Source organism: Esox lucius, chromosome 5, assembly GCF_011004845.1.
Source record: "Esox lucius isolate fEsoLuc1 chromosome 5, fEsoLuc1.pri, whole genome shotgun sequence".
Lineage (NCBI taxonomy): Eukaryota > Metazoa > Chordata > Actinopteri > Esociformes > Esocidae > Esox > Esox lucius.
In genome coordinates, this window is record NC_047573.1 from 35,212,159 (window position 1) to 35,356,337 (window position 144,179).

Below are 144,179 nucleotides of genomic sequence, written 5' to 3' on the forward strand. Positions count from 1 at the left end.
CAGCGAGACACGCTAGTGAGACAATTTTGTAACAATTAAAGATTATAATTTAACATTACAAAAGAAAATACAGTTCAGATCAGAAGAAAGTAAATCTAAATTTTAGTACCTAATTAAAATAATGGCTTGTCAACTCACCTATTCGGATGAAGATACATGTTTTAGATGTGCTAAAAAAAGTAAGCAGATGACGTGTGTGGCTTTCAGAGTGAACTAACGTCACACCAGCAACAGCTGAGATTTCTGACAAAATTATGCGGAAGTGCTTCCTGTTCTTGAAAGTTATGTTTCTCAGCTTTAATTCTCGCTTTTTTTCCTCTGCATCTGCTGGGAAAGCCACAATCTAACATGGATCTCTATGTTACTACCACTTACCCGACTCAGACTTTAAAACAAGGGATTGTATTTAATGCATTCAAATTACACAGAACAAAAAAATACATAAAATGCAACGAATTTGTTAATTACAGTGAATGTTTGAGTTTCCCCAATGTTGTGTTTAAGCTATGACCCAACTTTCATTTTTGTATGCAGGTAATATTTTTTTCTATCAAATCACATAGTGGGTGGAAAGCAATATAACCAGACGACGCTGCACTCATACTTGCTCAACCCCGCTCTTCCTGAGAGAGATAAATGCATGCAAAGAAAAAGAGTCCAACAATTACTTTAAAGCGATTTATACATGTCAACAAACTGTAGATATTGGTTTTTATTCAGCTTTAAATATTTAATTAAAATAACAATAATTGCTGATGAAAGTCCATCAATTTCCAACATTTTGGATCATTACTTCAGATTTTGTGAAACAGTGAATATCAAATGAAGTAGATTTACTGATTTTTCCATGTACAAATGTTACCAGCTTGCAATAGACTCGTTCATTAGAATCTATATTACAGTATATTTTGTTTCGATGAACAACTGCTTTACTAAACATTAGAGAAAGATAACCATTTATTCAATACAGAATTCTTCCTATGAAACTGAGTGAGAAAGACCGATGGCATACCATATACACAGCACCAAAAAGTATTATTCATTTTGATTGAGAAGCAGAACTACTATGAAATAGGGGGTGACCATGGTGACTACAGTCCAATTCTCTTGTGACTATGTACTGCTGAATAAGAGATCGGTCTGACATCCCAAGAGATCAGCTGGAATTTGCATAGTATTGCCACCCTACATATCTAAAAAGATCTGAAATGTATAGATGTCTCTAGGTGAAACATTCCAGTAGTTATTTAGGGCCAAACATTTCTCAGGCCCAGTTGAAAAGAAAAGCTGGTTGCAGGCCACCCTGCAAGATCAAAACTATATTAATCATAATCTAATAATGTTAGTGATCATAACCATTAGTAAGCATTGTGTCATAGCTTATGTTTGCACTTGGCTGTGTGTAAATACTAAGGGGTCCTCTTTTGGATTCCTTTAAAATTGTTAGCCTTAGCCTCTGTTAGCCACTCATGAAAGCATCTTTCCATGGCCTTCCTGCAAGCCCAACTGCCCACATTGACAGTGGGGATAATCTTGAGGGGCTGAATCCACTGAACAAAACGCCTCAGCTCCAGGTAGCTGCTGTGCTCACTGTAAGGAATCCCTAGAGTTAGAACGGGGAATCAAAATATAAGACAATTGTCACATGATCTTGGAACAACAAATGTGTACAGTATGTGATCTGTAAATCTTAAAACAAACAGGAAGTCAAGAGTCTTGGCTAGCCATGACTGGTTGAGAAAAAGTGGATCAGTACATTCATGAGAAACGCAGCAAAACTGCATGCTCTCTGCTATCGGAAATATATGCGTACTGGACAGATACTTTTTTTTCATCCATTTGATTTTCGAAATGGACAAGATGAAAATGTTTTCAGAGCTTTCAATAACATTAAATTCAATTTGTTGTATTAAAGCTGCTTGGTTGAAAGAAATCATTTCTGGAAAGAAAGCCAAGTGAGAAATATTTTTTTACAGTAACTATTTCTATCAGTCATGGCACATTATCAATACATATACTATATGGTCAAAAGTATGTGAACACCTGACCATCACACCTATATGAGTTTGTTGGACATCCCATTCTAAAATCACAGGCATAAATGTTTGTTTCTGGCCATTTTGAGCCTGTAATCGAACCCACAAATGCTGATGCTAATCTAGTATAAAGAAGGCCCGTTTTATAGCTTCTTTAATTAGCACAAAGCTTTTCAACGGTGCTAACATAACAGCAAAAGGGTTTTCTAATGATCAATTAGCCTTTTACTATGACAAACTTGAAATGGCATACACAATGTGCCATTGGAACACAGGACTGATGGTTGCTGATAGTGGGCCTGTGTATGCCTATGTAGATATTGCATTTAAAATCAGCTATTTCCAGCTGATTTTTAATATGACACGAGGAAAATGGTATATGTTTCATGAGGAAAATAGGAAATAAGTCAATTATTCAACAGCTCTAGGCCTGAGAAAATAGTAAAATTAGTTGCTGAAAAATATAAAGGGTGATTAAATGATAAATGGAAGAGTAAAATAAAATAATTTTTATTTTGTAGGCTTATAGTAGGTATTTTTTTAAACTCTTTTTTTTATATTTAACTAACTATCCTTTTAAATAATGTTCCAAACAAATAACCTTTTACTGACATTCCTGGAATTCTATAGCAACACAATATTTCTAATCAATCTGACATTATTTTAATAGATATTTTTTTTAATTAAAATTTTAAAAAAACAAGGACATTTGTATGGGACACAGAGCTTTTGAAAGATAGCTTACATAGTTAAGTATGCAAATACATGTTGTGAAATGTATTTGCAACTTTGTATTAAGTTAGCAATGAGCATTTGAAATGGGTTGAGGGAAACCTTTGAAATTCATATTGACTTCAAAACACATTGCAATGTTCTCTACACATTGCATTAAGTAAATGTTTTATTTTAGGGTTGTTAGAAAACATTTCAACCACAGGATTGGAATCTCCCTGAAAAATCTGGTTGAAAATGAAGAGTTCCATAAGCCAAGCCAAAGCATATAAAGTATCTGGAAGGACACTGTATAAAGGATTGGCACAATGCGTTTATTTTCAGCAGGGCGTGGCTTGAGACTTGTACTACTAGATCATAAGCTGAAATTTGCATTGAAATGATATAGTACATGCTCTTCTCCAGAGCGACCTTCAGTAGTGAAAGCATACATTTTGTACTGGGAATTCAATCCACAACCCTGCCGTTACAGGTGCAATGCTCTTACCAACTGAGCTAAACCGACATTGAAATTTTACATGATTTATGAAATCAGAAATATACTGCTCAAAAAAATTAAGAGAACACTGAAATCATGCATCGGGTCTCGATGAAGGAAATATATTAAAGATCAAAATCTTGAGGATTGACCACAAGTTCTCAATGGGATTAAGGTCTGGGTAGTTTCCTGGCCAAGGACCCAAAATGTTAATGTTTTGTTCACAGAGCCACGTAGGCAAGGTGCTCCATCATGCTGGAAAAAGCATTGTTCGTCACCAAACTGTTCTTGGATGGTTGGGAGAAGTTGCTCTCGGAGGAAGTTTTGGTACCATTCTTTATTCATGGCTGTGTTCTTAGGCAAAATTGTTAGTGAGCCCACTCCCTTGGCTGAGAAGCAACCCCACACATGAATGGTGTCAGGATACTTCACTGTTGGCATGACACAGGACTGATGGTAGCGCTCACCTTGTCTTCTCCGAGCAAGCTTTTTTCCAGATGCCCCAAACAATTGAAAAGGGGATTAATCAGAAAAAATGACTTTACCCCAGTCCTCAGCAGTACAATCCCTGTACCTTTTGCAGAATATCAGTCTGTCCCTGAAGTTTTTTTCCTGGAGAGAAGTAGCTTCTTTGCTGCACTTCTTGACACCAGACCATCCTCTAAAAGATGCACTCTCACCTGCCTGCTTCCATTCCTGACCTCTGCACTGGAAGTGCCCTGATCCCGCAGCTGAATCAACTTTAGGATAACATTCTGGAGTATACAGGTGCTGGGATTGCGGATGGTGTCCTGGGGGAACTCCTCCCAGACCTGGATCAACTTGGCAACGTCTTGGCAACGTCGGATGCACCTATACATAACGCCCCAGAGGTTCTCAATAATTCAGGTCTGGGGAACGTGAGTGCCAGTCAATGGCATCAATGCCTTCGTCATGCCACCCTCATGGAGTCTGTTTCTGACATTTTCATCAGAAACACAAACACCAGTAGATACTGGTCCTGCTGCTGGGTGGCCCTGTCCAGCACTCCTCGTGTAACGACCGTCTCTTGGTATCTCCTCCATGCTCTTGGGACCTTCTTGCGACGTCACATAAGGATATGCCATCCTGGTGGAGCTGAAATACCTGTGCAAACTGAATTGGTTACAGGTACCGGCTCATGCTACCAGTAGTGACAGGGACACAAGCAAAAAGCTAAACTAGAGGAAAATCAGTCAGGAAGGATAAGGAGAGCGCAATTCTCTGTAGCCACCACCTGCAAAACCATTCCCTTTTGAGCATTGTCTTGCTGTTGCCACTCCAGCGCACCTGTTGTAACTTTAATTTGCACCAGTTGACATGCTTCCTAACTGGATATACGGATATCCCTGAAGTGTAATTGACTTGGTGTTATATTGTGATGATTATGTGTTCCCTTAATTTTTTTGAGCAGTGTACTATAATTATTTTCTTCACAAACTAAAATGCCTCACTATTTAGGATGCAAGTATAAGTATTTGGACGGGGCCAACATCTACCAATTAGTATGGTTTCAATTTCTGTCCCAATATAAAGCCTACACCATCACATTCCATCCATTAAACCTGCTACACCTCAAGGTAGGGTTTGAAACGTACCGTAGATGCTGATGTTGCCTTGAACCTTTGGTCTGACATCCTCCACACCATGACTGAAGGTCCAGCCTGTAGGCTTGAAGGCCAGTAGCTTGTCATACTGTCCTGAGAACCTAGTTAGATGAGCCTGCAGGTTCTGGAAAGGATAAACATGATTTAGTCAACAACAACAAAACTGCTGAACCAGTAATGTCAAAATTTAATCTTTTAGAGTTGTTAATACACTTGCATTTGATAGTCTTGCCCTAGGACTAACGCAGGGGTAGGCAATCCTAGCTGCGTAATGCTACAGGTATTCCAGTGTATAATCCCAACCTGCTATAATACATTACTATATTTATCTTACCAATTGAACTAGCTAATTAATCAGAGATTAGCGGAATTTATTGAATTTGGTATTTTACATTTAAGTCATTTGGCTGACCCTCATCTACATTAAAAACTGTACATCTACCACGGGGTCTAAAGCAGAGCTATTCAATTCTGGTCATGTCTGATTTTATACATATTTATATACATATTGGTATTTTCTATGTTATTCATACAGTACAGTCTCTTCAGTTTAGCCTTGTGTTACAGCAACAGAACATATACAAAATACACAGACTTAAAACACGCATACAAAAAATAGCAATCAAATATTACCATCAAATTTGTATGGGTTATAACAGTTTTACAGACATTTTTCAGTTCCCCCTACAATCCTGCAAAAGACATTTCAGTAGTGAACAACGCGTTCGGTCTGTTCCTTGCACATATTATTCTATGTTTATTTTCTTTTATCAGCTATGCAAGTGAAAATACTGTAGTGCTCGCTCAACTTTTGGTGTAGCAGAAATGCAGTCAAGGTCAGTTAGGTGAAGGTATTTTAAGAAAGCCTATTCATTGAAATAAAACAAAAAAATATAGACATAAGGCAAGGAGTAGCACCCTTAACTTAGTTGTCTCTGGTATCATGCTTCGGTTTTTAAAACACATCTCAGTTATCATTGGTAAACAAACAAAGATAAACAATATTATTCAACCAGAATTAAACTAAATTTAGCATCTAAAATATCTCAAATTTTATTAAGGGGAATAAACTCACTTTGGCTGTTTTACCCTCTTTATAGGCAAAGACTATATTGGATTCAAATTCGGTCCTCAAGGGGACACAGTGTGTCTTTCTTAACATTAAAGACTATTACCATGTGGATTCTTCATCTACCAGTTATCATTCCCAGACAAAAGAAAACACTATATTTTAACCTTTTGTGAGAACCCCCACCCCCCTCCAGTGGAGGCCTAACAGAAAAAAACATTATCAACGCAGTAAATGTGTTCGGCTCAAAATTACATCAAACATGACAAAGCACAACAAAACAGGCTATTCCTTGAATTCCTACGATTTTTTTTTCAAGTAAGACAAAACAAAACAGAGCATTAATGAGGAAAGTGATCAGGTTTCCTTGATAAGTTCCAGCTTTTTGTTTATTTACAACACATTTTTGGAAATAAACATGTAGAACTCTTAATAAATGATTATGAAAGCTCACGTCAGTTCCTTGTATCGTCAATGATCCCGGGGTCCCATGAAAGAGACTACAAAAAAATGTACACGTAATGTACACGTAGGTTAACTCAGGCTAGTCTGAATGACCAACACTGGGGTCTGCGTGGTTTAAATACACAGACCACACCAGTCACCCATTAACGATGGCCCAATTAATGATGGCCCGCTGGCCCGGGGCCAGTAAGACCTAACATCGGGCCAAAGAGTCACTGGCCCGTATTGGCCAGTGCTCAATTTTCCCATTTAAATTCATAGTATCGTATTAAAAAGTTTGTTTGTCATCTTTGTCACTCTTCCCGTTTCAATTTTCATTTGTTCTCGCATTAAAATGTGTCTGTGATGCTTCGTTTCCCCCTCGGTGTGGTACAGTACTGCCAATAAAATTCAATGGCTCGACTATTTTGACAAATCATAGTTCATATTGCATTCTAGAGCACAACCCAAATATAGTATCATATGAGGCAAAGCAAATGCGCTCATTTTTGTGGAAAGAACAGGTTCCATGGGTCGAAAACAATAACGGCAAGGGTAAAGCCGTTCATGTTGTGCGTTCCCTACGAAATCCAATAAGACAGGTTCATTTATTAAGGGAACAAACAACTACTGAAAACCTGCTCTTATGTCCCTGCAGCATTTTGCGTGTATTGCAGCCAAACAGGCTGTTGACAAACCCGCAGCTGCACCATTAAACGTCTGCCTGCTCCGAATGAATGAGGTGGCAAATAGCCAAATTGAAAAACAAATTCCAACCACCTATCATGTTGTGAAGAGGGAGAAACCATTCAAGGACTACGTACATGACATACATACATGTTGAATAAGGATAGAGAAACCATATGGACATGGCTTGTAGACAGTAAGTATCATGTTAACTACGCCTGCCTAAGCGCTTGCTAGCAGTGACACACAAGAAGCCAATGAACCAACTAGTGCAAGTAGGCCTCCTGCATTGCGATATATTAATGTTACCATAAATATGTTAACTCAGTTATTTTATTTTCATGCTTTTATGTCACATCAAATAAGCAAGAATCTTCATGAAAATATGAAGATCATCGTTCATTTGAAGTTTGACCCTATGAAAGTTTACCTGGCTGATAAATCTTTTAACATGGCTACTATTTACAGGCCCCCCGGGCCATACACAATGTTCCTCAATGACTGTCCAGAATTCTTGTCTAAACTTGTAGTCATGGCAGATAGTATTCACATTTTTTGTGATTTCATGATTCGTATGGAAAAGTCCAATGACCCTCTTCAAAAAGCATTTGAAGCCATAATTGATTCAATGGGTTTTATCCAACATGTCTCAGGTCCAACACACTGCCACAATCATACCTTAAATTTAGTCCAGACATGAGAAATAGATATTGTAGATCTAATAATTTCCCCCCAAAATCCTGGAATATCCAATCACTGTCTTAATACATTTACCATTAAAATAAGAAACCCAGTTGCTCCGCAAACAAAAGCCGTACTATAACTTCTTGGACAACAAATTGATTTTTTGATATTCTTCCAAGCCCGCTCATCAGTGACAGAGTAAATAAATCTGCAAACAAGTTCCAAGGTTTATTTGTCATTTGCAATGACAAGTTACGGCAATGAAATGCTTGGTTTTCCTAATCCTGACAGTGCAGTCAAAAGTTAAAAAGTTAAAGCAATTATAATTTAAAAGAATAAGAAGATAACACAATCAACCAGCAATAACACTATACAAAAACATGCATCAGTAATAATAACAACTATACAACCGTAGTGCAATGTAAAGTGACAGGTGTGCACAGACTATGGATGGAAGGGAAGAGGGGTTCCCGAGCTGAGCAGCCTTAGAGCCTGTGGAAAGAAGCTGTCCCGTAGCCTGTTTGTTTTGGATTAAATACTCCTGTACCTTCTGCCTCATGGTAGCTTGGTAAACAGTCCGTGGCATGGGTGGCTGGGATCTGTAATGATCCGTTTGCTCCTCCTCCTACACCTCTCTGTGTAGAGATCCTGCAGGGATGGCAGGTCAGACCTTGTGATGCGCTCTGCTGTTTTAATCACTCTCTGAAGTGCTTTGCGGTCGAGGGCGGTGCAGCTGCCATTCCAGGTGATGACACAGCCAGACAGGATACTCTCGATGATGCATCTGTAGAAGTTGGAGAGTATCCTGGAATCCATGCCAAAACTCCTTAATCGGCGTAGGAAGTAGAGCCGTTTCCTGGCCTCCTTCACCAAGATGTTAGAGTGATGAGACCAGGTCAAATCATCGCTGATGTTGACCCAGAGGAACCTGATGTTGTGCACTCTCTCTACTGCAGATCCATTGATGTAAATGGGGGCGTGGTCTCCCCGACGCTGCTTCCTGTGATCAACAATCATCTCCTTCGTTTTGCTGATATTGAGCTGGAGGTTGTTTTCCTGACACCACAAAATCAGTGACCTTACCTCGTCTCTATAGGATGACTCGTCGTTGTCAGAGATCTAACGGAGGATCTAAACTCAACACTGCGAAATACTTTAGTTACGGTTGCACCACTAAAAACAATAGAAATACGCAACAAGAAACTTGCTCCCTGGTACACAAAACAATACTAGAGCACTCAAGCAAGCCTCCAGAAAATTGGAGTGGAAGTGGCGCTCCACCAAGTTGGAAGTATTTAGACTAGCCTGGATAGACAGTATACTAGAATCCCGAAAAGCACTCACGTCTGCTCGATCAGCTTATTTCTCCAACCTGATTGAGGGGAACAAAAACAATCCTCATTTTTCTCTTCGATACAGTTGCAAAGTTAAGAAAAAAGCAACGCTCAACAAGTAAAGTGGGTCTTCACATTAGCTGTAATGAATACATTAACTTATTTGATAAAAAGATCATCACCATTAGAAAACAAATAACTGACTCCTCCTTAAATAGTTATAGTCCCCAAAATCTCAGTTGTCCTGAGAATGTGCTGAACCTCCCTGACCAGGTGTCAATGGGGACACTTGAATTTTTTATCCTGTATCGCTCGACACATTCACTAAATTTGTAATAAGATAAATTGCTCCCTTTCCTCCGGATGTGTACCAAGCTCACTAAAAACAGTGGAACTTAAGCCTCTTCTTTAAAAAAAAAACAAATTTGGATCCCGACATATTAAACAATTATAGGCCAATATCAAACCTCCCGTTCCTCTCAACAATCTAAGAAAACAGTGTTTCCCAACAACTGAATGCCTTCCTGAAGACAAATAACATTTATGAAATGCTCCAGTCCAGTTTCAGACCCCATCATTGCACTGAGACTGCACTTGTGAAGGTAAGAAATGACCTTCTAATGGCCTCAGACAAAGGTTCCGCATCTGTCCCGTTACTTCTTGATCTTATTGCTGCTTTTGACACTATTGATAACTCCCAACTCTTAGAGAGACTGGAAACCCATATTGAGATGTGGACATGTTCTAGCCTGGTTTAAATCTTATTTAACTAAAAGATATAGGTTTGTATGTGAGGATGGCATATCCTCTGACAAATCAAAGGCTAACACCATTTGTTCCTCAAGGCTCGGTTCTGGGCCCATTATTGTTCTCACTATATATGCTGCCTCTGGGTGTAATCCAGAATCACAATGTCAATTTTCACTGTTACGCTGATGACACACAGTTATAAATTTCGATGAAGCATGGAGAAGCCCCAAAATTAGCTACTTTTGAAGCATGCGTTTCAGATATTAGGAAGTGGATGACAGAGAACTTCTTGCTTTTAAACTCAAGAAAAACAGAAATGCTTGTTTCAGGACCCAAGAAACAAAGAGCATTGTTAGCAGATCTCACTGTGAACCTCGAAGGCTGCATGGTCGTATCCCAAAAAACTGTAAGAAACCGCGGCGTTTACCCTTGTCCCTGACCTCTCCTTTGATGAACATATTGTCACATGCTGGAGTGTTGAAGGACACAGGCGCAGAGTCGAAATAACAGGGGTAATCCATGTTTAATGAAAACAAAAAAGGCTCAAACAAAACAAAAAGCAGCAACCAGTGACGTGGGCTAACTGATACACAGGAAAACCAATATGAACCACACCAGCATGGCAAAATCAAGGACTTAAATAGGGAGGTGGAGCCGGCGGAGGAGCAGGAGTCGGGGGAGCCGGGGGAGCCGGCGGAGGGTCAGGAGCCGGCAGAGGGTCAGTAGCCGGTGGGAGAGCCGGCGGAGGAGCAGGAGCCGGCGGAGGAGCAGGAGACGAGGCTGGAGAGTGTGCCGCGGGACAAAGGGGCTGCTCCAGGGCAGGAGAGGGAGCCGCGGGACGAGGCGACAGCTCCACGGCTCCACCGGCTCCTGCTCCTCCGCCGGCTCCTGCTCCTCCGCCGGCTCCTGCGCCGGCTCCTGCTCCTCCGCCGGCTCGCTCGGGCGGCGGCCAGTTACTGCAACTACTTCAGAGTTGCTGTAGGCCTCTTGGTAGCCTCTCTGACCAGTTTTGTCCTGGCTCTTTCATCCAGTTTGGAGCGACATCCTGACCCAGGGAGGGTCTGTGTTGTATCAAATACCTTCCACTTCTTAATAATAGACTTCACTGTGCTTTAAGGCACTGATAAAGCCTTAGAATTATGTTTGTATCCATCTCCTGACTTGTGCCTGTCCACAACTTTGTCCCGGAGATCTTTTGACAATGCCTTGTCACCCATAGTTGATTGTTTTCTTCAGTTGCACTACCAAGGACTGAAATGCTTCAGGAAGAGCTTGTTTCATGCTGAGCTAATCAAAATGACCACACAGCTGATCACAGTTGAAAGTCAATTGGCTTTGTGTGCTATTGAGAAGGTGATTAACTACACCTGGTTGGGTTTACAAGTCAGTTTTAGGAGGGGGGTGATTATTTTTGCAACTCAGTGATTCTGTTTTTTAATTTGTCATTTTTTTTTCTAACAAGTTGGTATTATATCTTTCACTTGGATGTTATAAGTTGTAAATACAGCTGAATAAAACAAAAATAGTTTTTGTCCGTTTTCATTACAGGCTGCAAAGCAACAAAAGACTTTGAAGAAAATGTAATTATTTGGCAACAACGCCAAACGATATGTACGCCAAACGATATGTAAGATATGTACAGCTCACCATCCAAATAACACCATTCCTACAGTAAAGCATGGAGGTAGTAATATCATGTTATGGGGTTGTTTCTCTGCAGCAGGGACTGGAGCACTTGTCAGGATAGAATAATGGATGGGGCAAAATACTGTCAAATTCTTGAGGAAAATCTGCTGTTCTCTGGCAGAAAGTTGTCAATGGGAAGAGGATTTACCTTCCAACATGACAATGACCCAAAGCACACAGCAAAACTGACCACACAGTGGTTGAAGGAGAAAAAGGTGAATGTCCTTGCATGGCCTAGTTAGAGCCAGGACTTAAACCCCATTGAAAATCTGTGGAATGACTTGAAAACAGCAGTTCACAAACGGTCACCATCAAATTTAACTGAACTTGAGCAGTTCTGCAAAGAAGAGTGGTCAAATATTGCAACGTCTAGATGAACAAAGTTAGTATAGACATATCCCAACAGACTAAAGGCTGTAATTAAAGCAAAAGGTGGTTCAACAAAATACTGACACAAGGAGGTGATCCTCTTTCCAACTCAGTGATTGTTTTTTTATATTTTTTATTTTTTTCTGACATGTTGGGGTTTATCTTTCACTTGGATGTAAATACAACTGTACAGAGTAAATACAGCTGAATGAAACAAAAACGGTGTCTGTCTTCATTTCAGGCTGCAAAGAAACAAAAAGTGATTATTTTAAAGGGGGGTGATTATTTTCTATATCCACTGTAGATGGAGGTTAGAGTCTTCCATCAATAAAATAAAGAATAAAGTGTAAAAAAAAATTGCAAAAAGTTATGTAAAATAATAAAAGTGCAACCTGTCATGGGGTTTACAGTATATGAGAGCAGTCTTCCAGGGATCTAATTAGTCTGGGACCTAATAAGTCCTCAGTGGCCAGGCAATTTAGTAAAAAAGGAAAAGAGAAGGACTAAAAACCTGTAAAAACATAGCCATTGAACAACATAACACACCTTATGACGAACAGAGTTCATCGACAAGTTCTATTAAAAACCATCTAATTATAAAGACAGCTTCCTGGATCCATCATCGTATATATGCAAATGATGAAGATAAAGACAATCTACACTTGGCTATTCATAGAATCAGAGATATCAAATGAGAGTGGAACAACTAGAAAATATAGTTCCAAAATTGTCGCTACAGACATCTTTCCAATGGTTAAAGCTGATCTTTTTGATATCAAACAATGGTGTGACATGTGAAAGGATATCTGGCTAGAAAACCGTCACAAAGCTTTTTATATAGCAGAAAGTTCAAAGGTGATGTAAGATGTATTAAAACTGACCAGATGAGATATGTTCGAGAAAGTAATTTAACAGCATGTTACCTCAATGTTGGATGGCTCAACAAGTAGACTTGAGACTTAGGCAGAATAGAGAGGACAAGGGAGATGTCGATAATGTAATGGGACTGTTAATAGTCATGGAAGATCTAATAGATAAACCTTAAAACTTAGCGAAAATGTCTTAAATAACGAAGAATGCACCCTCACCATTGATTAATCCGAAAGGTTTTATAAATTGGTGGTGTACAGCTCTAATGTACAGATCCATGCAAAGATGTACAATATATATTAAGCATGTTAATGCCATGTATAAAAATGGAAACACTGATAAGAGTCGTGCAATACCTTATCTTATGATAACGATGGACCTAAGCGAGGCATGGACCGAGAAACAACAGGTGCTGGTCATATAATTAGAATATCATCAAAAAGTTGCTTTATGTCAGCAATTCCATTCAAAAACTGAAACTTGTATATTATATTCATTCATTGCACACAGACTGATATAATTCTAATGTTTATTTCTTTTAATTGTGATGATTATAACTGACAACTAATGAAAATCCCAAATTCAGTATCTCAGAAAATTTGAATATTACTTAAGACCAATACAAAAAAAGGATTTTTAGAAATGTTGGCCAACTAAAAAGTATGAACATGAAAAGTATGAGCATGTACAGCACTCAATACTTAGTTGGGACTCCTTTCGCCTGAATTACTGCAGCAATGTGGCGTGCATGGTGTCGATCAGTCTGTGGCACTGCTCAGGTGTTATGAGAGCCCAGGTTGCTCTGATAGTGGCCTTCAGCTCTTCTGCATTGTTGTGTCTGGCGTATCACATCTTCCTCTTCACAATTCCCCATAGATATTCTATAGGGTTAAGGTCAGGCGAGTTTGCTGGCCAATTAAGTACAGGAATCCCATGGTCCTTAAACCAGGTACTGGTAGCTTTGGCACTGTGTGCAGGTGCCCAGTCCTGTTGGAAAATGAAATCTGCATCTCCATAAAGTTGGTCAGCAGCAGGAAGCATGAAGTGCTCTAAAACTTCCTGGTAAACGGCTGTGTTGACCTTGGACCTCAGAAAACACAGTGGACCAACACCAGCAGATGATATGGCACCCCAAACCATCACTGACTGTGGAAACTTCACACTGGACTTCAAGCAACATGGATTCTGTGCCTCTCCTCTCTTCCTCCAGACTCTGGGACCTTGATTTCCAAAGGAAATGCAACATTTACTTTCATCAGAGAACATAACTTTGGACCACTCAGCAGCAGTCCAGTCCTTTTTGTCTTTAGCCCAGACGAGACGCTTCTGACGCTGTGTCTTGTTCAAGAGTAGCTTGACACAAGGAAGGCGACAGCTGAAACCCATACGTCTGTGCGTGGCGGTTCTTGAAGCACTGACTCCAGCTGTAGTCCACTCTTTGAGAATCTCCCCCACATTTTAGAATGGGTTTTGTTTCACAATCCTCTCCAGGGTGCGGTTATCCCTATTGCTTGTACACTTTTTTCTACCACATCTTTTCCTTCCCTTCGCCTCTCTATTAATGTGCTTGGTCACAGAGCTCTGTGAACAGCCAGCCTAAAGCTATGACCTTTTGTGTCCTACCCTCCTTGTGCAAGGTGTCAATGGTCGTCTTTTGGACAGCTGTCAAGTCAGCAGTCTTCCTCATGATTGTGTAGCCTACAGAACTAGACTTTGCAGGTGTTTTGGGTTAATTAGCTGATTAGAGTGTGGCACCAGGTGTCTTCAATATTGAACCTTTTCACAATATTCAAATTTTCTGAGATACTGAATTTGGGGTTTTCATTAGTTGTCAGTTACATCAAAATGAAAAGAAATAAACACTTGAAATATATCAATCCGTGTGGAATGAATGTATACATTATACAAGTTTCACTTTCTGAATGGAATTACTGAAATAAATCAACTTTTTGATGATAAAGCTCATGAGAAGCTCATATCGAGGAACTTAAAAAATTCAAAAAAGAGCACGCTAGTGTTGAACTGTAAACGCAAACCTAACAAGGCCACGTCAGATTATGCAACAAGCTTTCAGAAAGACATTAGAAATCAGTGATAGTGAGGACACCTTATTTATTACGATGTTTTTAAATGGCATGGATCAAGCTTCTGTATACACATTGAATCCTGAATCCTGACCTGTATTCAAGTGAAATTGTTGAAGATGATAAGAATCAGCGGGATTATTTAATGCGCAAAAACTTAGAATTAAAGAATTGGAATTATCGCAATATTCACAGCAGGATAATGCCTTTCCACCATCACAACCTAGAAATGAACTTAGGACATACAATGGCAATCCACAGAGAGGCAGAGGCAATGGTAATTTCAGGGGAGGTAGAAGGTTGATTAGCAGAGACATCGACAGTTGTCACTACTGTAAAAGGCGAGGACATTGGATTTGTGATTGCAATATCAGATTACAAGATGGGGAAAGAATTTGGCCAGAGAGCAAATTTGAATCCTCACCCAGCACTGGGAAACTTTACTCCACAACAGATTCCTTCTGCACAGTTTCACCGCACACCACAGCCAGCTCCGAGCGGACAGCGCCCCCTGCCGACCTCTTGTGGAAACAATAACACACGGTTCCGGTAGCCGTGGACAAAGTCACATGCATAGTTCACGCCTCACATGTTATGGAGCATGCAGGTTTCACAGTTTACTGTTAATGATCTGGCAACCTTGCACACAGGACCTACCCGGTCCTGACAACATCAAAAAAACTAGGAGATCCTAGTTTTATTTTACACCCAATCATAATTTCAATAAAACTTAAGAACCCCTAAGCAACATCCAATCCGCATAAGATTTGTTCAGGTTTTAGATGACGTCTAGTAGAATCACAGATTTCTTTCAATAGAAAAAGACCAACATGAGTGGTGAGAAGATGATTAGATTAGGGTATGTATGCTACTGTCCCTAACTACATTATATATGCAATATACAGTGTAAAAATATGCAATTAACATATTTAAGTCACTAACAATGTAAATATTTGAACATGAAGATGCTGGATCAGCGCAAGCAGAATACTCTAGCCAAGTACAGCTGAAGGAAGTTGAGAGAGGGGGATAAATGTGGCGTCAAGGCAAGGATAGAGAAAAAACAATGCAACAAGGCTATAATATATACAGCTCTGATGTGTTTTTAATGTAAGTCAAATTAAAAAGAACATAGTATAACAACTAAAAATTGACAGAAATAATATTGACTGTGATTAGTCATACAGCTTGATGAGTGATTTCATATTTCTTTGTGATTCCTAGATCTTCAAATAAACATAGTTCTGAGACATGCGAATACATAAAGAATAGATATACTTCTAGTATTTTGGTTGCTATTAGGGAGGACATTATAGCGTACATTAGCTGTTCAAGCAGACATGGACAACAGGGCAGATTTAACACTATAACAGTGTTATTTTTTCAAGTGTGTAGCCAGGTATTACATCAACTATATCACAGAGGGGCGTCCGGTGGAGCGCTGGGTAGTGGGGGTTGGGGTACCACCTTAGCCTAATTTTGAGTATCCTGTCTTTATTAAACAGTATCCTTAATCAAGAGAAAAGGAGGAAGGAATTAGATCAGTTAATTGACAGTTTATTATAGCAAGGAGTGATTGTTGAATGCATGTCACCAAATAATACTCAGATTAATCCGATCTTGAAACCTGGAACTAACAAATATTGCTTCATAAAAGATTTAATGAGAATTTACAAAGATATAATACCCATTTCACCGATAGTGCCACATACTAACTCAATACTGACTTCTTTGCCCGTACCGTTGTCCATCTCTGCTCCGCATATTTTCCGATTGCAGTGCATGAAAACACACAATATTTATTAGCTTTTACATATAGAAAGGAACAGTATGTGGCGCCGTTTACCAATGGGATTTACAGGTTGAGCAGCAGTTACAGTGCAGCAGTAAAAAGGCATGTGTTCACATTGTCTCTCCCATGCACGTCTACACTCTTGATACTCGCACTGCTTCCTCAAATGAAAATTACTGTGTGCAGGACTCGATCACATTACTCATGCATTTTGTGAACAGAGGCCACAGAGGTTCACTCACTTGAGCTACAGTTCTGCCAGGAAGCTGTTAATTACCTGGGCTAGATACTACAGAATGGATGTCAATTCTTGTCATCTGATAGGGTGAAAGTAATCAAAGACATTGAGAGGCCACAAAATAAGACTGACATTTAATTCTTATTGGGACTTCTGGTCACAATTGGTTGGCTGAATATGCAATATATGATGTAATTCTACACAGAGTTACAATCAAAAGACACTCCAGAACTTATTCTGTGGACTGATGACATGAAACATGCCTTTCACCACATCATACATCTCTAGTCTTTGGCACCCCAGACTACAAGCTAATGTTTCATCTTTATGTTGCAGGCAACGGTGATGTTGCTTCAGCTGTGTTAGCTCAGACTCATGGAGATGGCATGCGGCGAATTGCATATTTCTGTAAGATATTACCATTCATTGTAAAAAGCATGGCACCTTGTCCTTACATCAGTAGCATTGATGGTTGAAAAATCACAGACCATTGTTTAAGCATATCCAATGATTTTACATACATCTCACACAGTGAACATTGTGCTACGCATAACTCAATATATGACAAGGCAACGACGCAACTACAAGCATATTTTAGGTACTCAGAACTAGAGCTGTCACGATATCAGATTTTCACTACACGATTATTGTGGCCAAAATAATTCACGGTAACGATATTATCGTGTTATCTGTAGAAAATATGGAGAAAAAAAAAGTGTAATTCATCTTCAACTTTGCTTAATGAGTTTTTTTCCCCTCTTTTTTGGCAAATTAATTACACTCAAAATATGAGTGTATGGAGGTGAAGAGACTGTAACCAACTGTACAAGTAAAAATATTAAAGCGTACAAAAAGAACAATTACACTTAATGGATAGTGAAAAGGCAACCAGATGAAGTGATAAACAAAAGATCCATAAGGCCTAACACAGAGAGGTGTTTTTGGAAAAATACTAAACATTTTCACCTAGTGAATAGTCTACGAAAAGGCATTAATTCAAACGCTAATGTATATGTTGTTGTTGTACTATTATCTATTGAATATAGGGTTTAAATGATTTGCACATCATTGCATTCGGTGATAATTTACATTTTACGCAGCGTCCCAAATTATTTGGAAAGAGGGGTTGCAATTACTGTATTGGTATTATGCATTACAGGATTGTTTTATTTATAGTTGCTACATTTTGTCATCAGCATCCCTGTGGAAAGTGCTGGAGTCCTTGTAAATAAAATACAGTGCTTGCACTTGGTTGCTCTCAATGGCATCTTCAGTATTCAAACATTCGCCCTTTGTTAGACAGAATTTAAACATGGTTATTTGCAGAGTGAATGCTGAAAAATGTAACAAGTTGTTTTGTCTACTTGTTTTAAACAATTTCTTTAGAAATTTGGATTGTCAAAATTTGCACAATACTGCATTTATTCAATTTCTTTTTATTGTGCCCCAATATTATTAGGAGGCAGTAGATGACTGGTTGGGGAAAAAGAAGAAACAAAAAAGGAGACTAGTACAGTACATAATAATTAGACTTGGTTATAAAAAAAAATTGCAAGACTTTTCAATATTCACAGCAGGGTGATTACATTCACCCAACATCAATAAAACTGTTCAACTTCCAGTACAGGCTCTATAAATTGTCTGCCCTGCATTGAAATGCCAATTTTGGAGTAGGACCATTGTAGCAGTTCACATTTCTTTAAGAAGATATTCACTTTCATGAGTCTACTTGACATACATTGTTGACATACAATAACTTTAAAAAGCACAACAGAACCTACTTTGAAGTTGAGTTGCATCATGGGTAGTACATGGACCTGGGCTGTCTCCCAGGCGGTGGTAATAAGCTGCCGGATGCGCTCAGACTCCAGACAGCACATGGTGTTGAACTTGTCCTTGGACATACACACTTTGGTGCCCAATACCTCTGCCAGAGCTATGAACAGAGCATAGTAACACAATGATATATGACGTGTAGTATAGCCATTTGCTAATCATCCATTCATGATAAGTATTTAAAAATAAATGTATCCAGAAATGTCAGTGGTTTGGTAGTTGTTAATCTCTGTACTGTCTTAGACCCTTTTGTCCTAAAGTCTATCCAAGCCAACCCAAGCATTGTCTGTGGTTAATGTCTAAATTGTACAAACATGTCTTGTACAATTAATTGTGTAGCTCAATGTAAGTAATTTATATTGATCAAAGATAAAAAACTAAATCTCACCCAAGAAAACCTTTTCTTTGCCCACTGAATAGGAACCACACACCACCAGAGTGCGAGGGTGTTGGGTTACGCATTCAAAGGCTGTGTTGGTTGCAAAGTTTATGACCTCCTGTTGCGTGGGGAATGTGTATTCAGGACTGCAGTAGCTGTAGAAAGTGAGTTATAGGTAGAGACTGTCTTAGTTGTTAGTAAATCTCATTACACATGAAAAACACAATGTATCCCTTTTCTTAAAAACAGTGCACCGCTCAGAATACAAAACGGTACATAAAAATATACTATTAAAAAATGCAGAACTAGTCTAAAGTTTGGACCCTGACTCATTCAAGGGTATTTATTTTTACTATTTTCCAAAATGTAGAATAATAGTGAAGACATCAACACTACAAAATAACACAAATTAAATCATATATTAACCAAAAAAAATCATAGACAGTGTTAGCAGCAAAGCACCACCACAACTCGTCTATGAATCACGGTGGGAACCCACTCTGCGTCTCACAAAGACATGGCGGTTGGAACCAGAAATTTGGACTTATCAGACCAAAGAACAGATTTCCACTGGCCCAGAGTCTTAGCCCAAGCAGAACTCTTCTTATTGGTGTCCTTCAGTAGTGGTTTCTTTGAAGCAAAATGACTGTGAATACCTGATTCATGCAGTCACCTCAGTTGATGGAGGGATGTGTCTCTAATTTTAAAGTGTTTTTCTTGAGAGGGTAACAACGATCAACACTTTTTACTGCGGGCCAGCTGAACTAGGCTTGCCTAGTTTCTTGTTACTCAGTTTATACCCACCCTCATCAGTCTCTAAACTGGTTATGCGCGTGCACCTTTGCACGCATGATGATCACACACACACACACACACAACAACTGAGGCGCTAAATTATTATTTTGGTTTAAATAACGTTGTTTTTAAACAAATTAATTTAAAAATCAAGCAACGGGTCAATTATTTCGCACACCTATTCTTTTTCAATTGAAGTAATCCAAAAGTAATCATAATATTTTTCAAAAGTATTTGTAATCCGATTACAATATTTTAGTTGGTTACGTAACGGATTACAGTTACTGTTTTTTTGTTACGCTCCAACTCTGAGTACAGACATAATGACTGTCTTCTGTATACCAACCCTACCTTTTCACTATACAGTTGATTGGTTCAAACACATTAAGGAAAGAATTTCCATAAATTAACTATTAACAAGGCACACCGGTTGACCGAAATGCATTCTAGGTGACCACCTCATGATCTGGTTGAGAGAATGCAGTATGCAAAGCAGTCATCAAGGAAAAGGGTGGCTACTTTGAAGAATCTACATTATAAAATGTATTTTGATATGTTTGGCACTTTTTTGATCTGTGTTCTTTTATAGTTTTCATGTCTTAACTACTATTCAACAATGTCAAAAACAGTAAAACAAAAAAAAATACCCTTGAATGAGTGTGTGTACAAACCTTTGACTGGTACAGTGTATAAACTGCAAAGTCTCATCCGATTCTTATTGATGACAAATTGCATTAGAGTTGATGTGCCCTCATTTTAACACCTGTTCAGCAAGTTCACGTGGCTGCACACTTGACAGGCAAAAACTGCCCACAATGCAACAGAAATACTGCTTTGGCTAGAACTCTCTAAAAACAATAACTTGAGGAAATAGTGGGAAAATGTATCAATTTCTTGTATATAGTTTGAACGACATCAATGTGAGTCAAATCCTAGCCTGCAAATCAACTGAGTGAAGGAAAGGGACTAGCTTTCATTTGGATGGTCAGAATTGGGCAGTCGTGTGTAGGCAAAGCACGTAGAGGTCTGTCATTTTTATTATAGGTACTGTTCAACTGTGAGAGTCTGAATCTAAAAAATCCAGGAAATCACATTGTATGATTGTTAAATAATTAATTTGCATTTTATTGCATGACATAAGTATTTGATCACCTACCAACCAGTAAGAATTCTGGCTCTCACAGAACTGTTAGTTTTTCTTTAAGAAGCCCTCCTGTTCTCCACTCATTACCTGTATTAACTGCACCTGTTTGAACTCGTTACCTGTATAAAAGACACCTGTCCACACACTCAATCAAACATACTCCAACCTCTCCACAATGGCCAAGACCAGAGAACTGTGTAAGGACATCCGGGATACAATTGTAAACCTGCACAAGGCTGGGATGGGCTACAGGACAATAGGCAAGCAGCTTGGTGAGAAGGCAACAACTGGCGCAATTATATGAAAATAGAAGAAGTTCAAGATGACGGTCAATCTCCCTCGGTCTGGGGCTCCATGCAAGATCTCACCTCGTGGGGAATCAATGATCATGAGGAAGGTGAGGGATCAGCCCAGAACTACAAGGCAGGACCTGGTCAATGACCTGAAGAGAGCTGGGACCACAGTCTCAAAGAAAACCATTAGTAGCACACTATGCCGTCATGGATTAAAATCCTGCAGCGCACGCAAGGTCCCCCTGCTCAAGCCAGCGCATGTCCAGGCCCATCTGAAGTTTGCCAATGACCATCTGGATGAGGAGGAATGGGAGAAGGTCATGTGGTCTGATGAGACAAAAATAGAGCTTTTTGGTCTTAACTCCACTCGCCGTGTTTGGAGGAAGAAGAAGGATGAGTACAACCCCAAGAACACCATCCCAACCATGAAGCATGGAGGTGGAAACATCATGCTTTGGGGATGCTGTTCTGCAAAGGGGACAGGACTACTGCACCGTATTAAGGCTATGATGGACGGGGCCATGTATCGCGAGATCTTGGCCAACAACATACTTCCATCAGTAAGAGCACTGAAGATGGGTTGTGGCTGGGTCTTCCAGCATGACAAAGACCCGAAACACACAGCCAGGGCAACTAAGGAGTGGCTCCGTAAGAAGCATCTCAAGTTCCTGGAGTGGCCTAGCCAGTCTCCAGACCTGAACCCAATAGAAAATCTTTGGAGGGAGCTGAAAGTCCCAAAACCTGAAGGATCTGGAGAAGGTCTGTATGGAGGAGTGGGCCAAAATCCCTGCTGCAGTGTGTGTAAACCTGGTCAAGAACTACAGGAAACGTATGATCTCTGTAATTGCAAACAAAGGTTTCTGTATCCAAATATTAAGTTCTGCTTGTCTGATGTATCAAATACTTATGTCATGCAATAAAATACTAATTAAAAAACTTAAAAATCATACAATGTGATTTTCTGGATTTTTGTTAAAAATTACAGACTTCTACATGCTTTGTAAGTGGGAAAACCTGCAAAATCAGCAGTGTATCAAATACTTGTTCTCCCCACTGTAGGAATGATGGAGGCCACTGTGATCTTGGGGACCTTCATTGCTTCAGAAATGTTTTGGTACACTTCCCTGGATCTCTGTCTCAATACAATCCTGTCCTGTAACTCTACAGAAAAGTCCTTCCAACTGAAGGCTTAGTTTTGCTTGCTCTGTCCTACTGGCTGTGTTATAGATCTAATTTGCTGCCTGATGATTCCCGTTGTCACTTCCCACAGCCCACTTGTTGTCCCTGTCCTTGACCACCTGGTTGTGCAGCTGATCTGGATTCTGCCTGGATTCAACCCATATTTATTTATTGACCGATTTGTCATCTGAACATGCAAAAAATATTGATGAGGCCCAAATGGTCATGTCCTCTCATTGTCTTCACCTGGCCACCCCTCATTGTCTGACCCTTCTCTAGGCTTCTTACTAGATCTCGACACTACTAGGGAGTGTGTCGTAGCCACTTAGAGTCAACCCTTGTTGTGTTTTGCTGTTTGGGGTTTCAGGCTGGGTAATTGTAAAAACACTTTATTTACAACTGTTTATGTAAAAAGGGCCTTTTAAAATACATTTGACTGTGCCCAAGGGAATATTATATCTAACTGTTTGATGCTGACACCCCCTCCATATCAATAACAATTGAGTGCCTGATCAACATTCACAATAAAACATGGAACTTATGGTCTTGGATTTCAGGGTTGGTTGCATAAAACGATTGGATTCAACCCTGTAGTTCACACAGCTCCACAATGCTAATGAGCACCTTGACATCAGATTAAGAATACCATCCAATGCTGCATATGTAACTATTAGTGATAGATAGAAGCATAAAAAGCAAGGGGTACACCTGAGTTTCATTTCCACACAGCTAAAACATACCCTTAACACTAGCAAGGGGTTCAAAACCCCGGTTCCAAGCTAACTTTAAAATACTAACGTGGTATCAAGGTAGAGTGTCTGGACTCGGCAGTTCATCAACTCATAGTAGTCCTCCATAGATGGGTCAGCTCTGAAGTCTCCTGTGTGCAGAACCGTCTGGCCATCGGGCAGGAAAAACAGCAGCATGGCAGCCCCTGGACAGCTATGAGCAGACAGGTGACAGCAAGGTCACATGAGAGATGAATACCAAATTGAACCCTACCACCAAGAAAGGAATGAATAGGATAAAGACAGAGTACTGTGCAAAAGTTCTAGACCACTCAAAGAAAAATGACTTAAAGCCATTTCTCTAAACAGTCACACTTTAGATTTTTTTATATACAATGTAGAACCTTGCAGTAAACAAAAATAAACTTTAATAAAATGAAAACAAAAACATCTTTAAAATAAATCTGTACTTTTGTGGTCTCCTTTAGAATGCAGGACTGAAGAAATTTGCTTTGTTAGATTGTTGTGTCATTTTTTTTCAAATAGCCCTGTGGTAAATTCTTCTTCCAGGATTTACCATTATTTTTATTTTGGCTTTCAATGCGTTTTCTGACTTTAACTTTCTCAAAAGTCTTTATAACATTTTTCTTCTAACCAATATATTTTAATGTTTGTTTTTATTTATCTTAATTTTGTATAGAGGCTTTGCAAGTCAATAAACACTTAATGCCCAGACAAATAGTTTCTTACAAACTGCTCAGATGTCCTAAGGCTTTTGCACAGTACTGTACAGTCAACTTAAGAAGTATTTGCACCCTTCATGAAATTTTTTATGAAAAAAATAAACAACAATTAATCATATTTTGGCTTCAAACATAAGGGGGAGACAAAGATGGATAATAATATAAAAAGATATCCAAAGCCTTGCAAATGCCAGTCAGTACTTTTCAATCACATATTAAGAAGTGGAAAATTCGAGAATCTCTTGATACCGAGCCAAGGTCAGACACACCAAGAAAGATTTCAGCCAAAACTGCCAAATGAATTGTTCGGGATACAAAGAAAAACCCACAGGTAACGTCAGGAGAAATACAGGCTGCTCTGGAAAAAGACGATGTGGTTGTTTCAAGGAGCACAATACGACAATACTTGAACAAAAATGAGCTGCATGGTCAAGTTGCCAGAAAGATGCCTTTACTGTGCCAATGCCACAAAAAAGCTGGATTACAATATGACCAACAACACCTTGACACCCCTCACAGCTTCTGGCACACTCTAATTTGGAGTGACGATATGGTCACACCCATATAGCTATGCTTGGAGAGGGGTCAACAAGACCTATTGTTAACAGAATATCATCCCCACTGTGAAGCATGGTGGTGGCTCACTGATGTATTCGGGTGTGTGAGCTCCTAAGGCATGGGGAATCTTGTGAAAATGTATGTCAAGATGAATGGAGCATGTTATCAAAAAACACTGGCAGACAATTTTCATTCTTCTGCACGAAAGCTGCGCATGAGACGCTCTTGGTCTTTCCAGCATGACAATGACCGTAAGCACAAGGCCAAGTTGACCCTCCAGTGGTTACAGCAGAAAAAGGTGAAGGTTCTGGAGTGGCCATCACAGTCTACTGACCTTAATATTATTGAGTTACTCAGAGGAGATCTCAAATGTGCGATTCATGCAAGATGACCAAAGACTTTGCATGACCTGGAGGCATTTTGCCAAGACGAATGGGCAGCTATACCACCTGCAGGAATTTGGGGCCTCATAGACAACTATTACAAAAGCTTGCAAATTTGCCAAGAAAAGGACGCATTTGCAATGCTAGGTAAGAAAGTGAGGGAGGCAAAAAAGATTCCAAGGATCACAGTTTCCAAACTGCAGTCTACTGGAATCGTAAGGTTATCAGGTCTCTGTTAGATGCCACCCACATGTCAACAAGCTATTTACAAATATTGCACAAAAGAAGCCCTTACTGAGCCCAACCCCCAACTTGGAGCAGTTGAAATTTGCCAAGCGTAATTGAACTGGTTGCATCTGTCAGGAGATTGAGACTTGACCTTGGATGGACCTATCAATGACCCCAAACGTACATCAAAATGTATGAAGAAATCTGTTTTACAATTGTCACCTCAGTCTCGAAATCAAAATGAAAACCTGTGGTCTCATTTGAAGAGGGCACTCAAAAAGGGCAAACTTAAGACTAACAAGGATCTTGAAATGTGCTTCATAGAGGAGCGGTTCAAATGTTTTTTGGTTTGTATTATTGTGTTGAAATGAAAGTATACGCCATCTCCATATTTTTGACACCAAAATATAACTTTTTTGCATTCACCTTTGCTACATGTAATCAATGCTGCCAATATTTCTAGTATGTTATTTCAATGTACTGTATTTAAATGTACATGTTACATGGAAGATACAACGCCTCAAACCCTCCAACTCAATTAAAAGCCCCTTGATTTCTTCCGATACTCACTGATTGGCATCCAGCAGGGTGACTTTGACCTGATCCACAGTGACCTGGATGTTCATGGGCAGGATGTGTACATATTGCTCAGCCACCTTCAGCTTACTCTTTACCAAGTTACCTGTGATCTGGCAAAACACAGCTGTGAGGTGGCAGCCAATCAATCTGCTTACATTTACCTCTGTCACTAGGTAGTCTTGCACAAATAAAACACCTTAAAACCACACTGTTGTCACAATTCTTTCTGTCCAGAGAAAGAGTTAGACAAAATGGTTAGAATGGGCCACTCGAATTCAATGGATACATTTTGGTATGATCTTACATTTAACAAATTCAGCCACAAGAACGCCTGTTGGTCTTTCATGTTATATTACGGCTGAACACAGATTTGTTCAAACACATTTTGCCAGAAGTGCGCTCAATTCATCATAAAAACTTTGCTTAGGTTTTAATAGTCAATTCCCAGGACATCCTCACTAGCAAAGCCACCAAAACAAGACCCAATGAAATCTTTAGCACTACCCCCAATCTACTGTCATTTAAGATCTTGGTGAATCATATTGGTGATATTATAGGCAATATCATCAGAAGCTCCCCCCAATTCCATTGGAAGGCTAGTTGCAGTTAAAGCTATACTGTTCCTTAATATCAGACAGCACAGAATTGTTCTTTCATGCTGGATTTAGGAAAGCATGAGCAAACTTGTAGGAAAACAATCAGAATCTGACAAGGCAATCTAAAGTTTGATCAAATTTTTCCCTGGAATTTAACTGAACACAGGCAAATAGCAACTTGGACAAATAACCTTTCAGTGAGCAGAGCATAGCAACATAATGTCTACTTACTGTGGAATCTGAGCATTAATAATTACAATGTGAATGTACATTTCATTGGAAGTGAATGTGCCTAGATAATGAGAACAACAGAAACATCTCTGTTTACATTCTCTCTGTAGGTTGCGCTCTGTTAACCACAGGAATGTTTATATTGACCATTTGGCATGGGGGTTACTGTCTCGGAAACCTGATCTTTGCTAGGTAGACGCACCCTTCAATGTATATATCAGCTTGTAACCAACATTACAGTGAGAAGAGATTGAGTGAGATGAGATTGAGGTTGTGTAGGGAAGACCAGGTCCGTAACCTCATGAACAAGACTAATGTTGCAATAAATAATTGAATTACTATCTCCCTTGACAGCCGGGTATGCAATAATTATTTCAACCACTATACGAAACGGCTGATTTCTAACATTACCAAACACAAAATGAGTTTCAATAGGTATTTAGAAGGCAGAAACAAAATGTATTTTCTGTTTGAAATTAAAAACATCCCCAGTGGGATATGAAGTTTCTACCAGTACATAGGTGTACGCTGAAGTGTGAATCTGGTAGACCCTCACCTAGTCCAATAAATAACTAAATTGAACAGAAGCAGTTTATAAGCATCTGCCTGAATATGAAATGTATTTTAATGCTTGACATGCCGTTGTAAAGGATTTTGGGAAAGATTTTGGGAAATATAATAATAATATTTGACCATCAATGTAAATTTAACATACATTTTTTTCTGTATGAGTGGTTTTGCTCCATCTCCTTCCGTTGTCCCCAGCCCACTCAGCAATGCTGATAATCCTTTTTCTACTATTTCTCCTGCAGCTGTGGAACCCCCCACAAGACACGCTACCTTGTCCCGAAACCCTGCTGTAAAAATTGATAAATTGACTATGCATCAGCCATGTGGCATCTGTTTAAGTTGAAAGGATTTCTTACTCTGTTACAGTAGATAGGGAATGTAGAACTCTTCTTAAGGCCTCCATAGTGATCAGAATGGAAGTGTGTTAGGAAGTATGAGGTGATGCCCTCTACCAGCCCGTACTGAAAAGCATCCACAGCAAACTTTGTGCCTGTACAAAGAGAAAATAAATGAGTTAGTACACTGAACAATGATCATATATATCACACATGAACATTCCAAATCCTCTTATGTCTTTCCATGTACATTAGAATATTATTTTGTATGTAGCATTCACAGGCACTCATATTATAGTTATAACATTCAATGCCATAACATCTTACCATATTCTCCATATTCCCCATTCTACACTTTAAAATTGCTGCTAGTTTACATTGTTATGTACTGTATATAATTGCTCATTCGAATGTCACTCAACAACCGTAGGATGACATCAAGTGCCCTACAAAAAGAATGGCAAACAGCAGCTGGGGTGAAGTTTACGGCAAGGACGGTTTGAAACAGGCTGCAAGGGGCAGGACTGAAGTCATGGAAAGCTAGAAAAAAAGCACTTAATCAGTGAGAAGCCAAGAAGAGCCAGGCTGAAGTTTGCAAAAGACCATAAGGATTAGACTGTAGAGGAACGAAGTAAGGTCATCTTCTCTGATTAGTAAAATTTTCAGCTTTGCCCAACACCTCGTTGTCTAATGGTTAGACGGAGACTTGGAGAGGCCTACAAGCCACAGTGTTGCTCACCCAGAGTGAAATTTGGTGGAGGATCGGTGATGATCTGAGGATGCTTCAGCAAGGCTGGAATCGGACAGATTTGTCTTTGTGAAGGACGCATGAATCAAGCCAAGTACAATGTTATCCTTGAAGAACACCTGCTTTCTTCTGCTCTGACCGTGTTCCCCAACTCTGAGAATAGTTTTTTCCAGCAGGACAATGCTCCATGCCACACAGCCAGGTTAATCAAGGTGTGGATGGAGGACAACCAGATCAAGACACACCAACAGCAATATGACAGACTTGTGAAGAGCATGCCAAGATGCAAGAAAGCTGTGTTTAAAAATCGGGGTTATGAATATGAATTTGTTTTCGTTGCATTATTTGAGGTCTGAAAACAATGCACCTTTCTTTGGTTATTTTGACCAGTTTTTAGTTTTTACAAATACATACTCTAAATGACAATATTTTTGGAAGTAATATTGTCAGTAGTTTATAGAATAAAACAGTTAATTTTACTCAAACATATAGCTATGAATAGAAAAACCAGAGGAACTGATAATTTTGCAGTGGTCTCTTAATTTTTTTCCAGAGCTGTATACCTTAATTCCTACTAGAGTACGTAGATGTCGTGTGCCATGTCACAAGAATTTCAGAATGAAGCTGTGTTCTTCTGTGCCTTTGATAAATACATTTTAACTTGAAGTAGTCACTCCCAATAATTTCTGAGATAAACATGTTGCAGAATTAAATGTGTGGATCTCCAGTTGATATTTTAGAATGGATTTCCCTCACCCTCTTTTGACCAATAAACAGCCCATTAAATAGCCAATAATAAACTAAATCATTTTGTACTAAGACAGTGGCCGTGTTCACAAATAATTTTAACTTAACACTAAGAGGCCTCATAAACAGCAGTAAGTTCTTAGCTAAGAATTTCCTCTTAAAACCTATTTATAAAGCCGCTAAGACCAACTTTTACAAAGGAATGCGGAGAAATCTTAAACTAAGAGAAAGGACAGGGTTGACCCGTTGTTATGGATGATGTTGTGTTCCACGAACAAGCTTACTGACTATGACCACAGTGAATTGGCTCACAGGGGAGGCGTCTCTGTCAGTGAATTCATCATAGCAATACTGCTGAAGGATGTGTCATGTTGCCAATTTGAAATGAAGATATTCAAATAAAAATGTAGGCTAAGTGTCACTGATTAAACATGAAACCAAGAATGATATACAGACTAGTACTGAATTTTTAGCTAATTGTCAGCCTCTAACATGTCTGGCAGCTCATTAACAAATGCACATTCATCTTTTGATAGTGAAATAATTCATGCAATTTTGTCATATCCATAGCACCAACTACACTGGGTGGTCCAGCTATGGCCGTGAAGTAGTCTTTGTTTCTTTGGAGTTGGCGAACATCAAAAGGAAACTGAATGATTTGTCGGACGATGTAGGGTGTTCACAGGGTATTCATTGTTTTATGTAATATCCTACTGACAGACGAGATATACGTAGTTTGTCTGTGCTGCTTGGCTGCATTTTCCCTGTAGCCAAGAAGCATAGAGGTCACAACCTTGATCTCTGGTGTATCATTAAATGTTTCTGAAATGGTGACCTGATTACGAAGTGGATTGCCAGCAACAACCCATTTAGGATTGTTTGTGATTTGGTCTTAGTGACTTAGGAGTCCTCTTGACTACCCCAAACTTTCACAGATTAAGGAGCTGGCTTTTGCACTAAATGCGTCATGAAATATACTTGGACCAAAAATTCAGGAATCCTAAAATTAGGAATGACACCCCCATTGTTTTTAAGAGTTTCTCCTAAATCAGCATGTTGGGAGCTACTTTAAGCCTTAAGATGTTTTGTAAATAAACATCCCCTGATTTATTAACAGGCATATTTTCTGAGAACATATTCTAATATAACTTTGATCAAAAACTTTGATGAAATAAATTAACCACCATTAGCATGCAAATACTGACAAGATGATGATAGTGGGAACAGTACTGTTACACATTCCCTCAAAGGATAAACTTAAAGTATTGAAGAGTATCTGCCAGATAACAAAAATGTAAGATGTCAGCTTGGACACCTATCAAGACCACAAACAAACACGCCACCTAAGCACTCTCCACATCCCAGAAGCTGGTAGGTACACAGTACCAAATAAGGCCATGACCACATGGAACATGGATCTCTGCCATCCCAGGTACTCAGGCTAGCAATCAAATCTGATAAAAAATAAAACAACACATAGTAGCAAAATGGGGTCTGTGAAGTGACATTTGATGTGATGTATTCTATGTATTATAGTGATTAATGTGGTAATGGTAGACAACATAAGAACAGAATACACAAAATATATGCAAAGTTGACATACTGGGCAGTCTATAAATATTTGTACTGTGTTGTTTTGGCTCGGTAAAGCACATTATATTTGAAATAATACAGTGGCAATGGGGTAAAAGTACACCTGTCAGCTTTAATTGCATTTTCATTCATATCTAATAATCCATTGAGAAATAACAGCACGCTTTGAACATAGTTGTCCGCCCCCCCCCCCCCCCCCCCCTTTAAGGTATTTAGACAATTGGTTTCACATCTGTCTCTTATTAGGCAGATATGTTTGTTTACGTTTTTCAGAGCCAAAAAGCGGAATGTTCTTCACTGGCCAAGTCAGTCCTATTGAGTGGCCGTTTAACTTAATGAAGCCAAAAAAAAAAGGAAAAATGCCCAAAAACATTTAGAAAAGATAGCTGCAGTTCAGCCCAAGTAGAGCATTACCAGAGAAGATACCCAGTGTCTGGGGATGTTTATGGGTGGCAGACTTCAGGCAGTCATCGAATGCAAAAGATTTTGCAAGTACAAACTATGATGACATGTGGGGTATGTATAAAAAGGACAGCAATTCCTACACATTTCACAGCTTATGGATGAAAATACCCTAAAATTAAACCTCTTAGACATTGCTTTATTACTTTCAAACGCATACACTGCACTGTACACAACTCCAAAAAATATGCAAAAAAAGATATACATTTTATGTGCCAAAGCATGGAATACAGTTATATACAGTTGCTCAAAGAACACATTATTGGGATAATCTGGAATAATTTTCTACATTTTTAAGAACAGCTCAGTCTTTAAAACTGTATTACAGCCTTCCATGGCCTCCTGTTTCACCTAGGCAAAAAGCTTGTCACAAATGTAAAATCCATTTGTCATCAATCACTATAATAAAATACAAAGTACTCACAAAATAAAAAAGACAAACCGTTGTTCACCTTCATAACTTCAGCCCACTTCGTTATCCTAATAGTCAGGTCTATTGTTTGATGTCATAATCATAATTTTTACTGTGGAAAGGAGAGCTACTACTCACATATCAGCTCTTACTTCATTACTCACACTCATAAAACCATCAACTCACCTGGAATCCTTTTATAGAAAGGGCAGCGCTTGTGCTCCCTTGGCTCTCCATCTGTTCTCCCCCGGTTCCACCTCTTTCTTTCACCTGTTCTTCCCCCTCTCCCTCCATCCCTCAGACACTGTGTACTTCCACTGGCTGAAAGCATTACAACTTTAGGAGTGCCCTTCGCACCTCTGCCTTTCCTCTGAAGTCCCCTATGGCCTTGCTGGTTCTCTTCAACTACAGAAGCCTGCTGTAGGCTCACACCAGGTAAAACAGTACCAGTTCCAGCCTCCTGCTCCTTGTCTTTGTCTTTTAGAGGCCTGGACCCAAAAAACACTCCAATATCAGTCTGTTTGAGCCCAGACACCACAGCCTTGACCTGGCCCTTTCTAGGTTCCATGGTTTCCTGAGATTGATGGGTGGTGGGAAAAGCTTGTGAAGATGGAGGCACATGAGGTAATGGCATGTTTAATTCTGTATTTGTGTGACCGGAACAGTGATAGAAGCTTTTGGAATGGAAACTATTGTTACTTGGACTTAAAAGGTGGTCCCGAAGCCGTTCTAATACAATTCTTTGTGGGGACTGCACTGAAAGACTAGCAGTGGAGGGATTAAAATTATCCTCTGTATGCATTCCTTTTGAGGAGCTAGGTGGATGATTGTTTGGCTTTAGCAGGCTACTCGACACTAATTGGGTGTCGGTGTTGAATGGAGAACCCACGACTTCCTTTGTTTCAGAATGAGCAAGACCGGAAAATAAGCCATCATCATTTGAGACACTGTCATTGAACAACAACACTGAGTCATAATTGTCTCCATCTTCAAACAAATCATTTGGAAATAAAGATTTTCTTGGTTGTGTTCTATTAACAAACCTAGATATTGGAGAATAGGAAATCTCATCACTTGAAGCAGAGGCCTCTGCTTTGACAAAACCAACCTCAATGCAGTCATATCCACTAATGTTGTTAACAGGGGCTGATACTTTTGTTTTATAATCATGGAAGGCATTGGTTGACTTCATTCCTTTGATAGGTTTCCAGCCCTTTTTTTTCCGGATGTCTCCAACAGCAGGAGACCGGAGCAGCTGAAGAGCATTTGGCTTTTTGGTTGTAACTCTTAAGTGTCCATTATTAATAGAAGAACTCTGGTTGGACAGTGTCACAGCACTTTCCTGCAAGCTCTCCAAGGCCAAGCTGGCCCTCTGATCGATCACATTGTGCCCACTGAGGCTGAAGCAAGGCAACTCATCTGTTTCTCTATTCTGTGAAACACTTAAGAGGGCTGTGTCACTGATTGCTCGGGTTTGGGCAAGAATGGAGTGGCTGTATCTCTTGTAGTGGCTTGGAATTGTAGAGGAGCACTGGAAACCATCAGGACATTCTACACAAATTACATTACACACGAACAAAGAGAAAGCAGACATGAGATTATTGCATTTAAATGTAGCTAAATAACATATGAAAATATGCAACAACAATGGCATCAATACCTTTGCTGTCATCCCCAGGAGTGTCAAGACATTCTGCTACATGCCATCTTTGAGATTGCACCACCAATATGGAGAATGGCATCTGACAAATTGGACAGAAACCTCCTAGGGAAGATGCCTGGTACACCTTCTTTCCTGTACCAAGTGTACTAATATTCTCTTGGATTGACTGTGAAGAGGTGATATTTTGGGTTAAATGTGTCATACACACCACCTCTTTATTGTGTATGGACTCATTTGCCTTCACATTGACGTCTTTACTATAATCTACTTGGGTTAGTTTCATGTCTCTGACAGTGTTTTTAACTAGGATGGAAGTTTCTTTTTTGGTTATCCTTTTGGAAAATTCTCTGTACTTAGCCAGGGGTCCCTTAGAAGATTCAGGTCTCTCTGTGTCCAGTCTTTTCTTTTTCTTCAGAGGCTGATATTCCCATATGTCATTTTCAGAAACGTTTTGAGACATCTGAAGCAATGTTATCGTATACCTGGTTAGGTTAACAACATAGCATTTAACAGTGTTTTTGTATCATTCCGCGACAATAACATTCGATAATGTGTTGCAACCGTTACAGATTATACAACTACCAAAACTGCAAATTGTGTTCTCCTTAAAAACATATATACCTCTAACAGATTCATAGATCCCGCCAATACAACGCACTCGGTTTTCAATGGCTGCAAAGTAAAATAATTGGATAGGTCGTAAAAATAGGATACTCAAAATCATTAAAAACATGCTATAGTATTTGAAGCTCCATTAGTTGACGATCTTGGACCATCGAACTAGCCACATAATATACATTTCTCGAAAACTAATCAGCTTCCGACATCATGTCTTTGATTCACCAGCGTCTTGTATCTGCGTCTTGTGAGCAACATTAAAGAAACACTTCCGGGTCACGAAAATCTGGAATTTTTCAAAATAAAAGAGACCAACGAATTACTTAAAAACTGAGATAAATTGAGTTTATTAATTGTTTGAGAACATGTACCTCTCAAAACATTGACAACAATTCAAATATGATCATATTTAAGAGTAATTTCGATAAAAAGTGGGTGTTAGTGGGTGTTAAAACACGTTCCAAGGGTAAAATTCAGACAATGCCAATGACAGAATATGGAATATATATTGCCTCATAACTAATAAACTATTGAATATTCCACAGAGAAAGCAGTGTAGGAAATGTCCAGGAGAATGTGTAGAGTAAGACAAACCTGTCTAATCAGGGGGAACAGTGTGCTACATCTAGCAACACAATATTTCCACACCCTCTTTTTCCACAATGCAACTCAATGGATATGAAATACATATTGGCCTATAAAAAAAAAAACTATTCTACACGCCGCAGTGAATGTATTGTAGGAAATGTTCAGGAGACTCTATAGAATGATTATATGCAAAGAAATCAAGGGGCACTCTGTATTTGCAATTGTTGCTGGTGTTTTACTCCGCCCACCCCATTGGCCACAATGCAACTCAATGGATATGAAATACATATCTGGATGTGACTTACGGATTGGAGACGTCCAGGGCCTTCCAGGCCCTATGAGCAGTGGCTAAAAAGATTCATTTGAGCAATGATTTTGAGATGCCAATTATGGCTACCCTGATCAAGGACACTTTGTTTAAGGAAATACAGGTAATCGATACAACTAGACCACGTTGTGCTGGGGTTCAAACTCCTCTTTGCAGATCTTCTCCAAGTCATTAAGGTTTTGAGGCTGACATTTGGCAACTCAAACCTTCAGCTCCTTTCACAGATTTTCTATGGGATTAAGGTCTGGAGACTGACTAGGTCACTCCAGGACCTTAATGTGCTTTTTCTTGAGCCACTCCTTTGTTGCCTTGGCCATGTGTTTTGGGTAATTGTCTGGCTGGAATACCCAGCCAAGACCCATTTTCAATGCCCTGGCTGAGAGAAGGAGGTTTTCACCCATGATTTGATGGTACATGGCCCCATCCATTGTCCCTTTGATGCGGTGAAGTTATCCTTTTCCCTTAGCAGAAAAACACCCCCAAAACATAAGGTTTCCACCTCCATGTTTGATGGTGGGGATGGTGTTTTGGGGTCATAGGCAACCTTCCTCCTCCTCCAAACAAGTTGAGTTGATGCCAAAGAGCTCGATTTTGGTCTCATCTGACCACAACACTTTCACCCAGTTCTCCTCTGAATCATTCAGATGTTCAATGGCACACTTCAGACAGGCCTGTACATATGCTTTCTTGAGCAGGGGAACCATGGGGTTGCTGCAGGATTTCAGTTCTACACGGCGTAGTGTGTTACCAATTGTTTTCTTGGTGACTATGGTCTCAGCTGCCTTGAGATCATTGACAAGATCCTCCCGTGTAGTTCTGGGCTGATTCCTCACTGTTCTCCTGATCATTGCAACTCCACGAGGTGAGATCTTGCATGGAGCCCTAGACCGAGGGAGATTGACAGTTCTTTTGTGTTTCTTCCATTTGCGAATAATCGCACCAACTGTTGTCACCTTCCACAACAAGCTGCTTGGTGATGGTCTTGTAGCCCATTCCAGCCTTGTGTAGGTCTACAATCTTGTCCCTGACATCCTTGGACAGCTCTTTGGTCTTGGCCATGGTGGAGAGTTTGGAATCTGATTGATTGATTCCAGTAGAGGTGGGCAGCTGTTGACCTCAACTGGGGATGTCGTCGGGCGGTGGAAGGAGTACTTCGAGGATCTCCTCAATCCCGCCGTCACGTCTTCCATTGAGGAAGCAGAGGATGAGGGCTCAGAGGTGGACTCGTCCATCACCCGGGCTGAATTCACAGAGGTGGTTAAGAAACTCCTCGGTGGCAAGGCACCGGGGGTGGATGAGATCCGCCCTGAGTACCTCAAGTCTCTGGATGTTGTGGGGCTGTCTTGGCTGACACGCCTGTGCAACATCGCGTGGCAGTCAGGGACAGTGCCTCTGGGATGGCAGACCGGGGTGGTGGTCCCTCTTTTTAAGAAGGGGGACTGGAAGGGTGTGTTCCAACTATAGGGGGATCACACTTCTCAGCCTGCCCGGGAAAGTCTATGCCAGGGTTCTGGAGAGGAGAATACGGCCGATAGTAGAACCTCGGATTCAGGAGGAACGGTGTGGTTTTTGTCCGGGCCGCGGAACACTGGACCAGCTCTATACCCTCTACAGGGTGATGGAGGGTTCATGGGAGTTTGCCCAACCATTCCACATGTGGTTTGTGGATTTGGAGAAGGCATTTGACTGTGTCCCTCACGGCATCCTGTGGAGGGTGCTTCGGGAATATGGGGTCCTGGGTCCTTTGCTAAGGGCGGTCAGGTCCCTGTACGACCGAAGCAGGAGCTTGGTCCGCATTGCCGGCAGTAAGTCAGACTTGTTCCCTGTGCATGTTGGACTCCGGCAGGGCTGCCCTTTGTCACCGGTTCTGTTCATAATTTTTATGGACAGAATTTCTAGGCGCAGCCAGGGGCCGGAGGGTGTCAGGTTTGGGGACCACACGATTTCGTCTCTGCAATTTGCGGATGATGTTGTTGTGTTGGCCCCTTCAAGCCAGGACCTTCAGCATGCACTGGGACGGTTTGCAGCCGAGTGTGAAGCGGTGGGGATGAAAATCAGTACCTCCAAATCCGAGGCCATGGTCCTCAGTTGGAAAAGGGTGGCTTGCCCACTTCAGGTTGGTGGAGAGTGCCTGCCTCAAGTGGAGGAGTTTAAGTATCTAGGGGGCCTGTTCACGAGTGAGGGAAGGATGGAACGGGAGATTGACAGATGGATCGGTGCAGCTTCTGCAGTAATGCGGTCGATGTATCGGTCTGTCGTGGTGAAGAAAGAGCTGAGCCGCAAGGCGAAGCTCTCGATTTACCAGTCAATCTACGTTCCTACTCTCACCTATGGTCATGAGCATTGGGTCATGACCGAAAGGACAAGATCCTGGATACAGGCGGCCGAAATTAGCTTTCTCCGCAGGGTGGCTGGGCGATCCCTTAGAGATGAGGGAGGAGCTCAGAGTAGAGCCGCTGCTCCTCCACATTGAGAGGGGTTAGCTGAGGTGGCTTGGGCATCTGTTCCAGATGCCTCCTGAACGCCTTCCCGGGAAGGTGTTCCGGTCCCGTCCCACCGGGAGGAGACCCCGGGGAAGACCTAGGACACGCTGAAGGGACTATGTCTCCCGGCTGGCCTGGGAACGCCTCGGTGTCCCCCCAGAAGAGCTGGAGGAAGTGTCTGGGGAGAGGGAAGTCTGGGCATCCCTGCTTAGACTGCTGCCCCCGCGACCTGGCCCCGGATAAGCGGAAGATGATGATGATGATGATTGCTTCTGTGGACAGGTGTCTTTTGTACAAAATCAGCAGGGGATGAAATATTTTTTTTCCTCACTGTACTATACAAGCCTTCATACGTCTCATTTAAAACATGCATCTTTCAATATAAGGATAAATACATATTATCTTTACAAATTAAGCTAAGGCTGGAAGGTAGTTGCAATAACATATATCCTTCTAATAAGTTGACTTATTCTAGTACGTAATAGTTGGATATTGGTTATGATTTGACTCTGTTGTAAAAAATATTTTGCTAATCTAAAAGGTATAAAACTGTAAATGGTCTTTTGGACTCCCCTACATCTCTAAAGGTGGTACAACAGGCTAATGACCAGTTAATATATGTCGTTGACAACAACATTAGATCATTGGCTGAATTGTTAGGTAATCACCAAGTGGTGATAATCACCTCCATTAACAAAAGGAATAATGGATCTAAAGGCTATTCAGCAATTTGGAATGTGGCCAATGGAATGAGCGCAGTAAAACACCAGCAACAATTGCAAATACAGAGTGCCCCTTGATTTCTTTGCATATAATCATTCTATAGAGTCTCCTGAACATTTCCTACAATACATTCACCGCGGCGTGTAGAATAGTTTTTTTTTTATAGGCCAATATGTATTTCATATCCATTGAGTTGCATTGTGGCCAATGGAATGGGTGGAGTAAAACACCAGCAACAATTGCAAATACAGAGTGCCCCTTGATTTCTTTGCAGATAATCATTCTATAGAGTCTCCTGAACATTTCCTACAATACATTCACCGCGGCGTGTAGAATAGTTTTTTTTTTATAGGCCAATATGTATTTCATATCCATTGAGTTGCATTGTGGCCAATGGGGTGGGTGGAGTAAAACACCAGCAACAATTGCAAATACAGAGTGCCCCTTGATTTCTTTGCATATAATCATTCTATAGAGTCTCCTGAACATTTCCTACAATACATTCACCGCGGCGTGTAGAATAGTTTTTTTTTTATAGGCCAATATGTATTTCATATCCATTGAGTTGCATTGTGGCCAATGGGGTGGGCGGAGTAAAACACCAGCAACAATTGCAAATACAGAGTGCCCCTTGATTTCTTTGCAGATAATTACTCTATCCACCTTCCTTGACATTTCCTACAATACTTTCACCGCGGCGTGTAGAATAGTTTTTTTTTTATAGGCCAATATGTATTTCATGTCCATTGAGTTGCATTGTGACCAATGGGGTGGGCGGAGTAAAACACCAGCAACAATTGCAAATACAGAGTGCCCCTTGATTTCTTTGCATATAATCATTCTATAGAGTCTCCTGAACATTTCCTACAATACATTCACCGCGGCGTGTAGAATAGTTTTTTTTTTATAGGCCAATATGTATTTCATATCCATTGAGTTGCTTTGTGGCCAATGGAATGGGTGGAGTAAAACACCAGCAACAATTGTAAATACAGATTGCCCCTTGATTTCTTTGCATATAATCATTCTATAGAGTCTCCTGAACATTTCCTACAATACATTCACCGCGGCGTGTAGAATAGTTTTTTTTTATAGGCCAATATGTATTTCATATTCATTGAGTTGCATTGTGGCCAATGGAATGGGTGGAGTAAAACACCAGCAACAATTGCAAATACAGAGTGCCCCTTGATTTCTTTGCATATAATTACTCTATCCACCTTCCTTGACATTTCCTACAATACATTCACCGCGGCGTGTAGAATAGTTTTTTTTTATAGGCCAATATGTATTTCATATCCATTGAGTTGCATTGTGGCCAATGGGGTGGGCGGAGTAAAACACCAGCAACAATTGCAAATACAGAGTGCCCCTTGATTTCTTTGCATATAGTTACTCTATCCACCTTCCTTGACATTTCCTACAATACATTCACTGCGGCGTATAGAACAGTTTTTTTTTTATAGGCCAATATATATTTCATATCCATTGAGTTACATTGTGGCCAATAGGTTCTAGGATGGGTGGAGTAAAATGCCAGCAACAATTGCAAATACATAGTGCCCCTTGATTTCTTTGCATATAATTATTCTATAGAGTCTCCTGAACATTTCCTAGAGTAAATTTTTACAATATACACTAAGCAAAGTGTCAAAATAGATACATTTAATATTATTAAAATAGCGTTTTACCGCGGGCTTCTATTTTGAAGGCAAAATCCGAAAACCGGAAGTCTTATTGTTGCTACGGAATCTCTCATGTTGCCTGCATGACGCTAATGCGTCTTGTGAGCAACATTAATAAAACACTTCCGGGACACGAAAATAAATAAATAAAGGAGCCCAACGATTTACTTCAAAGCTGATATTAATGCATTCATTGTTTGACAATTCATATTTGATCATATTTAATAGTAATTTCAATAAAATGTAGTTATTAAAACAATTCAAACATGCCAATGACTGAATGTGGAATACATATTGAATACATAGCTCAAAAACTATTGAATATTCCACAGAGAAAGCACTGTAGGAAATGTTCAGGAGAGTGTGTAGAGTAAGACAAACCTGTGTAATCATGGGGAATGGTGTGCTACATCTAGCAACACAATATTATCCACACCCTCTTTAGGCCCCAATGCAAAACACTATAATAGACTGTACATGTACATATTGCCCTATAGAGAAAAAACTATTCTACACGCCACATTGAATGTATTGTAGGAAATGTTCAGGTGAGTGGATAGAGTGATTATATGCAAAGAAATCAAGGGACACTGTGTATTTGCAATTGTTGCTGGCATTTTGCCACAATGTAACTCAAATGGATATGAAATACATATTGTATCATAGAGCAAAAACTATTGTACATGCTGCAGTGAATGTATTGTAGGAAATGTTCAGGAAAGTGTCTAACCAAATAAGATATTCCTTTTATTATCTATATCTTTACAATAGACAGTAAGCATGTTATTCGTATCGCGTTTTACCACGGACTTTTAATTTGAAGGCAAGATTCGAAAACCGAAAGTCTTGTTGTTGCTACGGAATCTCTAATGTTGCCAGCTACTAGCGTCTTGTGATCAACATAAAAAAAAAAAATCCGGGTCAGGAAAATTAGGAACATTTCTAAATAAAAGGGGCCAACGTATTAGTTCAAAACTGACATACATTCGATGTATTAATTGTTCAAAAAGTGGGTATTTAGACCAAGGTCAAACTATGGACAATGCGAATGACTGAATATGGAATACATACCGCCTCCTAGCTCAATAAATAAGCTGTCTAATCATGAAAACCCACAGTAACCCACAATACTCAAGTGAAACAACATCTAAAAACTCTCAGAAAATTTATTAAAATAAAACATTAAAATACCCTACTAGTATAAGTGAACTCCTTGAGTTTATCCATGGTGGAACCACTTTGTGCTTGAATTACAGCCATGAGTGTCTTTGAATACATCTCAACTAACTTATTACAATATAATATTTGCCCATTCTTTCTTGCAGAATTGTTCAAGCTCAATCCAATTGCATGGTTACAAAATGCAAGTGCTCCAGTCCCTGCTGAAAAGAATACCCCTAGAACAGAATGCTGCCACCGTCATGCTTTACTGTAGGCATAGTGTTCTTTGGTTGGGATAATGTATTGTGTTTTTGCCAGACATTGTTTTGTGTTCAGAAGCCAAAAAGTTTGATTTTTGTCGTATCTAAGAACAGCACATTATGTCAATTGGCTTTAGATTCTATAATGTGCTTTTTAGTAAAGCTCAAACGAGACCTGATGTTGGCTTTTTTGAGGAGTGTTTTTTTCTTGCCACCCTCCCACACAGGTCAGATTTATGGAGTGTTTGTGATATTATGGTCACATGCTCACATTGACCAGTCTTTGCCATAAAGGACTGGCTTGGTAGCCTCTCTGACCAGTCTCCTTCTTGCCTTGTCATCCAGCATGATCTATGCAAGGTCTAGGTGGTTCCATACACCTTCCACTTCTTAATATTGGTCTCAACTGTGCTCCAAGGAATAGGCAAACCTTTCCAATCATTTTATATCCATACACTGACGTGTGCCTTTCCACAACTTTTCTTGGAGATTTTTTCAAAGTATCTTTCTGCCAATCAAAGTCAGTACAACTGATAGAGATGGAAGCCAAATAGCTTGATAAGTATTCTGGGATAGTTTTGGTTCCTCAGCAAGTTTGCTGTTCAAGTTCTGCTTATCGAAATAGGGATTTTACTTTTTATAAATATTCATAGTTTTTAAGAATATCTGATTTTCTGTTTTCACAGTCCGTAAGGCAACAAAATGAGATCATTTTGAAAGTTGTTAGTGACTTTCTATACCCATTGTACATACTGCGTTTTACCGCGTACATTTATTTTGTTGGCAATTTACGCAAACCGTGAACCTTACTGTTGCTTCCAACCATAGATATCATGGTTCTATTATCTAACCTATGATTCCAACTTTCTAATGTTGCCTGCCTGATGCTAATATGACTAAGTATATTAACGTAACTGTAGCTATTGTTGTTTCGAAATACATACAAAGGCAGATTCAAAACAAGTTACACACAGATTAGTTTCAATATTTTACAAGAAAATACTGTGAATAACATTAAATATCTTGTTTTAATTAATGTATAATTCAACCAGATCAACAAATTGTGTCTGTTTTGTCAATTAGTGAAAATGCTGATACCGAACATAACTATGACTTTACTTAATGGAATTGTAGTTGGGAAGATGGCTTCTCAGTGCACACTTTCTGCTTTATTTTCATCCCAGAGCCAATTGGAATACGCCCTGGACGATGCTACGAGTCAGCAAGAGAAAGAAAACCTCGTCTATCAGTACTTGAGAAAGCTTGATGACAAAGAGGATTTGAAGATTCCCGATTTTGAGGAAGGTTAGGAAAACCATAATGACTGTGTGTTAACTCAAGTTTCGGAGTATCGGCTAGCGCACCATTTCCGCGGTCTAAAGTAATTTGTTGATATGGAACAATAATTTCAGGGTATAATATCAGTATGTCGATATTTAAGCAATAAATATTAACCACGGCTAGGGGCTGTTCTTAGACACAATGCATCGTGGAATGCTTGGACAAAGCACTGGTGTAACCCCCGAGGTGACGTTGCTCTTAAGTCGGTTACCACAGCAATTAGAATGGTAAAAGTGATGTGATGCCATACCCGTGGTACACACATGCTAATATATGCTGTTTAATCACTATTACATATGCAACATACAGTGGCTCTCAAAAGTATTCACCCCTTGGATTGTTGTACATGTCATTGGGTTACATCATAAAATCATTATGTATTTAATTCGGAGTTTTGCCACTCACTGATCAACACAAAACAAAAATCATCTACACCACTGTTCAAAAGTTTGCAGTCACTTAGAAATGTCCTTGTCTTCCATTTCAACATACATGCAATTAGTTTGAATAGGAAATGTATTCATTGACAAGGTTATAAATAATGATTTATTTGTTGAAATAACAATTGTGTGCTTCAAACGTTGCTTTTGTCAACTAATCCTAAATTTTAAGCAATTACAGCCTTGCAGACCTTTGGGATTCTAGATGTCAATTTGTTCAGGTAATCTGAAGAGATTTCACTCCATGCTTGTTAAAGTACCTCCCACAAGTTTCGTTAGCTTGATGGGCACCTCCTACATACATTATGGTCATGCTGCTCAATTGGGTTGAGATCCAGTGACTGTGCAGGCCACCCCATTATAGACAATACCAGCTGACGGCTTCTTCTCTAAATAGTTCTTGCATAATTTGGAGCTGTGCTTTGGGTCATTGTCCTGTTGTAGGAGGAAATTGGCTCCAATCAAGCGTTGTCCTCATGGTATGGCACAGTGTTGCAAAATGGCCTGACAGCCTTCCTTCTTCATGTTCCACTTTACCACCACCAAAGCACCCCCAGACCATCACATTGCCTCCACCATGCTTGACAGATGGCATCAAGCACTCCTACAGTAGCTGTTCAGTTGGTATGCGTCTCACAAATGTGCTTTGTAATTTGAACACTTCATACTTAGATTTTTCTGTCCATAACATTTTTTTCCAATCTTCCTCTGTCCAGTATTCTTTTGTCCATCTTAATCTTTTCTTTTTATTGGCCAGTCTGAGATATTACTTTTCTTTGCAACTCTCCCTAGAAGGCCAGCATTCTGGAGTTTCATCTTCACTGCTAACATTGAGACTGGTGTTTTACAGATATTATTTAATGAAGTGAGTCATCTGTTTCTCAAACTAGACTCTAATGTATTTGTCCTCTTGCTCAGTTGTGCACTGGGGCCTCCCTCTCATCTTTCTATTCTGGTTAGATCCAGTTTCTGCTGTTCTGTGAAGGGAGTAGTACACAGCGTTGTACTAGGTGTTACATTTCTTGGCAATTTTTCATGTGGAATAGCCTTCATTTCTCAGACTGATGTGTTTTTCAAGGATAATTTTTTCCCCTTGGCATTTAGAATCTGTAATCAAACCCACAATTGCTGATGCTCCAGATGCTGAACTAGTCTAAAGAAGGCCAGTTTTAGCTCTTCTTTAGGCAGCACAATCGTTTTCATCTGTACTAACATAATTGCAGAAGGCATTTTGATGAATTACCTTTTCAAAATGATAAACAACATGCCATTGGAACACAGGACTGATGGTTGCTGATAATAGGCCTCTGTATTCCTGTAGATGTGATATTCCATGAAAAAATTATTAGTTTCCAGCTACAATAGTCATTTCCAAAATTAACAATGTCTACACTGTATTTCTGTTCAATTTGATGTTATTTTAATGGACATAAGTATTTGCTTTTCTTTCAAAAACAAGAACATTTCTAAGTGTGCCAAAACCTTTGATCAGCAGTGTACATTTTTTATAAGTAATCAAAAAGATAAAAATAATAATAATTGATTGTATAAGGATTCACCCATTTAGTAAATATTTGGTAGATGCATCTTTGGCTGCAATTATAGCCATGAGTCTATTTTGGTATGTCTCTACCAGCTTTGCACATCTGCACACAGAAATATTTGCCCATTCTCTTTTGCAATATTGCTCATGCTGCATAAAGTTTTGATGGGGACATGGTGAACAGCAATGTTCAACTCTTTCCATTAATTTTCAATTGGATTTAGGGTCCAAGCTTTGACTGGGCCATTCCACCAGGACATCAGCGGTTTTGTTTTCAACCCACTCCAATATGGCTTTGGCAGAAGGGTGTCACAGTCCTGCTGGGAGAATAATTTTTTATCCCAGATCTCTTTCAGACTTGAGCGTGTTTTTTGTCCTGGATTTCTTTGTTGCATCCGTTATATTCTCTATCTTCTCAAGGTTTCCAAGTCCTGCGAAGGGAAGCATCCCCATAGCATTGTGCTGCCACCACACCTCATGATAGGGATGGTGTTCTCAGAATCATGTCCTGTGTTTTTTTTTTTTCTTAGTGCTTGGTTTTGAAGTAAAAAAAACTATTTTTGGTGTCATCAGACCTTAGAATGTTATTTAGCTTGGTTTCAAAGTCTCCGTAAACTGTAGTCTCTGGCAAACTCTAGCCGAGATTTGGGGTGAGTTGTTTTCAACAATGGCTTTCTTTTTCCCCCTCCCCCATAAAGGCCACTTTTGTGAAGCAAACTGGCTATTGTTGCAAAGTGGCATTGGCTAACTCGTCCAAAGTGGCCTCTCTGACTAGTGCCCTTCTCGTCTGGATAATCAGTGTATGATGATGACCAGTTGTAGACCAATTCAGAGTTCTGCCAAATGATCCATTAGGATTTGTACTAACCACTACGGAACTTCCCAAAGACAGGTTTATTTAACCTGAAACCATGAGAAACTCCTTGATTGCACACAGTGGACTCCATTCATCTAATTACATGACATCTAAAGACAATGGTTTGTACCACAGCTCTTTCTGGTGTGAATGTAAATAAGTTTAGATACTTTTGTAATCAATTATCAGTCTGCCAAATAAATTTAATTTAGAACAATGTGCAGATTTCTTTTTTTTACCACTTAGATGATGTCATTGTTTTGTTGATCTGTCAAAATCCCTAATTAAATTCATTCTTATTTCATGTTGTTACACAATAAATGTGGAAAGGTCCAAGGGGGTGAATCATTTGAGAGCCACTGTATTGTCAGAAAGCAACTTGTATAGAAGTGTATTCTTGTCTTACAAAATACCTGTCAGAGCTCGACAATAACGATGGCCCCGGGCCAGTATTTGGCCACCAACAAAAAAAATACATTATAATGGAATTATTCTTTTTCAAACTCGACATTCTCCAGTTTTGTATTCTGGGACATGCACAAAACTACCGTGTATCTCCTTTCGCGTGCTGTTGATCAATCAGGAGTTGAGCAGTGATGTGACGTCTGGTATTGTTTTTCAATAAAGCATTTAAGAACTCTGGCAAGTCACTCAATTGAAGAAGGCTGTGAAGGATAACTACGTGCTCAAATAAAAACAATTTTTTTTACCTCAGTGCAAAAAATTATTTACCTGTTTCGACAACAGTGGAACTCAGATGTGGAACACTGGAACTCAGTCGTCTGTCCTAAGTTCCTGTCTAGAGTGGACCAATGTGGATCTTTTTACAAAGGCACTGACAACTTTCGCAAACAATCCCTGACCAATAGCTCAGCACCTGGTCAGCATGACAGCTGAGAGTCCGTCTTCAGGGCCGTTGGTTGTATCAGGAATTTAAATGCAGATGCCCAGTGGATGATTCCACAACATAACAACCACATACCTAAATTTAGTGTCTGACAGGCCAGCCGGTCGCCTTGTTTCCTGGGGTGAATGAGTTAGTTTTGTTTGAAAGTCAAATGCTTTTTTGACATATCTTTATAGATAATAGAATAGAAATGTTTCTAATAGAAATGTTTTGGAAGAAATATAAAAATATTTTGTTTTGTATATCCATTGCTAATCCAATATTGGGTCGTGGGGGCAGCAGCTCCAGCAGGGGACCCCAAACTCTGACTGGGGGATCTCGAAGGCGTTCCCAGGCCAGTGTTGAGCTATAATCTCTCCACCTAGTCCCGGGTTTACCCCGAGGTCTCCTCCCAGCTGGACGTGCCTGGAACACCTCCCTAGGAAGAAGTCCTGGGGGCATCCTTGCCAGATGTCTGAACCACCTCAACTGGCTCCTTTCGATGCAAAGGAGCAGCGGCTCTACTCTGAGTTCCTCACGGATGACTGAGCTGCTATATTCAGCCACTTGTATCTGCTATCTAGTTATTTTGGTCATGACCCAGCCTTCATGGCCACTTGGGGTTACGCTTCATTCCCTACCCGGATGTGGCACTCCATTAGTTTCCTGCTGAGAACCATGGTCTCAGATTTAGAGGTGCTAATCCTCATCCCAACTGCTCAGCACTTGACTGCGAACAACCATCGCCAAGCAGATTGGTAAGAAGGTTGGTGCGATTATTCGCAAATGGAAGAAACACAAAATAATTGTCAATCTCCCACAGTCTAGGGCTCCATGCAAGATTTCTCCTCGTGGAGTTACAATGATCATGAGAATGGTGAGGAATCAGCCCAGAACTACACAGGAGGATCTTGTCCATGATCTCAAGGCAGCTGGGACCATAGTCACCAAGAAAACAATTGGTAACACACTACGCCGTAAAGGACTGATATCCTGCAGGGCCTGCAAGGTCCCCCTGCTCAAGAATGCACATGTATAGGCCCATCTGAAGTTTGCCAATGAACATCTGAATGATTCAGAGGAGAACTGGGTGAAAGTGCTGTGGTCAGAATCGAGCTCTTTGGCATCAACTCAACTCGCCATGTTTGGAGGAGGAGGAATTCTGCCTATGACCCCAAGAACACCATCCCCACCATCAAACATGGAAGTGGAAACATTACGCTTTGGGGGTGTTTTTTCTGCTAAGGGGACAGGACAACTTCACTGCCTCAAAGGGACAATGGACTTGGCTATGTACCGTCAACTCTTGGGTGAGAACCTCCTTCCCTCCGCCAGGGCATTGAAAATGGGTTGTGGATGGGTATCCCAGCATGACAGTGACCCAAAACACACAGCCAAGGCAACAAAGGAGTGGCTTAAGAAGAAGCACATTAAGGCCCTGGAGTGGCCCAGCATGTCTCCAGACCTTAATCCCATAGAAAATCTGTGGAGGGAGCTTGTCATACGTCAGCCTCGAAACCTTAATGACTTGGAGAAGCTCTGCAAAGAGGAGATAAAAATCCCTCCTGAGATGTGTTCAAACCTGGTGGCCAACTACAAGAAACGTCTGACCTCTGTGATTGCCAACAAGGGTTTTGCCACCATGTGCTGGATTGATTTCCTGCCTGTTGGGCCCTGTCCGGGGCCTCCCCCGGGTAGGGCCACGGTGTTACCGGACCCCCCCGTCTCAGTTCCAAGGTGTTACGCTGCTATATTATTGTGCTGGGGGATATGAGGGATGTACTACTAACTTTTCTCAGTCTCCTCCTGTTTTAAATTTTAGGAGGAGATGAGGTCCTGGTCCACACCTGCGGATTACCTGGTTTGCGGGGCCCGTTGCTGTCCCTGTCCTTGTCCACCTGGTCATACTTTTGACCTAGTCTAAAATCAAATAGACTCTGAAATGTATTTATTATTCCAATTGGACTCTTAATATCTCACCCGGCACAGCCAGAAGAGGACTGGTCACCCCTCTGAGCCTGGGTCCTCTCTAGGTTTCTTCCTAAAATTCGACCTTAGGGTGTTTTTTCTAGCCACTGAAATTCAACTCTACTGTTGTTTGCTCCTTGGGGTTTAAGGCCCGGTGTCTCTGTAAAGCACTTTGTGACAACTGCTGTTGTAAAAAGGGCTTTATAAATAAATTTGATTGATTGATTGATTGATTGCTAAGTCATGTTTTGCAGAGTGGTCGAATACTTATTTCACTCATTAAAATGCAAATCAATTTATAACATATTTGACATGCATTTTTTTTGTTATTCTGTCTCTTACTGTTCAAATTAACCTACCATTAAAATTATAGACTGATAATTTCTTTATCAGTGGGCAAATGTACAAATTCAGCAGGGGATCTTTTTTTTTCTCTCACTGTAATGGTCAAATTGATGTGCATTCTAGTAGGCTACCCAAATACTTCGACCAAAAAATCTTCATTGATGAAAAAAAATCTCATTAACTGTAACTTGTTATTCTAGCCACATCTCTGAATATCATTATACCATTATTTTGGTCAGTTGAAGTAATGTTGTTTCTTAATACATATTTTGCCCCAGGTCTCGAGTGGCTGAACACTGAAGGCCCCCTTTCTTTCTCAAGAGAGCTGGCTGGTAAAGTGGTGGTGTTGGACTTCTTTACTTACTGCTGCATTAACTGCATGCATATCCTACCTGACTTGCACCAGCTGGAGAAAAGACACTCTGTCAAAGGTAAACACACAAACTTTAAGCACTACATTGGAATCCACAAATCATTTTCCGTCAACTATTCAGATATTTCTAATGTCTTGGATAAATGGCAAGTTTTCATTGCGCATTGTTTTTCTAGCCAATCATCAGCTAGCAGGTACAATCATGGCTCAAACCTAGAATTTAGCCTTATTTCTGTGCTATGTTAGATTTTGTCCAGTTTTTGTCCATGAACAAAATGTATTTGCGACCGGTAGTCAGGGGAGAATCTTTATTTAGCATGAGTCCAAGATGTGGATCTTCCATAGTACTTACATGTTCTCCAGTAATTACAAAGTTAACACAGTCTTTTTTTGCCTGGACGCATAGAAGGCGGTCAGTGGTCATAGCCAACCATTACACAGTCCAATATCCTCCAGTAAGAAAGGTTTATCCTACAAAAGACCCCTTGTAAGGTATGTTCCAACCTATGGTCAATGGGCCTATCCATAAAGCCTACGACAGTCACATGGACAACTCCTTGCAGGATTTGCAGAATCATTGTATTGACAGGATTTGTGGTGCCCATCTGTAACATCTCTACTATCCTTTGTTCAGAGTTAGTCAGCACATATGCGTTGTGTTAAGTTTCTCATGCACATTTCCTCTCAGCTACAATTCTTTAACATGTAATCACTGTTTTTGTAACTAAACCGCTATGATGACCGTGCCAGCGTCAGATAAGACATTTTAGTCATTTATCTTGTATTAAAATTATTTTTTCATAAAGGTGGTTACTTATTTTTGCTGGACCGCGTAAGCGGAGCCGGCCAAGAAGAGCAAACTTCTCTTACTGAGTGAGTGACTGACTCCCCCTTGTCAAATAGTGTAATGGTTAGAGACGCGGACTGCCATGTGGGCTTTTTTTAAAAGTATGTGTCCGTGCATGCTTTTGAAGGTAATATAGACCACAACCCCTTGCGCAGTAAAAGAGGAGGGGTTTTCACAATTTTCTCATCTTTTCACTTGACGAGAAAGTCAGTTATAGTCACCCTATATTGATAGTTAGTGTGTCAATGTCATTCTTGAATGAAAGGAAAACGAGCGTTGTTGTACCATGAAATGAAATTGCTTTGACAGTGTAAAGTCTTGCTAGCAATTGCTCAAATCTTATGACTATTCCAAGTAGTAAGTACATACCTTTAGGCCTATTACTGGCTAATAAAAGCCATACCGTTCATAGATGCTATTTGTGGTGGAAGTAAACTTAATAAGAAACGTTGGTCAGTTCAACACTGATTAATGGTGTCTAGCTAAATATTCAAACTTGGCATGATGTTAATACGTGGCAAAATTATCTAATGTCGAGACAGAATTTTCTGACAAGATAGTATGTCCCAATCGTTCCCAATACTGGCATACTAGCTTACTATATACAAAACAAAACAGTACGTACTTGACCATCATCCGCGAAGTACGTACTTGTATTGTAGTATGCGATTTGAGATTCAGTCAATACTTTTGATTTCCTCATAGTTCACATAGCATGGTGGTTAGTAAAATTGAACAGCAATTGTATGGACTACCATCTACAGTTATCTTTGTACACTTTAGTTCCGTTAATAAACTTTTTGTTGCAAAAATGTAATAGCTGGTATATATGTTGCATTTGGAGACTATACTGAGGTGGACTTACTACCAGCAGGCCCTGTGGTGTTGTGGGAACATCCCCGACCTGCAATATTTTGTGGGAACATCCCCGACCAGGTTCAATTCCCCTCTCAGACATTCAAATCTTTGTCTCTCAGGAATATTTATCCACTCTGTACTTTTCAGCTGTCACACAACAATCAATTTATCCACTGTGTTATACCATGAATCTCATATATTTAAAATAATTATTGTATTATGTGACCCTTTTATATTGTTATTGTTTTCATCTTCAGTCTTCCTAGCAATTGCTCAATTCTTATGATTATTCCTAGGATGTTAGTAGATAGTAAGCCTATTACTTAAAATGGCCAGTGGCAAAAGCCATACAGTTCATAGACGCTATTTGAGGTTGAGGTAAACTTAGTAAGAAACATTAGTCGTTTTAACTGTGTCAATATCATTCACGAATGGCCAATGAACTGTTAAAACAGTCAGTGGCATTTTTCTTCTTCCAGTAGACACAAGAGGCTATACTGACACAGCCTTAATGACACAACCTTTCACATGAGCGACCCGGATTTGAATCTCGAGAGGGCAGCATTTTCTATTGTGGGCCGGCTGAACTAGGCTTGACTGGTTTCTTGTTTGCTGTACCCAATGGGGGGTCAACTTGGCCTTAGGGTCATTGTCATGCTGGAATGTCCAGGAGCATCCCATGCGCAGCTTTCATGCAGAAGAATGCAAATTGTCTGCCAGTATTTTCTGATAACATGCTGCATTGATCTTGCCATCAATTTTCACAAGATTCTCTGTGGTTTAGCGCTCATCCACCCCGAAAACATCAGTGTGCCTTCAACATACTTAACAGTGGGGATGGTATTCTGTTCACTATAGACCTTGTTGACCCCTTTCCAAAGATAGCACTTATGGTTGTGACCATAAAGCTCTATTTTGGTCTTGTCACTCTAAATTACAGTGTGCCAGAAGCTGTGAGGCATGTCAAGGTGTTGTCAGGCATATTGTAACCAGGGTTTTTTGTGGCATTGTCGCAGTAAAGGCTTCTTTCTGGCAACTCGACCATGCAGCTCATTTTTGTTTAAGTATTGTCGTATTGTGCTCCTTGAAACAACCACACTGTCTTTTTCCAGAGCAGCCTGTATTTCTCCTGAGGTTTCCTGTGGGTTTTGCTTTGTATTCTGAACAATTCTTCTGGCAGTTTTGGCTGAAATCTTTCTTGGTGTACCTGACCTTGGCTTGGTATTCAGAGATCCCTGAATTTTCCACTTAATAAATGATTGAACAGTACTGACTGGCATTTGCAAGGCTTTGGGTATCTTTTTAAATCCTTTTCCATCTTCATAAAGTTCCATTACCTTGTTACGCAGGTCTTTTTACAGTTCTTTGCAGCTACCCATGGCTCAGTATCTAGCCTGCTTAGTACATCCATGTGAGAGCTAACAAACTCATTGATTATTTATACACAGACGAAAATTGCAATTTAAAAAGCCACAGTTGTGGGAAATTCACCTGTGTGTGTCACCTTGTGTGTCTGTAACAAGGCCAAACATTCAAGGGTATGTAAACTTTCGATCAGGGCCATTTGGGTGATTTCTTTTTTAATTATGATTTAAAATGGAGCCAAACAACTATGTGATAATAAATGGCTTCATATGATCACTATCCTTAAATATTATCCTTTGCATGATCAGTCATATTTTCAAAATCAATGCCAAAATTTCCAAATTTCTGCCAGGGTTTGCAAACTTATGAGCGTAACAGTATGTAGGTGATAGAAGGAATTTCCACATATCATGATGGGATGGATCCGTTGTATGGTTGTCTAGCAACAGCCTGTTGAATGCTGCCACATTTGACAAAATGGCTGACAAATGTAAAAAATATTGATAGTAATTTTTTTTCTAATGAACTATTTTAAACTTATCAGGTGGTCATCAAGGGTTAGTAATTCTCTTGAACAAAATTATGTAGCTGGGTTTACAAAGGCAATGAACCTGCCAAGGAGATTATGTGAGCCTGACATACACACGTCACAGGCACAAATGGGATGTACAAACATGATGAAAGCGGGCCTGAGTGAACACAGTTGGCAACAACTGGCTTACACAATCTCCAGTCGAATATCAGTGAGCAGTCATTTGTTCCAAGAATGGGTCACTTTTATCACAACCCAAGTGCTCGAGTAACTATAAATAAACGCCCCACACACTCTCAATGAGGACGGGGGTGGCTACTGTACTCTGGCGTGCCATGTCCCCGGTCTCTGGCTAAATATAGCCTGTCTGTGCGATTAGAATGAAGCACTACCGTGTCCTAGTTGTCAGTGCTTTATGCTAGCTTCTTGTTGAGATCATCTGAGGAAAATTGAGCGGGCAGAGGCCATTCCATGCCTTGCGGCGCGACACTATCTACACTCTCTTAATTTCCCTTGCCCTATCTCTGGCAAGGATTTGGGTACATACTGTATGCTGTTTCTAATCCTCAGCACACTATCACTTGTAACAGCCTCACTTCCAAACTATGTGCGTGTATTTTGTTAACAGATGTCTTTTAATCACACATCAATTTTTTTACATGCACATGTTATTAGTTTTTGTGAATGCTTTGATTTAATGTAACAGTTTGATTATAAGTAGGTGCTAATACTTGTAAACATTGTCACATCTGACAATCATGCTACTGGTTAGCCCAAAATTGCTTAATTCACAAAACAAATGAAAAATAAATTTATACCACAAACAAAAAATTCCCTTGAAAAAATATGTACCTAAAATTAAACTAGCAAAAAAAAACAGTAAATATGTTGTGTGCCATACAGGTACCATTGGTCCAATTTATCTGATACCATTGGCCCAATTTATGGAACCAGGTAAATAATTAATATTGCAATGAAGAAAAGGCATTTACTAAATTACACAGGTTTACCAAAAGGCAGAGCTGTTGTCTAAAATATGCATCAAATATCATAATTATTTTGTCCAACACTCTCAGCAGACAGGCTAAGAGCTCTCCATTCAAGATTGAGCTCAGACCTTCCTTTTTCTTTGAGGATATTACTCAGAATATTTTGATATACAGGTGCTGGTCATAAAATTAAAATATCATCAAAAAGTTGATTTATTTCAGTAATTCCATTCAAAAAGTGAAACTTGTATATTATATTCATTCATTACACACAGACTGATATATTTCAAATGTTTATTTCTTTTAATTGTGATGATTATAACTGACAACTAATGAAAATCCCAAATTCAGTATCTCTGAAAATTAGAATATTACTTAAGACCAATACAAAAAAATATTTTTAGAAATGTTGGCCAACTGAAAAGTATGAACATGAAAAGTATGAGCATTTACAGCACTCAATACTTAGTTGGGGCTCCTTTTGCCTGAATTACTGCAGCAATGCGGTGTGGCATGGAGTCGATCAGTCTGTGGCACTGCTCAGGTGTTATGAGAGCCCAGGTTGCTCAGATAGTGGCCTTCAGCTCTTCTGCATTGTTGGGTCTGGCGTATCGCATCTTCCTCTTCACAATACCCCATAGATTTTCTTAAGGGTTAAGGTCAGGCGAGTTTGCTGGCCAATTAAGAACAGGGATCCCATGGTCCTTAAACCAGGTACTGGTAGCTTTGGCACTGTATGCAGGTGCCAAGTCCTGTTGGAAAATGAAATCTGCATCTCCATAAAGTTGATCAGCAGCAGGAAGCATGAAGTGCTCTAAAACTTCCTGGTAGACGGCCGCGTTGACCTTGGACCTCAGAAAACGCTGTGGACCAACACCAGCAGATGACATGGCACCCCAAACCATCACTGACTGTGGAAACTTTACACTGGACTTCAAGCAACGTGGATTCTGTGCCTCTCCTCTCTTCCTCCAGACTCTGGGACCTTGATTTTCAAAGGAAATGCAACATTTACTTTCATCAGGGAACATAACTCAGCAGCAGTCCAGTCCTTTTTGTCTTTAGCCCAGGCGAGACGCTTCTGACGTTGTGTCTTGTTCAAGAGTGTCTTGACACAAGGAATGCAACAGCTGAAACCCATGTCTTGCATACGTCTGTGCGTGGTGGTTCTTGAAGTACTGACTCCAGCTGCAGTCCACTTTTTGTGAATCTCCCCCACATTTTTGAATGGGTTTTGATTTATAATCCTCTCCAGGGTGCGGTTATCCCTATTGCTTGTACACTTTTTTCTACCACATCTTTTCCTTCCCTTCGCCTCCCTATTAATGTGCTTGGACACAGCTCTGTGAACAGCCAGCCTCTTTAGCTATGACCTTTTGTGTCTTGCCCTCCTTGTGCAAGGTGTCAATGGTCGTCTTTTGGACAGCTGTCAAGTCCGCAGCCTTCCCCGTGATTGTGTTGCCTACAGAACTAGACTGAGAGACCATTTAAAGGCCTTTGCAGGTGTTTTGAGTTAATTAGCTGATTAGAGTGTGGCACCAGGTGTCTTCAATATTGAAGCTTTTCACAATATTCTAATATTCTGAAATACTGAATTTGGGGTTTTCATTATTTGTCAGTTATAATCATCAAAATTTAAAGAAATAAACACTTGAAATATATCAGTCTGTGGAATTAATGTATACATTATACAAGTTTCACTTTTTTAATGGAATTACTGAAATAAATCAACTTTTTGATGATATTCAAATTTTATGACCAGCACCTATACATGCAATAAAGTCTGATCAAATACTCTGTACATATCACCCATGTCCCATAAAAAAAGTCTGATTGCTTTTACTAGATTCATTGCTTTGAATTTTGATTGGCTGTTTTGTATTTTTACTCAGTAGGCATCTGATACCAAAGTTGAGATGCAGTGAGCAAAAAACAACCACAACATGTAACAGTTTCAATTAGTTACTTCCCGGTACAGTTGAAATTGTGATTTATACAGTGGATATAAAAAGTCTACGCACCCCTTTTAAAGTGCCAGGTTCTTGTGATGTAAAAGAATGAGACAAAAATAAACTGTCAGAACTTTTTCCACCTTTAATGTGACCTATAATATGTACAATTCAATTGAAAAACAAATTGAAATCTTCGAGGTGTGCACACCCTTAATCTAATACTTTGTTAAAGCACCTTTTGATTTTATTACAGCATTGTCTTTTTGGGTAGGAGTCTATTAGCATGGCACATCAATATTTGCCCACTCTTCTTTGCAAAAACGCTCCAAATCTGTCAGATTGCGAGGACATCTCCTTCTGGTGAAGCCATGTTAATCTTCTTCTGGTGAAGCCATGCTTTAGTGGATTTGGATGTATGCTTTGGTTCATGGTCGTGCTGAAAGGTGAACTTCCTCTTCATCTTCAGCTTTCTAACGGACGCCTGAAGGTTTTGTGCCAAAATTGCCTGGTATTTGGAACTGTTCATAATTCCCTCCACCCTGACTAAGGCCCCGGTTCCAGTTGAAGAAAAACAGCCCCAAAGCATGATGCTACCACCACAATGCTTCACTGTGGGTATGGTGTTCTTTGGGTGATGTGCAGTGTTGTTTTTGCACCAAAAAGTTCAATCTTGAAGACCATAACACCTTTTCCCACATGCTTTTGGGGGACTTTTTTTAGCCGTGCTTGGATGGTTTTCTTTGTAATAAAGGCTTCCGCCTTGCTACCCTACCCCATAGCCCATTCATATGAAGAATACGGGAGATTGTTGTCACATGTAGCACACAGCCAGTACTTGCCTGAAATCTCTGCAGTTCCTGTAATGTTGCTGTAGGCCTCTTCAAAGCCTCACTGACCAGTTTTCTTCTTGTCTTTTCATAAATTTTGGAGGGACATCCAGTTCTTGGTAATGTCTCTGTTGTGCCATATTTTCTTCACTAGATGATGACCATCTTCACTGTGTTCCATGGTATATCTAATGCTTTGGAAATTATTTTGTACCCTTCTCATGACTGATATCTTTCGACAATGAGATCCTTCTGATGCTTTGGAAGCTCTCTGCGGACCATGGCTTTTGCTCTGAGATGCAACTAAGAAAATGTCCGGAAAAGCAGCTGAACTTTATTTGTGATTAATCAGTCACTTTAAATTATGGCAGGTGTGTAATGACTTCTGTTTAACATGAGTTTGAATGTGATTGGTTTATTCCGACTTCATCCCCACTTATGCAACCAGGTTTTTATATTTTGTTTTTCCCCCCACCAAGATTTGTTTGTTTTTCATTTGAATTGTTCACATTATAGGTCACATTAAAAGTGGAAAAGTTCTGACATGATTTATCTTTGTCTCATTCTTTTACATCACAAAAACCTGGCATTTTAACAGGGGTGTGTAGACTTTTTTTATATCCACTGTATGTGAAGAGGACACTCCGGCATGCAAGTGGTCATTGATGGTGCCCATGAAAGTCACACTACAGACAGGTCAAGACAACAACAGGCCAGATGGTAGGCCTCACAATCCTACTGGGGAAGAATATAGTGAGACATGGGTTACTGTAGTTTCATGTGGTTTATGGCAGTTTTGAGGACGGATGAGATCAAGCCAAATTCTCTTAAACAACATTGGAGGGGGTTTATGCTATTGGACATAAAATGATCTGGCAACATCTCTGGTGAACATTCCTGCAGACATTCCTGATTGTGCTGTTTAATCAGTTTCTTAATATGTCAGGTGGATGGATTATCATGGCCTAGGCGAAACTTACATTACCAACAATTAACATCTTGTGTTTATACTTTTGTTCAGTATAATTACTTATTGAACAACAATTACTTACCTCAGACCAAATTTATTAAGAATGTATGTAGCTTCATAAATGGGCAAATCAGACATCAAATCAAGTACATGTAAACATGAGTGTTTCATATTTTTTGAATAAATTGTTATGAAAAGGGAAACAAATATACTATTTTCAGTGTAAAACTGTATAACTGTTTTACAAGCAATTTTTCAGCAATGAAAATGAGGTGCTTGTCAGGACAACAGCAAGGGAAGGTTAGGTCTTAGTAACAAACAAAAAAGAGATTTAATTGCTGAATAGGCTTAAGTGGGCTTGTTTACATGAAACTACATTTTGAAGAAATCTTCAGATGCTAGATTTTGCTGTATAAACTTGCAGTTCTCAGGAACTAGATATGCCACCTTCCGAGGCAGCATGCAAATAAGCCCTATGTCACTATTGTTTTTACATGAGATCTCCTCATCCAACTGATTCTCTCTTTTAAGATGGGCTCATAATCGTGGGCGTCCACTCTGCAAAGTTCCCCAATGAAAAGGTAATCAATATAATATTTTATTCATCGAAATTTGATCTGAAAAATTGCATTCTTCATTAATAATGTGACACACAATGCAACTTGTTCATTATTAATGGGATAGTTATACACAACACTATAGTACTCTGAATGTACATTAACTCTGGACAATATAAATGGGATTTATATTAAATAACATTAGCATATTATCTGAATATTATCAGATGGAGGTAGTAGATTAACAATCTCAATTTTGTGATTGAATTCAACTACCTCTTTATCAAAAGCAATGAAAAAAATAACTAAGTGGGAGTTTTTTTGTGTGTACTGTTCAAGGTGTTGCAGAACGTGCGTGGTGCTGTGCTTCGCTACAACATCACCCACCCTGTGGTGAATGACAGAGATGCTCGGCTGTGGCATGAGCTAGAAGTGGCCTGTTGGCCCACTGTGGTACTCCTTGGGCCTAGGGGCAACTTGCTCTTTTCCCTGGTGGGAGAGGGCCACCGTGAGCGCCTAGCACTCTTCACCAGTGCTGCCCTCCAGCACTACAGAGACCAGGGCCTGCTAAGGGACCACCTTGTGGGCACCAAGCTCTACCGAGACTCTCTACCCTCATCGTTTCTTTCGTTTCCTGGGAAGGTAGCTGTGGATTCCAGCAGAAAGAGATTGGCTATAGCAGATACGGGACATCATCGGGTGCTGGTGGTATCCAGTACTGGGAAGTTACTTTACTCTGTAGGAGGTAAGGGCTGGATGAAGCATCACCTTAAATACAGGTGCTGGTCATATAATTAGAATATCATCAAAAAGTGAAACTTGTATAATGTATACTTTCATTCCACACCGACTGATAGATTTCAAGTGTTTTTTTCTTTTAATTTTGATGATTATAACTGACAACTAATGAAAACCCCAAATTCAGTATCTCAGAAATTAGAATATTGTGAATAGGTTCAATATTGAAGACACCTGGGGCCACACTCTAATCAGCTAATTTTCCCAAAACACCGGCAAAGGCCTTTAAATGGTCTCTCAGTCTAGTTCTGTAGGCAACACAATCATGGGGAAGACTGCTGACTTGACAGCTGTCCAAAAGATGACCATTGACACCTTGCACAAGGAGGGCAAGACACAAAAGGTCATGGCTCAAGAGGCTGGCTGTTCACAGAGCTGTGTCCAAGCACATTAATAGACTCTGTGCACCAGCGGAGGAACTTCCGCTTTTGTCTGAAAGTCGGCATTGCAGTTTCCGGTTTACTTACTAATACTCATCTGCATTAGTAAACACCTAAACTCACAACAAGATGAGTGAAGCTGTTGCACGGGACCCGCGTCACCCAAAATTTCTGTTTTTAGTAGATGTCTCCAAGACCTGCCTAAAATAAGCATTAGTGATGTCCATCGAATTGTTGATGCAGATAACTCGATACGTAGAGTTTTAATCCCTTGTTCCGCTTGCTTGTTGGAGCAGGGGACCAGGCATCAACAATTCGATGGACATCACTAATGCTTATTTTAGGCAGGTAAATGGCCTTAAGTAAATAGCCTCAAAAACGGCAAAAGAACGCTGGCTGAGCTGGAACGCCAGCGCATCCCCATAGCAAGTGAATTGAAATTAACCTTTGTTCAGCCTCTTCAACCTGAATGAAGCTTAAAATTCCATAGCCTCAAAAAAGCACCAAAACAGGTCTCCTCTTTTATTTTACTACTGTAACCTCATTTCACAACGAAACTGAAAAATAACAACTGGCAAAAGAAGTAAACATCTGGTCCTATATGGTATTAATTGCGCTTAAACCTGCATTACATGGAAGTATATAAAGAATCCCCTTTTCTGACTATTTCTAGTCTAGCGTTTGAAGTCATTGAATGGCGCAAGCCTTATTTTATTAAAAAGAGGACTTTTTCCTGATTAAAATGATGCCCCACTTGTACCTTGAAACTTAAATGAGTCACGTACATTATATTTATTTGTTTCCCGTACAACAGCATCACTCATCTTGTTGTGAGTTTAGGTGTTTACTAATGCGGATGTGTATCAGTAAGTAAACCGGAAACTGCAATGCCGACTTCTACACAAAAGCGGAAGTTCCTCACTACGCTGGTGCACAGAGTCTATAGAGAGGCGAAGGCAAGGAAAATATATGGTAGAAAAAAGTGTACAAGCAATAGGGATAACCGCACCCTGGAGAGGATTGTGAAACAAAACCCATTCAAAAATGTGGGGGAGATTCACAAAGAGGGGAACGCAGCTGGAGTCAGTGCTTCAAGAACCACCACGCACAGACGTATGCAAGACATGGGTTTCAGCTGTCACATTCCTTGTGTCAAGCCACTCTTGAACAAGACACAACGTCAGAAGCATCTTGCCTGGGCTAAAGACAAAAAGGACTGGACTGCTGCTGAGTTATGTTCCCTGATGAAAGTAAATGTTGCATTTCCTTTGGAAATCAAGGTCCCAGAGTCTTGACGAAGAGAGGAGAGGCACAGAATCCACGTTGCTTGAAGTCCAGTGTAAAGTTTCCACAGTCAGTGATGGTTTGGGGTGCCATGTCATCTGCTGATGTTGGTCCACTGTGTTTTCTGAGGTCCAAGGTCAACGCAGCCATCTACCAGGAAGTTTTAGAGCACTTCATGCTTCCTGCTGCTGACCAACTTTATGGAGATGCAGATTTCATTTTCCAACAGGACTTGGCACCTGCACGCAGTGCCAAAGCTACCAGTACCTGGTTTAAGGACCAATGGATCCCTGTTCTTAATTGGCATTGAAAATGTATAGGGTATTGTGAAGCGGAAAATGCGATATGCCAGACCCAACAATGCAGAAGAGCTGAAGGCCACTATCAGAGCAACCTGGGCTCTCATAACACCTGAGCAGTGCCACAGACTGATCGACTCCATGCCACGCCGTATTACTGCAGTAATTCAGGCAAAAGGAACCCCAACTAAGTATTGAGTGCTGTAAATGCTCATACTTTTCATGTTCATACTTTTCAGTTGGCCAACATTTCTAAAAATCCTTTTTTTGTATTGGTGTTAAGTAATATTCAAATTTTCTGAGATACTGAATTTGGGATATTCATTAGTTGTCAGTTATAATCATCACAATTAAAAGAAATAAACATTTTAATTATATCAGTCTGTGTAAATGAATGAATATAATATACAAGTTTCCCTTTTTGAATGGAATTACTGTAATAAACTTTTTGAAGATATTCTAATTATATCACCAGCACCTGTATAATTAATGGGGACACATGTTATACTCATTCTATTTTACTGATTTCCTCAAGGCTTAACAGAGCTTCAGGTGGAGAAATCCACATATGCTACTGGGAAATATAACGTACAGTATTTGCTGACCCAGTTAAAATGAAGAATGTTAGACATCTGTTACCTATCTATTTTAGTCTTTCTTCTCCAGAATATTCACACAACCCACACCTTGCTTTTTAATGAGAAGAGGAGCAACTTAAAAAAATGAACAACTTGATATTACCACCAATATTTATTTTAATGTAGTTATGCTGGGATGTAATTTTAAAATGTTCTCCAAACAATAACCATTGCAAATTACAACCCCGTTTCCATTACCATGGTCCCAAAATGTGGAAGAGAACCTGAACGGAAGAACGAACATGCAATTGAGATTGGCTGCACTGTGCTTATCTAATCAAGACAGCTGTTAGGAAATGGTGTACATGGTAGAACATTTTACAAATTAATAAAGGTAAAAAAAAAATGCCCCGAATCACCCAGGATACAGAGAGAAATCACAGGATTTCCTTGATTCATTCAACCTTCACAAATCCCTCATTCTGGATATATCAGTTTGCATGTAAATAAACTCTTCCCTTACAGTACACTCGCTATACACATTTTGCTTTTGATTTACCTACTTATGATAGCTTTTAAAACTATATTTGGGATCTTTAAAAAATATATATAAAAAATGAGATTTAAGTGGCAGAATGTTTCCCTACAGTTCTTGATTTCTTGATCAGAAATTGAGTTACGTTAAAGGGATAGTTCGTCCAAAAATCAAATTTCGATAACAGTCCCCTTACTACCAGTATCTCCTTCAGGCACATAGTCCTTTTTTAAAACAATCCATTGTTCACCTCTGTAACTAGTGTTATTAGCATCGTACAAATTAATGAATGGAAACTGTACGTATCTTTATCACAAAGCTGCATTGCAAGAAGAAATCCACTCCAAACTTATTATTTACCTCAAACAACATGACAATGTTGTATTCCTCGAATGAAAGTTTTGCCACAATATGATTCTCATTTCAAATAAACGTGTACTTCCTGTGTTTACCAATCCGTTTTTTTTCACAATTGTATCAATCAAGTTACCTATTTCGTCTTTGATATTCGCCTCGGTCAGTCAACTCAATGATGGTGAACACGTAAATCCCCAACCCTTGCCCAGAATATCCGGAGGTAATGTGTACTTTGTGTATTATAACATAGCAATCAGAAGTATTACTTAGAATTTGTCTTGTCTCCAGGGGTTGAACTGGGTAACTTCGTGAAATTTCATTCACCTTTTGTCCTCTTCTAAGGGAATGGGGGCCACGATCCTCTGTATTAAAAAATCTTCTTGCAAAAATGTTATGTCTCGTTGGTGAAGTTGATCCATTATTCCAGTCATACTCTCCCACATTACGACTCAGCTCGATTGCCAAAGAACAGAAGCTGTGTATCTTGGCTATTGGAAATAGCCAAGAAAGTTTGCTAGTGCTTGTTTGAATTCTGCCAATTCCGCCAGCTGTTTCGTCAGTGTACAGTTGAAATAAATGTATGCTGCTGCAACAGGTCACTGAATGTTGTTTGAAGTGTTTTGGAATAGTTTTCTGCTTGTAGTGCAGCTTTGCGATCAAGGTACGAACAGTTTCCATTCATTAATTAGGACGATGCTAATAATAGTAACTACAGACTGGGATAGACCTGAATAATGGATTGTTTGAAAAAAATACTCTATGGGCCTTCTGGAACATCTGTTGGTAAGTGAAATTTCAAAAGACAGTTTAGTCTCTGAAATCTACATATTAATTGTGCTCTTAATTATATTAATGTGCACATAGATTTTTCATTACATTACTTACATTACTTAACATTACATGTTCTTCCTTGCAAAAAACGAAAATGCCTGGGTAGATCCCTGCCAACTATACCGGTTTTCCTGTGATGTCACAGGGCCTGGGAGTGGTAGGAAAGATGGCAAACTCCAAGAAGCAACCTTTTGCTCACCACAGGGGGTTGTCATCAAAGGAGATATTGTCTTTGTGGCAGACACAGAAAACCACCTAATCAGAAAGGTAAGAAAGACACAGGCAACCTAATCCTAATGTAATAGTTTAAAATACCAGTATATGGCAACATATAAATTTGGCTCCATGTGTTAACACAGCATGTGGGTGTGGTAAGTACTTCAGATTCAATGTCTTTATTACTGCCAACATTAGATATTACTGCAAAAACTAGACTCCGTTCAAATTGCTTTATTGCTATTTTTCTTTTTTCAGATTGACTTGTTGGAGGAGCAGGTCAGCACCCTGGCAGGAGTGGGATTTCAAGGCATTGACAAGGACGGAGGAGCCATGGGACCACAGCAGCCAATTAGCTCGCCCTGGGACTTGGCGCTAGGCACTTCAGGTAAGTCCAAAGCTACCCACGCAAGCTCAACTGTGCAAAGTTTTGCAGAGTTGAGCAGTGCCTTGTGAGAATACATCATGTAGTCCACATTTTCTTGGAGTATAGACTTGGTTAATTAAAAAAAATATTCTACACTCAATACCCAATAATGACAGAGAAATATATTTGTATAAATTTGCGCAGATTTTTTGGAAATTGAAAACATAAATATTTAATGTATGTAAGATCCTTTGCCATAGCACTATATTGAGGTCTGATGCATCTTGGGTCCTTTTGAACATCCTTGAGATGTCTGTAAAAGTTGATTTAAGTTTATCTGTGGCATGTTTAAATGCGTGGACATGATTTACAGTGCAGGTCAGATTGTCCAAAAACAATGCCATGAAGTCCAAAAAACTCTCTGTAAACTACCCAGATAGACTCAAGGCAAAGATCAGGCGGGATTTCTGTTGAAATTACTAAAGCATTGAAAGCTTGGAAGAAGCAAGGCTATTCCTAGTGCTGGTCGTCGGCCAAAGTAAGTAAACGGGCAAGATGGGCCTTGGTCACAGGGGTGACCCAGAACCCAATGGCTGCTCTAACAGATCTTCAGAGTTTCTCTGTGGAGATGAGAGAATGTGCCAGAAGGAAAACCATCTCTGCTTGACACCATATTCATGGTACAGTGGGTAAACGGAAGTCACTTTTGATTAAAAGGTATAGGACATGCTGTCTGAAGGACTCTGAGAGCATAAAGAAAAAGATTCTCTGGTCTAATAAAACTATGAGGTCTCAATGCCAAGTGCTACGTATCGCTCATCACCTGGCTAATTCCATGCCTATGCATGGTGGTGGAAACATAATAGTATGTGAATTCTTCTCAGTGGCTGGGACTGGGAGACTCGACAGTAATGAAGGAAGAATGCTATAAATAAGAAATGTTTCTTGATCTACTTGCGTAGTTAAATAATGGAAGAATTCCAACTTTAAAAAATGACGATGAGAAAAGCAGAATGCAGATATTCCTTGAAGAATCTGATCCAGATCACACAGGAATTCAGCAGGGGTTTTCCAGTCTCAAAATTAGGCAAAAGTGGTACCCCAACCGTCGCTACACCCGCTCTCCACCGGACGCCCCTCTGTGATATACAGTGGGGCAAAAAAGTATTTAGTCAGCCACCAATTGTGCAAGTTCTCCCATTTATAAAGATGAGAGAGGCCTGTAATTTTCATCATAGGTACACTTCAACTATGAGAGACAAAATGAGAAAAGAAAATCACATTATAGGATTTTTTATGAATTTATTGGTAAATTATGGTGGAAAGTAAGTATTTGGTCAATAACAAAAGTTAATTTCAATACTTTGTTATATACCCTTTGTTGGCAATGACAGGGGTCAAACGTTTTCTGTAAGTCTTCACAAGGTTTTCACACACTGTTGCTGTTATTTTGGCCCATTCCTCCATGCAGATCTCCTCTAGAGCAGTGATGTTTTGGACTTTTGGACTTTCAACTCCCTCCAAAGATTATCTATGGGGTTGAGATCTGGTGACTGGCTAGGCCACTCCAGGACCTTGAAATGCTTCTTACGAAGCCACTCCTTCGTTGCCCGGGCGGTGTGTTTGGGATCATTGTCATGCTGAAAGACCCAGCCACGTTTCATCTTCAATACCCTTGCTGATGGAAGGAGGTTTTCACTCAAAATCTCACGATACATGGCCCCATTCATTCTTTCCTTTACACAGATCAGTCGTTCTGGTCCCTTTGCAGAAAAACAGCCCCAAAGCATGAAGTTTCCACCGCCATGCTTCACAGTAGGTATGGTGTTCTTTGGATGCAACTCAGCATTCTTTATCCTCCAAACACGATGAGTTGAGTTTTTACCAAAAAGTTCTATTTTGGTTTCATCTGACCATATGACATTCTCCCAATCCTCTTCTGGATCATCCAGATGCTCTCTAGCAAACCTTAGTCGGGCCTGGACATGTACTGGCTTAAGCAGGGGGACACGGCTGGCACTGCAGGATTTGAGTCCCTGGCGGTGTAGTGTGTTACTGATGGTAGCCTTTGTTACGTTGGTCCCAGCTCTCTGCAGGTCATTCACTAGGTCCCCCCGTGTGGTTCTGGGATTTTTGCTCACTGTTCTTGTGATAATTTTGACCCCACGGGATGAGATCTTGCGTGGAGCCCCGGATCGAGGGAGATTATCAGTGGTCTTGTATGTCTTCCATTTTCTTATAATTGCTCCCACGGTTGATTTCTCCACACCAAGCTGCTTACCTATTCCAGATTCAGTCTTCCAAGCCTGGTGCAGTTTACAATTTTGTTTCTGGTGTCCTTTGACAGCTCTTTGGTCTTGGCCATAGTGGAGTTTGGAGTGTGACTGTTTGAGGTTGTGGCCAGGTGTCTTTTATACTGATAACAAGTTCAAACAGGTGCCATTAATACAGGTAACGAGTGGAGGACAGAGGAGCCTCTTAAAGAGCAAGTTACAGGTCTGTGAGAGTCAGAAATCTTGCTTGTTTGTAGGTGACCAAATACTTATTTTACCGAGGAATTTACCAATGAATTCATAAAAAAAAAATATTTCTCATTTTGTCTCTCATAGTTGAGGTGTACATATGATGAAAATTACAGGCGGGAGAACTTGCACAATTGGTGGCTGACTATATACTTCCCAGGAAGGCGTTCCGGAGGCATCCGAAAAAGATGCCCAAGCCACCTCAGCTGACCCCTCTCGATGTGGAGGAGCAGCGGCTCTACTCTGAGCTCCTCCCGGGTGACCGAGCTTCTCACCCTATCTCTAAGGGATCGCCCGGCCACCCTGCGGAGAAAGCTCATTTCGGCCGCCTGTATCCGGGATCTTGTCCTTTCGGTCATGACCCAAAGCTCATGACCATAGGTGAGAGTAGGAACATAGATTGACTGGTAAATCGAGAGCTTCGCCTTGCGGCTCAGCTCTTTCTTCACCACGACAGACCGATACATCGACCGCATTACTGCAGAAGCTGCACCGATCCGTCTGTCAATCTCCCGTTCCATCCTTCCCTCACTCGTGAAGACCCCTAGATACTTAAACTCCTCCACTTGAGGCAGGCACTCTCCACCATACTTTTTTGCCCCACTGTAATTTATATAATATCTGTCTACACATTTAAACAGTTTTCTGTACCAAATATTAATTTCTGCTTTTCTGATGTATCAAATATTTATGTCATGCAATAAAATGCAAATAAATTACTTACAAATCATACAATGTGATTTTCTGGATTTTTGTTTTAGATTCTGTCATTCACAGTTGAAATGTGCCTATGATAAAATTACAGACTTCTACATGCTTTGTAAGTGGGAAAACCACTTGCTTTGTAAGTGGGAAAACCGCTTGCTTTGTAAGTGGGAAAAGTCGAAAAGGAAGGTTGTGAGTGAGGAACAGAAGTGTTGAAATTAAGAGACCACCACAAATTGAACGCTTCTGTTCCTCACTCAAAACATTCCTTTTAAACTATTTTGTTTCTCTGGTGAATGCTACAAGAGCTGCATGGTGCTGGGCTGTGAGCACAGGTCCCACTAGAGGACGTCGCGTTTGGTCAGAAGTATGCACACCAGTAGCCCGCTGGAGGTCATTTTGTAGGGCTCTGGTAGTGCTCCTCCTGTTCCTCCTTGCCCAAAGGAGCAGATACCAGCCCTGCTGCTGGGTTGATGCCCTTCTATGGCCCAGCTCTCCTCGTGTAATGGTATCTCCTCCGTGCTCTTGAGAGTGTAGAGACTCTGAGACACAGCAAACCTTCTTATGACAGCACGTATGGATGTGACATCCTGGAGGCGCTGGACTGCCTGTGCAACCTTAATGGGCTGCAGGTACTGCCTCATGCTACCATTAATGACAAGGATATTAGCAAAATGTAAAACTAGTGAGGAATTAGTCAGGAAGGATAAGGAATAATTGTCTGTGGCCACCACCAGCAAAACCATTCCTTTTTTGGGGGTTATCTTGCTGTTGCCTCCCCAGTGCACCTGTTGTCACTTTAATTTGCACCAAAACAGGTGACTTGTAATCGCTTATGCTTCCTAACTGGACAGATTGATATCCTTGCAGTTTAATTGACTTTGTGTTATACAGTGATGATTGTGTTCCCTTAGTTTTTCTGAGCAGTGTTATTGCGAACATGGGGAGACAAAAACAAATACATAATTCAGGAATGTCTAGTCGCTGCTTGTGAGTTGCTAAATGCGAGTGTATTTATAACGGTGGGGTGGATTCACGTCTACATGGACAAGCTGGAGTTGTAGGTCGACTTGACGCCGTAGTTCACCTCTTTGTAGTGGAACATCTTGTTGGCGTCCCAACCGTTGGACTGCGAGGGAGAGCAAATCTATATTACAGCCTTGTTTTTTCACATTATTTGTTTTCCACCCTTGCCTTGACGCTACATCGTTCATCTCCCTCTCTCGACTGCTGATCCAGCATTTTCACATTCATATATTTATATTGTTAGTGACTTAGTTTGTATATTTTTTGCACAGTATGTTGCATGTATAATGTTTTTGGTGATAGTATGTAGATCAACCTGCTCAAGCCAAATCTGTGGGTTTATCTCTCCATCTGGCAACATTGCCAGTATGGAAAACATTTCCTCCTACGGTCACATTCGATGCAGTATATCACTGGTATTTTATGTATGAGCGCAAAATCATGCCGACACACAGGCGGTGCAAGATTTTGGGAAGACGGACACATTTGAGTTTTGAATGCAGGAAAAACCCTGCACAGACAGGGTTGAATGTTCATCTTTTAAAATGACCAAGACCAGAAGCATGCAACCAAGACAATGCTGCAGTGGTTTTAGGACAGGTTTAGCCAGGACTATAAAGCCCTTTTTGGTAAACTCCTTTACCTTTTTAGTTTGGTCTCCTTCACCACTAGCAGTTACCCTACCCGGTCCGCTAGGGAAGAATGTCTTCTCGTCTTGAGCAGCATATAGCAATAGTCTACAATCCATGCATCTATCTGGATGTTTTTTTGTCATTATGGGGTCTTGTGTGCAGATTGATGTCAAATAATATTTTAAACAATTATAAAATAAGTCTAAAACACAACAAAATGTGGAAAAAGTTAAAATGTCTGAATACTTTCCAATGGCAATATTTAATTGATTGGAGTTGTAACCAAAAAGGCATACCCATTTAGAAAGAGGAATTGTGAAGTCTGAGTTTATTGTAGTCTTTTTCTCTATATAAATGTATTAATATGGATTCAATATGTTGGATAGTATTTTATGAGTGGTGGAGTCCCAATTCTTTAAAGTTTTGGTTTTATTGTAGGGACATTTTAGTATTGAATTACAACATTTTAAATGAAATGAAATGTATATAAATTTTTTGGCCAAAAAATGAACCAGGTCCACTGTGAACCAATGCAACATTTAAAAGGATATATTAAATTGTTATAATATATTCCAACAAAAGCTAGCTACTTAATAATTTAGAGAATGAGTAGCTAACTAACTGACTTTTGCTTTCACAATAAGCTCGCTAACAGCTCATATAGTGACAATTTGTTTCCAAAAAAATAATTTTTTTACAAGGCCAATTTGTCACCGGGCAAGTAGATGGTAGCTTACCATCCACTTGGTGAGCTTGTTTTCATAGTTTGAAATTCCTTTGCAATTCCATTCCCTGGTATGTTCTCTCCCTTCCACACTCTCCCCTCGCTTCCTCTACATAGACATATGAACCACTTTGTTACTTCTCTTTGAATTGCACATAGGAATGAACCCAAGTAAGAAATGGCCTCTGATAAGCAAAGAACCATTAAAAATCTATTTTTAGACATGGTATAACACCCCATTGACCCACCGCATGCACGCACACACACACAGACGCACACCTGCAGGACCCAAACTGAATAACTTCATTAAGGGACAGATTGTATTATAAAAAATAATTCTTACGTGGAATGTATCAGTGAAGAGATGCGTCACCTAGCATATAAGTCTGTTAATTGGAGCAGTGCACTGGTCTGAGATGCTATTTCTTTGTCAGAAGATACTGAGGTAATACTTTATATGACCCCTTTCGTCATAACTTGCTACAGTACATAATGGGTGATGCATGTCGTAAACATGTCATAACATGACATATTGACTTTTCATTAGCTTTTCTAATATTCCCATAACAACATCATATGTAGACATGTTGTGCCATTTTGTGAATTTATGTAGCTACATAAACGTGTCATTACCCAAGAAACGTACTACCCAAGACCATTCAATAACCTTACTTGCAATTTAAGTGAAAACAATAAAAATGGAAATGATTTAACTGAGTTACATTTGATATTAGGAATTTAGGCAATTCAAATTAATTAGTACCTAAGCTAAGGATTTCACCCATGACTGGGAATACATTTTTTATTCAGCTTATGAAATGTGACCAGCATTTCACATGTCATTTATATTTTTGTTCAGTGTCATAGCTATATTTATCAACGAATGTGTAAATGTGCACGTGGAATGATTGCCAGAGCAGTACAAGACACATGAGGAGTGATCCGGATATAATTTTTGTAGTCATAATTCTTCCAGACAATGTCATAAAGTGACATTGTCAGTGTTGGGATTTCAGCGAAAATAGCGATTTTGATTGTGGCCAAAAAGGTCAATTTTGGAGAATGGACTTCCAGAAAACCTCAGGTTTGTTCAGGTGGACTCATGGCAAAGTTAAAAAGGGGCGTTTCTTTTTTTGACAACAGGCGTATTCATGGCAACTCTCTTATTTACCCATTTTGATTCAGTGTTCTTATTGGTGAACCATGCACAGTTACCTGAGATGCAGCAAGGGAGGTCTGTAAATCTAGATGTTATGTTTTGCCTAGCATTACCTGAATTATTATTTTTCTTGTGGCTCTTGGGGATAGTTTGGAAGGGCATCAACTTCTACAGTAGGCCAAATCACTATTCTGTTAAATGCTCTGTATTTGCAAATGATTAGCCTCGCAGTGGACTGATGGAGCCCAAATCTTTTTGAAATGGTTGTTTTGCATTCAGCTGTATTGGTAACACCAAACTGCCCTAATTTTTCATCTCTATTTACCAGAGTCCTGCCCAAACTCTTTCCAAAAGAATCACTCCTTTGATTGGTTCATTGGGTACCTCAATCAATTAATCACATGTATTTATAAAGCCCTTTTTACATCAGCAGTTGTCACAAAGTGCTTTTACAAAACACCTGGCCTTAAACCCCAAGGAGCAAACAACAGTAGTGATGAATTTCAGTGGCTAGGATAAACTACCTAAGAATGCCAAAATGTAGGAAGAAACCTAGAGAGGACCCAGGCTCAGAGGGGTGACCAGTCCTCTCCTGGCTGTGCCGGGTGAACATATTAAGATAACAATTGTTATAATTAATAAATACAGGTCGGAAACCATGACCAAATGGACAAGGAAGGGACAACACGGGGGAGGGGTCAGTACAGTGGCAACTGAAATCGTCAGGTATTGTCTTGATCTGCAACACAACCAGGAGGACTTTGGACAGGGACAGCAACGGGTCTTTCAAGCAAGGTACTCCGTAGGTGTGGGCCAGGACCTCATGTCCTCCTAAGTTCAAAACGGGAGGAGACTGGGAGAATTCAGAAAATGCATTCCTCATATCAACAAGGATTTATAGTGGAGAAGGAAAACATAGTGGAGAAGGAGAACTGACCCTACTCCCCCAGCACAATAATCTCCCAGCGTAAGTCCTTGGGACTGAGAAAGGGGGGTCCGGCGACACTGTGGCCCTATCTGGGGGTGGCCCAGGACAGGGCCCAACAGGCAGGAAATCAATCCACAATTATTTTGCCACCTGATTCTACTTACTTGATTACCTACTTGATTTAATTTATAAAACTAGTTTTGCACCTGCGCTAATACCTTTTTAATTCTGTTTTTCTACTCTTTGAACGTACAGTTGTTTGCATGTGTCCCCCCATATCAAAATGTCCATAACCACGTTTCAATGAATAGTACTAATACTATACTAAGTAAAATACCTATTTAAATGTGTAGTTTCTACACTGTAACTATTCAGTACCCAATGATTTGCCTTCCGGATTCTACTTGCCTACTTGATTTAACCCATGCAACTTGAATTATGTTTGCACATATACAAATTCCCTTTAAACACGCTTAATTTCCTTTAAACCAACATATGGAATTGGTAAACTAATCCTGTGATAAACATGGATATTGTATATAATTGCTAAATCAGTAATGAAGTTACTTTGTCATTCTAAAAAGCATTGACCACCTCAATTTACTAGGAGCATTAGAAGACAAGTTCCAGCTCCATAATTTCTTTGGAAGCCATTAAACAAGGCAGATGGTAGATGTCTCAAAGTTGATTTAGTTAGAAAAGGGAGTTACGGTTTTATGTAAATTATATTTAACTTGTAAGTAACAGGATAAATGTATGAAACACAGTGTGTGAAACTCCATGAAACAAATTGAAAACTGCACTGCTAGTGCAGTTTTGTCCTGTAGTCTGATTTGTCAGACTACAGGACAGTTTTCCACTTCACTTCTGTCCATCTTAAATGAGCTCAGGCCCAGAGAATGTGGCGGCGTTTATGGATCTTGTATGTTTTCTTCTTTGTACGGTAGAGTGTTAACTTGCATTTGTGGATGCAATGATGTACTGTGTTCATAGACAGTGGTTTTCGGTTGTGTTTCTGAGTCCATGCAGTCATTTCCACTTCAGAATCGTGTTTGTTTTTTATGCAGTGCTGTCTGAGGGCCCAAAGATTATGAACATCCAATATTGGTTTTCGGCCTTATACCTTGCGTACAGAGATTTCTCCATATCTTTTAATCTTTTATTGATATTATTTAATGCAGATTGAGATCCTCAAACTCTTTGCAATTTTATTTTGAGAAACTTTCAGAGTGGTGAGTCCCTCCCCATCTTTGCTTCTGAAAGATGGGAACACACTAACATTATTTTTATACCCAATCATGTTATCGTGTTACTGAACTGTTGCCATTTAACGTAATTATTTTAAATGTTCCGCCAGGTACTCTAGCAAATCTAAAATGAATGTGTGTACTTTCCTTAAGCTGGTCATATTAAGCATTTATATCAGTGCAATGCAGTTGGCTTATGCAATGCAGTGTTTTTATGTAAAGAAAATTAACAAATAAGATAAGCACAGCAGAATGGGGAAATCACTTTCATACAGTAATAGCAAATGGAGCTGGTTCATGTTAAATGCTGTCTGCATGTTTTTACAGAAATACATTTGTGATAAAGAAATTATAAATTCAATTTAGGGTACTCAAACTCATCCATAAAACCATGTTAGCGTAGAAATATTCTGTGTATGACATACGCCTGAATAAACAGAGGGTTCATTGTCATATTTTTTTTTTTATTTGCTTACTCTGCACAACTCATGTTTTGTACATAATGTTTATCTGTGCTTGTCTGACTTCAAAAAGCCAAACCACTGAAGTACCACTATTACCGAAGTGGTACTTTTCTTTTCAGACACATTTATTTCATTTACTTCTATTTCTTCCACATTGCTTTCACTATCGATCCGACTCATCTTAAACATTAATTCAAAGCTACCAGTGATGTGCCTGGGCGCATACCTCAACGTGCCTGTGGTGCCATTGCTTGCTTCTTTTTGATTGTCTGTTTGCGTTATCTAGTTAGTGATGTTGTAGTTTGAGGAATGTTTAAGTACATTAAAATATGACTATTGAATATATATTACAAAAGTTTATCGTCAATATCATATTTTATTTTATCATGATAATAACTGAACTTGATTTATCGTACAGCCCTGCTTACAACTACATTGACAATTTTAAATTGGCAGAATTAATGTACTTAGCCTCTTCCTCAGCTTGCAGGTAATTTCCCAGCTTAACCTATGGGAATTGCTTGGAGCTAGTTATTTTTGACCACAGATAAACCCTCACAGGTACCAACCCTGTGAGCATTTCCCCAAAACGTTCCATTCCGTATTTTAATGGAGGAGGGTAGGATGCGTTTTTCCAAGTATTAGGTTTAAAAAATGTGACGCTACATGTGCCAAACTGAACCATACTTTGCTAGTTTTTGTTGTTTTCTGGTCACTTAGTTCTTTCCCTCACAGTTCCAGCATCTATGTTTGATCAGGCAGTGTGGGATCACCAATGTATAGCTCGGCTTGGAATGATTGGGCTCTGTTTAGTAGTTTTTAACTGGTATTTTTATGTTATTTTCCAGGCGGTAAGGAGGATAATGTGCTGTGGGTGGCCATGGCAGGGACCCACCAGGTCTGGTGTCTGTTCCTGGCAGATGGAAAACTTCCTCAAGGAAGGTTAGTGACTGGCAATATTTACATTATTCACTGGCAACTCTTGGTTTAGTTTTAATATAGTAGTTTTACATTTATTTTTCCAGTCAAGTCAATTTCGGAAAAACTAAATCTTATTTACAATCACATCCTGGCAGGAGGCAACCACGTCCTATAAGGAATTGGTATATTGGGATGAAGTAAAAACCAGGGCCCTCATTTATCGATGTTGCATACGAACAGAAACCAAATCATAAACCATAAAGAAAAAAAGATAATACATGAGTAGTTTATTCATGTATTGCTTTTATTTAAGCAATACATGTAAGTACATAAGAAAGAGAATGGAATATAAGGTTGTTATTAATTTAGTTAAAACAGTTAAATAATATAAAATGCAACACTGAGGCATTTTGACTTCCAAAATGGCAAATCTTGCTTTGCTGGAGTATCTGACACAGGCTGCATTACATAAAGAGCGTGTTTTGAATGAGTGTGCCGATTTATTTGCTGAGTACGACACTTTGCTTATTACTAGATTTCGTTTTCCATTTATTTTATTACTTATATTTGTTATATTTAAGGTCAAGAAATACTATTTGGATGTGGTCCATGTCTGAATATGGTTGTGAAAATAAAGCTTGCCTTGTCATCAGTTGGTATTGGTATTCCTTCATGTTCTGGGAGAGGCTCCTCAGTATCACCATCACAAATGATGAGAGACACTGAGGTCTCCTGTTATGCTGCCAGTTTTCTGGTCAATAGAACTCCACCCTCCTCCTATTGGACATACCATTTCTTACCTGCTCTCAAGCAAAAAAACATCTCTTATTTGTCAAGCCATTGCTGAGGGCTCCAAAAAATATGGCTTGTTTTGCTTCCACTTCGGTGATCAAAAGTTCTATTTCTGCATCTACATGTTTTTTTACTGTCTTCTTTGATTTTCTGTTTTGGCAGACAGAAATTTGTGACATTTCTTCCAGCTTTGTGTCCATAAATTATAAGATTTGTGACCATAAATTATAATTTAGGGTGTTTCTCAATGTAAATAAAACGTGCACAAGCAGTTTTTTAGAATGTGTTTATTAGATTCATCAAGGCAAAGTACTGACAGGTGTGTGTACATAGATAAATAGCTTTATCAACTTTTTTGTACTTTCAAAATAAACATTCAAAATTGTCTTTCTACATGTACATTTAGAAGCTTTTCTACGCAACATTGATAAATGAGGGCCCAGGCACATGAGAGTCACCAATAACTACAAAAAATGCAGACAACTCAACATGTCTGTAGCATACATGGGAAAAATAGACTTGAGAGCAGACAGCATAAAATCAATACAGGGCTTAAACATGGTAATGTTCTACCATATACACTTCTCATAAAAATTATGGGAACACGTAATCGTCACAGTATAACACCAAGTCAATAAAACTTCAGGGATATCAATCTGCCCAGTTAGGAATCACAAGTGATTTTAAATAAATGTAACCTGTTTTGGTGCAAATGAAAGTGACGTCAGGTGCACTGGAGAGGTAACTAACAGCAAGACAACCTCCAAAAAGGAATGGGTTTGCAGGTGGTGGCCACAGGTAATTGCTCTCTCCTTATCTTTGTCACTACTGGTAGCATGAGGCAGTACCTGCAGCCCATTCAGGTTGCACAGGTAGTTCCACTCCTCCAGGATGGCAAATCCATACGTGCTGTTGCAAGAAGGTTTGCTTTGTCTCCCAGTACAATCTCAAGAGTTACCAGGAGGAGATACCAGGAGACGGGCCGTTACTAGAAGAGACCTGGACAGGGCTGTAGAAGGGCATCAACCCAGCAGCAGGACTGGTATCTGTTCATTTGTGTGAGGAGGAACAGGAGGAGCACTGCCAGAGCCCTGCAAAATGACCTCCAGCGGGCTACTGGTGTGCATGTTTCTGACCAAACCATCAGAAACAGACTCCATGAGGGTGGCATGAGGTCCCACCGTCCACTAGTGGGACCTGTGCTCACAGCCCAGCACTGTGCAGCTCAAGTGGCATTCACCAGAAAACCCAAAAAGTTGAAAAGTAATGAGTGAGGAAAATGACCTCCAAAATGACCTCCAGTGGGCTACTGGGTGCATGTTTCTGACCAAACTGTCAAACAGATTCCATGAGGATGGCATGAGGACCTGACATCTTCTAGTAGGACCTGCGCTCACAGCCCAGCAATGTGAAGCTCGATTAGCATTCGCCAGAGAACACGAGAATTGGCTGGTCCGCTATTCATTGGTGGCCCGTTCTCTTCACAGATGAGAGCACGTGACAGACGTGAAAGAATCTGGAGATGTTGTGGTGAACGTTATGCTGCCTGAAACATTATCCAGCATGACCGGTTTGGCGCAGGGTCAGTGATGGACTGGGGAGGCATAGCCTTGGAGGGTCACACAGACCTCCACATGCTATCCAACAGTACCCTGACTGCTGTTAGGTACCGGGATGCAATCCTTAGACCCATCGTCAGACCGTATGCTGTTGCAGTGGGCCCTGGGTTCCTCCTGGTGCAGGACAATGCCCAGCCTCATGTGGAGTGTGTAGGCAGTTCCCATAGGTTAATGCCGAAGACATTGATGACTTAGACTGGCCCTCACGTTCCCAGACCTGAATCCAATTGAGAAGCTCTGGGACGTTATGTATCGGTGCATCCGACGCCACAGAGTAACGCTACAGACTGTCTAGGAGCTCACTGATGCCCTGATCCAGGTCTGGGAGGAGACCCCCAGGACACTAACCACTGTCTCATGAGGGGCATGCCCAGATGTTGTTGGGAGTGCATACAGGCACGTGGGGGCCATACACACTACCGTGTCACATTATGAAGTTGTGTCACATTGCTGTGATGATATTCACCCAAGTTGGAACAGCCTTTGATATCCATTTGCTTTGATTTTCTGTGTGAGTTTGAATCCAGCCCTCAATCGGTTGGTGATTTTGGTTTCCATTGAACGTTGAGTAGGGTCATGACCGAAAGGACAAGATCCCGGATACAGGCGGCCGAAATGAGCTTTCTCCGCAGGGTGGCCGGGCGATCCCTTAGAGATAGGGTGAGAAGCTCGGTCACCGGGGAGGAGAGCCGCTGCTCCTCCACATCGAGAGGGGTCAGCTGAGGTGGCTTGGGCATCTTTTTCGGATGCCTCCGGAACGCCTTCCTGGGAAGGTGTTCCGGTCCCGTCCCACCGGGAGGAGACCCCGGGGAAGACCTAGGACACGCTGGAGGGACTATGTCTCCCGGCTGGCCTGGGAACGCCTCGGTGTCCCCCCGGAAGAGCTAGAGTAAGTGTCTGGGGAGAGGGAAGTCTGGGCATCCCTGCTTAGACTGCTGCCCCCGCGACCCGGCCCCGGATAAGCGGAAGAAGATGGATGGATGGATGAACGTTGAGTAATTTTGTTCTCAACTAATTATACAATGTACAGTAAAAATGTTGATCTTTAATGTATTTCGTTCATCGAGACCCACATTTTTTTGAGCAGTGTATAATGTTCTTCCATATATTCAATCTAGAATCAAGTAGGCTTCTAATTTCTACCCACCCCTTTGGTGTTATCATAAGGGGAAAATTAAATCATAGCCCCACTATGATCGTAAGACCCTGGTTTGTCAAAAATCTATTGTTATATTGTAATATCTTGCATTTCTATGCTGTATGCTCGGGTATCCTTGTGCAAAATAATGTGCATTCAGTGCTGTGATGGATGATCACTGTATTTCATACATTCTTTGGGAGGTTTTTGCATATTCATTGAGGAAAGACTGCGAAAAGCAGACTTGTGACAATATTAACATACTCCCTACAGCAATTTCCAAATGGGGACATGTGTGCGCTTTGCTGGCAGTGGTAACGAGGAGAACCGCAACAATGCCTACCCTCACAAGGCGGGCTTTGCCCAGCCTTCAGGCCTGGCTCCCGCTCCCGAGGAGCCCTGGTGTTGCTTGTATGTGGCCGACAGCGAGAGCAGCACTGTGAGATCTGTGGCACTAAAGGATGGCGCTGTTAAACTGCTGGTGGGGGGTGAGAGAGACCCTATGGTGAGTAAGTCTGGTGATGAGAATGTGAGGGTGGGGTCCCATCACGGTCTTTAAATTTCTGATATTTAGTAGTTCCTGCCAAAGCAGGATTTCCTGGGGTCTGCAAGTACATTTTAGCTAGTGGTAGTAAAAACAATGACAATCTTGGCCATATAACATCCAGTAAATAAAAAGAGAAATTATCCTTTAACCTCAATCCAGTCTATTATCCTTAGGAAGGGAAATAAATATCTGAACCTGTATCAGTGGCTAGAGATAACTTATACATAACAAATATATATTTTATATTTGAGTAGATTATGCTTGTGGTGAGTTTATGGTGATATTTTTGTAATTCAGCAGACGTTCTTACCCAGAGCAACATAAAGGAGCGATGTGAGTACCTTGCTCAAGGGCACAATGACAGATACCCGATGGCAGAATTAAAAAACATTATTTTGTACAGAAAAGACATGGCCATTTGCACAATCGTAAAAGAAACGCTTAATGGAGGATATTTCAAGGTTTTTTCAAATATTAACTGCAAGGGCTTTACATTTTTTTCATCACAGAACCCCCTTTTTAACGGTTCCTCAAAGAACCTAATGAATAAGCTTTGGGGGTTATTTGGGTGGGTTGATTCTTCAAATGGTTATTTATTTTTTAAATGCCATTTTAAATTATTTCCTTGAGGTATAGGCGTTCACTGACAGTTTTAATGTAAATAACCCGTAATGAATTATTTTTACAGTGCAGGAAATGTTCTTTACCTTTTTTTGTGAATAAACCGTGTTTGGGTCCATTCAATTCCTTTTTAAGTCAACTAATAGACATTTTCATTCAATATTTTCCTCATTTAAAATCATTGAAGAGTGTTAGATGTCCTAAATTAAATGTAATCCAAATAAAGTTGACCAAATAAAGTTAACACTGGTAGATTTAATTATCAATAATCAACTTTGATTTGGCAGCAATAAGCTTTACGGTTTGGACTGGATATGTTTTAGTTTTTTTGCATGTGTGTCCACTTATAAAACAAAAACAGTGTTAATATGTGTAAATCCCCTGCATTTTGGGATTACAATTCATAATGTAGATCCACTGAAGGGGTTTTTCCCAAATAATCTTGATCTGTAAAAGTGCATTATAGGGAGTAAAGTGCCTTTTGAAATGCAGACTAGGTCTCTTTTTAGGGTGACTCTGCAGGGAGTTTAATGAGGGAGAAGTGGATCTGTGGCTATTGGTCCGTGCTCTCCGAGGCATTCCTTACAACCATCTTATCTCGCACATTTGCTTTCTCCCTCAAATCTTTTTTTTTTTTTTCTCCACAGACAGATAAGATTCTTTCATAGAGATGATTATAGGGAACAAATGGGTCCAGGATATCGCCTTTGAAGGCCTTCCCTTATTTTCATGTAGCGCACTGGTTGGGATTTGATCTCTCTTGACCCATTTGGTCATATGTTTACAACTATTTTATTTACCCATATTTATACAAAGAAATCAACAGAGACCAAAGTCTATTTTACACCTGTTTTTACAACAATAAAAACACATAAATGAAAATAAAACATACATTTAGAAAATCAATAAGAATTCACAATAAAAGGATGACATATGAGCAATGTAAAATGTATTGCAGTTGTTTCTTAATGTAATACTTATGGCTAGCAATTTTTTAAAAATATGAATACATAAGGACTTCAGAAGAGAGACTGAAAGTTTACATCCATACAAGTTTTCTTTTCACCTTTTTCCAACCTTTTTGCTCTAAATACATTGTACCCATTAAGTGCATTATCTGAATAATTTGTACTCTTTGATAACCAAGTTATATTTAAAATAAATGTCAGGATTAGATTGAGATACCAAAGATTTTGGCATCTTTGGCAATGAACTCCATACATTTAAATGTGCATAAAAACCCATACCCTAGCGGTTTTTGAATGTATGTGAATTGCCAACATAAGTGTTGCTAGTTCTTTTTATATTTTCTTAAGCTTCTTGTGTGACTCAACTTCATGGTGACTAGATGAATACTTACAATACCTCTTTGTGTATGCGTGTAGTAATGATAGTCAGTTATAATACCACGCATAGCATAGGTTGAGCTGACATAATTATTTGTATAAAATAAGGTTACATTTACATACACTACCATTCAATAGTTTGGGATCACTTAGAAATGTCCTTGTTTTTGAAAGAAAAGCTTTTTTGTCCATTGAAATAACATCAAATTGATCAGAAATACAGTGGAAGACATTGTTAACATTGTAAATGACACCTCAAAACTGTAAATGACACCTCAAAACACCTCAAACTGAAGTGAGAAATAGACGCCTCACAGCTCCTCAACTGGCAGCTTCATTAAATAGTATGTGCAAAACCCCAGTGTTTTGAGCTTTGACTTGGGGATTATGAGGTAGCCCGTTGTACTGGAACGGTAGGTTGTGTGTAGGTTGATATGGAAGAAGGTCAGAGATGTAAGCACGGGCAGTATTGTTTAGGACTTTATATGTCAGTAGGAGGATCTTGTAGTCAATGTGTTGGGAGATAGGAAGCCAGTGTAACTCACAGAGGATAGGGGTGATATGCTGCTGGGATTTGGTGTGAGTGAGTAGTCTGGCTGGAGAGTTTTTAACCATTTGGAGCTTATGGAGGGATGTAGAGTTGAGTAGGGAGTTGCAGTAGACAAGACGGGAAGTTACGTTGATGTTGTTCATTCAAGACGTCTAGTTAATTTAATATCTCAATGCTCTTTTCCTTAGCTGTGTTTTCTGATGACATTTCTCACAGATTATGATGAATTCATCTTTCACACCAACTCCGAAGGTGTTGCATTTCCTTCATGTATCTTATCTAAATTCATAAATTAATCTAAAGATGAGAAGTGATATCATGTCCGTTTTTCTCTTATTCAATATGAACTGAAAACTAAATAAATACATCAAATAAATATGTGAATCAGTAAAACTTAAAAGTTGTTGTTTAAAAAGTAAATTGCAGTGAAAGTTAAACTTTAAAATCAATTCTTATTAAAATCATAAAGTGTAGCAAGTGAGAATTTTTGTTTCCCAAATAAATAAGAATAGAAATTAGGTAAAAACCGTAAAACAAATAAAATATAATAAAAGCAAAAGGTTTGGGGTGTTCCCGAGCACATATGTAGCTCAGGACGTTATGTAGATATAGGATGTTGATGACACTACTGTTCTCTGAACTACTACATGGAAGGCAGTTAACTTTAACTGGATAATCATTAAGTATCAGTCTATTAATTTGGGAGAAATGTGCTTTAACATGGGAATAACCTCAGTATTGCTACACATGCTGGAATGTCTATGGCACAGATAAACAAATGAGATATCTTTCCATCTCTATGGGATCTTTATAAAGGAAGGAGAATCCATTTTACTGCTGGATGAATGTCTACAAAAGCAAGCAACAAGGTTTTGAATAGCTTTATTGGAGTAGTGACAGAGTTATTACAGCATTTGTCATGAAGGCTTGAAAGGCATCAGTTGTGCCATGTAACATATTTTAGATGTTTTTTTGGCAGTCGTGGAAAGTTTAAGTCCTTGGAAATTACAAGACGTTTCATAATGATATTGTTATCCAAAGATTTTGATTGATTAAACATGCTGGAAAGGGAGAAATGGCTATTTATTTCAATTTCCTCAAATCCAAATGTAGTTAAACCATTACAGTTTCTTAGAGGTAGAAGATGAATGTAAATTAGATTTAATAAACTTATATCATTTTATTCTCCTATGTTGGTCAGCTAATTCAATTCTAAATTTACAAAGTGCACACTCTTAAAGATGTGCTTGAAATACTGCATACATGGCAATGAAATAAAAATTCCTAATCCAGAATATTATGTTCTCAATTAATGGCTTAGAGGACCTTTTAAGGACCTGTGGTGTAAAAAATCTAATTACACTTAAATTGTGAAAATAATAGATAAAAGAACAATCATAGGCACAGTCAAAAACTTGTCCAAATGTATTTAGTGGACCGGTGGTGATAACATAATATATTGGGGTTTACATCCATATAAGCATCATACTCACATGTATTAATGGTGTGAAGTGCACATACATATCATAGTTTAAATGTAGGTTCATTATGCAGCTAATCCCCCAACACCATATAACTTTTCCTTGACATTTCTAACTTTACTGTTGAGCCTGTTAAGAGGTCAGGTTTAAAATTGCCAGAGCTTTCTATGTAAATATCTTCACATTTGTTTCCCAACACACACACACGATCAATCTGAGCACTTCAAGGACCAACAGAGGCACAGGAACAGAAATTATACCAAATATATTTAGTTGATTTATTATCAGTAAATAAACACAATGATTTATTAGACACAGTGATGACCATCACCATGGGAAAAGGCAAAGAACTCACAAATGAAAAGAGACATGTTTGTTGACCTTCATAAATCAGGCAATGTCTTCAGCTTACTGGTACTTCCTGTACTCCATGCCATGTGTAATGGTGTGGTGGCAGTACAATATTCGCACCCTCAATGGGAGTAAGTCGAAAGAGCTGATCGGGAACTAAAGGAAAAGGTAGATGCCTTTATCAACATAAACAAGGTTAAAGTGGGTAGAGCTTCAACGTCTTTGCTTACCACATCACCAGTTAACTAACATGATCCATGCACAACCAGCCAGTTGCGAAGAGAACAAGTCAACGCCTCTTGGCACTCAGAAGGCTAAAACAATTTGATATGGGCCCTCAGGTCCTCAAACAATTTAACCCATTTTAACCCAGGAACCCACAGACCATGTACAGAACCCTTCAACACACCCTTCAACATTTTAGGGATGCAACAGTACAGTGGGCCCACGGTTCGGTAAGTACCACGGTTTGTGGGTCATGGGTAAAGGTACAGCTTCAATATGAATGATGTCATCATGTTAGAAGTGTTTCCACTCCTAGCCGACAGTGGTTAGGGTCAATTGCAGTTGATGAGAACTGACTAAATAGATTCAGAAAAATTAAATGAAATATATTTTTTGTTGACAGTGTGACCAGGGCCCCTGCCTGTTGAACCCTGTCCAGGGCCTCCCCGGGTAGGGCCACAGTGTTGCCGGACCCCCCTGTCTCAGTTCCAAGGTGTTACGCTGTTATATTATTGTGCTTGGGGATATGAGGAATGCACTTTCTAACTTTTCTCAGTCTCCTCCAGTTTTAAACTTTAGGAGGACATGAGGTCCTGGTCCACTCCTGTGGAGTACCTGGTTTGGGGGGCCCGTTGCTGTCCCTGTCCTTGTCCACCTGGTCATACTTTTGACCTAGTCTAGAATCAAATAGACTCTGGATTTAGCCCAGAGAAATGTATTTATTATTTTAATTGGACTCTTAATATCTCACCTGGCACAGCCAGAAGAGGACTGGTCACCCCTCTGAGCCTGGGTCCTCTCTAGATTTCTTCCTGAAATTCGGCCTTCTTAGGGAGTTTTTCCTAGCCACTGAAATTCAACACTACTGTTGTTTGCTCCTTGGGGTTTAAGGCCGGGTGTCTCTGTAAAGCACTTTGTGACAACTACTGTTGTAAAAAGGGCTTTATAAATTAATTTGATTGACTGATTGATTGAACAGTGTTCGCAACCACAAGTTACTACAAACATCAAAATACATCTGATAGTGCTTCATCCCAAATTCCCAATATACAGCTCTGGAAATAATTGAGAGACCACTGCAAAAATATCAGTTTCTATGGCTTTACTATTCATAGGTATTTGTTTGAGTAAAATGAAAATATTTGATTCATTGTCAACGGTGTGTCAGGGTGTGTGAATAAAGGAGCCAAACGCAGGGAGGTAGTTAATCTTCTTATTCGAAAAAATGGCACGCGTACAACAAGAGCGCAAAAGCGTGCAATAGTCTTGCAATACAACACCAAACATAGAACAATACCACACAAAGACGCCCAGAAACAAGGGAACTAATATAGGCAACCTAATGAGGGAATGGACACCAGGTGTGTGCAATAACAAGACAGGACAGTGCCGTGGGAGGAGGAGCGGCGTGGCTAGAAGGCCGGCGATGACGCGCACCGAACACCACGTCGGGAGGGGTGGCGCGCGTCCTCCATGCGCGTCCTCGTTACAGTACCCCCCCCTCGACGCGCGGCTCCGGCAGCGCGCCCCCGCCGGCCCCGGGGCCGACCCGGAGGACGCCGCGCAGGACGATCAGGGCGCCGACGATGGAAGTCGGCAAGGAGCTCCGGATCAAGAACATCCACCGCCGGCACCCAGCAACGCTCCTCCGGGCCGTACCCCTCCCACTCCACCAGGTACTGCAGGCCCCTCCCCCGGCGCCTCGAGTCGAGGATGGAACGGACAGAGTACGCCGGGCCCCCCTCGATGTCCAGAGGGGGCGGAGGGACCTCCCGCACCTCAGACTGCTGGAGGGGACCAGCCACCACCGGCCTGAGGAGAGACACATGGAACGAGGCATTAATCCTGTAATCAGGGGGAAGTTGCAATTTATAGGTTACCTCGTTCACTCTCCCCAGGACTTTAAACGGCCCTACAAACCGCGGGCCCAGCTTCCGGCAGGGCAGGCGGAGAGGGAGGTTCCGGGTCGAGAGCCAGACCCGGTCGCCCACAGCGTAGACCGGGGTGTCATTGCGCCGGCGGTCAGCAGCGGACTTCTGGCGAACCCCGGCGCGCCGGATGTGTCGATGGGCCACGGACCAGGTGTCCTCGGCGCGCCGGAACCAGTCGTCCACCGCCGGAACCCCAGACTCGGGCTGGCTCTGCCAGGGTACCAAGACCGGCTGGTACCCCAGGACACACTGAAAGGGAGTCAAGGACGTGGAGGAGTGACGGAGTGAATTCTGAGCATACTCTGCCCAGGGCAGGAACTCCGCCCACTCCCCCGGCCGGTCCTGGCAATAGGACCGCAGGAACCTCCCCAGGTCTTGGTTCACACGCTCCACCTGCCCATTAGCTTCGGGGTGGAACCCGGAGGTGAGACTGACCGAGACCCCCAACCGGCCCATAAAGGCCTTCCAAACTCGAGACGTGAACTGAGGGCCCCGGTCAGAAACAATGTCCTCCGGCACCCCGTAGTGCCGGAAGACATGGGTGAACAGAGCCTCTGCGGTCTGCAGGGCCGTCGGGAGACCAGGGAGGGGAAGGAACCGGCAGGCCTTTGAAAACCGATCCACAACAACCAGGACCGTGGTATTGCCTAGTGAGGGGGGAAGATCGGTCAGAAAATCAATGGACAAGTGAGACCATGGTCGTTGTGGAACGGGCAAAGGGAGTAACTTACCCGCCGGAAGGTGTCTAGGTGCCTTACACTGAGCGCACACCGAACAGGAGGACACGTACGCCCTCACATCCTTAGCCAGACCAGGCCACCAGTACTTATCGGTAAGGCAGCGCACAGTACGGTCTATGCCCGGGTGACCCGTGGAAGGGGACGTGTGGGCCCAGTAAATGAGACGATCACGGACATCCAGCGGGACATACTGACGACCCGCAGGACACCCAGGAGGCCCAGGATCGCTGTGCAACGCTCGCTGAATGTCCGCGTCCACGTCCCACACAACCGGCGCCACAATGCATGAGGCGGGCAGAATCGGTGTATCATCTACCCGCCTTTCACCCACGTCGCACAACCGAGACAGTGCGTCTGCCTTGGCGTTTTTTGTACCCGGAACGTATGAAAGCGTGAAATCGAACCGGGCAAAAAACAACGCCCACCTGGCCTGGCGAGGGTTCAGTCTCCTCGCCGCCCGGATGTACTCCAGGTTACGGTGGTCGGTCCAGACTACAAACGGGTGTCTCGCTCCCTCGAGCCAATGTCTCCAAACAGTCAAGGCATTAAACACAGCCAACAGCTCCCTGTCACCGACGCCATAGTTGCGCTCTGCCTCACTGAGCTTTCGCGAGTAAAAAGCACAGGGGCGACGCTTAGGAGGGGTACCCGACAGTTGGGACAATACAGCACCTATCCCCACCTCCGAGGCATCCACCTCCACTATGAACGGCAGTGACGGATCGGGGTGAGCCAGAACCGGGGCAGAGGTGAACATTCTCTTAAGGGTGCGAAATGCGACGTCTGCCTCGGTCGTCCAGGTGATCCGGCTCGGCCCACCCTTCAACAAGGAAGTAATAGGAGCTGCCACCTTGCCGAAGCCCCGTATGAACCTACGGTAGAAATTGGCAAACCCAATAAATCGCTGCACCGCCTTAACCGTGGTGGGAACGGGCCAATTACGCACGGCTGACACGCGATCGACCTCCATTTCCACCCCACCGGCGGAAATCCGAAACCCGAGGAAAGAGACGGCTCGCTGGAAGAACGCACACTTCTCTGCTTTAGCGTACAGGCCATGCTCCAACAGTCGCTTCAGCACCCTGCGAACGAGAGACACATGCTCAGCACGCGTAGTGGAATACACGAGGATGTCGTCAATGTAAACCACAACCCCGTGCCCCAGCATGTCCCTAAACACGTCGTTCACAAAGGACTGAAACACTGCCGGGGCATTCATCAACCCATACGGCATCACCAGGTATTCGTAGTGACCCGTGGTGGTGCTGAAGGCGGTTTTCCACTCGTCTCCCTCTCGGATTCTCACCAAATTGTACGCACTCCGGAGGTCCAGTTTTGTGAAGAAGCGCGCCCCATGCATTGACTCAATATATTGGGAAATCAGGGGGATAGGATATGAGTACCGGATCGTCAGTTTATTTAACGCCCTGTAGTCAATGCACGGACGCAAACCCCCATCCTTCTTCCTCACAAAAAAGAAACTCGAGGAGGCGGGCGGGGTGGAACGGCGGATCTGCCCCTGCCGCAGGGATTCGGCCACATAGGTCTCCATCGCTGCGGTTTCTGCCTGCGACAGGGGATACACATGACAATAAGGCGGCACAGCATCTCCCTTTAGGTTTATAGCACAATCCCCGGACCGATGTGGTGGCAAACGACTAGCCATGGTCTTCGAAAAGACCAGCGCTAAATCGGCATATTCCAGGGGAATGCGCACTGCGGAGACACTGTCTGGACTTTCCACCGAGGTCGCACCTACGGAAACACCTAGACACCTCTCCTGACACCCCTGAGACCACCCTGTCAACACTCTCTGCGACCAGGAAATAGTTGGGTTGTGTCCCGACAACCATGGAAGACCCAGCACCACAGGGAAAGCAGGAGAGTGAATAACATGAAACTCAATCTGTTCGGTATGGGCGTGCTGTACGGTCATCGTGATAGGGACTGTGACGTGCTCAACGAGACCAGTGCCTAGTGGTTTGCTGTCTAAGCCCGTAATGGACCTAGGTCGAGACAATGGAACCAGCGGAATGCGCAGTTTCTGTGCGTAACCGCTGTCCATAAAATTCCCAGCTGCGCCTGAGTCTACGAGCGCCTTACACTGAGAGTTAGCAGGAAAATCAGGGAAGGCCACCAAAAGTGTCATGTGCTTCGCAGAGAGCCCTGACAGTGTGTGTGGTCTACTCACCTGACTCGGTGTAGGGGTGTCAGGCTTCCTCCGCTCGACCCTTTCTCGCTGGAAACAGTAGGAGGCAGAGTGTCCCTTCCTCCCACAAAAGGAACACTCCCTAGACCGCACCGTCTCCCTACGTGCGGCGCCTCCCACTTCCATGGGTTCAGGTCCGGCGACGGGGTGTACCGGAGGGGGCTGATCATTCCCGGTGCGTCCGCGGGTGGCTAGCAGATTGTCCAGCCGGATCGCCATGTCGACGAGCTGGTCGAACGTCAACATGGCGTCCCGGCATGCCAGCTCCCTAGGGACGTCAGACCGTAAGTGGCACCGGAAATGATCTATAAGTGCCCTGTCGTTCCAGCCCGACCCCGCCGCCAGGGTCCTGAACTCCAGGGCGAAGGCCTGCACGCTCCTTGTCCCCTGCCTCAGGTGCACGAGACGCTCGCCGACCTCCCTGCCGTCGGGCGGGTGATCGAACACGGCCCGGAAGAGGCCGACGAACGCCCCGTAATGGGCCAACTCCGGCCCGTTGGTGGACCAAACGGAGTTGGCCCAGTCCAACGCCTTGCCCCTCAGGCAGGAGACAAGGGCCGAGACCTTCTCCCTATCCCCCGGGTGAGGGCTGAGGGAGGCAAAGTAGAGCTCCAGCTGGAGCAGGAACCCAGAGCACTGGGCAGCGTCTCCGCCGAATCCCTGAGGAAGGCTCAGTTGAATGGTCCTCCTCTGCGACGGTGGAGACGATGGCAGGGGCACTCCACCCGGGTTGAGTGTCGGGGTTTGCTGCTCAGATGGCAACCTCGCCTCCAACCGCCGCATAGCCTGGACCATCTCTGTCACGGCCTCCCCCAGGGACGCGATCATGCTCCCATGCTGGTGGATGAGGTCGCTCCCCGCTGGCTCCATTCTGGAGGTGTGGTATTCTGTCAACGGTGTGTCAGGGTGTGTGAATAAAGGAGCCAAACGCAGGGAGGTAGTTAATCTTCTTATTCGAAAAAATGGCACGCGTACAACAAGAGCGCAAAAGCGTGCAATAGTCTTGCAATACAACACCAAACATAGAACAATACCACACAAAGACGCCCAGAAACAAGGGAACTAATATAGGCAACCTAATGAGGGAATGGACACCAGGTGTGTGCAATAACAAGACAGGACAGTGCCGTGGGAAAAGGAGCGGCGTGGCTAGAAGGCCGGCGATGACGCGCACCGAACACCACTTCGGGAGGGGTGGCGCGCGTCTTCCATGCGCGTCCTCGTTACATTCATTCTATAAACTACTGACATTACATCCAAATAAAAATATTGTCATTTAGAGTATTTATTTGTAGAAAACAGCAACTGTTCAAAATAACCAAAAAAAGAGGCATTGTTTTCAGACCTCAAATAATGCTAAGGAAACAAATTCATAGTAACTCGGCTTTGTTTGATGGCTTGTGACCATCCATAAAATTCCAGAGATTTTCAATGGGTTCAGGTCTGGTGATTGGGCTGGCCATGACAGGGTGCTGATCTGGTTATCCTCCATCCACACCTTGGTTGACCTGGCTGTGTGGCATGGAGTATTGTCCTGCTGGATAAAACAATTCTCAGAGTTGAGGAACATTGTCAGAGCAGAAGGAAGCAGGTGTTCTTCAAGGATAGCCTTGTACGTGGCTTGATTCATGTGTCCTTCACAAAGACAAATCTGCCTTGCTGAAGCATCCCCAGATCATCACCGATCTTCCACCAAATTTCACACTGGGTGCGAGACACTGTGGCTTATAGGCCTCTCCAGGTCTCCGTCTAACCATTAGATGACCAGGTGTTGGGCAAAGCTGAAAATGTGACTTCTCAGAGAAGATGACCTTACTCATTTCCTCTACAGTCCAATACTTATGGTATTTTGCAAACTTCACCCTGGCTCTTCTTTGCTTCCCATTGATAAAATGCTTTTTTCTAGCTTTGCACAACTTCAGCCCTGCCCCTAACAGCCTGTTTCGAACCGTCCTCACCATGTACTTCACCCCAGCTGCTGTGTGCCATTGTTTTTGTAGGTCATTTGAAGTCACCCTATGGTTGTTGAGTGACATTTGAATGAGTTGACTGTCATCTCAGTCATTGGTCGTTTTTGCCCTCTGCCAGTCTATAGCTTTGTTGTCCCCAATGTCTGTTGCTTGACCTTGTTCTTATGAACCGCTGTAGTTGAAATTTTCAGGATGGAAGCAACCTGACGCTCACTGTATCCCTCTGCCAGTAAAGCCAGAATTGAACCCTTCTTTTCCTCACTCAAAGCTTTTCTTTTCAACTAATGCTGAATTATGTTTTTATTCAAATTACATTTGAGGTACTACTTGTACTGTATTTGCCATACAGCTGGTCCTATTGCAAGAGGATAGTGATGACCACAGCAGTGGTTTTTATACTTTCCCTCATTAAATTAGATTTGGGTACCTCATTAATCAGTACTTCATTAAGTAAAATGAGGTGTGCCTGTGTTGGGATTTAACAGACACTGGAATGGAATGGCTTTTAGAGATTCTGATTTAAGAAAAATTAGGAGGGTCTCTTAATTTTTCCAGAGCTGTACAGGTACTGGTCATTAAATTTGAATATCACCAAAAAGTTGATTTATTTCAGTAATTCCATTCAAAAAGTGAGACTTGTATACATTCATTCCACACCGAATGATATATTTCAAGTGTTTATTTCTTTTAATTTTGATGATTATAACTGACAACTAATGAAAACCCCAAATTCAGTATCTCAGAAAATTTGAATATTGTGAAAAGGTTCAATAATGAAGACACCTGGTGCCACACTCTAATCAGCTAATTAACCCAAAACACCTGCAAAGGCCTTTAAATGGTCTCTCAGTCTAGTTCTGTAGGCAACACAATCATGGGGAAGACTGCTGACTTGACAGCTGTCCAAAAGACAACCATTGACAACTTGCACAAGGAGGGCAAGACACAAAAGGTCATTGCTAAAGAGGCTGGCTGTTCACAGAGCTCTGTGTCCAAGCACATTAATAGGGAGGTGAAGGGAAGGAAAATATGTGGTAGAAAGAAAGTGTACAAGCAATAGGGATAACCGCACCTTGGAGAGGATTGTGAAACAAAACCCATTCAAAAATGTGGGGGAGATTCACAAAGAGTGGACTGCAGCTGGAGTCAGTGCTTCAAGAACCACCACACACCGACGTATGCAAGACATGGGTTTCAGCTGTCGCATTCCTTGTGTCAAGCCACTCTTGAACAAGACAGTGTCAGAAGCGTCTCTCCTGGGCTAAAGACAAAAAGGACTGGACTGGTGCTGAGTTATGTTCTCTGATGAAAGTACATTTTGCATTTCCTTTGGAAATCAAGGTCCCAGAATCTGGAGGAAGAGAGGAGAGGCCCAGAATCCACGTTGCTTGAAGTCCAGTGTAAAGTTTCCACAGTCAGTGATGGTTTGGGGTGCCATATCATCTGCTGGTGTTGGTCCACTGTGTTTTCTGAGGTCCAAGGTCAACGCAGCTGTCTACCAGGAAGTTTTAGAGCACTTCATGCTTCCTGCTGCTGACCAACTTTATGGAGATCCATTTTCCAACAGGACTTGGCACCTGCACACAGTGCCAAAGCTACCAGTACCTGGTTTAAGGACCATGGGATCCCTGTTCTTAATTGGCCAGCAAACTCGCCTGACCTTAACCCTATAGAAAATCTATGGGGTATTGTGAAGAGGAAGATGCGATACGCCAGACCCAACAATGCAGAAGAGCTGAAGGCCACTATCAGAGCAACCTGGGCTCTCATAACACCTGAGCAGTGCCACAGACTGATCGACTCCATGCCACGCCGCATTCCTGCAGTAATTCAAGCAAAAGGAGCCCCAACTAAGTGCTGTAAATGCTCATACTCATTTTCATGTTCATACTTTTCAGTTGGCCAACATTTCTAAAAATAATTTTTTTGTATTGGTCTTAAGTAATATTAAAATTTTCTGAGATACTGAATTTGGAATTTTCATTAGTTGTCAGTTATAATCATCACAATTAAAAGAAATAAACATTTGAAATATATCAGTCTGTGTGTAATGAATTAATATAATATACAAGTTTCACTTTTTGAATGGAATTACTGAAATAAATCAACCTTTTGATGATATTCAAATTTTATGACCACCTACTGTATATGCGCAGGTAAAATATGTGGTGGGGTGACTGGAGAAGTGGGTATACCCTAATTTATTTAAGTTTTTTAAAAACAATATTTAATCATTTTTGAATCTTCTGTTACTCTTGTTATGATAGGGTGACCAGATGAGAATGGGTAAAATTCGGGACGGGACGGGACGGGGGGGGGGGGGAGCGGCAACATCCAACTTCACAACTTCATAGCACAGTCAAGCAATCTGTATGACTGTTGGTGGGTCACACAGTGGAACACAGATGTCAGCTCAGCAGCAGCTATTTTATTATACATGGAGTCATCCTCCCGCTTAAAGAACGAGGAGACCAACGTGTTGGTCTGTACAGTTGTGCTGTTAGCTGTATGTAGTTTGCTGCTAGCATGCAGCCTGACGTCGGACTCCCCCCGTGTGAAACACCAAACTCCTTCCTACATACATTGCAGAACACTTTGTTTGCATCGCGTAAAACTGCAGTAATCCAGGGGTATTTCCCTACCCAGTCCTCCCGGTATCTGCAGAGGCGTTTTTGCTTTTTAGCTACGGGTCCCGGGACACCAGCCTGAGCCTCCATTTCAAAAATGAATGAATGAAAATTCGCGCCTGTAGCCACCTATACATACTATTGCAACTTGCAGCCAATGAGCAGCCGACGGGAGTTGGCAGCAGGACGCCTCAATGCATGGACAGTTTTTAATGTTCTATCATCCTAGAACTAAAAAATATATATATTATTTGAGAGTCTGCTTTTGAGACTTTGTTCTAATTTTCGGGACAATTAGGGCAGGATTCGGGATTCGGGACAACTGCTTGGATTTCGGGACTGTCCCGAATTTTTCGGGACGTCTGGTCACCCTATGTTATGACATTTCCAAATTATATTTCTATCCATGTCAAACTAACTACTCGAATGATAACGCGTGTGCAGTACACATTTCGTACTGGCTAATTACATTTTGGAAATTTCACACGCATGTATACTATGCACAACATTGCACTTAAATGTTAAATATTAGTTGGCTATATCAACATTGTAAACTAAACATTCTGATATGTTCCATCAGCCTAACTTGATATTGTGTATAGCTCCCACAAGCTATTTTTACACACATCAGTATGGAATTAAGGAGTATATAGTAACTAAAAGTGTATAGCCCCACTAAAGATTAATAAAAAAATTCATAAAAATTTGCTGTTGTAACGGATTTAATTGGGCAAATACATTCATACGTTCCTGTTTTAGAGTTGTTAAAATAGATCACCTCACAGAATCATTGAATGGTTTTGCATGAATTTTAGCACTTTATCTGCTGCAGATTGTGTTCTTCTACCAATTTTAGACTAAAACTGAATGACTAAGACTAAACTAAATCAAAATTAACACTGTATTGATCACTGAATCCAAAATGTTCCCACCCAGCGCATTTGAAAGATGGCGATGTCAGCCTTCAGGAGCCCCCTAACGGCCTGGGGCCACAAGGAGTTGCCTGCCTTACCTGGTCACAAGCTACATGTCTGGTTCTGTGGATCTCAATCTATAATGTGCGTGTAGTCTGCAGCACAATAAGCATGTTTTGAAACTTATAGGAAAATGGCCGGCATATCGTAACTCTGCAGTTCATGTGTGCGTATTAATCAGTTAGGGGCTTACCGAGCCTTTCGATAACATGCCATTTACCGTTGCAGTAGGCAACACATTCAGTACAATGAATGCACTGTTTTCAGTTGTTGGAAATGGTAATATCTCTCCTTGTGTCCAAGATTCCTGTCTCCTTCCAAAATCCCATCAAACGAGATGGCTAACTCTGCTAACTTTGACTTGTCGGGGAAGTATGTCGGGTTTGTTCCCCTAATATATGTGCTGCTGCACTTTCATTGGCTGACACCGATTGCGTACATGCAAATTCTCAGGCTGGTGTCCCTAGTGCAGCAAAGGGTAATCAGCTCTGGGGCAGAGCTCCACAAAAAAGAACCCAGCTGCAAAATGTAATACTGATTCTTTTCACATTTCACCATTCATTTTTCCCATTAGGAATTTCAGAATCGCTTCAGATAAGGTCTGTGTTTCATGTAGATGAAACCTTCAACGTTTTAATGACTGTACAGTTGTGCTCAAAAGATTGCATACCCTCGCAGAATTGGTAATATTTCAGAATTGCTTCAGATAAGGTCTGTGTTTCATGTAGATTGGCATTGGCGCATTGGCGCGGTAAAGGATTCTTTCTGGCAGCTCGTTTTTGTTCAAATATCGTCGTATTGTGCTCCTTGAAACAACCACATCATCTTTATCCAGAGCGGCCTGTAATTCTCCTGAGGTTACCTGTGGGTTAACGAACAATTCTTCTGGCAGTTTTGCCTGAAATCTTTCTTTGTCTACTTGACCGTGTCTTAGTACCAAGAGATCCCTGAATTTTCCACTTCTTAATGAGTGATTTAACAGTACTCACTTGCAAGGCTTTGGATCCCTTTTTATATCCTTTGATGATGTGGTTGTTTCATCTGTATGAAATTTCATTACGTTGTTACGCAGGTCTTTTGACAGTTCGTTTCTGCTCCCCATGGCTCAGTATCTAGCCTGCTCAGTGCATCCACATCCACATAACAAACTCATTGACTCTTTATACACAGACACTAATTGCAATTTGAAAATCCACAGGTGTGGGAAATTAACCTTTAATTGCCATTTTAACCTGTGTGTGTCACCTTGTGTGTCTGTAACAACGCCAAACATTCAAGGGTATGTAAACTTTTGGTCAAGGCCATTTGGGTGATTGTTGAAAAATTAAAATAAAAAACAACAACCTGGTTGCATAAGTGTGCACACCCTTAAACTAATACTTTTTTGAAGCATCTTTTGATTTTATTACAGCACTCAGTCTTTTGGGTAGGAGTCTATTAGCATGGCACATCTTGACGTGGCAATATTTGCCCACGCTCCAAATCTGTGAAGGTTTTGTGCCAAAATTGCCCGGTATTCTTTCCACCCTGACTAAGGCCCCGGTTCCAGCTGAAGAAAAACAGCTTCAATGCTGCCACCACCATGCTTCACTGTGGGTATGGTGTTCCTTGGGTGATGTGCAGTGTTGTGTTTGCACCAAACATACCTTTTGGAATTATGGCCAAATTGTCCAACACATTTTCCCACGTGCTTTTGGTGGACTTGATGTTTGTTTTTGCAAACCTCAGCCAGTCTTGGATATTTTTCTTTGTAAGAAAAGGCTTCCGTCTGGCCACCCTACCCAATAGCCAATTCATATGAAGAATACTGGAGTCACATGTAACACACAGCCAGTACCAATATTCCTGCAGTTCCTGTAATGTCTTCACTGTGTTTTATAGTATATCTAATGCTTTGGAAATTATATTGTACCCTTCTCCTGACTGATATCTTTCAACAAGGGGATCCCTATGATGCTTTGGAAGCTCTCTGCGGACCATGGCTTTTGCTCTGAGATGCAACTAAGACCATGTCAGGAGAATCCTACTAGAACATCTGAACTTCATTTGTGATTAACCCCCGGAGTACTACGCTTACAATTTTTGGGTTTCACTACTTATATATTTGGGCTTATAAACAATATGTAATGTAAATCGATCATTGTGTATTTGGCAGAGATGGGGACAAGTCGCACATGGTCAAGTCCAAGCAAGTCTCAAGTCTTAACCATCAAGTCTGGAGTCAAGTCTCAAGTCACAGTTCAGATAAATCAAGCAAGTCAAGTCAAGGGTTCACCCTAAGCAAGCCAAGTCGAGTCCTTATAAGTTTCAAGTCAAGTCAAGTCACAGTACTAAAGAGATGAACACACACACACACACACTGTCCTCTGTTTCTGACGTGCGCTCGGTGCGAAGCTCGATTTCAAAATCAAATACCGTTCCGTCTCTGGTTAGAATCCTGCTGCGTCCATAGCAACGCGCTGTTTTTCATTGCCATGGTCTGTTATCAAGAAATAACACGCATTCTGCACTGGAATTCAGCCAATCCATGCAATAAGGGCTAATAATAACAACCTTATAAACTAATTATTGTGACTGAAAAACTGCCTAATATGTAATTACGCTGTAATTATTCTTGTCTGTATGAGTAAAAAAATAAAACTATTCGAAATGTTTAGGTGCTAGGAATCACATCAGCGCCTCCATGTTAGCCTTTCATGCAGTAAAGTTAACTGTTATGGTGTAAGCACAATGCTTTTTAGTTTCCAAGCGCAGTCCACAAACACTTGAAAATGCGCACATTTAATACAGACATTATAGCCTACGTGTAATAATATACATGCCCGCTCATTTTAAGATGCCCATCAACAATAAAATTCAGGCTATGTTATAGTCAAATTACATCTATTTACCAGACGTATTCAGTAATGATAATGGCCACATTTCTAACAAGAAAAAAACAAACATAATATGCAACCAAGGCCAAATTATGACAAACAAAAGATTAATTCATTACATTAGTAACTTAATCGTTATAGATCTTAGTGAAACTGAATATAAAGAGATTACTTTCTTACCTTTCCTTGTGGTTCTTAAAATGACGAATGAAATTTGACATTGTTGCATATTTAGCATCTGGCAAATCTTTTTTTATTCACACGGTCCAGATCAAAGTCCTTGTATCCAAACGATACTATTTGTGGAGCTCGACTAACGTTACTGTCTGCCATGTTTGGCGCGGTTTGAATTGTGCAGCGTTAAAGGCACATACGCTGATTAGTGGTGCTGATGTCACAACATATAAAATAATTTTATTGCTGTTTGTTTATTATAAGTTCAAGTCATTGTCGAGTCTTCCACTTCAAGTCAAGTCTCAAGTAACTTGTTCTCAAGTCAAAGTCAAGTCAAGTCATTTTCATACTTTAATCAAGCAAGTCACAAGTCCTGAAAATTGTGACTCCAGTCAGACTCGAGTCAAGTCATGTGACTCGAGTCCCCCACCTCTGGTATTTGGCATCAAATTATTCCAAAGTACCTCAGCTAATATAAGCATGCATGTTAATGTTCTTATTAAGGTAGTGTTTTAGGGAAAAATGCACAATAAAGTAAATTATTTCATAAGCGAAATAAGATTTTTTCTATTTTATTATTGAATTCTGACCATAACACACCCATACGGAGTGATACTCCCAATACAAATGTTCTGTGCAAACACAATGCACATTTGTGTAAGAAAAGGTTTCACAATGAATGTGAACAGAAAATTTTTATAATTTGCCTTTTGTCCAACACGTTTTTTCAGCCCAAAAACCCTTGTGCAACTGTTCTGCCATTACACCAACACTTTTCAAACCCTTTTTCTTGCACAAAAATGCATGGTATCACAATAAAAGTGAACAGAACAATTAAATAATTAACCTTATGTGCATACAGGATAATATGATTATGACACCCATAAATATTTTTCTATTTATGATTGAATTCAGACCACACACAGCCATGTGGAGCAGTTTTTCCAACACAAATATGCATTGTTTCACAATAAATGTTAACAGAACAATGAAATAATTCACCTTATGTGCAAACAGGACAATATGATTGACACCCATCATTATTTTTCTGTTTATGATTGAATTCAGACAGCCATGTGGAACAGTTCTCCCATTCTAAATACGCAAAGCAGACAATATCTATAATGATCACATTTGTATTACATTATTTCATGATAAATAGGTTATTAGATGTTACTTACCAGACTGTTCTTGCGTTAGCATTAGCCTGTTGTTAGCATTTGTCCTTTGTTGTCCGGTAACTCAGCTATCCAGCGTTTGATAACCGTAACGGACTATGGCTAAAAGTAACGGACATTTAGTAAAAGTGTTTTTACATTTTGCCAATTTATACTAATAATAATACTTATAAAACAGTTGAAAACACATATCCTTTCTTTTAGCGTAACACAAGGACACAATGCTTAAACATTTGCTAATGCTACGTTAGCATGCTAGCTAAGCTGACATACTGCTACAACCTCTTCTACAGTCAGATTGAGCAAATAAAGAAAACGAACCTTATGTCCCACCCAGCAACCTTATGATTTGATCAAATACATAACAGATACCTTCCCCTGATTGGGTAAAATAAACTATTCTGCATAGCAACAGCCTTCCATTGCATGCTGTCACCCTACAGCCCATCCATTGGTCAGGTGCACAAGGGTTTGGTTGCATTTGGACAGGATGACGACAACAAGGAAATGTGCCACGTAAACACAAAGCGCATCTGCGTTTTCAGCGGAATCTCTGGGAAACAGCAAAGAAAACAGAATCTCTCTATCACAAACCGTTTTGAAAATATGTAATACTATGTAATTGTTATGGAAATACAACCCAGGTGTGGGCGGTACCGCTTAGTCCGTCCTCAGGGGGTTAAACAGAGTCACTTTAAATGACTCTGCAGGTGTGTAATGACTTCTATTTAACATAGAAGTCATTACTAAATGCGGGAAATCTGCAAATCTTCAGTTACTTTCAAGAGGCTCTAGTTAGATGTTGCAACCCTCCAGACGTTATCTTGCGGGCTATAATCAGACTCCACGTGTTGAGACATTGACTAGCACACCAAGGGAATGATTTATAACCATAGTAAAATGCTAACTAACATACCAGGGTAGGGCTTTTTGCTAACTAGTTTTAACATTAGGATAGGTTACAGTTGGTGTTCTTATGAGTTTTCTAAAACTCAACACATGGTAGCATGCTAGGTGACATGTTCATATTAATATACCTGCCCTGGTGGACTAACTTCTGCCATAGATCATGAAGAACTTGTGGTAAATTTTTATCATAGGTACTCTTCAACTGTGAGTGACGGAATCTAAAAAAATTATCCAGAAAATCACATTGTATGATTTTTAAGTAATTAATTAGCATTTTATTGCATGACATAAGTATTTGATACATCAGAAAAGCAGAACTTAATATTTGGTATAGAAACCTTTGTTTGCAATACAGAGATCATACGTTTCCTGTAGTTCTTGACCAGGTTTACCCACACTGCAGCAGAGATTTTGGCCCACTCCTCCATACAGACCTTCTCCAGATCCTTCAGGTTTCGGGTAAGGAGGTTGAGATGTCGCGATACATGGCCCCATGCATCCTCCCCTCAATACGGTGCAGTCTTCCTGTCCCCTTTGCAGAAAAGCATCCCCAAAGAATGATGTTTACATCTCCATGCTTCACGGTTGGGATGATGTTCTTGGGGTTGTACTCATCCTTCTCCTTCCTCCAAACACGGCGATTGGAGTTTAGACCAAAAAGCTCTATTTTTGTCTCATCAGACCACATGACCTTCTCCCATTCATCCTCTGGATCATCCAGATGGTGTGATGGTAATTTTATCGATCAGAACTCTTTAAGAAGGAAGTACAGAGACAAAATACTCTTGGCACAAATTAACAGTTTATTTATTATTTGCAAATAAGATAGACGCATCAAACGCTTACCAACATAATTGTCAGAGGAGTCTCTAACTCAATATAGCTCATTCAACAGCTCATCCATCTGTCTTTTGTAACATTTACCTAAAGGGCGGGCTGTCCCCCCACATTATCCTTCTCAACGCCTGAGGAGACACAATGTCTGGATAATCAACAGAGACACTAAAGGGTTATACAGATTTACGAGTAACCATCTAATCCACTGGTGCCAGTCAAGGATGCTGGTCAAGGATGTCCCCCTAGGACAAATACCAGATCCCTCTCAGAATCTTTAACTAGTAACTCATTCATTCTCACATCAAAACAATGGGACTCAGTTCTTTAAACAGTAAGAATGCATCAGGCTTCAGAATTTCCACAACAATGGTCATTGGCAAACTTCAGACAGGCCTGCACATGCACTGGCTTGAGCAGGGGGGACCTTGCGTGCACTGCAGGATTTTAATCCATGACGGCGTAGTGTGTTACTAATGGTTTTCTTTGAGACTGTGGTCCCAGCTCTCTTCGGGTCATTGATCAGGTCCTGCCGTGTAGTTCTGGGCTGATCCCTCACCTTCCTCATCATCATTGATGCCCCACGAGGTGAGATCTTGCATGGAGACCCAGACCAAGCCTTGTGCAGGTCTACAATTTTATCCCTGATGTCCTTACACAGCTCTCTGGTCTTGGCCATTGTGGAGATGTTGGAGTCTGTTTGATTGAGTGTGTGGACAGGTGTCTTTTATAAAGGTAACAAGTTCAAACAGGTGCAGTTAATACAGGTAATGAGTGGAGAACAGGAGGTCTTCTTAAAGAAAAAAAACTGCAAAATCGGCAGTGTATCAAATACTTTCTCCCCACTGTAAACGAATGCAACATAACAATTGGGACATAAAATAACCAAATGTATTCTATAAAGCCCTTTTTATGTCTGCAGTTATCACTAAGTCTTTATACAGATATCCAGCCCAGAAACCGAAAATAATAAATCAACAGGAGTTAATGCACAGTGGCTAGGGAAAATCTCTCATAGAGTCATAACTTAGGAAGAAACCTAGTGAAGAACCACACTCTGAGTCAGTCCTCTATTGGTGATGCCAGGTGATGAATATAAGAGCACATGACCTTTTGTGCCATGTCAATGTGTTTGCATGATCAGCAGACAAACCAGGACGAGTCATTTGGGCCAGGTAGTACTGAGGCCTGGTCCAAGGGCTCATGTTTCAGTTTCAAAGTTTGTCAAATGCACCGAATAACAGAGTCACCCTGCACAATGACATTTTGTGACATGGCACCCGACATCTATGTAATAAAATTTATGAACAAGAAACCAGGCAAGCCTAGTTCAGCCAGCCCGCAACTGAATGTGTTGCCATCTCGAGATTTGAACTGACTAACATTTCTTATTAAATTTACCTCCACCATAGCGTCTATGAAATGTATTGCTTTTACCACTGGCCATTTTAACAGCTTATTAGCCAGTAAAAGGCTTACTAGTATCTACTAACTTCCTAGGAATAATCATAAGAATTTAGTAATTGCTAGCGAGACTGAAGATGAACTATTCCATGCCAGAAACAGTTGCAATATAACCGTAAACAGTTTCAGTTGAGGCTTATGCCTGGTCCAGATTATGGTCCAGACTATGTTCAGTTTCCATTGACACGGACCAGTGCCAGTCGGCCATGGCCAAGTTGCCCGGCTCTCACTTGGTGCCAAGCTCTGGACTTTAGCACATAATGTGCTGTGAAAACGCTGCATGTTGTGCTATTTGAATAGCGAGGTGTATTGTTTGTTTTGTCTTATGCCATCATAATGGCATAGCAAACAGATGCTAACAAACAGATCCCTGATGAAGTATAGAAAATGAAGCAACTGTACAGGGAAGAAAAGACTCACAACGGAAAGAGTTTGAACGACCAAAGGTGGTATGATGCCATTTACTCAATAGAAGTAGGGAGCAGTGAGACTCTGTATTATAAACAAACTGAGCATGTTATTTTTATTTTCCTACCAGATGAATTGTGTCATCCCGTGGATAGTTTACTCTTCACTCCCTTTCTGAGACCATCAAGTCCTTGGTACTAAACGTGTAGTCGAAACAGGAAAGTTTATAGACAACATTATCATAAATCACTGGTGTAGCCTTGGTACCAGGGTAAAGCACCAGTGGAAATGAGGCATTAGAGAGCATTCCTTGGATTCACAAGGATATCTAAGCATACTTTTCAGACTGATCCTTGTCCTGTCACATAAACTAATACCACATAATAATTAGGACTTAGATTCAATCAACCAAATATATTTTAGAAAAGTCATGAGAGCCCGCCAGGCTAGGGAGCAATTATTATGTTCAACATAGACAGACCAAGCACATGAAGTAGCTCCTTATGTAGTTTAGATGGTACAGCTCCCGAAAAGGTTAAGAGACTATTGCAACCTTTTACTTTTCTTTTCCAAAAAGGTATAAAATGAAGGTTTTGAGTGAGGAACAGAAGGGTTACAATTAAGAGACCACTGCAAATTGAACGGTTCTGTTCCTCACTCAAAACTTTCCTTTTCAACTTTTTTGGAAAGGAAAGAAAAACAGTGTTGTGGTCTCTTAATTTTTTCCAGAGCTCTATAACGTTGAGTTGTTTGTTTAGAGCTCATTACTATTTTAGTGAGTGTGGTGAGCGGTAAAGGATTAAAATATTCAAGTTTTGCACTTGATTCCTGGTGAGGGCAGTTCTGTGCATTCTCAGGGCAACTGTGTTTTTGAACATAATGCTTATTTAAGGAGGAGTATGTTATGATCTTTTCATCAGAAGTTCATGTATTCATCAACGTTCCTTTTTCGTGAACTTTGTAACTGTATACACTTTGGATTATTTTTGTTCAACTCAATAAGTTTGGGAAAATAGCCTGATGTGAGTGCTTTTTGGTAGTGCACCATACCGTCTTTTCAGGCTAATTTAAATACTTTGTTGTGTATATGTTGTTAGGACAGTAAACATAATTTGATGGTGGTCCAATATTCCAGGATTATGATGAAAACGTTTAGATCTACAATATTGGAAGAGCAAATCATTTGAATATTATCTGTACACAGGAACCCTGTGTAGGTCCCAAGGGTCTGTAAATAGTAGCTATGAAAAATTATTGATTAGCCTGCATAGCTTTCATGACTAAAACCTCAAAAGACAGTCTGAAACAGACAATGTCTCTGTCGGCTCAAAGAGCGATCCAAGTTTAGCAGGTCAAAAGCGTTTCTTCCCAGTTACCTTGAGAAAGGTTTTTGGCTGCAGGGACTTGTGGCACAAATTCAGTTTTTTCCTTTTCTACATTAGGATAACACTTGATAATTGCGTCTGAAGCCGAGCTTCTTGCATTGCTGTCTTTACAGGAAAGCGATAGTTCTCCTTGTTAAAATTACAACATCTACAATGAGCAGGCATAATTGTACTTAGCTTTGGCTGGTCAGGGGTGAGGAGCTCCCTTTATTGTGTTCAAATAGAGAGTCCAGGTGTGAAAAATGTCTGGTAATTAAAGTCTGATGAAGGCAAACATGACGTTGGTAATTCAGAAATATGGAGTTCCACTAGGTTAGTTGAAAATAAGTCAAATCTAAAAATGTTTGGCTAGTGGCCCAGTAGATAAAAAGGGACACTTGGCATGTTGCTAATGAATAGCTTCTCTCCAAATATATATTGAAAAAAAGTACCTGTGAAGCGCTTGGGTCAATTTAAGCGGCAATAAAGTTACCAGTATTGTTGGTAGTATCTTAAACGCAGACATTTTATGGCAGTCAATCACCCCAGAGGAGCAGAACCAAAAGCCAAGACATTGCATGTACATTGCTGTGCGTAACTAGTTTACATTAAAAACATAAACATTTTCCTTTCTAATAAAAGTGAATGAATTGTCTTAAGCCTTCCCTATATCTGTATATATATAAAAATTATATATCCACAGTGAATTTAATGTAAGATTTACGGAAGAGGGGGAATTTTACCCCATGTTACCCTATTTATTGTGGCCATTTCAAAAGGGAAGTACAATTATTTCAGGGAGGTTGAACTTCAGACAGATAACTTTCCAAATAAGTATAAAAATAAAATGGAAACAGGAATTGTCTATGCAAAGTCATCACCCCTCAAACAAAACAGAAGTGGACACAATGTGGATGCAGATAGCTAGACTAATATAACAATTCAGTGGTTGAAACTTGGTTAGCTTTCATCTAATCTCCATTACCCAGAAGTAAAATTATTTTGGTTTCCTGTTTTACTTTTAGTTGGACTGCCATTAACAATTGTTATTATAGTTTTGCAAAGGAAGGAAGCTGAGCCTCCTCCCTTGTAAAGGGCTAAAAGCAAATGTTTTGTTTTCATGCATTTTTAAGATTATAGCCAATGTAGATATTGTGGGTGCTGCCTCTAGTGGAAACAGTTTATCATCGTAATAAACAGTCTTGAAAATGGGGGAGGGTAATTGAGGGTTCCTTTTTTTCACTTACGTTGTTTATGTTTATGTCTTTTGGGGACAGAACCTTTTTGCCTTTGGGGACGTTGACGGAAAAGGAATGGACGCAAAGCTCCAGCACCCTCTTGGTGTGGCCTGGGCTCCTGACAAAAGCTTGCTCTATGTGGCTGACTCCTACAACCACAAGGTCTGTTTTAAAGCAAAGTTATCAAATACAATTGAACCTACATTTTTTGATAAAGTTTACACTATATTTTATTGACAATTGTGGTTTCATGTCAGGATGTGATGACAACAGCTTGTTTTCCTCATAAACCTGTGAGATTTGAGAATCTTGAAGCCCATATAGCCTAAGCGGCTGAGTCCATTTCCAGTATGTTTTGATTTGTTGTGTAGAGTACTCTGTATGTTTTATTGTTATGCTTTTTTTCAGATCAAAGTGGTGGACCCTAAGAACAAGCAATGTTGGGTTGTGGCTGGGACAGGAGAAGCTGGTGACGTGTTAGGGCCTGGCTTCACGGAGTCAAGTTTTAATGAGCCTGGTGGCCTGTGTGTTGGGGAAGGAGTGTTGTTCATAGCTGACACAAACAACCACCAGCTTAAAGTCCTGGATCTGGAAACCAAAACTGTGTCACGGGTGAGATATGTGTATGTCAGTAGGGTGTGTAATTATTAATTATTGATTGCTTGATTGTTTATTGATAACCAATACCCTGTCTATATGAGTAGTAAATATAGGGTGGCTTTTGTCACATTGCTGATTTATGACCCTGGTCGGCGGGGCTTCCAGTTTGATTTAACAGGTGGGTGGGACTTCCGGTTTGGTATGTGAGACCTCCGGTTTCCTGGGTGTGTTAGGGCAAAACGTCCGGAATAATGTATGAATGTCCGGTGACTTTGTAATTTATGATTGCATTGTTGTGTTAATGTTTGATGTTTTATATCAATTTATAAACACCCCAGACAAGTGTTATAACAGTAGTGAGATGTTTGATGCTTAACAAATCTGTCTTAGGGTTCCGGAATGTAAATTCCCAGGCAATTAATAGGCGATCTTTGATGTTTAACAAAAGGGCGCCAGGGTTCAGCAGTGCTAAATTTTCCGATAAAGTGTTACAACAGATGTCCTTCTACAAGTGGGTGTTAACCTTTCATGTTTTATGAGGCGATAGGTGATTGGCATGGTCTGTGTATTTAAACTACGCAGACCCCGGTGTTGGTCATTCAGACTTGCCTGAGTAAACCTATGTACACAATACAAACCATGGCGGATTGTGCAGCAATCAATATTTTGGGTGAAACACTGATGAAAGCTACCAGCTTAACTGCTGCTCAGCAAGTCTGCAAGAGATTACAAATGGACGGAAAAGACACGATCAACATTTTATGAATTACCCGAAAGCCAAGAGTTTAAGGCTTGTGTGACTGATCAAATGGTCTTTAATGCCAGTTTATGGACCACCTTTCGAAAAGTGTTTTATTGTGGCCCAAAACAGGGCACACAATACGGTACATGTACTGTTTAAAGTAACTGATGGAATGAAGCATTATGACTGTTAGACTGGAACTGTTTCCTATTTCCAGTTTTAACACCGCAACTGAAACGTGCCGGTCAAGGCATTTAATGCATCTGGTTTACAAGCATGGCTGACCGTGCTTGAAAACATCACACAAACTCTCACACAAACATCTGTTACATACGTAAACGCACATAACAGGTGCCCAATTTTAAAGTATTTGTGGTCAGCATTTTTAAATGTTAGAAGTTTATACATGAAGTTGTTTAGAGCATTTGTTGCAACGCCATTTGACAACAATTGCAGCCAATCATCAGATGTGTTCCTGACTGTTAAGATCATTAAAACGCTATATACTGACATGGTCTTGGTTATTAAAAAGTCTGCAACCATCAAATCCACTCTTGATAGCTTTGTGCATCAACTGTTCAGATACATGTAAACACGACTGAAGTTACCCATCCTTAGACAGCAGTCTCTTAGTTTTCATCGAGCCAAGACGCTACTGCATGGCATACAGCTTCCTCATTAAATGTATCCATGTATTCATTCCTATTCTCAGTTCATCTACTGGGTCGTTATCAAACTATATAGAATATTCTAATAGAAATAATGAAATGCAGAATTTGTTTTAAATAATTAATTTGAAAAATACAAGAGTGTGTTTATTTTGAAGGTTTCATCGTACAAAACAAACTACTAAAAAAGAATACATAGAAAAAGAAGAGGTCCGAATTTAATAGGTGGTGAGCCGCAGTAGTGGGGCTATCGGGTTGATTTCAATGCCAGTGCATAGCTCTAGCCTCCTAGATTATTGGCATATAGGATTTTTCTGTAGGTGAAATGAAAACGTTATCGAAAAACCAAGAGGAGCTATTAGAAAAACACAAGGTCCGAAATGAATAGGCTGTGAACGCTGCGTCTTTGCAGGTCTCTCCTGCGGGTTGTAGTGGAGCTATAGAGTTGATGTCAACACCAAAGCATAGCTCTAGTCTTCTAGTTAACTAGTTTATAAGATCTTTCTATATATGATATGAATAAGTTATAGAAAAACCGAGAGGACTTATTAGAAAAAGATAGAAACGAGATATCATTGGAATTTCATTTTGTGAATAATTATTTAGCCTAATACATTTGTAAAATATTAATCTTCAGTAAAATAATAAGAAAAAATTCAAAGAGAGACGATAAGATGTGTGGGCGATTTAGTTTCTCTTTCCATCCTAATGTAATGTAGATTTACATTTTCGATTTAAATTTCATTAATTACTCTACACAATAAGATGAATTTCCTATTGAGCCTATATCATTTGTATTGTATTTCAATAATAGCCTAATTAAGTTCATTCATCTGGGTGTATCGCGCATTCATCCAATGACTTAATGCATTCAGCGAAGGGTGATTAGTGCCTGGGTAACATTTTGGTACCAACGCTAAGTGGCGTGGGCTTAAATAGGAAAACTGGGTAAAGAAAACAGGTAAATCGTCTCTAAATTGTTTCCTGTTCGTCAGTTTAGAATTATGACAACGGAACAATGAAATATAAGCCCATTTAGGAAAAGCCATGGAAGTAAGAGGGTGTAGCTTTCAAAATGGCAGTTTTATTTTAATTACAAACTCAAACACCAATTAGCGTAGGCGTTTAAGCCTAGTGGCCTAGTGTTAAGAGGTCCTAGCTGACCGCCAAGCCGGTCAAGCCAATGGTAGTTTCTTGGTGGGTGTAACGGTGGAATCGAGCTGTCCGGGGTACCATAGCAGGGTTCAGGGTTGTCATCCAAGGCATCACACAGCTGGTCCTGTTGAGGACCGTGTTAGTTTAAGGCGGGGCTTCAGGGTTGTCATCCAAGGCATCACACAGCCGGTCCGGTTGAGGACTCTGTTAGTTTAAGGCGGGGCTTCAGGGCTGTATGTTAGTCGAACAGTGCGCAGTCGCAGTCAAACTCTAACATACCAACATTGTCCAGAAATAGTTCCAATCTAACAGAGTCATACTGTTTCATTCCATCAGTTACTTTAAACAGTACATCTACCATATTATGTGTGCCCTGTTTTGGGCCCAAATAAAACACTTTTCGAAAGGCGGTCCATAAACTGGCATTAAAACCATTTGATCAGTCACACCAGCCTTAAACTCTTGGCCTACGGGTAATTCATAAAATGCAACCTCTAGTATCTCTGGGTTGAAAATGTATCCCCCGATCCGACCATCTTCAAACTTCCACTCCTGTGCCAACATATCCTGGTGTAGTTGATGAATTCGGGGTAAACCCTGCATCGCTTTCTTTCAGGCTGGCATGTTGATCGCGTCTTTTCCGTCCATTTGTAATCTCTTGCCGACTCGCTGAGCAGCAGTTAAGCTGGTAGTTTTCAACGGTGTTGCTCAGGCAAGTCTGAATGACCAACATCGGGGTCTGCGTGGGTAAATTACACGCCAATCATCTATCGCCTCATAAAACAAAGGTTAACGCCCACTGGTTGTAGGACATTTGTTGTCACGCTTATTGGAACATAAAATGTTGGGGAATATAGCACTGCTGAACCCTGTCACTGAAATAACTCCTATTAATTGCATGGAAATATAACATTCCGTAACCCTAACATCCATTTGTTAAGCATCTCACTACTTTTATAACACTTGTCTGGGGTGTTTATCAATCATTGTAAAACATCAAACATGAACACAACAATGCAATCATAAATTTTAAAGTCACTGGACATGCATACGTCATTCCGGAAGTTGCCCTAACACATGTCATACAAGAAGTCCATATGACACACAGGAAGCACCACCCAGCAAACCGGAAGTCCCACCCACCTGTCAGATCAAACTGGAAGCCCCACCCACCAGAGACATAAATCAGCAAAGTGAAAAGCCACCCTATCTTTACTACTTACATCAGTAGCATTTATATTTTATAAATATTGTTGTTTCCAGATTTTTTTTTTTTACATCTTTCTTTCTCTCTCTCACTCAGTTTCCCATTTCAGTGGAGGATACTGTAGATTCTGCGACAAATTTCTCTTGTTCTTTTAAAGTCCCCAAACTCCCCAAATCTGCATTGAAAGTGAATATGCCACTGTTGACAGTGTCACCAGGGCAGACTGTCAACATGAAACTGGTGCTATCACTTCCAGAGGGCACCAAGCTTACCAAAGAAGCACCCAGCTTTTGGATCCTGTCTGCAGAAGGTGATGTATATTACTCCAGGGATCATTGAACCAAAATATTGCAAAGCGTTTTGGAATAGACATTGCTTGATACATCAAAACATTGATAAAACTTCACCATTCCTGCAATTCTGTATTTGTTGTGATTCAGTATTGCGATTTACTTATTTTATGTTTTATTAAAATAAAAAAAAGACACTACCATTCAAAAGTTTTGGGTTACTTAGAAATATCAAATGTATTGTCCTTTAATATAACATAAAATTGATGAGAAATACAGTGTAGGTATTGTTAATGTTGTAAATGACTATTGTTGCTGGAAATGACAGATTTTTTTATGGAATATCTACAATGGCATGTTGTGTTTGCTATTCCAGATTTATAATTTTAAAAGGCTATGTGATCATTAGAAAACCCTTTTGCAATTATGTTTGCACAGCTGAAAACTGTTGTGCTGATTAAAGAAGCAATAAAACTGTCTTCTTTAGAATAGTTGAGTATCTAGAACATCAGCAGTTGTGGGTTTGATTACAGGCTCAAAACGGCCAGAACTTTCTTCTGAAACTTTCTTCTGAAACGTTGTGTACTAATGCCTTCACAGAATAGAACAAACTGGTTTTAAACAGAATAGAAAGAGGAGTGGGAGGCTCCAGTGTGCAACTGAGCAAGAGGACAAATACTTTAGAGTGTCTAGTTTGAGAAACAGACACCTCACAGGTCCTAAAGTGACAGCTTCATTAAAAAGTACCCACAAAAGGGATGCTGGCTTTCCTCCCCAATTTTCTTCTGTCCAGTATCTGTGTTCTTTTGACCATCTTAATTTTCTCTTTTTATTGGCAAGTCTGAGATATGGCTTTTTCTTTGCAACTCTGCTGAGAAACCCTTGACTGCAGTTTTTCAGTTCAGGGCTGGGCTCAATGTGGGCGGAGTCGGACATGTTAAACCTGACCCATTCCTGTCTCCTTCAAGGTCACTCAAGCTGAGGTTCACTAAGGTATCAACATCAATGAAAGCTAATCTTAATTTAACCTATCCTACATATACATAGGTATACATACAAATATAAACGTCATTGCTTAAGCTTTCATAAAGCTTTCAAAAATTACTCAATTTAATAAAGAAACTGATAAAACCCACTGGTGCAAAATAAAGGTAACTTACAGAAATGAGGAGAACCAAGGACATGCAGGAGAGGGAGTGTGGTGATGTAGTAACCACAACTATAGAATCATTATGGAAAACATGTACATACTATCAGAAATGAACGAAGTGTTTAGCTAATACGCGACATACATAGTCACAAAATTAATAGTTTTTCTTTGAATTATGACTAAACAAAAAATTAATGGATTGAATTTGGAGTGGCCATTATTTTTCCTATGAGTAATTAGCAGTTTTGAGCAGAGACCTTGACTCCGCCCACATTGATCCTCGCCCCGAACTGCCACACTGCAGTCAGGGTTACTTGACTCTGGCTAGAATGTCAGCATCCCGGAGTTGTCAGGATAGACAAACACATTTGCTGGCTACAACATACAGTAGTTACGTTATTGTAAACCTTAACTGAAACTGTATGCGGTTATATTGCGACTGTTTCTGGCATGGAAAGGTTCATCTTCAGTCTCGCTAGCTAATTTTTTATGATTATTCCTAGTAAGTTAGTAGATACTAGTAACCCTATTACTGGCTAATAAGCTGTTTAAATGGCCAGTGGCAAAAGCCATAGTTCATAGACGCCATAGTTCATGGTTGCAGTAAATTTAATAAGAAACGTAAGTCAGTTTAACACAATCCTCAATGTAGTCTAGCGACTGCTGAAATGTGTAATACCATGGCGTAGTGGTTTAAGACAGTGCCTCTCATGTGGAAGTCCTGAGTTCGAATATATTGAGAGCAACAATATTTATTAATTATTTCTGGTAGATTCCACGATTCTCTCGTCTTTTCACTTGATGAAATAGTTAGTCATCGTCACCTTTATTGATAGTTATTGTATCAATGTAATTCACGAATGAAAGACAAAAGTACGTTGTTTGCCATGAAAGAAAAAAATACATTCTTATGCCATGAAATGAAATAGCGTTGGCAGACTCGCAAGCAATTGCTCAATTCTTATGACTATTACAGTAAGTTAGTAGATACCAGTAAAGCTTATTACTGGCTAATACGCTGTTAAAACGGCCAATGGCAAACGGCAAATATAAACGCTATTTGTGGTGGAGGTAAATTTAGTAAGAAACGTTAGTCAGTTTAACTATATCACTGTCATTCACAAATGGCCATATAACTGTTAAAATGACCAGTGCCAAAAGAGGATTTGTTCAGGATAGAGACAAGAGGCTATACGGACACCCAGCAAATGTGCAGCTCTGTGGTGTAGTGGTTAACAATAAGTCTTTCATGTGGGCAACCGGGGTTCAAATCTCAAGAGGGCAACATTTTCTATTGCGGGCCAGCTGAACTAGGCTCACATGGTTTCTTGTTGTAATTTTATAAAGTGATCTGCAATAAAATCTGCATACCACAACAAACTTTTTGGTTAGTGTTTTCATCCACATATATTTCATTCATCATGTAGAAACAGAAAAAGGATCTCAGCACACTAAGAATCAATGCAGTTAAAAAAAAAATGTAGCTTTCTGTCAACTGACGTTTATCACGGAGTCTTCATAGATTTAAATAAGTGGATGTAATTCGTTCATGTGCATGTCATTTGAAATTTTATTGTAAGGTTTCTATATTGTGGTGTCTATGTGACTACTGTATCCCATTAAATATATTGTTATTTACCTTTTTCATGTGATACTTGTGTTCTGCTACAGGTAATGAGTGGTTGCTTGAGAGCCGGGTGGCAACCGGGAACATCCAAGACCTTTCTCAGCCCCTCTCCATCTCAACCGTACTTCCAGCAGTTCCAGATGTGACCGATGCTAGCCCCGAACTCACCCTGAGTGTCTGGGTCTACTGCTGTCTAACAGGGGGCGGGTCTTGTATGATGAAAGTAGCCTCCTTCATACAACCTCTCCAGATAGTCACCACCCTTGAAAATGGCCCAGTTACTGTGACTCTGGCTCATGCTTTCTAACCTAACACACCTCAAAGCCTTTCTTCTCATTTGGGACTTTGACTGCATATAATATTTTCTAAATGTCAGCACCCAAGTGCATGTGTTAGTCTTTCTATTAACACATTTTATAGATTGGGAAAACAAGGGGCTCATTCATTAGAACTCTGTAAACCTCTAACAAACATGAGTATATCCGTAAGTTAATGTCACTTCAGACCTTTTATTACCCTTTCAAACCTTTCACGGAGTCCGCTGATTTTCTTGAGTTTGTGTCAGCTAAATTGCTTACCTTAATATTACCTGATTGCAAAAATGAAAAATATTGTCTAGGATTATGATATTAACCATGGGCCCTGAAAGGCATGGCCTGTCTCTGGTCATGTCTTGTGATAATTTGGTTGCCTTGCCCTGTAAACTGTCATGACTGGTAACTATGATGTCAGAAATCAGTTTTTATGAACTTATGTTTATAAAAATAAATTATGTAATTATGTATATCAATAAAAGAAACAAAGTGCCTCCCACAAAAGCAACTACTTTTTATTCAACGAACATCATTGGTCATGTCTGGCTTATTTCTTTGTTGTCTGGTCAGTGTTTCTCAACCTTCCATTCATAGACCACTTAATTTCCACAGAATGTGTCTGACCGCTCATTCAGATAGTGATAGCTGAAACTAATTTTGCAAGTTCTGAAATGCTATTGTTAATCAAGCTGGTCCTCAGAAAGACCCAGGGCTGAATTCGGTGGATTGCAGGGAGTGACTGAATTTTAGTACATAGGCCTGAATTCTAAATAAATTATATTTGACACTAAAGTTCCATGAATTATGGATTGACAAACAAAACTGGTTTACAAATACATAGCATTGTATAGACGAATGTCATCAAAACAGCCTGTTCAGTGTTTCGGAACCACGTGTGGCCTGTCCCAACTACAAACATAATACAGAAAGAGAGAGGGATGGCCAGAATTAATACTTCCAGAATTTGTTGAGACTTAACTCTTTAAGCTACCAGAACATTATGTTCCTACATAACACTTCAGGGTTCTTTTGCCCACTCACAAACTTTAATATGCCACTCATATGTCCTACTCATCACTTATTATGAATATTTATTTGTTACATACCTTTTACACTTACACTCAAACGCCCCAGACCTCCCTTCCCAAAGTCATTCCCCATCCCTTTTGGTGGACTATACTTAGATCAAAGCTGAACATCTTGGTTAATTTCTTGTAATATGGAATAGGCTTTTGAGTTTTAGTATTTGACATAACAGTATCGAATATAGCCATGTTTGGACTATTCACTTGTAAAATGTTGAGTTGTACTTCTGAATTTAAAGGTGACAACCAATTTTAAAATAAGGTAAGCCTAACTCTTTTTTTGAGGTTATATTGTCTTTAAACAATTTGTGGGTATGTGCTAATGCTGAATCATTATATTTAATAGGCTATATTTATCAGTAGGATGGAACAAAATGGTGGAAATTCTAAGTGGGTTGAATGCTTTTGAGAGGCACCGTAAGATGTCCGTCCCTCAGAGCAGGGGTTATTAAACCTTTTCAGCTTGAGACCCAGGTTAGAAATTCGCCATCTTCCACTGACTAAAAACCTACTTTAAAAACCCAAGTTAAGAACAAATATTGTGGCATAATAAATGTATTTCTCATAACTCGTGACCCACATGCCCAGAACAAACTTTGGGTTCCCATACATAGTTTAATAAAACCTGCAGTATAGGATACACCATAACTTGTCAATTCATTGCTTCGGCTTCTGGTACAAAAAGGCTGGGAAACACTGACTGTATCAGAAGGGCCACATTATACTCTATTGTTAACTCAGTCTTGTGTTTCAAGAGTGAATTTAAAGCATTTCTGAAAGCTTTAGTATAGGGTGGTTGTGTGCTTGCTTCTTTAAAAGTTTTTGTTTGTGTTGGTGTGCATGCATTTTGTTAAACATTTACAATGGCTAAGCACATATGCGAACGAGAATGTGTTGTAAAATAATTTTCACTGCTTTAATATAAATTAAAAAGTTTACAGTTTGCTTTTATTAATCATTACTTCAACATTAGTAAGGCTAGTTTTTTACACATTTAGAAATACATTTGATATCATGTACTAATGATTGCTCAGATTATTCATTATATGTATAATATACAGTGCATTTGGAAAGTAGTCAGACCCTTTTTACACATTTTATTACATTACATAAAATATATTAAATGGTTGAGAAAAACAATTTGTTTCTATAAAATACAATTTTAGCTGTAGCTTCTTCAACTCAGTAATGTGATTTTTAAAATACTTTAATCTAACCAAATCCTAACAAATATTTGAAATGGAACACGTTTCACAACAACCGTTCAAGGTAGTTATTTTGAGGTCACCCAAAAGTAGATTTTGAGACCTAGAAAATACTATATAGTACCATGTCATCAGCATAAAACTACAATTTCTCCTAGAGATACAATACAGATATTATTTATGTATATGTAAGTTTTGGAAGTACTTAGCAAACAACAACAATTAGACTACATACCATCAGTTATAATATCCTTGGTTCTATCACAAATCCTTGGCAAACACCAATTAAGTAATCGTTTTCAGTCAAATTAAATGATCAACTCTCTCAAAAGGCTTTGACAGATCAATCAGCGACACAGTTCAACTTTCAGTCCAAGGCTTTGACAATAGTTTCCACCAAATTCATTGCTGTTTTAGTATACTATGCTCAGGTCTAAAATTTAATTGATATCTCTTCAAAATTGAATTTTCACGTACGAATGGACACAGCTTTATTCTTCATTGATTACAGAATTTCAGTAAGGAATGAGCAACACAGCACAACTTTCAATCACAGGCTTTGACAAGACTTTTACCACTGATGTAGTCGCTGTTATACTACAATGTCTGGCCAAAAACCACCTTGATTTCTTCAAAATAAAATGTTCCAATATCAAGGTTGCAGCTTTTTATTTGGAAATTACTACAGAAGTTTAGCAAGGCATGACAATTTAGAGATAGGTCATTGGTTATGGATGACACTAGGGTCCTCACCCACATTTAGCAGGGGGAACAACTTACTGGGTAAGTAAATAAGGTGCATTAATTTTTTGCTAAATGGTGCAGCAATGACCACGAAGCATGCACCAGGTTTATCAGGTCCAGCAACTATCATAGTTTCTAAAGCTTGAAAGGAATCAAGGACATCTCTTTCTGTGAACAGACTAAGTGAAAACACTTGTAAACCCTCATGACATCAGAGCATTCCTGCATGATTGCTGGATTGTCATGTATTCCACTATGATTTAATCCTTTTTTCATTAAGTGTTGACAAAGGAATTTCACTTCTGCTGCAATGAAGTGAAAGCGTCTGCAATCGCATTTTCATCAGTTAAAGGATTTGGATCTGTTCTTGACCCATATCATTTTACATGGGGCATGCCCATGTGCAACAGAAGTCAAAACACCAGTAAAACACTAGTGCAAGTTCAGCTTCTGGATCACAGTAATGCAATCCTAGACACTAAAAATTATTGTACAAAAGCTTACTCATTACAATTTTTGAACTTTGTTTTGGTATTAATATGGTCTTCGGAATTCTGACATCTAAAACAAACAATTAGGTAATGGTAACTAGACTCTATGAGGAACACATCACTAGCTCTATACAGTATTTACAGTGGGTATAGAAAAGAATCACCCCCCTTTAAAATAATCACATTTTGTTGCTTTGCAGCCTGAAATAAAGACAGACACAGTTTTTGTATCATTCAGCTGTATTTACTCAGTGCAACTTAGAACATCCAAGTGAAAGATATAACCCCAACATGTCAGAAAAAAATTAAAAATATAAAAAAAACAATCACTGAGTTGTCAGGCCCCCCTTGTGTCAGTATTTTTTTGAACCACCTTTTGCTTTAATTACAGCCTTTAGTCTGTTGGGATATGTCTCTACTAACTTTGTTCATCTAGACCACAGGTGTCAAACCGGTTCCACGGAGGGCCGAGTGTCTGCAGGTTTTCACTCTCACCTTGTACCTGATTGATTAATTAGTTCACTAATTGGTTAATTTCTACCCCCACCTGGTTGTTCAGGTCTGACCTGGGAACCAATTTAAAGGAAAACCCAAAGACCTGCAGACACATGGCCCTCCGTGGAACCGGTTTGACACCCCTGATCTAGACGTTGCAATATTTGACCACTCTTCTTTGCAGAACTGCTCAAGTTCAGTTAAATTTGATGGTGACCGTTTGTGGACTGCTGTTTTCAAGTCATTCCACAGATTATCAATGGGGTTTAAGTCCTATCCTGACAAACAACCCCATAACTTGATATTACCACCTCCAAGCTTTACTGTAGGAATGCTGTTATTTGGATGGTGAGCTGTATTGGATTTTCGCCAGACATATCATTTGGCGTTGAGGCCAAATAATTACATTTTAGTCTCATCTGACCATAACACCTTTTTCCACGTGGCCTTAGAATCTTCAAGGTGCGTTTTGGTAAAGCTCATTCGTGACTGCATGTGGCCTTTCTTGAGGAGTGGCTTTTTTCATGTAACCCTCCTATACAAGCCACATTTGTGGAGAATTTGTGAAATTGTTGTCACATGCACACAATGACCACTCTTTGTCATGAATTCCTGCAACTGCTCCAGAGTTGCTGTAGACCTCTTGACCAGTTTCCTCCTGGCTCTTTAATCCAGTTTGGAGCGACGTCCTGACCCAGGGAGGGTCTGTGTTGTATCAAATAGACTTCACTGTGCTTCTAGGCACTGATAAAGCCTTTAAATGTTTTGTATCCATCTCCCGACTTGTGCCTGTCCACAACTTTATCCCGGAGATCTTCGGACAATGCCTTGTCACCCATAGTTGATTGTTTTCTTCAGTTGCACTACCAAAGACTGAAATGCTTCAGGAAAAGCTTGTTTCATGCTGAGCTAATCAAAATGACCACAGCTGATCACAGTTGAAAGTCAACTGGCTTTGTGTGCTATTGAGAAGGTGATTAACTACACCTGGTTGGGTTTACAAGTCATTTTTAGGAGGGGGGTGATTCTTTTTCCAACTCATGATTCTGTTTTTTTATTTGTATTTTTTTTTTTGACAAGTTGGTATTATATATTTCACTTGGATGTTCTAAGTTGTAAATACAGCTGAATAAAACAATAAAAAATGTTGTCCGTTTTCATTTCAGGCTGCAAAGCAACAAAATGTGATTATTTTAAAGGGGGGTGATTATTTTCTATACCCACTGTATCTGGAGTATTTGTCAAAATATAGTCAATCAGTGTAGAATTGGTAGGCTCTTTGGGATTTAGGCCATTTTGGTTTAATGAGTAGCAGGGTTAAGTTTAGCTACACACAAATGTATTTACTTGCTGAGATTCTCATTCCCAAGAGTTATAATCTCCTAGGATAATGACTTCAATTTATTATATAAATGTTACTAAAAGGTTAGTGTGACGGTGAAGTGACGGACAGCCCCGTCATCTCCCGCTTTTCCCGGTTTCCCATTATTCATGAACTCACCCCGAACTCCTTCATTTGTCTTGTCTCCAATTGTCACTCACACCATGTCCCAATTAAGTAATCAGTATGTGTTTAAATGTTTGTCCTCTGTTCCCCTCACTTGTCGGTTATTGTTTCCCTGTCTCCGTTGGTACATGTTCAGTGGTGAAACGAGAACTCAGCTTTCGTTTTGTTTTCAGCCTTTGCTTTGCATTCAGTTTGTTTTTATGCTCTGTGTTTATTTTCCATTAAGAATATTACATCGTCTGCCGCTCTGCCTACACCTGGGGCCTGTTGCACAAAAGTAGAATGAAGAAATCCAGGATAACTGAAAAAGCGCAGCTTGACTTAGCGTGATCCGCTCATCGCGGCTTAACCGGTTGCACGTTTGCCGAGCCAGGATGAGAAGGTGAAGCTATGTCAAGCCAAGTGTAGATAGTCGGGATAAGTGCATGTCTACGGCGTTCTTAAATAGACCACGGTATCGATCACAGATTCAGAGATGGAGAGGACGCGTGCGGCATATTTTTCCCCCGAGGAGCAGCAACTAATTATGGAAAGTTATGAGGAGGTAAAGCGTATAATATGCAGAAAAGGAAATACGGCGGCTGTTATTAAACTGAGAGAAAAATCCTGGCAGACAATAGCGGACCGACTGAATGCGTAAGGATTTAAAAATGTCTACTTTCTAGAAAAGTTGTACACTGTTTTAATTGCTTTTAATATGCTTGTTTTATGTGACGGTTTCAGTGCTGTATCTCGTTGTGTGCTAAATGTGCTGGTTGTACTGTAGGTGTCTTTGAGTAGCCTAACATGTAAAGCACAATATAAATAACATTATATTATTTAGCCTACTTTGCCATAAAAGTGAGCCGAGGGAATTAATGTTCCTCAGGAAATTTACCCTAAAGACTAGGCTTAATTTCAAACTCATGCGAGAATGTTTTACAACCATGTGCACAAATCTCTAGAAGCTATGTCTAAGTCTAAATATCTTCCTACAATTAATGTTCATACAGAACAAATGTGACTGGGGGGGTGCCAGCTGCAGACTCCCCCATCATCACCCCCCCCCCCCCCCCCCCAGCTGAGGAAATGGCCCTTGATTTGAGCCAAGGAAGGCCTGTGTTGGAAGGATCTGTATGTAACAGGATCCAGACGCAGTACAGTATGACAGCCAGCCTGGCAACATAGTAAGTATGGGCTAATGGAAATCTGAATTATGCACAATTCCTGCTGTGCTAATCAATGGGTGGTTTACAGAATTCACAAACTGTAAGCTGTCTGTATACATGACATCTGAACAAGCAAATAGAGCTGGCAGATGCACAGATTGCTGTAAGTAAAAGGACTCCAGGATCTGGACCTTGGTATAGAAATCAAGAATAGAACACTGAGGAAAATCCAGAAACTAGAAAAATAAGTGACTTCAATCCACACTGTTAGCTCATCTGTAAAACAATGTATTAATCATATTTTTCTTTCTCTCCCAAGCTCCAAACTGACAAGTGACAGCACTAAAATAAAAAGCTTAAGAAGCATTGTGGTGTTCCCTGTGTGATGAATGTATACTACACTATGCAAAGTTATTAGTTCAGTGAGGTGAGATGAAAATTGAGGTTATGAAATCAAAGTAAGCTACTATAATATCGAATAAAACATTAGGCCTAATTAAGGAGTAACACAAACAATCCTTTATTGGAGAAGGACAAGACAATGAAATCACTCATCTGAAATAATGTATTGGTCTCTGAACAGCCTGCCATTAATGTCATCTGGGAATATAGCTGCATTGTCCCACTCAATCTCTGGTGCCACTGCTGGACCCCTTTCCTTTTTCTGACAGGCAATATTGTGTTGGACTGTGCAGGCTACAGTAATGTCACAGGCCCTGTCTGGTGGAGACACTGAAATCGTGACTTGAGAAGGCCAAATGCCATCTCAATTCAGGCCCTTGTTCTTGCATGGGCAAGATTGTATCCTTGCTGTCTGAGGGTCTGCAAGGGGAGTGAGAAGTTATGTCTCACAGGCATAACCCTTGTCTCCCAGCAGAACGGCAGAGAATTCACCTGAGAATACAATGTAATCATTACAACTACACAAGTAAAACCTTTGACGCCACTGTGTTTATCAGTGAAATGTGTGTGGCCTTGTGATAGTCGCTGGGAAATGGTACTGGACCTAAAAACTCGGGAGTCATGGACGGATGCAAGCAGTATCACAGATCATCTGAAACAATGCAATGTTTCCTATTCAGTATACATGTCATGCACAGAATACATTTGGGCTAGTTGACAGTAACTAAATTTTTACCTGAACATTGATACTGAGGAAGGATTTTCTGTTGACAATGTCCCTCGTGGGCCCCTGAGGGGCGTTTAATGCGGATCTGTGTGCAGTCCAGCGCACCAATGACATTAGGGAACGCTGTAACACAAAATAGTCTGAGTATATCCTGTGACTGTTGTAATGTAACACGTTTTTGTAATCTGTTATTCATGTTACCTGCAATCTTGTAGAAATCTCTTTGATGAAGCACATTCTTCTGTGGCCAGCGAAGGTAATAAAGATGTGTGCCAAGGATTTCAGTGCCAAACACACTTCTGACACAACGGCAAATAGTGCCTTTATTTAGAATTTCGGCATGTCCCACGGCATATAAAAACATGCCGCTTCTAAAAAAACGCAGTGCCACACAATAACGGATTCCATCTCCAGTAAATCGATACCTCTCATGCAGGTACTCGTCGGGAAAAGCTAAAGGGTCTGATCTGTCCCGAAACACCCTCTCACGTTTGAAAGCACGTCTAAATATCAGCGCTTCTTCATCCTAAACGTCATTCAGAAATGGGCATGCCATGGTGCAGGGAGAAACACAGGTGAATGGCATAGCATAGCATAGCATCATCTTCCGCTTATCCGGGGCCGGGTCGCGGGGGCAGCAGTCTAAGCAGGGATGCCCAGACTTCCCTCTCCCTAGACACTTCCTCCAGCTCTTCCGGGGGGACACCGAGGCGTTCCCAGGCCAGCCGGGAGACATAGTCCCTCCAGCGTGTCCTAGGTCTTCCCCGGGGTCTCTTCCCGGTGGGACGGGACCGGAACACCTTCCCAGGAAGGCGTTCCGGAGGCATCCGAAACAGATGCCCAAGCCACCTCAGCTGACCCCTCTCGATGTGGAGGAGCAGCGGCTCTACTCTGAGCTCCTCCCGGGTGACCGAGCTTCTCACCCTATCTCTAAGGGATCGCCCAGCCACCCTGCGGAGAAAGCTCATTTCGGCCGCCTGTATCCGGGATCTTGTCCTTTCGGTCATGACCCAAAGCTCATGACCATAGGTGAGAGTAGGAACGTAGATTGACCGGTAAATCGAGAGCTTCGCCTTGCGGCTCAGCTCTTTCTCCACCACGACAGACCGATACATCGACCGCATTACTGCAGAAGCTGCACCGATCCGTCTGTCAATCTCCCATTCCATCCTTCCCTCACTCGTGAACAGGACCCCTAGATACTTAAACTCCTCCACTTGAGGCAGGCACTCTCCACCAACCTGAAGTGGGCAAGCCACCCTTTTCCGACTGAGGACCATGGCCTCGGATTTGGAGGTACTGATTTTCATCCCCACCGCTTCACACTCGGCTGCAAACCGTCCAAGTGCATGCTGAAGGTCCTGGCTTGAAGGGGCCAACACGACAACATCATCCGCAAAGAGCAGAGGCGAAATCGTGTGGTCCCCAAACCTGACACCCTCCGGCCCCTGGCTGCGCCTAGAAATTCTGTCCATAAAAATTACGAACAGAACCGGTGACAAAGGGCAGCCCTGCCGGAGTCCAACATGCACAGGGAACAAGTCTGACTTACTGCCGGCAATGCGGACCAAGCTCCTGCTTCGGTCGTACAGGGACCTGACAGCCCTTAGCAAAGGACCCAGGACCCCATATTCCCGAAGCACTCTCCACAGGATGCCGCGAGGGACACAGTCGAATGCCTTCTCCAAATCCACAAAACACATGTGGACTGGTTGGGCAAACTCCCATGAACCCTCCATCACCCTGTAGAGGGTATAGAGCTGGTCCAGTGTTCCACGGCCTGGACGAAAACCACACTGTTCCTCCTGAATCCAAGGTTCTACTATCGGCCGTATTCTCCTCTCCAGAACCCTGGCATAGACTTTCCCGGGGAGGCTGAGCAGTGTGATCCCCCTATAGTTGGAACACACCCTCCGGTCCCCCTTCTTATAAAGAGGGACCACCACCCCGGTCTGCCATCCCAGAGGCACTGTCCCCGACTGCCACGCGATGTTGCACAGGCGTGTCAACCAAGACAGCCCCACAACATCCAGAGACTTGAGGTACTCAGGGCGGATCTCATCCACCCCCGGTGCCTTGCCACCGAGGAGTTTCTTAACCACCTCGGTGACTTCAGCCCGGGTGATGGACGATTCCACCTCTGAGCCCTCATCCTCTGCTTCCTCAATGGAAGACGTGACGGCGGGATTGAGGAGATCCTCGAAGTACTCCTTCCACCGCCCGACGACATCCCCAGTTGAGGTCAACAGCTGCCCACCTCTACTGTAAACAGCGTTGGTAGGGCACTGTTTCCCTCTCCTGAGGCGCCGGATGGTTTGCCAGAATCTCTTCGAGGCCAGCCGATAGTCCTTCTCCATGGCCTCACCGAACTCCTCCCAGGCCCGAGTTTTTGCTCCACAACCACCCGGGCTGCAGTCCGCTTGGCCTGTCGGTACCCGTCAGCTGCCTCTGGAGTCCCACAAGCCAACCAGGCCTGATAGGACTCCTTCTTCAGCTTGACAGCATCCCTTACTTCCGGTGTCCACCACCGGGTTCGGGGATTGCCGCCTCGACAGGCACCGGAGACCTTACGGCCACAGCTCCGAGCGGCCGCTTCGACAATGGTGGTGGAGAACATGGTCCACTCGGACTCAATATCTCCCTCGGGATCCAGTCAAAGCTCTGCCGGAGGTGGGAGTTAAAGATCTCTCTGACAGGAGACTCGGCCAGACGTTCCCAGCAGACCCTTACAGTACGCTTGGGCCTGCCGAGTCTGTCCAGCTTCCTCCCCCGCCATCGGATCCAACTCACAACCAGGTGGTGATCAGTTGACAGCTCCGCCCCTCTCTTCACCCGAGTGTCCAAGACATGTGGCCGCAGGTTAGATGAAACGACAACAAAGTCGATCATCGACCTGCGGCCTAGGGTGTCCTGGTGCCACGTGCACTGATGGACACCCTTATGCTTGAACATGGTGTTCGTTATGGACAAACTGTGACTAGCACAGAAGTCCAATAACTGAACACCGCTCGGGTTCAGATCAGGGGGGCCGTTCCTCCCAATCACGCCCCTCCAGGTGTCACTGTCGTTGCCCACGTGGGCGTTGAAGTCCCCCAGTAGAACGATAGAGTCCCCAGTCGGAGCACTTTCCAGCACCCCTCCCAGAGACTCCAAGAAGGTCGGGTACTCTGCACTGCCGTTCGGCCCATAGGCACAAACAACAGTGAGAGACCTATCCCCGACCCGTAGGCGCAGGGAAACGACCCTCTCGTTCACCGGGGTAAACTCCAACACATGGCGGCAGAGCTGGGGAGCTATAAGCAAACCCACACCAGCCCGCCGCCTCTCACCATGGGCAACTCCAGAGTGGTATAGAGTCCATCCTCTCTCAAGGAGTGTGGTTCCAGAGCCCAAGCCGTGCGTAGAGGTGATCCCGACTACCTCTAGTCGGAACCTCTCAACCTCACGCACCATCTCAGGCTCCTTCCCCGCCAGCGAGGTGACATTCCACGTCCCTAGAGCTAGTTTCCGTGTCCTCTCTGCACCGGCCCCTTATGGTCCCTCCTGTGGGTGGTGAGCCCACGGGAGGGCGGCCCCATGTCGCTCGTTCGGGCTGGGCCCGGCCGGGCCCCATGGGGAAAGGCCCGGCCACCAGGCGCTCAAGAACGAGCCCCAACCCCGGGCCTGGCTCCAGGGTGGGGCCCCGGCTTCGCCATGCCGGGCGACGTCACAGAACACATGATTTTTTTCTTCTTTAAGGGGTTTTTGAACCGCTCTTAGTCTGACCCGTCGCCTAGGACCTGTTTGCCTTGGGAGACCCTACCAGGGGCATATAGCCCCAGACAACATAGCTCCTAGGGTCACTCGGGTACTCAAACCCCTCCACCACGTTAAGGTGGCAGTTCAAGGAGAGGACAGGTGAATGGGACTTCATATATTGCCCTCATCACTGACTTAATTGAAATCCATCAACCATTTCAAACCATCTAAACTGCAACAGTAGGATTTAAATCAAACTCGTCACAGCAATAGTGACAAGTAATGCGTGTTAATAACAATAAAGCAGAACACATTCAGAAGACAACGGAACGACTGTTAAAGACGTTTATTTCGAATCTGAGCGGCAGCTGATTTAACGCAAGACTCCAGGATTAATTTTAGCCTGGCTGTTAGCCTGCTCTGGAGCAGGCTAGCTGCAAAGAATAAATCTCCATGGTTACTTGGCTGGGTTTAATTCAGCCTGCTTTTGTGCAACCAAGTCAAAGCTAAATTAATCCAGGATAACTTGGATATCCCGGCTTAATCCCTTATCCTGGTTTTGTGCAACAGGCCCCTGGTTCCTCCTCTCCACCACTACACCATTGTTACAGTTAGTTTGCCTCATTATACCTTTCTTGGCATATCAGGCAGTGCGGCCATGGCAGCCAATCAGAAGGGCCCACAAGAAGTTTATGTTATGGGTGAAAAAATGATCGCAAACAGAATACAATTTTATGCTTTTTTGCTATACTATTTAGTTGATATTGAAGTGCTAAACATCTACAGTTAGGTCCGTAAATATTTGGACACTGACACCATTTTCATAATTTTGGTTCTGTACGTCACCACAATGGATTTAAAATAGGGATGCACATGACAAATGTTTTCACTATCGATAATTCTTCAGTTTTTGTTGTCGAATAGTCAAATAATCAACCCCACCCACTTGTACAATCGAAGATGGTCCGCTTCATTACTTAATGAAAAAAATTGAATGTAAATTGTAGTTTGTTATGCATTAAATTCAACGTTTTATTTAAAAAATGTAGTTAACATCAATGTTTTAGCATAAACAATTAGGCCAGATATAGCCTACTTGTACTTGGGAGACATTCAGATATGACATTCAGAAATGCCATAACAGCAGCAAATAACCTAATGCATAAGCCTGTCAAGTCGGTAGTATTTCATGAGTGATTTATTTCAAATTATAAGCTTTTGCATTAATTACAATTGCAAATGAACTATAAACGTCAAAAAACGTGCATTCTCTCCCATGAATTAGCACCGAGATATTTATGAATTGCCTTACATTAGCTAACGTCTTTGTGTCAATGTTTTCTGCCCATAACAACAAAATACAAAATGTATTAAACCATCTAACCAGTTATTTTTTAATACACAGTCCTTTAAAACTATACTTTCCAAACAAAACTACACCTAATATATAGACTGACAGAGTTACATTGCAGTCTGCATTAAATCAAACAAAGCTACCGATGCGTTCCAGTGAATACAAATATCCTTGGATGGAATAATAGGATTAATAGGAATAAATTATATAAAATTAACAAAAATCTAACAAAATCTGGCTAGTGCATCCAGAGATCCAAGATCTCAACAAAAATGTAAAGAATCATTAGACAATGTCCATATTATTATGAACATTTATTCGTGTTTAGAATAATTAGCATGTTCACATGCTCTGGGAGTAGAGGAGTAGGCTTACGTAGTCTGTATACTATCAGGCCCGCAGCTGAGAAAACCCTTTCAGTCAGTAGGCTACAGGTGCCTGGACGCACAGGTATGCTTTCACTAGCTGTAACAAATTATTTTACTTGGCTGTTAGCCAGATTTGTTTAGTCTAGAAGAAATAACCCATCATTACTGCTGCCAAATTAATCAATCAGTAGTACAGAACTTTTGAAAATTTGATTAACTTGTTCTCAGCCCTACTGAGTAGTCAGGCAGCGCAGGCTGGCACAGGATCCTGCGATGGTCCCCTGAATGACGTCAGCGGAAACCCCAGAGTGCGCCCTCCCAGCCAACACTCAGGTGTTCTCCAGCGTTAAGAAGAAGGACGGGGTCTTCGGCCCTGAATTGATTACCGGGGTCTCAACAACATCACCATCAAATACAGGTACCTGATGCCTCTCGTCCCATCGAGCAGCTGAGGGGGGCACGCTTCTTCACCAAACTCAACCTCCGGAGTGCATACAACCTGGTGCAGATACGGGAGTGAGACGATTGGAAGACAGCCTTCAGTACAACATCAGGCCACTACGAGTACCTGGTCATGCCGTACGGGCTGGTCAACGCACCAGCAGTTTTCCAGTCGTTCCTGAATGAGATATGTTTGGGAGGTATGTGGTGGTATACATCGACGACATCCTGGTGTACTCCCCAACATAGCCAGAACATGTGGCCCATGTCTGCTCGACCACCATACATCAAGAGTGAGAAGTGCTCCTTCCACCTGTCCACCATCTCCTTCCTGGGGTACCGCTTTCGCTCTGGTAGGTGTCCAGATGGAGGAGCTGAAGGTGGAAGCGGTGAGGTCGTGGCCAGTCCAGAAAACCATCAAGGACATGCAGAGCTTCATTGGGTTTCCCAACTTCTACCGCCGGTTCACCAGGGGATTCAGCATCATCGCCGTGCCACTCACATTGCTGCTGAAAGGCCAACCTCTGCGCCGGAGGCAGAGAAGGCCTTTCTCGACCTGAAGGGCAGATTCACTCCCCTACTGCTCCATCTGGACCCGCTCAAGCCCTTCACAGTTGAGGTGGACACGTGACCTGGGCACACACTACACCGGCGACCGGGCATCCAGGCATCACCTAGACCCTGGAGGCACTCCAGGAAAAGTAATGGTGGCCTGACACAGCACTACGTCCTCTCCTGCACAGTGTGCGCACAGTCAAAGGACCCACAAACGGCTCCAGCGGGCAAGTCCCTCCCTTTACCATTACCTCAGTGACCCTGGTCCCACCTCTCCATGGACTTCATGATGGACCTGCCATTGTCAGAGGACACCATCGCCGTGGTGGTGGACCGGTTTTCGAAGATGGTCCGCTTCGTTCCACTGCACAGCCTCCCCTCTGCCCTCCAGTTCGCTAATGTACTGTTCCAGCTGGTTGTCCGGCTGTATGGGCTTCCGGAGGATATCGCCTCTTCGACCGCGGCCCCTAGTTCACATCTTGAGTCTGGAAAGCCTTCATGTCCAGGTAGGGGGTTTCAGTCAGCCTCACATCTGCAGAGCAACGGGCAGGCAAAGCGTACCATCCAAGAACTGGAGAGGGTCCTCTGGTGTTACTGCCACGATTGACCAGGTGAGTGGGCATGTTTCCTCCCCTGGGTGGAGTATTCTCAGAGCTCCCTGCGCCATTCCTCCACAGGTCTCACTCCTTCCAAGTGGTCCTCGGTTTCCAGCCCATGTTGTGCCCCTGGGTAGGGGGTTCCAGCGACATCCAGGCTGTGGAAGATTGGTTCAGGAAGTCTGATGAGGTCTGGTCCGCTGCCCATTTCCGCCTGCAGGAGGCAGTGCAGCGACAGAAAGAGCAAGCCAATCCGCGGCTGAGTGATGCTCCTGAGTTCTGTCCAGGGTGTGGATGTCCACGAGGGACCTCCTGCTCCGTGTCGTAAGGTGGGTCCCTGGTTCATGGGGCCGTTCAAAGCTCCCTGGAAGGTAAACAACGTCACATATGAAATCCAACTTTCAAATGTGTATCACTACTGTGTATACCAAATACTGGGCATACATTTTTATTTCTGACATTTTACTTCAATGGTAGGATGATTGATGTATCCATTGTCATTGTATATCTTTCTTATTTGGATACCGTCACTTTAAGACGGTGGTGATTGGACTTGCTCTGCTGTAACGAAGATGGGTGTCCGGGGTTTTGGAAGTTGGAGCAAAACAGTTTTCCATCCTAGTTGCATCTGACGGAAGACTGACATCCCACGTAAAAAATATGCTAAAGACCATCTTTAACAATCTAAATGTTTTTAATGGTACAAGTCTTGACTGGAAAAATCTTAAAATATACAGTATCTCACAAAAGTGAGAAGACCCTGCACATTTTTGAAAATATTTGATATATTTTCATGTGACGACACAGAAGAAATGATACTTTGCTACAATGTAAAGTAGTGAGTGTACAGCTTGTATAACAGTGTACATTTGCTGTCCCCTCAAAATAACTTAACACACAGCCATTAACGTCTAAAAAGCTGGCAACAAGAGTGAGTACACCCCTAAGTGAAAATGTCCAAATTGGGCCCAATTAGCCATTTTCCCTCCCCGGTGTCTCGTTAGTGTTACAAGGTCTCAGGTGTGAATGGGTACAGGTGGGTTCAATTTGATTTTATTGCTCTCACACTCCCTCATACTGGTCACTGGAATTTCAACATGGCACCTCATCGCAAAGAACTCTCTGAATATTTGCAAAAATGTGAGGGGTGTACTCACTTTTGTGAGATACTGTATATAACATAAATATTCATTAACCTCTTCAATTAAATAAATTGACATTATCATCTACAGAATGATACAGAGGGTTTGAATTCTTATTGAAAAGGATTTAATTATTTTTCTTTTTTTCATAATATATTTTTTTTAATCCCACAGAACCACTGCAATTATGTCAATCACAAAAGTACTGTTCACGCCTGGTTTGGAGACAGAACCGAAACATTTCATGTGGAGGGTGGGGGGGTACGCAATGCACAATACAGAGGCTCTCTGGATGTTTTCTTTTTGCCCAAAAACAAGATAATAGGATAGGTGGATGGGTTAATAATTAAATGTTTTAATTAATAATTTAATATTTGAATAATAATAATAATAAATAATAATAGAAATAAAAAATGGTATGCTAATTTTTTTGCACAACTGTAAATTCATATCAATTATATTGACGTTGAACTGATATCCCTATCATAATCCTTTCAATCTGGTTATTATGTTTACAGCATAGCTGTGGGAAGTTGGGGTGCTGCAGCCCCCCTCCCCCATCTTAGCCTCAGCAGCCCCTGACGAGATGGACTCAAACCGTTTAACTGCTTCTGGTTCACGCATGTAGTTTTCTGTTAGTTGGCAGGACGTGTGTCACAACTGACACTGGGCACATGTCGTCCAACCATTTGTCTGTGTGAAATGTGTCTGTGCTGCCGATGGGCAAGTCCATCCACCCATGATTGTGACGCATATCACTTTTTAACTTCATTAAACTGGCCCAGAAGAAAATCTTTTGATATACCCTTTCAACAGTGATAATTTATTCAATTATTTCTGGGCCTAAGTGAAGTGAGAAAGAACTGTTTAGATACAAAAGCATTTGGTGGTTTAAAGCCTGTTGGGGTAAAGTAATAAAGTTAATACCATATGGGAATCAGTGGAGGAGAAAATCACAAAGGCAACATTTTATATATTCCAGCCACATTCCCTTAAGTCTCTTCAGTTTGGATGACTGAGTTCCATTATGATGACAGAGTAAAGGGAAGTCTATAAGCGATAGCATTATTACTATATCTCCAAGCTTGCCTCAAGTCTCTGAGTTGAATTTTTCTGCATGGTAGCGACAACAGGATAGAGTGAGGGTGGAATGGATGGTGAAGATGTCATCCAAAGCTATAACTTAAATCAAGGGATGTAAAAGGATGCTCAATGGAGACTTCCACTGAGTGCTTTTAAGTTCAAGAAAAGGCTTATCATATTTGAAAAGAGGCGGGTGTAGCTGGAAGAGAAACATACCATATTTTTTATGAAGACCGTGCCCCCACTCCAAGGAACTCTATAAAAAGAATGGACAGAATATCCTAAAGCTTATATTCATATCGTATTTAGATCTACAGCAGTGCCTAGAGCTAAAAGTCTATTTGGAACATTATTTTGTCAGAATGCATGAAAAGGGTAAAGACAAATGCGATCCACATTTGTTATTCTGTGAGTCATCCTTTGCTTTAATCTTTACTTCACAGGATTTTAAACAGGTATCTGTCACTTCAAATGAACAAGCCTTCAGTTGTTGTTTTGACCCCTAGGCCAGTTTTAATAAGGAATGCAGTGTAACTAGCCAACAATATCCCATCCAAAAAGTCCATGTACTGATGAGTTGCTATTATATCCAAATAGGCCAGTAACTATGATGTGAAGATTCTCCTGTAACTGTGAAGATACAATAACTTTGTTTACAATATGACTGTTACATTATAATTTAGACATAGAGACATGGAGCTGTTGGGTGTCGGGGCATTGAGGACATGGGTCATCTTAAGAGTTTGTGGTGGAATGTAAAATAGGTTTAGACATTGAGACATGATCACGGTGATCTGCAAGTCATATAGCAATTGACCACAATAAATGATGTGCCTCTGTCTAACTAATAGTCCAATGTTTCTATTCTGTCTTATTCAAACTGTTATGGTGAAAATTGGCAGATTTGGACAGTGACTTTCTTTGTTAGCATAGAATGTGAGGTTATCCTACTGGTGATTCCAAAATATATTCTGTAATTGAGAGAAATGATTGAATCTTATCGTAAAAGTGTTCCTTTCACAGTCCAGAAAAAAGGGCCTATTCAGTGTTCTTTTGTCCATAGCACTAAGTTGATGCTTATGTTTATATGGAAGTTTAGCCAACTCAAAACTGTTGGTCTAATGAGAATATACAGTATATTTGCCCCAAAACCATGTATAAACAGAGAATCGCAAGGAAAGCGGTTTGATAAAATGTTGAAACCATGCTAGATTTTGCTCCTAGACTTCTGTCTAGTCTGCAGCTTTGCCATGTTATACATGCACTTCTCTATCTCAACTGACTTAGCTGGTTAAATACCAGTGAAATAAAATAAACAAATTCATTTTTATATTAATTCATTATTGGGAAATACTTCAGAGATAATAGCTACAAGAACACATTGTTGTGCCATCACTTCCAGTGCCTCTCAAAAGTATTCATACCCCTTAGACTTCACATTTGATTGTGTCACAACTGGGGTTCAATATTTTACTGAGTATCTACCGACGATGCTTCCAGGGGAAATCCCTGCAGAGCCAGATCCTCTCAGCAGACCAGGAACCACCGACCTGAGGGGAGAGATATATGGAAGTTGGGTGAGATGTTGGTATTTGGGGGGGGTGAGTTGCAAGGTGTATGAGACGTCATTTACCTTCCGGAGGACACGGAACAGCCCCACATACTAGGGCCTTACGGCAGGGCAGACGGAGGGGAAGTTCCCTGGTGGACAACCACACCTTGTCCCTTGGGCTGTACTCAGGGATGTAGCTCCACCGCCTGTCTGCCTGCTTCTTTTGTCTCCACACTGCCTCCTGCAGCGCGGAGGCACCCAGGCCAGGCTAATGCTAGCACCCCATCGGCCTTCACTACCTAGGCTTTTCCTCGCTAACGTGTGGTCACTGGCCAACAAAATGGCCGAAATATGATTGAGAATCATCTCACAAAAATAGATTATGGATTGCAACGTAATGGTTTTTATGGAAATATGGCATAACAATAACATACCGGACGACGTAATTGAGCTGGATGGTTGCGATGTCAGAGCAGATCAGATTGAAGTGGACCGGAGGTGGTGGACTGTGCATTTATGTAAACAAAACATGGTGTACAAACACTAAACACTAAACCAGGAGTGCTCAACCAATCTGGAATACCTGATGATTAGATGCAGGCCTTTTTACTTGCCTCTGGAGTTTACATCTATTGTAGTTATGGCAGTCTACATACCTCAGGATGCTAATGCTAAGCTAGCAATGAAAGAACTGCAGGCTGCCATTAGCAAACAGCAGACAGAGCACCCAGATGGTGTTTTGGTGATTGCAGGGGACTTCAATCTTTCAAATCTGAAATCAGTTTTTCCCAAATTCCACCAAAATGTCTCCTGTCCCACCAGAGAACATAATACACTGGACCATGTGTACACAAACATTCCAGAGGCTTACAAAGCCATTCCCCTGCCCCACCTGGGTCAATCTGACCATCTCTCACTATTCCTACTCCCCAAGTATTTACCCCTCATTAAACATGTGAAACCATCAGTGGAGACAAAGTGTGGCCAGAAGGGCACCAGTTTCAAAACACAGACTGGAGTTTGTTTGCCACTCAAGCCAGCCTTGACTCCCATACAGACACTGAATGCTTCCTCCGTACTGGATTACATCAACATCTGCACCAATAATGTCACCAACCATAAACTAATAAAGACATTCCCCAACCAGAAGCCGTGGATGAACAGAGAGGTCCAACAACTGCTAAAGACACGCAACACTGCTTTTACATCTGGGGATGTGGAGGCCTACATTTCATCCATGGCAAACCTGAAAAGGGGCATCAAGTTGGCTAAAAATGACCACAAACTGCGGATTGAGGACTTCAGCAACAACTCCATACCCCTACGCATGTGGCAGGGCACCCAAGCCATCACAGACTACTGGCCAAAGAACCCTAGCCCCACAGCCAGCAACTCCTCCTTCACCGATGAGTTAAACAGGTTCTACTCACGATTCGACAAGGACAACACAGAGCTGGCCATTAAAGCTGAACTCCCTCCAGACAATCCACCGCAGACGTGTCATCAGCACTGAGCAGGGTGAACGCACGCAAGGCTGCTGGTCCTAATGGTATAACTGGCTGTATGCTCAGAGCATGTGCTGGGCAGCTGGCTGAGGTCTTTGCCGACATTTTCAACATGTCACTTGCCCAGGTGGTTGTCCCAACGTGCTTCAAGAGTGCCACCATTGTGCCAATGTCTAAACAGTCAACCGCATCCAGCCGGAATGATATCCGACCGGTTGCACTCACCCGACAATCATGAAGTGCTTCGAAAAAGACTAGTTCTGGCCCACCTTAAGTCCTTAAGCTCTATTTTGGTCTCGTCACTCCAAATTACAGTGTTCCAGAAGCTGTGAGGCGTGTCAAGGTGTTGTTGGGTATATTGTAAGCAGGATGTTTTGTGGCATTGGCGCAGTAAAGGCTTCTTTCTGGCAACTTGACCATGCTATTAATTTAAGTATCATCGTATTGTGCTCCTTAAAACAACCACACTGTCTTTTTTCAGAGCAAGCCTGTATTTCTCCTGAAGTTACCTATGGGTTTTTCTTTGTATCCCGAACAATTCTTCTTGCAGTTTTGGCTGAAATCTTCCGTGGTCTACATGACCTTGGCTTGGTATCAAGAGATCCCTGAATTTTACTCTTTTTAATAAGTGAATCAACAGTACTGACTGGCATATGCAAAGCTTTGGATATCTTTTTATATCCTTTTCCATCTTTATAAAGTTCCATTACCTTGTTACGGAAGTCTTTTTACATTTCTTTTCTACTTCCCATCAGTATCTAGCCTGCTCAGTGCATCCACGTGAGAGCTAACAAACACCTGGACACAGGTTTGGGATACCATTGGTATGTTATAAACTAAAAGTTAGCATTATTTTAGGATCTCTAGACAGTTGAGCACATTATGCATTGTTCAGCCATGTTTTTATTAAATTGGAAATGTTGATTTTGCAGTAACACCATAGGGGCATTCAAGGGCCCAATTAGATTTCAGGTAATGTGGGTCCAGTGCCCTGGTGGCCCACCCTCTAGATCCACCAGTGGTGAGGAGCTAAAGCTGATGGTTTAGGTGAATTCCCAGGCAATATTCACACAGATCCAACAGTTCTTCCAGTGATACACAGCTGCAGAAAGATTCCACCATCACTTATCAGGAGTCAAAAGACCACACTACAGCAGGTCAAAGACACCAATGTAATCACGCTTGTGAATGACACTACTGAATAGGTGAACAGTCTAATGGTAACAGAGAAAAGAAATGGAGCAGTGAGGGTGTACTAGTTTCACTGTGTCTAGTTTCTATAGTTTTTTGTCTTTATTGAACTTCACATTCACCGACGGTGTCCTTTCCATTACTTTGTTTTATTATATACACACCCTCTACGTCTCTTGGATGTGCACAGGTCAGAGGATGATTTGTTATCACAGTTTCAGGAGTGAAGCCAGATGAGGACAAGGTGAGAGCCATTGTCAAGATGGCAGACCTGGATGACAACAAATGTCTCCAGAGATTCCTAGCCATAACCAGGCACTCAGTGCAGTACATACCAGATGTGGCCACAATCACTGCACCCACAAGGGAACTCCTCAAGAAAGACATAGTCTGGCAATGGAGCCATGAGCATGAGGCAGCGCTGACAAAGCTGAAAACAGCACTCATTCAAGCACCAGTGGTCAAGTTTTATGACGACACCAAACCTCTCACCATCAAGGCAGATGAATTGAAGGATGCAGAATGGGTGCCCACTATTCTATGCATCTGAAGAACTGTCAGATCCTGAGAAAAACAATGTTTAATGTTTAATGTGGAACCATAGTAAGTCAGCATAATTCAGTTATTATATGCAAATCTTAAAACAAGGATGTAGTACATGCTGTCATCTCAACATGATGAACTAGCAAGTGGTGTGTAAATCATGCAGGCTTTCTAAGTTGGTCTTATGCCCCAATATGTTTGGGAGTATTAACTAAATGTTAACTCCCAAACATCTTTTTAATTATCATAAGTTGTATGTGTTCACTCATATACCCACAAATCTGCAAATGTTCTAATGGTGAACAACCAATCAATCCAATTTATTTATAAAGACGTTTTTATATCAGCAGTTGTCACAAAGTGCTTTTACAAAACATCCAGCCTAAAACCCCAAGGAGCAAGCAACAACAGTGTTGAAGCACAGTGGCAATAACTGCCCTAAAAGGAGTATTTGCATATATATTCAATCATTTTGTATAATTTAACAGTTTCCCTACACTTTCAGTACCCATAAAAGGTGAGCTTAGGTGGGAAATTTTGGTAAATCTCAGTCCCCCCCTTTAAACCCTAGTTACAACATGAAATCAAAATGCATTTAAATAGAAGCATTTGCCATTAATCAACACAAAATAAATCCATAATGTTAAAGTGAAAAATAAAATCGGATAATACTTCAAAATTATTTACAAATACAAAACAGATGCCAATTGATTGTGTAAGTATTTTACGTCTTTTGCACTACAACTCTTTCCACATGGATTGAGGTCCAGATTAGTCCAGGGCCACTCAAGGACATTAACAGCGTTGTCCTGGCTGTGTGATTTGGGTCGATGTCGTGCAGAATCTGAATCTTTGCCCCCAGTCTGTGCTCAAGCGCACTCTGGATCAGGGTTTCTTCAAGAACCTCTGTATTTTGCTCTTTCCCTCAATCTTGACAAGTCTTACTGTCCTTGCTGCTAAGAAGCATCACCATAGCATGATGCTACAACCACCATTCTTCACAATATAAATTGAGTTCTCAGGGTGATGTTTGGTGTTATGCTTGCACCAAACATAGAGCTCTATTTTGGCATCTTTAGACCACTGAATCTTCTTCCACTTAATCTCCCACATGCTTTCTGGCAATCTCTAGCCAACATTGTTTTTTTTGCCAGTATCTCGTGAAGGTCACTTGGAAGCTTACATACTTATTGTTGCAGCATGTGCAGTGTATCCCAGCTCAGCCGTGGAAGACAAGTTCTTAAGCCTCTTGGTGGTTTTCCTGACTAGTGCCCTTCTCGCCCGGATACTCAGTTTTTGAGAAATCTGGTAACACTTTATTAAACGCCAGTATACACTAAGCATTATACAACATTATAGGCATTATTAGGGTCAGTTCTCATGTTCTCCACTGTAAATTCTTGTGAACCTAAAGAATGCACTCTCTAAATATGATGTTCTCTCCTTCTCTGTTTAAACCATAGACTGTAAAAAAAAATGGACGACGCCCTTTCACTCTTTTCCATTGGTGAAAAATGAAGCCGCCAGTGTCCCGATACGGCGCTGACATCTTGGACTTGCGTCTGCGCAGATAGCGATCTTGGGACCAGTTCTGCGCAGTAGTTATGCGCAGTAGCGAGCAGGAAGTAAAGCCGTAAAGCCGCGAAATCAACGGCCCCACCCCTGTGCCCCGCCCTCACTCTCCCTCGCAGAATGCGCATCGTAATCAATCGCAAGTCCAAGTACAGTACAACCTTTGCTTGTTAAACCTAGACGATATGTTATAGCCTAACTTACATCATGTTTAACCTTAATTTAGAATAGGCCTAATACAAAAATAATTGGTAACTTCTAGCTAACGATCATCTGCTAGCTATTAATGAGGCTTGTTGTCTTTTAGCTAACGTTAGCTAGCCCATTACATTTATTTACTAATTAAATAGCTTATAAATTTAACTTACCGAAAAAAATTCAAAGATCGATTGGAAATGCCAGATCGGTTAGCACAATGTACTGCAGAACAACCCATTATGTCCTCCGAAGGAGGATGGCGCTTCAGTGGCTCCTTGGCTCAGATAGCTGTCAATCAAAGCTGTGAATCACGACGTCACACCACCGTTTTTAGAGCATTAAATAACGAACTAAAAACCAACTTATTTTAAAAACAAACTCTTGAATTTACATTAGCGTGATACAAACTACAGTAAATGACAGAAACTGACCTATACTGGGACCATTCACCAGGGGGAGATCGAGACGTTTTGGCTTCACTTTTCAGGGCTTGTGCGGCACGCTTGGTTTAAACTTTAAAAGGAGGACATGATGTCTTGGCCCCCACCTGCCGAGCACCAAGCTCTAAAGACTCGTTGTTGCCCCTCTCCAAGGTCCTCCTGGCTTTGCTTCAGATCAAGACAATAACTGACGATTCCATCTGCCATTCTGCTGACCCCACCCCCCTCCTCGATTATCCTTGTTCATCTGGTCATGCTTCTAACCTGGATAAGGTCACTAATTAATGCATTTATTAATTATTACTACTACTACTATTACTACTACTTGTACTCTTGAAATGTTCACCAGGCACAGCCAGAAGAGGACTGGTCACCCCCTATGAGCCTGGTTCCTCTCTAGGTTTCTTCCTAAACTTTAGCACCACTGTGCTCCTACTCTGTTGTTGCTTGCTCCTTGGGGTTTCAGGCTGGGTACTTTTTGACAACTGCTGATGTAAATAGGGCTTTATAAATACATTGGATTGATTGATTATACTTGTACTTAGGGGTTCAATTTGAAAGGCGAGGGAACCCTTGACCCTAAATGGTCGGCAGCTTACTATAAATAAATCGCTGTCCATATTGCTGACAGGATCACATTTCTTTAATTAACAACAAAGGCAGGCCAGCCGGGAGACATAGTCCTTCCAGCGTGTCCTAGGTCTTCCCCGGGATCTCCTCCCGGTAGGACGGGACCGGAACGCCTTCCCAGGAAGGCATTCCGGAGGCATCCGAAACAGATGCCCAAGCCACCTCAGCTGACCCCTCTCAAAGTGGAGGAGCAGCGGCTCTACTCTGAGCTCCTCCCAGGTGACCGAGCTTCTCACCCTATCTCTAAGGGATCGCCCAGCCACCCTGCGGAGAAAGCTCATTTCGGCCACCTGTATCCGGGATCTTGTCCTTTCGGTCATGACCCAAAGCTCATGACCATAGGTGAGAGTAGGAACGTAGATTGACCGGTAAATCGAGAGCTTCGCCTTGCGGTTCAGCTCTTTCTTCACCACGACAGACCGATACATCGACCGCATTTCTGCAGAAGCTGCACCGATCCGTCTGTCAATCTCCTGTTCCATCCTTCCCTCACTCGTGAACAAGACCCCTAGATACTTAAACTCCTCCACTTGAGGCAGGCACTCTCCACCAACCTGAAGTGGGCAAGCCACCCTATTCCGATTGAGGACCATGGCCTCGGATTTGGAGATACTGATTCTCATCCCCACTGCTTCACACTCGGCTGCAAACCGTCCCAGTGCATGCTGAAGGTCCTGGTTTGAAGGGGCCAACACCTAGAAATTCTGTCCATAAAAATTACGAACAGAACCGGCGACAAAGGGCAGCCCTGCCGGAGTCCAACATGCACTGGGAACAAGTCTGACTTACTGCCGGCAATGCGGACCAAGCTCCTGCTTCGGTCGTACAGGGACCTGATAGCCCTTAGCAAAGGACCCAGGACCCCATATTCCCGAAGCACTCTCCACAGGATGCCGCGAGGGACACAGTGGAATGCCTTCTCCAAATCCACAAAACACATGTGGATTGGTTGGGCAAACTCCCATGAACCCTCCAACACCCCTGTAGAGGGTATAGAGCTGGTCCAGTGTTCCACGGCCCGGACGAAAACCACACTGTTCCTCCTGAATCCGAGGTTCAACTATCGGACGTATTCTCCTCTCCAGAACCCTGGCATAGACTTTCCCGGGGAGGCTGAGAAGTGTAATCCCCCTATATTTGGAACATACCCTCTGGTCCCCCTTCTTAAAAAGAGGGACCACCACCCCGGTCTGCCATCCCAGAGGCACTGTCCCCGACCACCACGCGATGTTGCACAGGCGTGTCAACCACGACAGCCCCACAACATCCAGAGACTTGAGGTACTCAATCCACCCCCGGTGCCTTGCCACCGAGGAGTTTCTTGACTACCTCAGTGACTTCAGCCCGGGTGATGGACAAGTCCACCTCTGAGCCCTCAGCCTCTGCTTCCTCAATGGAAGACGTGACGGCGGGATTGAGGAGATCCTCAAAGTACTCCATCCACTGCCCGACGACATCCCCAGTTGAGGTCAACAGCTGCCCAACTCTACTGTAAACAGCGTTGGTAGGGCACTGTTTTCCCTCTCTTGAGGCGCCGGACAGTTTGCCAGAATCTCTTCGAGGCCAGCCGATAGTCCTTCTCCATGGCCTCACCGAACTCCTCCCAGGCCCGAGTTTTTGCCTCCACAACCACCCGGGCTGCAGTCCGCTTGGCCTGGCGGTACCCGTCAGCTGCCCCAGGAGTCCCACAAGCCAACCAGGCCTGATAGTACTCCTTCTTCAGCTTGACGGCATCCCTTACTTCCGGTGTCCACCACCGGGTTCGGGGATTGCCGCCTCGACAGGCACCGGAGACCTTACGGCCACAGCTCCGAGCGGCCCCTTCGACAATGGCTGTGGAGAACATGGTCCACTCGGACTCAATATCTCCAGACTCCCTCGGGATCCAGTCGAAGCTCTGCCGGAGGTGGGAGTTAAAGATCTCTCTGGCAGGAGATTCGGCCAGACGTTCCCAGCAGACCCTTACAGTACGCTTGGGCCTGCCGAGTCTGTCCAGCTTCCTCCCCCGCCATCGGATCCAACTCACCACCAGGTGGTGATCAGTTGACAGCTCCGCCCCTCTCTTCACCAGAGTGTCCAAGACATACGGCCGCAGGTCAGATGAAACGACAACAAAGTTGATCATCGACCTGCGGCCTATGGTGTCCTGGTGCCACGTGCACTGATGGATAACCTTATGCTTGAACATGGTGTTCGTTATGGACAAACTGTGACTAGCACAGAAGTCCAATAATTGAACACTGCTCTGGTTCAGATCAGTGGGGGGCCGTTCCTCCCAATCACACCCCTCCAGTTGTCACTGTCGTTGCCCACGTGAGCGTTGAAGTCCCCCAGTAGAACGATAGAGTCCCCAGTTGGAGCACTTTCCAGCACCCCTCCCCGAGACTCCAAGAAGGTCGGGTACTCTGCACTGCCGTTCGGCCTGTAGGCACAAACAACAGTGAAAGACCTATCCCCGACCCGTAGGAAACGACCCTCTCGTTCACCGGGGTAAACTCCAACACATGGCGGCCGAGGTGGGGAGCTATAAGCAAACCCACACCAGCCCGCCGCCTCTCACCATGGGCAACTCCAGAGTGGTGAAGAGTCCATCCTCTCTCAAGGAGTGTGGTTCCAGAGCCCAAGCCATGCATAGAGGTGATCCCGACAACCTCTAGTCGGAACCTCTCAACCTCACGCACAATCTCAGGCTCCTTCCCCGCCAGCAAGGTCACGTTCCACGTCCATAGAGCTAGTTTCCGTGTCCAGGGATCGGGTTGTCTAGGTCCCCACCTTCGACTGCCGCCCAATCCTCTCCGCACCGACCCCTTATGGTCCCTCCTGTGGGTGGTGAGCCCACGGGAAGGCGGCCCAACGTCGCTCCTTCGGGCTGAGCCCGGCTGGGCCCCATGGGGAAAGGCCTGGCCACCAGGCGCTCGCGTACGAGCCCCAACCCTGGGCCTGGCTCCAGGGTGGGGCCCCGGCTACGCCATACCGGGCGACGTCACAGACCTCAAAATGTTTCTCATCATTAAGGGGTTTTGAACCATTCTTAGTCTGATCCGTCGCCTAGGACCTGTTTGCTTTGGGAGACCCTACCAGGGGCATCACATTTATATGATTTGTAAATAATATTTTGCATTTTAATTGCATGACATGAGTATTTGATCACCTACGAACCAGTAAGAATTCCGGCTCTCACAGAGCTGTTAGTTTTTCTTTACAAAGCCCTCCTGTTCTCCACTCATTACCTGTATTAACTGCACCTGTTTGAACATGTTACCTGCATGAAAGACACCTGTCCACACACTCAATTAAACAGACTCCAACCTCTCCACAATGGCCAAGACCAGAGAGCTGTATAAGGACATCAGGGATAAAATTGTAGACCTGCACAAGGCTGGGATGGGCTACAGGACAGGTGAGAAGGCAACAACTGTTGGTGCAATTATTAGAAAATGGAAGAAGTTCAAGATGACAGTAAATCTCCCTTGGTCTGGGGCTCCATGCAAGATCCCACCTTGTGAGGTATCAATGATCATGAGGAAGGTGAGGGATCATCCCAGAACTACACGGCAGGATCTGGTCAATGAACTGAAGAGAGCTGGGACCACAGTCTCAAAGAAAACCATTAGTAACACACTACGCCGTCATGGATTAAAATCCTGCAGCTCACGCAAGGTCCCCCTGCTCAAGCCAGCGCATGTCCAGGCCTGTCTGAAGTTTGCAAATTACCATCTGGATGATCCAGAGGAGAAATGAGAGAAGGTTGTCTGATGAGACAAAAATAGAGCTTTTTGATCTAAACTCCACTCGCCGTGTTTGGAGGAAGAAGAAGGATGAGTACAACCCCAAGAACACCATCCCAAGCATGAAGCATGGAAACATCATTCTTTGAGGATGCTCTTCTGCAAAGGGGACAGGACGACTGCACCGTATTGAGATCTTGGCCAACAACCTCCTTCCCTCAGTAAGAGCATTGAAGATGGGTCGTGGCTGGCTCTTCCAGCATGATAACGACCCGAAACACACAGCCAGAGCAACTATGGAGTGTCTCCGTAAGAAGCATCTCAAGGTCCTGGAGTGGCCTAGCCAGTCTCAGGACCTGAACCCAATAGAAAATCTTTGGAGGGAGCTGAAAGTCTGTATTGCCCAGCGACAGCCCCGAAACCTGAAAAATCTGGAGAAGGTCTGTATGGAGGAGTGGGCCAAAATCCCTGCTGCAGTGTGTGCAAACCAGGTCAAGAATTACAGGAAACGTATGATCTCTGTAATTGCAAACAAAGGGTTCTGTCCCAAATATTAAGTTCTGCTTTTCTGACGTATCAAATACTTATGTCATGCAATAAAATGCAAATTAATTACTTAAAAATCATACAATGTGATTTTCTCGATTTTTGTTTTAGATTTTGTCACTCACAGTTGAAGAGTACCTATGATAAAAATAAAAAGACTTCTACATGCTTTGTAAGTGGGAAAACCTGCAAAATCAGCAGTGTATCAAATACTTGTTCTCCCCACTGTACATATGAGTGCAATAAGCTTATGGATTGTGGCATAGCACACTACAACTAGGTAGTGAGCATTTAAGGAGAAAAATATATACACAGCAAAAATCAAGAATATAAAGCAATAATATATATAACACTGTACATAGCAACAGTTTAACCAGAAAAGGAACCAGGCAAGCCTAGTTCAGTGGGCCCTCAATTAAAAGTGATAGTTTTTGTTGCCCTCACTGGATTCAAACCCACATCTCCTACATGAGTTACGGTATCTGTAACTACTACGCCACAGAGCTATACGTTCATCCATTGTTGGTGTAGCATCTCGACATTAAATAATTTTGTCATGCATTAACCTCACGCCAAGTTTGAATATTTCACTAAACACCATTAAGCATTGTCTTAAACTGACTAACGTATCTTATTAAGTTTACATACATCACAAATCGCATCTATTAACTGTATGGCTTTTGCCATTGGCTGTTTAAATAGCTTATTAACCAGTAATAGGCATACTAGTATCTATTAACTTACTACTTGGAATAATCATAAGAATTGAGCAATTGCTAGAGAGACTGAATAAGAAAAGTACACTGCCCAAGTTATTTCATGGCACAAAAATTTATGTTTTTCTTTCATTCGTGAATGACATTGATACAATAACTGTCAGATCTGAAAGGAACCCAAACGCAGACTGGATGAGTGCGGTGAAAATCAATTTAATATGAGGGTAGTCGCGGGCAAGCAGAGGTTCGGTACACGGGCTGGCGGCAGAGGTACAGACAGGGAGTAAGCAGAGTAGTCGTGGGCAAGCAGAGGTTCGGTACACGGGCTGGCGGCAGAGGTACAGGCAGGGAGTAGGCAGAGTAGTCGTGGGCAAGCAGAGGTTCGGTACACGGGCTGGCGGCAGAGGTACAGACAGGGAGTAGGCAGAGTAGTCTTGGACAGGCAGGAGGTTGGCACACGGGCTGGCGGCGGAGGTACAGACAGGGAGTAGGCAGAGTAGTCTTGGACAGGCAGGAGGTCGATACACAGGCTGGTAAAGGTAGTCAGGAGATTCCTACAAACACAGGGAAAGAGAATTAGCAGGATCGACACGCAAGTATCTCAGGGATTTGGTTGTGAGCCGTGACACATACGGATGTGGATCAACGATCCGGCAGGGACGGTTCGTCAGGGCTCCTCAGATATACAGCCGGTGATGAGTCAAGCGGGAACAGGTGTGTGATTGGGGATAGGGAACAGCTGGTACCGGCTCTATTCAAAAGAGTGACGCCACGCCCCTTAATGCGTTGCCCTGACAACCTGGAGCAACCCAAGACAGAGCACCTCAGGGAAGGGAGGACATGACAATAACTATCAATATAGGTGACGATAACTGACTTTTCATTTGATGAAAAGACAAGAGAATAGTGGTAACCCCTTCTCTTTTACTGCCCAAGGGGTTTTGATCTAGCCCCAAAAATCATGTAAGAATCCATACTTTGAAAATCCACCAGAAATAGTCACAATATAACCATGAACAGTTTTATTTTAGGCTTACTATAACACAGCTACTGAAGGTTGTACCCAGCAAAGTTTTTGTATAATCTCGTCACAGACAAAACAAATAAGCATAATTTGTTTTGTCTGTGACGAGATTCGAACAGGGACCAATTGGTGGCAGGTCCGTGTCTCTAATCACTACATTTGAGTTTGCTGTTTGAGTTTGTAATTAAAATAAAATTGCCATTTTGAAAGCTACACCCTCCTCCTTCCATGGCCTTTCCTAAATAGGCGTATATTACATTGTTCCGTTGTCAGAATTCTAAATTAACAAACGGAAAACTATTTATGGACTATTTGCCAGTTTTTTTACCCTATTTTCCGACATAATCGGCCAACAACCCACAGCACTTATTGTTGGTGCCCAGGCAGCCCGCTAATGGTACCCAAATGGCGCTAATCACTCCTCATTGAATGCATGACATCAATGGATGAATGCGTTATACTCCCAGATGAATAGTTGAATTTGGATGGAGTTACAAATGATATACAAGATCCATGACCATTCAACAATTTAATTTGGCTATTATTGAAACGATATAGGCTATTTGACAATTCAACATATGTATCAGATGTTACCATTTTTCAATAGGAGATTCAGCTTCTTGTGTAGGCTAATTCATTCATGTAAATCTAAAATTGAAATCTAAATATTTTACCTATAGCCAACTACCAATTCAACAAAGATATTACACGTTACTATTTTTATTTGGAGAGTTATAGAGAGAAACAAAATCATATACACATCCTATCATCTCTGTTTTTCTCTGCTTGTTTTACTGAAGATCAAGTTTCTACAAATGCATTACACTAAATAATTATTCACAAAACGAAATACCAACGATCACCATTGATCAATTCACAATCGAAAAATGCCTTTTTTATATTTTCATGTAAGCAAACCATTCTTTGAAATTGTGTACATGTTGTTTACATTCTTTTTCAGTTGTTACATGTCTAGCTTGGGAACCTCTGCTGCTTTCCCCTGCATTTTAGTTGCAATGCCACCTTGCACCTTCAATTTGCACATTTTTACATTGCACTGATAACATACATTGTCCTTAATTGTTTCACTTGTACATTTTTTGCACTTCTGGGTAGATGCTAACTTCATTTCGTTATACTGTACTTGTACTTGTTCAATGACAAAAAAGTTGAATCTAATCTAATGAATAACAATGAAATATGTGTGTGTGTGTTAGGGGAGCATTTGCCATCGTCTCCACCCAGCAGTTAGTAGGTGGAGCACCAGAGAGTGGGAGAGTATGCAGCGCCACGTGAAGCAACTGTCATAGTACTGCCCCCCCTAGGCGCGGCTCCTGACAACGCCACCTGGCAGGTGGAGACGACAGGCATGGAACTCGACTGTCAGGGAGGGGTCGCAGATGTCCACCGCCAGCTCCGTCCACCCCATCTCCATACCTCAGGACCGTATCCCACCCAGTCCACCAGGTACTGGACCTGGCCACGCCATAGCTGGAAGTCCAGAATCACCTCAACCCTGTACGCCAGACCCCCAGCTACCTTCACTGGAGGCGGAAGTGTCTCTGCAGGACCGGATCCCCCCCAGCAGACCAGGAAACACCGGCATGAGGAGAGTGGAAGAGATGTTAGTGTATGGTGGAATCAGTTGGAGTTAATTTGTGACCTTGTTTACCTTCCGGAGGACCTTGAATGGCCACACGTACTGGGGACCCAGCTTACGACAGGCAGGTGGGAGGTCCCTTGTGGACGGCCACGCCTTGTCCCCCAGGGCAGTACTCAGGATCGTTGCTGCACCTTCTGATGCTGCACTACCTCCTGCAGGCGGACATGGGCGAAGACATTTTTAGCAATTAAAAGCGCATTAGTGCATTGTGTGCAGAGACTAAATGTATTTAATTGTGATTTTACATCACAATAACAATACATCACAATATAACAAATGACTTACACTGATCACCCATATGACCACTAACAGGTGAAGTGAATAACACTGATGATCTCGTTATCAATGCACCTCTCAGTGGATGGGATATATTAGGCAGCAAGTGAACATTCTGTCCTCAAACTTGATGTGTTAGAACCAGGAAAAAGGAGCAAGCGTAAGGATCGGAGCGACTTTGACAAGGGCCAAATTGTGATTGCTAGACGACTGGGTCAGTGTATCTCCAAAACTGCAGCCCATGTGGGGTGTTCCCAGTCTGCAGTGGTCAGTAGCTATCAAAAGTGGTCCAAGGAAGGAAAAGTGGTGGACTGGCAACAGTACCCTGGGCAGCCGATGCTCATTGATGCATGTGGGGAGTGAAGGCTGGCCCGTGTGGTCCGATCCAACAGACTGCAGCTCAAATTGCTGGTACTCAAAACGTTAATGATGGTACTGATAGAAATATGTCAGAACATACAATGCATCGCAGTTTGTTGCGTATGGGGCTGCATAGCCGCAGACCAGTCTGGGTGCCCAGGCACCTGTACTGCCGAAAGCGCCTAAAATGGGCATGTGAGCATCAGAACTGGACCACAGAGCAATGGAAGAAAGTGGCCTGGTCTGATGAACTATGTTTTCCTTTACAGCAAGTGGATGGCTGGGTG

General features: G+C 41.6%; 2 protein-coding genes across 3 annotated transcripts; one reads left to right on the forward strand and one right to left on the reverse strand.

Annotated features, from left to right (window-relative positions):
• Positions 1-410: 410 nt before the first annotated feature.
• Positions 411-33,935, reverse strand: dclre1a (DNA cross-link repair 1A (PSO2 homolog, S. cerevisiae)). Of its 2 annotated transcripts, none has more exons than XM_020046924.2 (9): positions 33,078-33,935; positions 31,604-32,968; positions 27,477-27,610; positions 25,715-25,833; positions 23,303-23,446; positions 19,103-19,248; positions 18,660-18,814; positions 4,863-4,995; positions 411-1,603 (listed from the first exon to the last, which is right to left on the reverse strand). In XM_020046924.2, exons 1-9 carry the CDS (start codon positions 33,538-33,540, stop codon positions 1,410-1,412), a joined length of 2,853 nt encoding a protein of 950 aa, XP_019902483.2. In that variant the 5' UTR covers positions 33,541-33,935; the 3' UTR covers positions 411-1,409. The 2 variants fall into 2 exon arrangements, with proteins under 2 accessions (XP_019902483.2, XP_019902484.2); XM_020046925.2 differs by lacking the exon at positions 411-1,603 and adding an exon at positions 15,273-15,369 and having other exon boundaries at positions 4,908-4,995.
• An 8,106-nt stretch (positions 33,936-42,041) lies between these two features.
• On the forward strand, positions 42,042-111,394 carry nhlrc2 (NHL repeat containing 2). Its single transcript, XM_013131978.4, has 12 exons — positions 42,042-42,231; positions 48,584-48,736; positions 57,550-57,599; positions 57,915-58,320; positions 62,783-62,904; positions 63,112-63,241; positions 73,476-73,569; positions 77,371-77,602; positions 103,154-103,276; positions 103,523-103,726; positions 107,583-107,796; positions 110,598-111,394. Exons 1-12 carry the CDS (start codon positions 42,069-42,071, stop codon positions 110,858-110,860), a joined length of 2,154 nt encoding a protein of 717 aa, XP_012987432.2. The 5' UTR covers positions 42,042-42,068; the 3' UTR covers positions 110,861-111,394.
• Positions 111,395-144,179: the final 32,785 nt, after the last annotated feature.

What these genes read in the sequence shown, in the direction of transcription:
- nhlrc2 (XM_013131978.4), top strand. Translation starts at nt 42,069, where the DNA reads ATGGCTTCTCAGTGCACACTTTCTGCTTTATTTTCATCCCAGAGCCAA. An exon ending in AAAACCACCTAATCAGAAAG is followed by an intron (nt 62,905 to 63,111) that starts GTAAGAAAGACA and finishes TTCTTTTTTCAG; the next exon opens with ATTGACTTGTTGGAGGAGCA. An exon ending in TTGGATCCTGTCTGCAGAAG is followed by an intron (nt 107,797 to 110,597) that starts GTGATGTATATT and finishes GTTCTGCTACAG; the next exon opens with GTAATGAGTGGTTGCTTGAG.
- dclre1a (XM_020046924.2), bottom strand. Translation starts at nt 33,540, where the DNA reads ATGTCTCAAAACGTTTCTGAAAATGACATATGGGAATATCAGCCTCTG. An exon ending in ACCCTGCTGGATGCCAATCA is followed by an intron (nt 23,447 to 25,714) that starts GTGAGTATCGGA and finishes GTCTGCTCATAG; the next exon opens with CTGTCCAGGGGCTGCCATGC. An exon ending in CAAAGAAAAGGTTTTCTTGG is followed by an intron (nt 18,815 to 19,102) that starts GTGAGATTTAGT and finishes CTCTGTTCATAG; the next exon opens with CTCTGGCAGAGGTATTGGGC.